At 43.1% G+C, this 144,179-nt stretch overlaps 1 protein-coding gene and 2 long non-coding RNA genes across 5 annotated transcripts; 2 read left to right on the top strand and 1 right to left on the bottom strand.

Annotated features, from left to right (window-relative positions):
• Positions 1 to 28,647: 28,647 nt before the first annotated feature.
• On the top strand, positions 28,648 to 38,480 carry LOC309871458. Its single transcript, XR_014315294.1, has 4 exons — positions 28,648 to 29,256; positions 29,498 to 29,815; positions 33,137 to 33,199; positions 38,365 to 38,480. It is a non-coding gene; the product is annotated as an uncharacterized lncRNA (long non-coding RNA).
• Positions 38,481 to 38,506: 26 nt separating this feature from the next.
• On the top strand, positions 38,507 to 122,317 carry SHLD1 (shieldin complex subunit 1). Of its 3 annotated transcripts, none has more exons than XM_082744482.1 (3): positions 38,507 to 38,582; positions 48,450 to 48,631; positions 121,391 to 122,317. In XM_082744482.1, exons 2-3 carry the CDS (start codon positions 48,454 to 48,456, stop codon positions 121,831 to 121,833), a joined length of 621 nt encoding a protein of 206 aa, XP_082600608.1. In that variant the 5' UTR covers positions 38,507 to 38,582; positions 48,450 to 48,453; the 3' UTR covers positions 121,834 to 122,317. The 3 variants fall into 3 exon arrangements, with proteins under 3 accessions (XP_082600608.1, XP_082600610.1, XP_082600609.1); XM_082744484.1 differs by having other exon boundaries at positions 38,554 to 38,820; XM_082744483.1 differs by lacking the exon at positions 38,507 to 38,582 and adding an exon at positions 47,810 to 47,939.
• LOC309871462 lies at positions 63,512 to 74,983 on the bottom strand. Its single transcript, XR_014315298.1, has 2 exons — positions 65,850 to 74,983; positions 63,512 to 65,631 (listed from the first exon to the last, which is right to left on the bottom strand). It is a non-coding gene; the product is annotated as an uncharacterized lncRNA (long non-coding RNA).
• Positions 122,318 to 144,179: the final 21,862 nt, after the last annotated feature.

Here is a 144,179-nt window from a genome sequence, read left to right as displayed (position 1 = left end):
CCCCTGGGATCATGACCTGAGCTGGAGGCAGATGCTTAACTGACTGAGCCACCCAGACGTCCCCCTAATTCTATATTTTCAAGACCTTCCATGACATTATTATTTTTGTTTTGCACATGGAATGTTTATTTAGGCTTACAAGGCTCCTCCTTCCCTAGGCTCTGACATTTGTTCTTACCCCTTCAACACCATCAAAATCACAGCTAAATACTCTAGCTGTTATTTTCAGATCAACAAATGCTCTAGGGGCAAAAACAGTTCTGAGCGCCATGCTTCTGTTTCTAGATTATTGTCTTACCTTCGATTTTGGCTCAGTAATTCTTTACTATCGACTCGCTAATGATTTCAATCTATATTTATATATCATCCTGCTTTTAAATTGTATTCAATACAACAGTTAGCTTGAATGACCTGGCCACCCTTAGCAGAAACAAAGTCAAACATTTTTTTAGCACGGATCTTTACCAATGTGAGATTTTTGGAAATTAAATGTTTGTAAGGGGATTCCCACTGTGAAGCTCTCTATATATACAATTCTCTGTTTATAGGTCCTGTGTCTCCCAAATTTTCCTACCACTAAATCCCCCGCCACCTTCCTCATGATCTCTGCAGCATTCCACAGCACAACCATTTCTGATTTGTCTATAGGAATAGCAGAGGTGACAACAAATAATGGTTTCCAACTGCTTGAAGGTTATGGTCTTTCTTTCTTCTAGAAGAATATAGGGTCTTGGGTGAAGACTGGCAAAAAAAAGCATAGACTCAGCACAGAGATAAAAATACAGGCGTGGTAACAGCACATATGGCTTTTCTCTGTCTCTGATCTCATCTCTTCCGGCAGTGGGCAGGAGTAACTTAGGCTCTCTCACAAACATAGCTCCCGGGCAGTGTGTACTATTACTCCGCAGCCCCACCCTCAATGCACTGTGGTTTCCTGTGCTTTAATGTGCACCAAGGCCTCCGATGTTTTTAAACTACTTCTGCTACCTTTGCAGCTGGTGCCACTGTTACCATGGTTACAGCCAAACTCCAGTGATACCTGGACCGGATTATCCTCAAGGCGATTTCCTTCCCTGTTCCAACCTGGCCAAAGACACCAACCACATCCTTTGTGGCCCGTCCATGCCCTTGGTGAAGAATTGATAAAGGAGCCAAAGTTGCCCCAGAAGCAGGAAAACTTCCTTTCCCTGCCTTTGTCTCACACTCTGCAACACGGATTCCAGAGAAGTTTAGAAATGAAAATCACAGTGAAACACCGTGTTCACCCTACAAGGCTGGCAAGATCGAAATGTCCGATAAAAATGTCAGAAAGGGGGACGCCTGGGTGGTTCAGTTGGTTAAGCCAACTGTCTTCGGCTTGGGTCATGATCCCAAGATCCTGGGATCAAGTCCCGCACTGGCCTCCTTGCTTGACAGGAAGCCTGCTTCTCTCTTTGCCTCTGCCTGCCACTCTGCCTGCTTGTGTGCTCTCTCTCTCTCTCTCTCTGACAAATAAATAAATAAATAAAATCTTTTTTTAAAATGTCAGAAAGGTGGTACAGAAACAGACATTGCATGTGGAATAGAAACTGATCATCTTTTGGGAGAGTAATTTGGTCATAGCAATCACAATTTACAATGCCCATGCCATTTGATTGTGCAAATTTATCCCCAGTTTATTCTTTAATACTTGCAAAAATGACGTCTGCCCAAGGATAGTCAATGCAGCGGTGTTTCTCAGTCAAGGACCAGAAACAATGATAGAGCCCATACTACATGGCCTTCCCATATTCCCTTGGTTAACCTTCAAGTTCACTGGCAGCCAGGGTGGAAAGTTCTGCTTATGCTAACAAAACTTCCCACCTTGAGTCACCTGTAATGCCCTTGGGAGCAATTTTTAATCACAGAGAATGAAAGATAGTGCATGTCTCCGTTTGCTTGCGCTCTCCTCACAAAATACCACAGACTGTGTGGCTTAAAAAAAACAGGTATTTTAGAGACAGGCAAGTCTATCTAAAAACAAACAACAACAAAAATTCAACCTCTCCCACCCTTACCTACCACCAACACAAAACCAAATTAATTTTCTCACAGTTCTGGGCGCTGGAAGTTCAAGATCAAGTTCAAGATCAATTTAGTTTCTGGTGAAATTTAGTTTTCTGGTTCAAGATCAATTTAGTTTCTGTTTCTGACTTGTAGGTGGCTGCCTTGTCCCTAAGTCCTCACATGGCCTTTCCTCAGCAAGTGCACAGAGATGGAGAGGGAGAAGGAGTAAGAGAAAGAAAGAGACAGAGCAGGCTCCCCTCTTAGAAGGATATTAATCCAGGACACTTGGGTGGCTTAGTCAGTTAAGCTGCTGCCTTTAACTCAGGTCATGATCCCTGGGTCCTGGGACTGAGCACTCCATCAGGCTCCCTGCTCTCCCTGTCTCTCCCTCTGCCTGTTGCTCCCCCTGCTTGTGCTCTCTATCAAATAAATAATATCTTAAAAAAAAGGAAAAAGGACACTAATCCCATCAGAGCAGGGCCCTGCCCTTATGACTTCATTTAACCTTAATTACTTCCATAAGGGCCCCATATCCAGATACAGCCACACTCAGGGTTAGGGCTTCAACTTGTGAATTTGAGGGGGGAGGATATGAGCAATACGGACATTTAGTCCATAACAGTGCATAAACCCCCCAGCTCCCTCTGAGTGCTGTTTTTTGAGGCGTGTTCTACGTGGTTTCTTAGCACGTGCCAAGTGGCATTGAACCCAGTTTTGCCTGAAGTTATGGTTTGCTTATTCATTTACTCTTTCATGGCTTTTCTCGCTCCCCTTTAGCTAAGCTTCCTGGAGTCACCCCCTGAATAAATGACCCACATTCAAGACTTTGTCTGGTTACCAGACAGAAAACTGGTTCCTAAAGCAGGTAAAGCCGCTTGCCGCTCAAAATCAATACTTGAGAAACAAGGGTGGGAAAGGAAAGGTTGCTTTATGCCCGAAGCCAGCAACCTAGGAAAGTAGTGGACTAATGTCTCAAAGACCATCTTCCTCATCCAGGGGGAGCAGGAGGGTTTTAAAGGGGAAGGCACGGGGAAAGGGAGGGGAGCTACATGCAGGAGAAGCAGGTGTCTGGGCTGTTAGTCCTATGTTGACATTACCCTGAGCGGACTTGCTGGCCTCCCCAGCAACTGTTTTCGAACGCGGTGGGGCCTTATCTTCTGGAAATTCTCGTCCTGCACTCCTCAAGGCCATTGGTCTGCAAATCTCAAAGAAAGTCGGTTCTGCTACAGATCATGCAACTCAGGTCACTGAGCAAGGATTGAGTACTCTTGAGGCAAGTTAACCTTAGCTTGGGTTGGGGTGCTGTTAGTCTCAGGGTCCACTTCTGGGAGAACTCAAACTGAGACAATGTTTCATACAACCAGTGGTTTGAACCCAAAGTTATGCCGGAGGCACTCAGGGCTGCGAATCGTCCTTCATTCCCAGTACTGTGCCAAGAGCTGTTATTTTGGTTCCTGGCTGGAGTGGAGAGACTCTGGAATTAAGCCCCCTGGAAAGGAAGGGAGGCAGGGATGAGGAGGGCAGTCTGATCTGCAGCAACCAGGGGTCCATTTTGGAAGGGGAAATACCATATCCACCGAGCATATCAAAGACAACAGGCGGGACTCCAACCTCCCAGAACAAGGAGCTTTGCCAAAGACCAGTTGAATACAATTACTAAGAAGCCTCTGAAGCCAGGCAGGGTTTGGAATTTCACATTATGTTCACCCTAGCAAACTGTTGTTGGAAAGCTGGTATTAGAGCATTGCAACCAAGGGTGTTCAAATTTTTATCATCATTTTTTGTTTTTTGTTTTTGTTTAGTTTAGTTTTGTTTTGTTTTTTAAGTGGGTTCCACACCGGGTGTGAGGCCATCAACTCATGACCTGAACTCACGACCCTGAGACCAAAACCAGAGCTAAGAGCAAGCGTCAGATGCTTAATTGACTGAACCACCCAGACTCCCTATGATTTTTTATCATCATTGATTAATTGTGCCAATTCCTCAATTTTATACGAATGAAATAACTTGGCATGTCACCATTTTGCGTGTGGCCTCTTTTGCTCAGTACGGCACTTGTAAGATTCAAGTTGATTGTTGATTGTATACTGACCATATGTTAAGGAGCCTACTAAAAGCAATCCAAAATTTATTACAAAGGAAAACCATAAAAATTTTATTCCTTTCATCTCTCATATCCAGGGAAAGAAATATAAGTAATTCAAATAGCATATACCATATAAGAAAATATTATTACTTTCCACATCATTTTATTATTATTATTTTTTAAAGATTTTATTTATTCCTTTGAGAGAGAGAGAAAAGGAGCACACAAGCAGGGGGAGAGGCCCAAGGAGAAGGAAAAGCAGACTCCCTGCTGAGCATGGAACTGGACACGGGGCTCGATCCCAGAACCTGGAGATCATGACCCGAGCTGAAGGCAGATGCTCAACCATATGAGCCACTCAGGTGCCCTATTTTTTTAACATTATCAGAGATTCATATTTGTATAGGAAATAAGTACAGTCATGGATCCCCAAATTCCTCATTAGCTGATCTAATCTCTCGCTCAGGGGGAGAGAGAATTCCTGGGCTGGTAACTCCACAAAGACTTTTTAAAAAAATTTGTTGCTTTAAGCAATGTCTACAATAGCCAAACTATGGAAAGAACCTAGATGTCCATCAACACATGAATGGATAAAGAAGATGTGGTATCTATACACAATGGAATACTATGCAGCCATCAGAAGAAATGAAATCTTGCCATTTGCGACGACGTGGATGGAATTAGAGGGTATCATGCTTAAAGAAATAAGTCAAGAGGAGAAAGACAACTATCATATGATCTCCCTGATATGAGGAAGTGGAGATGCAACATGGAGGGTTAAGGGGGTAGGAGAAGAATAAATGAAACAAGATGGGATTGGGAGGGAGACAAACCATAAGTGACTCTTAATCTCACAAAACAAACTGAGGGTTGCTGGGGTGAGGGGGGCTGGGGGAAGGGGGGTGGGGTTATGGACATTGGGGAGGGTATGTGCTATGGTGAGTGCTGTGAAGTGTGTAAACCTGGTGATTCACATATCTGTACCCTGGGGGATAAAAATATATTATATGTTTATAAAAAAATAAAAAATTAAAAAGAAAAAAAATTTGTTGCTTTATATGTTGCCTCCAAGTTTCAATTTCTCAGGATCTTCTCACCTCTTATAATCACGGATAACTGTCTATAATTATACTATCCTCTTTGAAAAATTCCTCACGGTGTGCACATGTGTGGCCCTTGGGATAAGAGGCCATTCAGAATTACTTATTGGTTAAATCTGCTACAGGCTTCTATGCTGTCAATCAACCTTGCCATTTAGACATTTCTGTCCTTTGGTCATAAAGAAGCTTCACAGAAATTAAAAACCTTCTATACAGCTAAAGAAACCATCAGCAAAACGAAAAGGCAGCCTACCGAATGGGAGAGAATATTTGCAAATCAAAATATGTAAAGAACTTATACAGCTCAATAACAAAAAAACAAGCAATCCGATTAATGAGTGGACAGAGGATCTGAACAGACATTTCTCCAAAGAAAACAGACAGATTGCAAATAGGTACATGAAAAGGAAGCCAGGGAAACATGGAAATCTAGATCTTTAAGACTATATTTAAGCTGGGAAAAGGCCTACTCATGATTTCCATATTATATAAGGGCTTCGGCTTTACAGGAGACATCCTAATTTAAACATACTCTTGTAAATTTTATAATATTTTATATATTTATATACATGTATATATCATTTATAAATGTATAATATATAAAGGGGTGCCTGGGTGGCTCAGTGGGTTAAAGCCTCTGCCTTCGGCTCGGGTCCTGATCCCAAGGTTCTGGGATCAAGACCCACATCGGGCTCTTTGCTTGGCGGAGAGCCTGCTTCCTCCTCTCTCTCTCTCTGCCTGCCTCTCTGCTTACCTGTGATCTTTGTCTGTCAAATAAATAAATAAAATCTTTAAAAAATAAAAAGAAATAAATGTATAATATATACATACATAATTATGGTTTATTTTTCAAGGTGGGTTTTAGAATTCAATGATCAGCCTTGATTCCTGTCTGCTACTTTCTCTCTCTCTCTCTTTTTTTTTAAAGATTTTATTTATTTATTTGACAGACAGAGATCACAAGTAGGCAGAGAGAGTGGAGGAAGCAGGCTCTCCGCTGAGCAGAGAGCCCGATGTGGGGCTCAATCCCAGCACCCCAGGATCATGTCCTGAGCTGAAGGCAGAGGTTTTAACCCACTGAGCCACTCAGGCGCCTCTGCTAATTTCTCTTTGGGCAGGTTCCTCACCCTCTTTGCCTTTGTTTTCTCATCTGTAGAGTGGGAGAACCACCACATGTCTTTCAGAGTTACTGGATTAAAAGAAGCAATTACTCTTAAGGTTCTTTGGGCAGATGAAACTTTACAAAGATGGCTGAACAATACTCCTGTCTTACTTATTTCTCTACAGTGGGACCTCACCACCCCCTCATCAAGAGGTACAGTCCAGTTACCTTCCCTGTGAATGGGGGGTGCGTGCGATGGGGGTTGTAGCAGCTTCAACCAATGGCATACAAGAATGGCTTCTGAGGCTGGTTCATAAAAGGCTATGCAGTTTCCACCTTGTTCATTGGAAAAACCACTCTTAGAGCCTTGGGCTGCCACGTAAGAACACTGACAATGCCACAACTGCCTTGGGCAGCACATAGCAAGATCACAAGTAAGCCCTCTGGTTAACAATCCCAGTCTTTGAGTCAACCTAGCCCAGAAGTCAGATAGGTGAGTGAATAGAACTCCAGATGATTCCAGACCCACCTGTCCAGTCACACCAGCCTTCAGTCTTTCCAGCTGAGACTCCAGACATCAGAGAACAAAGACAAATCCTTCCCATTCTACCAGGAATCCTGACCCAGGTTACTTGCAAACAGAATAAAATAGTTGTTTTCAACTGCTGGAATTGGAGATACTTTTTTATGTAGCAATAGTAATTGCTGAAGCAATATATGACACATACCTAAAGAAATTCATTCTTTTCTTCTTTCCTTTCTCAGATAACTTATTAAGATGCCAATAAAGCATCCAATAATGTTGGGCATCTATAAAAACAACAAATTGAAAAGTAACTAAAACAGATATTACATCATATATATGCCGCAGACAGAGGCAGAGGCTCACGGTCTAGACAGAGAGTCATTCCTGGCAAAGCTGCAACACATTTCATGTCAGCAGGCACGTGTCCAGAGTTCAGAGCTGGGCAAAGCTGACCCAGGAAAGTGTGGGTCAACATGTCACATGTCAGCAGGGAACTGGGCCCTGGTACTTACCAGCCTCCATAGAATGACACACTTGGATAAAGGGAAAGACTTCGTTTTGGCTAATCCTGGGACATAGAGTGTTGAGATGCAAGGGTGGGTTGTAAAAGAAGGGAGGAGGATGGACCGTAAGATTCAACTCAAGATGAAGTAATACCATGGACTATTCCTTATCCGAAGGAGCATGGCACACATGGCTTGCTTGGGGTGGGTGCTGGTATCCAAGATGAAACCAAGGGGTGAAACCAGCACGTGTCTTTATAGATGGTGAGTCTGCCCTGAAATAAAGCATAGGGCTGTCTTGCAACTCTCGGTGTATTTCCCAGAAGGAAACTGATGTCACATGCAAATGGGGTAATGGAGGAGAGTTTCGTAGGCTCTTTACCAATATGTGGATGGTTCAGGGAAACCAAAGTGGGTGCTACAGTGCAGTGAGACTAGCCAGGGTGGGGAGCCCCCCGAGGCCTAAAGGGTCAACAGGCAGTCACAGTTATAGTTAAAGAGAGCGGCAGCCTCTTGGTAGAAGCTCTGGTTTTCAGCAGAAGAAGGCAGCCAATCCAGAGCAACGAGCTTGGAGGACTCCAGGACAGTACACTCTCCAGCCTTACTCTCCCTCTGCCATTATCCGGCTTGGCTGAATCCAAAGGGAAATCAGAGGGAGGGGCCCACTGAAGTAGTCCACAGGGACTTCTAGCAGGCCTTCTAGGGCACAGGATAGAAAGGACAAAGGTATAGATTGGACTCAGAGGGGCAAAATGTAAGACACCCAGTATATGATGTGGTCTGTACATCCAATTCAGGGTAACACTCCTGGGCTGGAACAGAAGGACAGTGGGGATCCCCGGAGGAGAGGTGGCTGGTAAGGGCTGAGCATGGGCTTCCAGTCCTGGCTCTGAGGCCCCCTCCCTCCCAGGAACCACTTTATCAGATGGAAATCAGGGTTAATCAACTGGGACCATGCAAACAAGATTGGGACATCCGAAGTCCAGTAGCCTAACCATTCATGCAGGGTCTCTTAAACTCAGCACTATTGATATTTGGGGTGAGATAATTATTTGTAGAGGGCTATGATGTGCATGGCAGGATATTTAGCAGCTTCTCTGGGCTCCACTCTCAAGATGCTAGTAGCAACACTCTATCCAGTTGTGACAACCAGAAGTATCTCCAGAACTTTCCAATTGCCCTCTAGAGGCAGAAGTACTTTGGGGTAAGAATCACTGCATTTGTCCATTCAAGAAATATTGAAGGAGATATTGATTATGTGGCAAACATCATGCTTCTCTTCCTGGGGCAGGGGAGACACCGTGTGCCAGTGGGATGTGGTCCTTGCTTACTCAAACTTCGTAGTCTAGTGAGGGAGGCCAACATTAAATGCATAGTTACACAAATAACTCACTTTCAGGGGAAAGTTACATTTAATAGAAAACCAGTATGACCTTTTCAAGCAGGTGCCAGTTCTAGAATAAAACCCATAGACATGGAAATACCAGGCCATAGGAGGAGTTATTTTTATTGACCCTTAACTTTTTTTAAAGTTTAGTTTTTCTTACACCTTGAATCTCCAAATACCACACACCTTGATGCTGAACTTTAAATAACATCTGTTAAAATCCCAAAGTGATTGCGGCAGGGGAAATTGGCTGCAATTTGTTTGCCACTCTTTTTTCTTTGTTAAGGTTTTATTTTTAAGCAATTGCAACACCCAACATGGGACTCAAAACTTACAACCCCGAGATCAAGAGTCACATGCTCTACTGATCAAGAGTTGCTCCTTTTTGTCACTCTTACCACAAAGAAGTAAGAAGCTACTTTCCTTTCCTGGAAACTGGAATGCCTTTGTGCCTGACTTGACTGATAGAACACAGTGGAAATGATGCTGTGTGGCTTCTGAGCCTGTCACAAGGAAATTTACTCTCTGGGAACATGCTTGGAGAACCCTGGCCACCATGTAAGTAGTCCAGCTATCCTGTTGGAAAGGAAGAAACTGTGTCCAAGCTGTGGATAGTGTGGAGACTAAAGCCAGGTAGAGATGCCTGGGATGCCAGTTGTGTAAGTGAGAAGCCATTTGGATGTTCCAACTAACGGAGCCTTTAGCCTTCAAGTGGTGCCACCTGAACCACCACCTGACTATTGCTACATGGGAGTCCTCAAATGAAACCAGCAGAAGAACCACCCACCTGATCCCAGTTAACTAACAGATCCATGAGAGGTGATAAAATCATTGTTTTCAGCTGCTAATTGGGGACGGTTTGTTATATAAACAGTAGATGGTCTAGACAGTCCTTAAAGTGTTACTGAACATATGGATGGAAGTAATCATCAGGGGTATCTTGCTGGCTCGGTTGGTAGAACATACAACTCTTGATATAGGGGTTGTGGGTTCCAGACTCAGGTAGGGCATAGAGCCTATTAAAATAGAAATAATCATACAACTGTTTATCACATAAATAACAGTTGTGTATGCAAACGGAGAAGGTATATCAATTAGGATTCTTTTGGGACTTAGTAATAGAAACCCAACTCTAACTGTTTAGGGAGAAGTTGGAAAGTTTTGGCTCATGAAACTCAAGGAAGAGTTAACTCATTCAACTTCAGGAGTATCAGGAATTATTTTTTTTTTTTTAAGATTTTACTTATTTGTGTTAGAGAGAGTGCACAAGTAGGAGAAACGGCAGACAGAGGAAGAAGCAGGCTCTCCGCTAAGCAAGGAGCCGGGTGCAGAACTCAATCCCAAGACCCTGGGATCATGACCTGAGCCAAAGGCAGATGCTTAACCTGAGCCACTCAGGCGTCCCAGGAATGATGTTTAAGTACTTAAATGCCACCAGGGAATTTTCTAGCCATCTCTCATTTCTACTTCTTTATGCTGGCTTTATTCCTATCCACTGCGATCTAGCATTGCCTTCCTAGTGGGAAACACAGCTATGAACAAATCCCCAGTTTCACGTCTTACAAATGCTACTACTTTTTTCACACGTGCTCTTTGAAAAATTGCAGGGATGAAATCCGATTGGCCAGACTTGGGTCAGTCACCATTTCTGAGCCAATCGACTGTGGCTGAGAGAAGAAAGGGAAGGAGGAAGGGAGAACCATGTAAGAAAGAGCAGGTTCCCACCTAGCCGTGTGGGTTGGTAAGGACGGATGTCAGTTAACTTTTGTTATACTATAAACCACCTCCAAACAGCAATCCTTTTAGTTGCTCACAATTTTGCTGGTCAAATCAGCATTCTGTTTGCCTGGGTCGGCTGAGCTAGGGATGGATGGACTAGAATGGCCTCACTCAATTGTCCGGTGGTTGGTGAGGCTATTTGATTTGGGGATGGTGGTATGAGCAATGTCTGGCACTTGGTTTGAGATCAGCTAGGGTGATGGGGTGATCTAACAAGCTAACCTGGGCTTGTTCACGTGATGGTGTAAGAGTGCCCAGGGACAAGTTAAGCCCCAGTGCAATGTATTTTTCAAACCTCTGTTTGCATCCCATTTGCAAACGTCTTAATGGACAAAGCATGTTACATAACCAAGCCCAGATTCAAGTCACCTAAAACCCTCCATCTCTCTCTCTCTTTTTAAAGATTTTATTTATTAAGTAGTCTCTACACCCAATGTGGGGCTTGAACTTATATCTCTGAGATCAAGAGTTGCATGCCCTATTGATTGAGCCAGGCAGGCGCCCCCCCCAGAATCCCCCAAACCCCCTCTATCCCTTGATGGGAGAAATTGCAATATATTAAGACCTTTTCTTCCCCAAGTCTATGACATTGTGTGTGTGTGTGTGTGTGTGTGTGTGTAGGGGGAGGAGGGTGGCAAGAGTGAGATGAAGGTGGAGATTTTTGGTGGAGTGCTATAGACAAGGCAATTAATGTTGACAATATACATCAACTGAATTTACCTATAATTATCTTGAACCTCCCACTTGGCCTTAGTAGTAAATTCACAACCATGAAGTTGGTGACATGTAAACTTGTGAATGGAGATACGATAAAAGGACATATGTGATCAATTAAGCCCTCCTGGTTTGCCTCAGATGTTCATGAGAAGTTAGCCATTTCCTGCTCTCTGCATGTTTCTGGTATGAACATTGTCCCAGGTTTTGTTTCAGAAGCCTTGGCAGCTTCTGAAAACAGACTGTGTCACTGGAAAATGTTGTGCAAACCAGATCCTGCTGTCTGCTAGTCATAAACATGTCCTTTCCAAGAACAGACTCTCCAAAACAGTATGTCCTGATGCTCTTTGGGTCAAAATTAACTACCAAAGATTAGAATTCTGGCTTCTGACTATTGATTACCAGATGGGGTGAATCTAGAACAAAAATGAATGCATCAGCAATTCAGCCTCTTAGAATTTTTATTATGTAAGGGATTTTTGTTGTTGTTATTTTATATATAAAGATTTTATTAATTTATTTGAGAGAGCAAGCACAAGCAGGTGGAGGGGCAGAGGGAGAGGGAGAAACAGACTCGCTGCTGAGCAGGGAGCCTGAGGCAGGGACCCAGGACCCCAGGGTCATGACCTGAGCTGAAGGCAGACACTTAATCAACTGAGCCATCCAAGAGCCCCTTGTTTTATTTTTTCTTTTATAAAGAGGGATACAGGGGCACCTGGGTGGCTCAGTGGGTTAAAGCCTCTGCCTTCGGCTCAGGTCATGATCCCAGGATCCTGGGATTGAGCCCTGCATCAGGCTCTCTGCTCAGCGGGAAGCCTGCTTCTCTTCCTCTCTCTCTCTCTGCCTGCCTCTCTGCCTATTTGTGACCTCTGTCTGTCAAATAAATAAATTTAAAAAAAAGTTTTATAAAGAGGGATACAAACTCTCAATAGCATCGTTGTGTGATGGCTAAAAGCGTGGACTCTGGAGCCAGAATTCAGAGTTCAAATCCTGACTTTCCCACTCACTATGACCTTGGGAAAGTTACTCAGCCTATATATGCCTCAGTTTCCTTGTCTTTAAAATGGTGTATAATACTAGGATCTACCCCTAATAATTGTTCCAAGGACTGAATGGGTGGATAATTCCAAAGTTCTGATCCCTACTTGGGGTAGAACCAATGAGACACAATCTGAGACATTCTTAGAGATGTCACTGTGTTGTGAGGATGTCCCTGGTCATCATCAAAAAGACCATCCATCACCTTTTTCTTGCTGGATAACAGCAGCATCTCAGGGAGATGAGGGCTGTCAAATAGTACTGAGAGTATTTGCAAATTACATTTGCAGGATAAAGCTCAGGGAAAGAGTAGGTCAATGTCAATACTGAGGTTGAGAGAATGTCAGGGGATTTCAATCATCCATGCTTTCTTAGACGCCTCTTTCCATAAGTTGTGTTCTTAAATGAAGTCAAGCGTTAACAAACTGCTACAAAAATCACAGTCTTCATCCATCAATCCACACATGCAAGCCAGTCTTTGCATTCTTGAGCTATCCATCAAAAAAGCAGTGACATTCAGAAGAATAGCTGATGTTAAAAAAGAATAAACACCTGAGGTAATTATTCAATTATTGGCTTATTACATAAGCCAATTCTCTGCTTCCCATTCTTTAAAAGAATTTCAAAGAACACAGATAAGCTTAAATGACTAAACAGGGGCATGAGCAACTAGTTTGTTGTCAGTGTTGGAGTACTTAATTAAATGACACCAACTTTATTTTTAGGTTGATTAAAACCTGTGTATACCCTGCCCCAAATGCCCATCCCAACCGTCATTTCATCTTACCATCCCTCCTGTCCACGGAGCCAACACAAATATTTGCTGAATGAAATAATGAATAGCTTCCTCCTTATAGCTGATCTCATAAAACACTATCAGGAAGCAATTACTCTCTGAACTCTGAGTAGACAGATATTTTTGAAGAGTGGGCAGGTATTTGAGGGGGATTTAACCTAGCAAAATACATCTGAGAAAAGCTCCCTATGAATAGTTCTAGGATTGTTAATATTCTAAGAATGGGGAACCCACAAAGAGCTGAAAAATTTGATTTTTTTTCTTTTTTTTTCTTTTAATTTATTTCAGAGAGAGAGAGAGAGAGAGAGAGAAAGAAAGCGTGAGTGGGAGGAGGGGGAAAGGGAGAAGCAGACTCCTCCCTGTGCAGAGAGCCTGATGTGGGGCTCCATCCCAGGAATCTGAACCGAACCAGCCACCCAGGCATCCCAGGGCTTATTTTTTTTTTTTCTTGATTGGTTATTGTTTGCAACTTCACACTCAACCTTTGTCATCTGATTCGGCTCCTCTCCCCTTAAGTCCATGTCACTCCCACCCCTCAAAAAAAGGTGTTCCCTTTTTGCTTTGTTGTCTTGTTAACCACATTTTATAAAAAATAATTTTAAGAAAATGATGCAGTCTCTCCTTTTAAATGGGATTTGTTTCCGGCTTCTATGAGGTTTCATGAAATCTCTAGAGCACTGAGCTCTGACCACATGAATAGTTTGGAAAAGATGAATTGCATTGGAGGAAGAAGAAAAGGCCAGCTCTGGATTAGATTAATGGGGTTGACACATTTGTTATTCTTAAGGAACAAGCTGGGGGGAAAATGGTAAGATTCAAGCATCTTGCTAAGTTTATAGTGTTTGCTGACAAAAATGCATGTGTCCTTCGACGTTTATATCAACCCAAATATTCTAGTTACTCCCACTGTGACAGAGGCTGGGCCAAGCTTAGCATAAAACAACCACTATGTTGTTATGATTCCGAATCCCATGTGTCAAAAAGGCCACAGTGAAGACATCTTGTCTCTGCTCCTCGACATCTGGGACCTCATTTGGGAAAACTCAAACTGCAGGGAGTGACTTGAGAGCTTGAGGCTGACATCATCTGAAGGTCTGTTCACTCACATGCCTGGCAGTCCTTGCTGGCTGTTGGCTGGGAACTCAGCTGGGCTGTTGGCTGGAATGCCACCAACACTTGGCCTCCCTATGTCTCTGCTTGAGTTTCCTCATGGCAAAGTGGATGGGTTCTAAAAGAGAGCATCCCAAGACAACGTGAGCGAAGCTGTGCTATCTTTTATGATCAAGTCTTGGAAGTTAAACATAGTGTCAATTTCATCATAGTCATAAGCCTCCCCCAGATTTAAGGGGAGGGAATATAAGCTACATCTTTCTACATCAGTTACACTGAGTATCAGTTAAGAAGAGAGGGAAGGGAGATATGGTGGCCATCTTTGGAGAATACAAGGCGCCATATATATATATATATATATATATATATATATACTTATATAGACACACTTATATTATATATGTAATATATATTTATTAAATAAAATACATTTAAATTTTTCTTATATGATAATGTGGAGGATAAAAACATCCCTAGCCCTTGAAACTGTTTGCTTAGCTTGAACAAAATTAATTAGTATCCTTTTCTCTGTAGATGGATGAGGGGGAAGAATTACACAAACCAAGATAGAGAAAGTGGGAATAATTGGTAAGTATACATACTTTGATAATAATGAGCCCTCCTTGAAACCTGAGAATATACTAAAACTAAACAAGGAGGCTTAGAATGAGTGGGAGAAGATGCTTGATCAGGTCAAAGCAGCCTCTGGGAGAAGCTGGGGGAAAAAAAACCAAACTTGGTAAAAGTCAAGTATCAATGAACCAAGAAATCTCTCTGGAGACTCAGCCCCAAACTCACAACCGAATCCTTTGGTTTATTGTAGTGCTTATGCCTAACATCCTTTCTTCCCTCCCAGAGCAAAACTTTGTGTTCAGAAGACTCAAAACAAACACTCTTTGCAGCTAGCCCAAAGAGGTTTGTTTCTCTGCCCCATTTCTCCTCTCTATCTTTTTCTTCTCTTGCTTTCTCTGGCACCCAACGCTATCCCAAGTTTAGTCTCAGCTCCAAAAAGGCCCATACTTCTAGGGAATTGCTGGGAGAGCATGCACTTCCAGTTCATTGCAGTTCCATATTATAAATTTCTGTAGGTAGACTTAAGATTCTCTCTTGAGCACCAGGAAGTTCTTACCACCACCTGAAAATGTGTAGAGTGATAGAGGTCCTTCTTCTTGATCTGGCTGGAGTATTTATAAATTGTGGTACTAGGCAGAATTATGGCCCCTCAAAGATATCTATGTCCATATCCCTGAGACCTTTGAGTATGTTACCCTACGTGGCAAAGGACACTTTGCAGAGGTGATTAAGTGAAAGGTCTAGAGATGGAGAGACTATCCTGGATTATCTGTGTGGGACTGATGTCATCAGAAGGATCCTTTATGAGAGTGAGGCAGGAAGGTCAAAATCTGAGGAGATCGGATGATGGATGAAGAGGCCAGAGAAAGAGAGAAAGAGACAGAGAGGTGAGAGAGACAGAGACAGAGAGAGAAAGTTGAAGATGCTAAACTTCTAGCTTTGTAGATGTGGGAAGGGGCCACAAACCATGAAAAGCAGGCAGACTCTTGAACCTAAAAAAGGCAAGGAAACATACTCTTCCCAGAGCCTCCAGAAGGAATCCAATCCTGTTGGGCTTCTGACATCCAAAACTTTAAGATAATAAATGTGTTTGTTTTAAACCCCTAAGTTTTTGGTAAATTTAGGTTTTGTTACAGAAGCAGTGGGAAACGAATATAAACAACTTACTTTTCTTGGGGCCATTTTTTTCAGAAACAATATGAGGTTTTTGGTGAAAGCTGCTTGGGAAAAGAAATGTTTCTTCAAATCTGTATGGATTGTCTTTGAATCAGTATGAAAGGAATTTAAATAAAGTTTTGCCTGGTGACTTCTAGAAACTACACATGCTGATGTAGAGAAGAACAAAATCTGGTAACACTGTTTTAAAAACCACGAACTTTCCTCTTGCTTAGGATACAACTACTCACACAGAGCATAGCATAAACATATTGTAGGACACCTGGGTGGCTCAGTCGTTAAGTCTGCCTTCAGCTCAGGTCATTGTCCCAGGGTCCTGGGATTGAGCACTGCATCAGGCTCCCTGCACGGTGGGAAGCCTCTCCCACTCCCCCTACTTGTGTTCCCTCTCTCGCTGTGTCTCTCCCTGTCAAATAAGTAAATAAAATCTTTTTTAAAAATTGTATTTGATACTTGAACTTGTCCAGTTTGTTACAACTGGCCTGGATCATATTTATGTAAATGAAAACATGCTTAAAATTTGTCCAGAAAATTATTGACACTTCTGACTCCAGGTTGTGTGAAACAGTGACAAATGTCAAGTGTCAACACACTATTCAAATCTCACAAGTAATACTATGAAATTAGACATGGCTAAATGCTACAATCACCTATGACTAAAGAATAAGATCAGTTATTTTTCCATATTTGTGTTAGGGTATATAAATAACACTATTCTCTTGAGAATTGTCTGAATCCTGTCTCCATTTGTCCCTCCAGATTTACTTTGTTCCCTTCTTCTCCCTGCTCTGTGCCTTAGAAGGCTGGCTTAACATGGACCAACTCAATTGGGCCCCTGGGCTTCTTTGCCTACTGGCTTCAGACTTTGGCAGAGATTTCCAGCAGGTGACCAAAGGGAGTAAGAAGGGGGAGGTGGGAGTTATGTTCTTTCAACATCTTCCTAAATAAACTAGTACTCAAATCCTTCAGAATCTGCTTCCGGGGGATCGAATCTAAGACAGCATGATATCTAGGGATTATCCCCTTCTTTAGGCTGGACCCCTGCAATCTTGCTTATACTTCCCATAGCTCTCTGGACCCAAGCTGCACCCATCAGATTCTCTTTCCCTGGAATCTTGTACTAGAACAGAGGTGATCTCGGTCGGCGTCTGCAGGAGGCTGGGGCTCTCACATGTAAACTCAGGAGCTTTTGCAAGTGTACCAAAGTGTAAGAGAAGCAGAGAAAGCCAGTCTGCAGGACAGGACTGGGGGGCTGTGCAAGGAGGCAGGGGAGACAGAAAGAGAGAGAGAGAGAAAAGAGGAGAATGGCTCACAGAATCAGAGACGAGACATAGCTCCTTATTCCAAGTTCCCTCCTTTCCTAATGTCCTCCTACACCCAGCTCCTGCTTCGTGAAGTATGCCAATAGAGATACAATATAGGCATAAATTTTCCATCCTCTCTCAAAGGAGCTCAAGTAACTTCTATAACATACCACCAAAGAATCAATTAACCCAGCAAGTCATCTGAAAATTACACTCACACTCCCAGTGAGTCAGAAGGCTCTGCTCTACTACCTTCCCTGTGAGATTTCCTTCTTGAAGGCCTGAGAGCACAATGATTGTTAATCTCCCCACAGGTGAATGAACAGGTCTTCAACTACCCTCCGGCATTCACAAAAGCTGGCCTAAAGACCTGGTTGGCAGGTACAGCAGAGCCTTTGTGGTCCGCAACAACCCAGAATGGAACAATTTATTCCCTAATTACCTAACTGGACCAGTGCAAGCTCACCCAGCCGCCCAGATTTAGAGATAGGTGGCAGTAGGAAGAAATCAGAGAAAGACAAATATGCTGGGGCAGGAACAGACCATGACACGAGTTTTGCAAGCTCCCCAGCTCCTACTTGCTGCCTGCTAGGGTTCTGAATCCTTGGCCTCCTGTGTTGACCACTGGTCTACTCAAATATACACTCAAATATGTGTGTATCATGGGCTACTGCCCATAGGATGCTATTACCGGGGAGAAGCAGTACCCTGACCAAAAGTATCCTTGTTCTACCAGCTGGCCAAAATTCACAAATTCTCATTACTGAGTTATTCTTTAGGTTAAGATACTATTTCCAGGGCATCTGGGTGGCTCAGTTGTTTGAGCGACTGCCTTCAGCTCAGGTCACGATCCTGGAGTCCTGGGATCATGTCCCACATTAGGTTCCCTGCTGGGCAGGGGGGTCTGCTTCTCCCTCTGACCATCCCCCTCTCATGCTCACTCACTCTCATTCTCTCTCTTTCAAATAAATACATAAAATCTTTTTTTTTAAAAAGGTACTATTTCCAGAATATCACTGCTAAGGCCCAGATGTACTGTGAAAGTACAGAGAAAAGACTGGAAACCTCATGATTACTTTGCTGTTCAGGGTAGGGTGGCAGTGGAAAGATTTTTTTTTAAATGCTTGTTGGTGATCAGAGAGAGAGATACCAGAAAAGGATTGAAAAAGGAAGCATTAAAGGACCTTCAACTCTGTTGGAATTAGATTCATTTGTTGAACAAATATCTTATTGAGTGGCTATGCTAGGCTTTGGGAATACAAAAGGCAGACTTCTTGGGCACCTGGGTGGCTTAGTGGGTTAAAGCCTCTGCCTTTGGCTCAGATCATGATCCCAGGGTCCTTGGGATCGAGCCCCACATCGGGCTCTCTGCTCAGCAGGAAGCCTGCTTCTCCCTCTCCCTTTGCCTACCTCTCTGCCTATTTGTGATCTCTGTCTGTCAAATAAATAAATAAAATCTTAAAAAAAAAAGGCAGACTTCTGCTTTTGTGAAATATACAGATTAAGGAGAAAAATGGATGAAGATCAAATAATTACTCCAAGGTAGTGGTTCTCAACTAGGGGCCATCTGAGACTCTCTGGAGACTTATTTATTTATTCTTAATTACAACTGGAGGAGTTGCTCTAGGTATCCATTGAGTGGAGGCCAGGGACTTGGCTAAACATAAGGCACAGAACAACTTCTCCACAGGAAAGAATCATCTGGCCCAGGATGTCCGTGGAGACTTGGTTGATAACGTCTGTACTAAGACAGTGATTCTCAATGTTTGGTCCCTGATAGGCAGCATCAGTAGCATCTGGGAACTCATTAGAGATGCAAATTCTTGGGCCCTACCCTAATCCTGATGAATCAGAAATTCTGGTGGTAGAAGCCAGTGTTCTGTTTTTAACAAGTCCTCCAAGGGACTCTGATGCACACTAATGTTTGAGAACCACCAAATGAAGGAATAAAGGAATCTATCATTACAAGTGAAAGCAATCCCAAAAAAACCCAATCTTGCCATTTGCGATGACGTGGATGGAACTAGAGGGTATTGTGCTGAGTGAAATAAGTCAGTCAGAGAAAGACAATTATCATATGATCTCTCTGATATGAGGAATTTGAGAGGCAGGGTGGGGAGTCGTGGGCGGTAGGGAGGGAAAAAAATGAAACAAGATGGGATCAGGGAGGGAGACAAACCATAAAAGACTCTTAATCTCAGGAAACAAACTGAGGATTGCTGAGAGGTAGGGTTGGGGAGAGATAGGGTGGCTGGGTTATGGACATTGGGGAGGGTATGTGCTATGGTGAGTGCTGTGAAATGTGTAAGCCTGATGATTCACAGACCTGTAACCCTGGGGCAAATAATATATTATACGTTAATAAAATAAAAAATAATAATAATAAACATTTTAAAAAGTGAAGGCAAATACTTTGAAGAAAAAATTTCTGTACCAATGCTACTCAAAAAGTGGTTTATCCACTATTGGTATCATCATTATAGGAGAGCTGGTTAGGAATACAAATTTCCAGGTCCCACTCCAGACCTGCTGAATCATGGAGAGATGTGTAGAGGCTAGATTGAGAAAACCACGGGGGCTGTTCTAAGTAATGAAGACTTTACATGTCAGGAAGTTGGAAATCTCTTGACTCTGGATGAGTCAAGTTCTGGCAATAAGCAGGCTTAGGTTGGAGAAACGATTAGAGGGAAACCAGATGGAAGGCTGTTGAGGTAGCGCCACAGCGTGTGAACTAAGACAGAGCCAAGAGATAGAATAAAGGAAGTACATGTGGGAAAGCTTCAGAAGGAAGAGTGTACAGGCTGTGATGACTGATTGGATTAGCAGATGAAGGTGTGCCAGGAATTCTTCTGATTGGAAGTAACAAAAAATCCCAGGAGTGCCTGGGTGGCTCAGGTGAGCGTCTCCTTTCAGCTCAGGTCATGATCCCAGGATCTTGGAATCAAATCCTGCATCAGGCTCCTTGCTCAGCAGGAGGTCTGCTTCTCCCTCTCCCTCCACCTGCTGTTCCCACTGCTTGTTCCCACTCACTCTCTCTCTCTCTCTCTCTAATAAATAAATAAATAATATTTTTTTTAAAACATCCCAGTTTAGAGTGGCTTGAAGAAAGAGGAGTTTATTTTTCCCCATTTCAAGAAGTCTTAGATGGAAGCAACTGCTGCCTTTGTTTCATGAGTCAATAATATCCAGGCTGGTGTCTCTGATTCTCTTGGTCTTTTCTTTTTTCTTTTTTTAAAATTTTATTTATTTTCTCTTGGCCTTTTCTTAATTCTTGTCACCTCTGGTCACACAGTAGCTGCTGCAGCTCCAGATGTCTTGTTTGTGTTCAGGGATGGAAGGTGCAAATAAGGAAGACAAGGTCTGTTCCTTTCTTTTTATTTATTTATTTATTTGTTTGTTTATTCTTTTATTTTTTAAGATTTTATTTATTTATTTGTCAGAGAGAAAAAGAGACAGAAAACAAGCAGGGGGAGCTGCAAAAAAGGGGAGAATCAGGCTCCCCACTGAGCAGGGAGCCCAACAGGGGACTCGATCCCAGGACCCTGGGATCATGACCTGAGCCACGCAGGCATCCTTATTTATTATTTTTTAAAATAGGCTCCATGCTCAGTATAGAGCCCAACAGGGATTGAACTCACAACCCTGAGATCAAGACCTGAGCTGAGGTCAAGTGTTGGAAATATAAACCACTGGACCACCCGTGTGCCATGAGGTCTGTGCCTTTCAATAAAAAAAAGCAGATGTTTTTGTAAAAATCACTCCCAGATTTCTACTTATTGGCCAGAACTGCATCACATGACCACCTACTGCTACAAAGTAATGTGAGAAAGTGTTTAGCATTGGTATCTCTATGGTAGAGAAAGAGGTTGGGAATTGGTGTTAAGCCTTACAATCTACAGCATCTGCAAGGAAGGAAGGAGTAAACTAGACTTACTCCAGCTTGAGCGAATAAGGGGACACTGGCACTATTCCCTAGGATAGGAAAAACATGTGAAAAAGCAAGTTTGGAATGGGAAGAACATGGTGGCACCATAATTAAGCGTCTGCCTTCGGCTCAGGGCATGATCCCAGGTTCCTGGGATTGAGCCTTGCATTGGGCTCCCTGCTCAGAGGGAAGACTGCTTCTCCCTCTCCCACTCCCCCTGCTTGTGTTCCCTCTCTTACTGTGTCTCTCTCTGTCAAATAAATAAATAAAATCTTTTTTTAAAAAAAAGAGAGAAATGGGAAGTACATTGTGGTAGATTGTCTACTGCAATAATTTCATCCACTGTTGTATATATAACCTTTTGCTCTGAGACTGCTGCTTCTATCATCAAGAAGTAGAATTTATTTCCACCCTTTGGACTGGGGCTTGGCTGTGTGACTTGCTTTGGCGAATGGGGCATTATCCAGGATAACACAAGCAGAGCCCCAAAAAGCACTTGCACATGGAGGTCTGCTCTCTTTCAGGTAGAACTGGAGCGCTGAGACAATAATGTGGTTGCGTAAGCCTGGTGAGCTCCATACAGGAGATCTGAAGTGCCCTAGCCAGGAACCAGCACCAACCACCAGATACGTGAGTGAGCCCATTTTAGATCACTGAGGCCAAGATAAATTACCAGATAACTGCAGCTGCATGAGTGAACTCTGGTGAGATAAGTAGAACTGCCCAGCTGAGTCCAGCCCCAAAATGCTCTTCACAGAAATGTAAGCCAATCAATATTCTGATCAATATTCTGGTGGAAACATCCCAGGAGCTAACTGAACTTTTTTTTTTTTTTTTAAGATTTATTTATTTATTTATTTATTATAGGGAGAAGTAAACTCCCTCTGAGTGCAGAGCCCAACATGGGGCTTGATCCCAGGGCCCCGAGATCATGACCTGAGCTAAAGTCAGAGGCTTAAACTATTGAGCCACCCAGGTGCCCCGCTAACTGAACTTTTTGATCTGAACCTGGAGATAGAGATGTGGGCATTACCAAGCCTACAGGGAGCATGCATTTGAAGTGGTAAAAAGGGATGAGGTCGCCTGGGGACAATCTCAGGAGCACCAGTGAGAGGCGGAAAGTAAAAGGGAAAGGACACAGGCATAGAGCTCACAAGAGGCCATGAGAGGAATTTCCAAGAGAAGAAAAGTATCAACAGTGCCATGTGCCAAGGAAGTATTGGGAAAGATGAAAACCGAATGGAGAACATTGGATTTGGTAATGAGAAGGTCATCAGAGATCTTGACCAGAGCAGTTTCAGGAGACTGTAGGGGACAGGGGTCAGGTTGTAAGAGGATTACAATGGATCAAAAAGTAAATGGCAGGTGGGAAGTAGACTGTTTTCCCGGGGAGTTTGGGCTGTGGAGGCAAATAGAGAAAGGGGAGATAGCTTCATGAAAAGACACAGGCAAGGAAAGCCTGGAACTAACTTCCTTTTGTCTCTCAAGATAGGGGAGGCTTGGAAATGTTTAGAAAGGATTGGGACAGGAAAGATACTAAGAAAAGCTGTAATATCCACTGAGACTTGTTTCCTGAGAGGCAAGATTTATCTTAATCAGGAGAAAGCGTGCCACAAAACAAAGAATGAAAGAAAACAAATACCAAACTAGACGGCAGGCATTGTGGAGGTGAATGAGAGAGATAAGGTTGTATATTTGGGGATGGGAAACTGAGTTACCCAGGCTTGATAGCATACATTTCCTCTGGGTGGCCAGAGATCCCAAAGCCAAGAAGACAATAGCCATGGAAAAGTAGAGAAGCTTTGAAAAAACCTCTATGGGTGTGGAGGAGGGAGCTGACCAGGCAACAGGGCAGGATTCACTGGAATGCGGAGATCCACCTGAGGCTTGATGATCACTTGTCTGGCGGCTCCCTGGAAGTCTGTGTGTAGGAACTAGAATTGTGAATACTGGCTCGGAACTAGAATTGTGAATACTGGCTCAATCAATGGGTTTCCTCCTAACTTTGTTCCCTGCAACACAAACTCTTTTTCGTTCTTCTGATTATTAAGTTTTACTGGGCACATGGCTTTCTTGATCAGAGATTACATTTCTGGGGCACCTAGCTGGCTCAGTCAGGAGTGCAACTCTTGATCTTGGGGCTGTGAGTTTGAGCCCCATGTTGGGTGTGCAGATTATTTAAAAATAAAATCTGTTGTTTTTTTTTTTTAAGATTTTATTTATTTATTTGACAGAGAGAGACACACAGAGAGAGGGGACACAAGCAGGGGGAGTAGGAGAGGGAGAAGCAGGCCTCCGGAGCTGGGCTCAATCCCAGGACCCTGGGATCATGACCCAAGACAAAGGCAGGTGCTTAAGAGCTGAGCCACCCTGGTGCCCCTTAAAAATAAAATCTTAAAAAAAAAAGAAAAAGAAAGGAAAGATGGTATTTCCAAGCTGCCCTTGCGGCTGATATGGCCATGTGACTAAATAGTGACCAATGGGGGCGCCTGGGCGGCTCAGTGGGTTAAAGCCTCTGCCTTCGGCTCGGGTCATGATCCCAGGGTCCTGGGATCGAGCCCCACGTCGGGCTCTCTGCTCGGCAGGGAGCCTGCTTCCCTTCCTCTCTCTGCCTGCCTCTCTGCCTGCTTGTGATTTCTGTCTGTCAAATAAATACTTAAAAAAAAAAAAATAAATAAATAAATAGTGACCAATGGGATAAAAGTGTCAGTAAGTGTCTTTAAAGGACCAGGCATGGGCGTCTTTCTCTCTTCCTGTTTCTCACTGGCTGGAGTGTAGATATAGTCCTTGAACCCAAGAAACCATTTTGGATTATGAGGGAGAAGCCACATATTTAAATGACAAAGCAACAAGACAGAAAGGATCTTGGTCCCCAAAGATCATGGAGCCCATATATCAGTGCTGCTCTAGCTACTGCTGAATGTCATTTCCATGAAGAAAAATAGTTTACTATGTTTAAGTTAACTTTCTGTTTTATATAAGTGAAGCCAATTCCTTTTTCTAAGGTTTTTTTTTATTATTTTAAAGGATTTATTTATTTATTTGTTTGTTTATTTATTTGAGAGAGAGAGTGAGAGTATGAGAAAGGGGAGGGTCAGAGGAGACGCAGACTCCCCATTGAGCAGGGAGCCCAAATCAGGACTCGATCCCGGGACTCCAGGATCATGACCTGAGCAGAAGGCCATAAGTGAAATTCTAATTCTAAAGGTCATAAGTGAAGCTAATTCTAAATGTCCATACTCGCTCTCTTGGAAACCCTTACCTGATAGTCTGTGCTGATAGTTTGTCAATTCCAGATGCCTATGTATTTCTCAACTCCTGGTTTAAGCTTCCATTAAGGTCTTTCTGAATGCCTACCTCTTGGTTTGAGCTGACAAGAGCCCTTCTTATTCAAATCCCTGGCCAAAGACTTACCATATTTGGGGCGTTTCAGTTTATATTTTACTTCTGATTAAGTGGAAAACACCCTCAATTGTTCCTCAACTATTTTTAGCATTGCATTATTTTCACCATGCCATGGTGAAAAAAAAAGCCATGCCATCAATTAAGGAGGACACATGATGTAATTAACACTGGGTATAATATGCAGCTGATGAATAATGAAACTAATGATACACTATATGTTAATTAATGAATGAAATAAGAATGAAATAAGAAAAAATGAAATAAGAAAAAAAAAGAAAAAATTGTGCCATCATATGTTATACATTTATTAATTCATTTCTTCAATTTTGATTGATCACTTTGTATGTGCTTTGAAATGATGGACACCATGGAGGCCCCAAAATCAGTAAGACATGGGGTATTCCATCAAGAATGTGACAATCCAGTAGAAGAGAAGAATATGAAAGCAACTAACATAATGAAAATAGAAGTGAAGCAGCCATATTAAGCATGTTTTGGGGAAGTATGCAATATTTAAACTCTTTTCCTGAATTCACCACTGCAGTTGATAAAACTGGCATTAGAATTAGAATTTCCTGATCCTCCATATTCTGGCCATAATATCACATTCCACCCTAAGCCATCATTCCATGTTTCCTAAAAACATCTTGAAAAACAAAATCTCACTTATCTAAAAGTTTCTTTCTTAAAAAAAAGAAAACAAGGACTGTGAAAGAAGGAGGAATTGATTTAAGTTTATTCATTTGCTGGTCATTGTCAGGCCAAGAGGTAGATGTTGGGATAATATTGAAACAAATGATTGATGGGGTCTTGTCCTCATAGATATTAAAAAAATTAATCTCCCATGAAAACATCAAATGCTAACTGTGATGAAAACACTTCCGAGGGGGATACAGGGTACCCAGAGAGAATATAATGGGAGCATTGGTCCTTGTTGGGAAAAGCATGGCAGGGGCTGCACTGGGGAGTGGAAAGGAGGTGAGGGTGGAGCCTAGCAAAGGCAAGGTGGTGTAAGAGGAGATGGGAGAGGTAAGTGGGCGCCAGACGACAGAGGCTCTTGTAGACCACATTACAACTTTGGCTTATTTTAAGAGCAATAGGAGGCAAGTGAAGTGGTTTGATTTCAAATAGATCCATCTGGCTGCCAAGCAAAGAGTGAAATACAAGGGTGAGGAAAGAGTAGGAAGCGGGGAGACCAGTTTGGTGGCCACAGCCGGGATGCAGCTTGGATGAGGGTGTGTTGTGGGTAGAAGTAGACTGACAGGAGAAGTCTTCAGGAGGACTTAAGAGTGGTTTGGGGCTGGGACGGGAGGGAAGAGATAGCAAGTTGGTTGATGATATTATTCAGTGAGATGGGAAGAAGACAAACCAGACTTGGGGATGAGAGTAACATGAAATGGGTCTTTCTTGAGTGTGGTTTTGAACATGCTGATCTTATGAAGCGTTTGAAGCACCCAATAGATGTCATCTAGATTCACTTAGAAGCAGGAACTGGGTGGGAGAGAGAGGTGACCTACCTGTGGGTTGGTTCAAACTGAAGCCAAAGGCAGGAATGAGACCACCTGGTGGGTGGAGGGGGCGGGAGTGAGTGTGAAAACCACTAGGGCTGAGTGACCAGGTAGGGCAGCAGGAGCCCGCATAGGCGGGGGCTAAACTGGCTAAAGAAGGAGGAAAAGCAGGAGATGGTGGAGACTTGCGGGCCATCGGGAAAGCATTTCTTTCTTTCTTTTATTTTTAAGATTTTATTTATTTATTTGACAGACAGAGATCACAAGTAGGCAGAGAGGCAGGCAGAGAGAGAAGAAGGGAAGCAGGCTCCCCGCTGAGCAGAGAGCCCAACGCAGGGCTCAATTCCAGGACCCCGGGATCACGACCGGAGCCGAAGGCAGAGGCCCAACCCACTGAGCCACCCAGGCGCCCCAGGAGAGCATTTCTTTTCTTTACTTTTTAATTAATATATAACATATTATTTGTTTCAGGGGTACAGGTCTGTGAATCATCAGTCTTACACAATTCACAGCACTCACCAGAGCACATACCCTCCTCAATGTCCATCATCCGCCACCCCATCCCTCCCACGCCCCTCCACTCCAGCAACCCTCAGTTTGTTTCCTGAGACCTAAGGAGAGCATTTCAAGGAGGGTTTGACAATGTCAAAAGCTGATGAGACCTGAAATCTGCCAATGGAATCCAGGGCCATGGTGATGAGTCAAGCTCAAAATGTTTTGATGGGATGACAAGGGTAAAAACCAGACTGAAGGGAATTGAGGAGTGAATGGAGGTAAGGAAATGGAGGCAGAGTATAGACAACCCCTTTGGAAAAGTTTGTGAAGGGGAGGAGAGAACTAAGGCAAAAGCTAGAGAAAGATGTAGGAATGAGGGTTTTTTTTCTCTTTATGATAGATTCATTAATACAGCAAGTAGAAAATCCATAAGTTGACTTAAGTACAGAAATTTAGAACATAATAAGGTGGCATCTCAAATCAGCGGGGCTAAGACTTTACTAAATGGTGCTGGGAAGCCTAAACAGCCATTTGGTAATTCTAAAATTGGATCCATACCTCACATTATATACAAGGGTAAATTCCAAATGGATTAGATATAAATATAAAAGATGAACATATATATATAATTCTAGAAGAAAACATGCATAAATTCCTTGATATCTTGAGGGTGGGGCAAGGTTTTGGTTTTGGTGGCTTTTTTTGAAATCTCTACACCCAACGCGGGTGTAGAGCTCAAACCCACAACCCTGAGATCAAGAATCCCATGCTCTTCTACTGAGCCAGCCAGGTGCCCCTTTTATATATGTATGTATGTATGTTTTTATGTAGTTATTAAGGAAAAGTATTTTTAACTCAAAATCCAGATGCAATAAAAGAGAAGACTTATAAATGTTAATATTTAGAAATTTTGCATGCCAAAAAAACATAATAAGGAAGCAACCAAAAAACACAAGAAACAAAGTTAAAACACAAACGACAGCCTTGGAGGAAATATTTGCAGCATGCATTGTATATATTATGTGTGTCACAGGTAAAGGAATGGTTATATATAGATACAAAGAACCAGTAGAGAGGGAGCAATTGGCTAGAGAAGGGAGGGGGAGGGAAGCTGAGGGAGGAGGAGAGGGAGGGAAGGGAAGGATCGGAGAAGATCCCTAGTGTGAGTATTGTAGGAACAGGCCAGGACAGAGGATAAGGGCATGGAAAGACAAAAAGGGACCATCAGGGGGCGCCTGGGTGGCTCAGTGGGTTAAGCCGCTGCTCAGGTCATGATCTCGGGGTCCTGGTATCGAGTCCCGCATCAGGCTCTCTGCTCAGCGGGGAGCCTGCTTCCCTTCCTCTCTCTCTCTCTGCCTGCCTCTCCATCTACTTGTGATTTCTCTCTGTCAAATAAATAAATAAAATCTTTTTAAAAAAAAAAGGGACCATCAGCAACTTCTGTGTTAAATGGACAGAAAGAGGGTCTGGATGGGGCTGGATGTTTGATAACATCAGGAAGCAAGTTAGCAGCTGAGAGGGAAAGGAAAGTAATTTAAAATAATCATGGTGGCGGGAAGGAAACTATACTGACCAGAGAAATGTCCAGAAAGACCAAAGCCTGCTTAAGAAGTGCAGCTGGTGCAGGTGAACTTACAAAGGAGCCTTTGTGCCCCAGAAGGGACTTTTCCCTGGCAGTGCCTGGGAGACTCTTAGACCATTTTCTTCATGGGAGAAAGAGTTCTTCCTAATTCGACTCTGTCATCCTGGGAACTTCTTTCCTACAGATCCAGGAGCAGGGAGGAAGTGAAGACATGGTCAGCAAGAAGCTGTTGACTTTATATGAAAAATATCATGAACCACCTCATTCAGTTTGTCAGGTAACACAGGCGAGCAATGTCAGACATGGAGAGAGGCAGAGAAACTTCCGAGTGTCATGAGAGAACCATGAGGGACAGCTGCTAGGAAAGCACTGCTGGGTAAGTTTATCTTAATCACCTTCATTCAGAGCTTGCTCTCCCGGCATTTTGGTTGAGTGAATTCACCCTTGCTCAGAACTCAAAGTCCTAACGCTTCCTAATGGGGTTAATCTTTGCGATGGTTCTCTGAAAGGGTTGGTACAGGAGGCGTGTCTGCCTCTGGACTGTAGGGGCGGTAGACGTGTCAACATTTGCAATTTGCTAGTTCCTTCTTCCTTGCCTGCTACTTCCCCCTCCCCCCAGTTCCATTCAGTCTTCAGATTAAATATACAATAATAGCTTTCTGTTCTGAAAACCTCTTCGCAGCCCGGGCTGGTGGGAATGACCGCCAAGTTTAGGCTTGCTGGTGCTCAGGGGATGGTTGGTTCTAGGCTAAGAGAAAGAACATGAAAGGAGCGAGTTCCTTTTGCAGAGGGGGCAAGGCTTTTCTGTCTAGGACCTGGAGAGCCTTAATTAGAGCAGAATATGGACTCGTATTCTGCTGATTTTATTTATTTATTTCTCTGCTGAGAAGGGATGCATTCTCCATGCAAAGGATTAGAAAATCTGTGATGACACTATCATTTAAAAGCAAAACCAAAAAAAGCCAATCTTCTGGGGTTCAGGGATCCAACTTGGAACGATACGTCTGCATCTAGGCCCTGCCAGAGTCCAGCTCCGTGTCTATGGGGCCTCAAAGCAGAAGAGAGAAATAACGCCTGTGAGTCACCAAGTCTGGCTGTTTGTTGGAAAACTGCTGTTGCCAGGTAGGGAGAGAGGTGGCTTTCCAGGAAACCCAGCCAAAGTTTGAGGTATTTGTGCAGCTGGAAAATAGATGACCAGGCTGGCCTTGTTTATGTGGGACATACTGATGTAGGAAAGACTAGAGCTCTTGGGGTCCTAGAGCTGGTTCAAAGCTGGGAATAGTAACTCTGATTCCTTTTAGAATAATCAAATTCTTTGCAGTTTATTTATTTTAACATCTCTTTGTGTCCCTCTCCTGGGCAGGCCCTTCCCACCTCCTGACTTGAGGACCGATGGACCTTCTAGACATTACTTCCAATGACCCAACTTTGAACTAACTGCCCAAGTGGAAAACGATGTAAAGTTATTTTCGTTCCAAAGGAGGATGCTAACAATTCAAAGGAATGAATTTCTAATGGTGGAACTGCAAGTCCCTAGGGTGACCAAAGATGTTTTGGGACAGGATGTTCTACCCTGTTTTGTTCAAATGATTGACTAGGTAGCCTCCTACTTTGCCCTCTTGAGAGGCTGGCTCTGCTCTTTGGAACTTCAGAAACATCCGACTTGTTGTCTTTCTCAAAGGTGAGTGGATTTCAGTCCACTCCAAGGATATACTGATAGTGAACATTTATAACTTGATATTATCAGTAAAAACAGTAGGTAAGTGCTTTTCTCATCACTTGGATAGCCAAGGGAGAGTATGTTTCACACATTGCCTTCAGGTGCTGAGGGGTGGATTTTATTACCTTCTCTTTATAGAACAAGAAGAACCCCAGAAGTTGAAACTGCTGACTCTAGGAGTGTCACCAGACATAAAGTGAGCTCTCTGCCTCTCTCACGAGTCTGTCTGGCTATCCACAACAAAGGAGGTAGCCAATTTAAGATAATAAGCCCAAAGAAGGGGGAATGTCTTCACATTTTTATTTTCTACATCAATCAGTTTGCAGCATCTGAGCTTTGTTAATTACACATTCTCCTTGTTTATGCTGATTTGCTAGTGATTTTTCCCTCTCTTGGCCTTTAAACAAGACAGTTTAGCAACAAGGCGCCCTGACGTGGGATTTTCTATAGCACAGACCAGGGATATTTCTTTCTTTCTTTCTTTCTTTCTTTCTTTCTTTTTTTTGTTAAGATCTTATTTATTTGACAGAGAGAGATCACAAGTGGGCAGAGAGGCAAAACAGAGAGCCCGATGTGGGACTTGATCCCAGGACCTCAAGATCATGACCTGAGCTGAAGACAGAGGCTCAACCCACTGAGCCACCCAGGTACCCCAACCAGAGATATTTCTAAAGAACGCAAAGGATTTAGGTCACAGATATCCAGCATAAGGCTGTGTCTGCTCTATTTTAATACTGCTTTTAAAAAATAATTTATGAGTTCAATGGGCTCCAGTTCATTTTTTTAAATTAAACTTTAAGTCATTTTCTAAATTATAAATTATTTTTCAGTTATCTTCCGAAGCTAGGAATAGGAACTGATTCCTTTAAGGATAATCATATTCTTTGCAGTTTATATATTTGAATAATATTTCATCTTAGCCAGCCGTTTACGAGTTCTGGCACAGGTTACCTGCATTCTCTGTGTCTCTGTTTCCTCATCTGTGAAACAGACACAAAAATAGTACGTGAAGACATCCATATTGTTAATGCCCTTAGACAATCTAGAACACTCTATCAGACTTAGCTATCATTAGCATATTATAGCTGTTTTGAATTACCAAAGTAATATGCACGTTCATGCAAGCCCTTAGAAATTTGCTGGCCCCGTCTAACAACTGATCACAGACATCCTCCCTGAGCAGGTCCCCTGGAGCCCTCTCTTTACAGAAGATGGGCATTAGCTCCTTGTCTGATTTGTCTGTGGCTCCAGTATTGTTTAGGGTAGCTTTTCACATTTCTGTATGGTCAAATCCTTGCTCTTTTCCTTACACCTCCTGGGTTATGTATAAGGCATAGGAAGTCCATCTCAGGGGCAAGCACTTAGAAATACACATCCCAGGACTGACAACAAAGACTTGCACAATACAAGAGAACTTTCCGAACATACATTAAACTTTGTGATTCATTAGTGTGAGTGTATTTTACTTTTTACTGGAGAAGTTCAAAGACTGAAATGCTTTTAGGTGTCGAGGGGAACGCTCCCTTCAGATAAAGACAAGAAACGCAGGACTGAAGACACCCCACAATCTGCACACGCCTCTTCAGGGCACCCACAGGCTTTTTATAGGTCATGATGTGGAATGAGTGGGGAGTAGAAGTCAATAATTCAGTGTTCGATGAAGTTGAACCTGCAGTTTAACCAGCATGAAGTGTAAGAAGGTAGCTCATTTCAGAAACTCATTGTCAAAGATCATGACAGCAAAATCATGGGGAGATTCAAAGTTATCAGCAAAGCCAGCTGAAGCCAGTAGTTCTTGGCATGTTCCATCAAGTCCTCTCTGCATACTTTCTGACATCTGGGCATTGAGACTATCTTTGAGAACGTCACTCAAAAGCATTTGCCAAAAAGACAGTGGATAATTAAAAAGAAAAAATTTGAGTGAGTGTTGTATCTTTGACAGTGAGGTGTTTCTTTTTTAAAAATTTTATTTATTTTTATTAACATATAATATATTATTTGTTTCAAGGGTACAGGTCTATGATTCATCGGTCTTATACAATTCACAGTGCTCACCACAGCACATACACTCCCCAGTGTCCATCACCCAGCCACTCCATCCCTCTGCCCTCACCCCCCAACAGCCCTCAGTTTGTTTCCTGACATTAAGAGTCTTTTATGGCTTGTCTCCCTCTCTGGTTCCATCTTGTTTTGGGTTTTTCCTCTCTTCCCCTATGATCCTCTGCCTTGTTTCTCAAATCCCACATGTCAGTGAAACCATATGATAGTTGTCTTTCTCTGACTAACTTATTTTGCTTAGCATAATACCCTCTAGTTCCATCCATGTCATTGCAAAAGGCAAGATTTCCTTTCTTTGGATGGCTGCATAGTATTCCATTGTGTATATATACACACAGCATTTTCTTTATCAATTCATCTGTTGATGGACATCTAGGTTCTTTCCATAGTTCTGCTATTGTGGACATTGCTGCTATACACATTGGGGTGCACATGCCCCTTCGGATCACTACGTTTGTATCTTTAAGGTAAATACCCAGTAGTGCAATTGCTGGGTCATAGGTTAGCTCTGTTTTCAACTTTTTTTTTTTTTATGGTATTATAGCTATGCTTTTTATTTTTTTCCTATTTTTTAAATTTTTTATTTTTTATAAACATATATTTTTATCCCCAGGGGTACAGGTCTGTGAATCGCCAGGTTTACACACTTCACAGCACTCACCAAAGCACATACCCTCCCCAGTGTCCATAACCCCACCCCCCTTCTCCCAACCCCCCAGCAACCCTCAGTTTGTTTTGTGAAATTAAGAGTCACTTCTGGTTTGTCTCCCTCCCAAACCCATCTTGTTTCATTGATTCTTCTCCTACCCACTTAAGCCCCCAAGTTTTCAACTTTTTGAGGAACCTCCATACTGTGTCCCAGAGGACAATGAGGTATTTCTATAAACATCTGACTACTCATGCTTTTTCCTACTCTTCTTTTTTCTCAGTAAATGCATACTATGTCTATACAAAGTGAGCACAAGTGGCTGAAAAATAGATAATTAAATAATCTTTTATTTTTGACTTAAAGACTGACAAATAAAGGGATCAATTAAGAAAAGAAAGCCTATTTTGAGGTCTTATAGATTTTATATAGATAGATAGATAGATAGATAATTCAACAAACATCATTTATTTAATGCCCACTATGTCAAAATAATTTTGTTAAGAGTTGTGAGATTTTTGAAGATAAAAAAGATGGTCTCTACTCACAATCTAGTTATGTTCTTTAATATTTTCTAGACCTTTCAGGGAATAGCTTAGAAGAACACCAAGCAATTGGAGCAGAATACTTTATATTTTATGGTAAGGACAATTCTCTGTGTGGTCTATCATGTAAATCAATCACTATACTCTTCAGATATATTATTTTTAAAGGCATTGGGTAGCTGTCAGCCACCAGGAAGGTCTTGCCTCTGGCACAGTCTTTAAACCCTTGTGTAGTCCTCTCCTGAAATGAATCAAGCCCTAAATGATCCAAACAATACGATGGAGGGGATAGCATGTGACATGGCAGGCTAGATCTTTAAAGGTATGGAGGCTAGCATCATGGTCTCCTGGATTGCTTACTCTAGGGGAAGGACTGGAATTCAGACTAATGGGAAAAACCTGGCAGGCAGATTGTTTTGTGTGTCTATGAGCTAAGATTTTAATAATTAATAATTCTTGGAGGTGGGCAGAACATAAATACATAAAAATCTTCACCACCGTATTGTAGCTGATGATTTCTAAGTTTTGCAGTAACTACTAAGACCTCAGACATCGCATCCCAATAAATGTGTAAGAATCAAATTATTTGGGAGCACCTGGGTGGCTCAGTTGACTGAGTGTCTGAGTCTTCATTTCAGCTCAGGTCGTGATCTCTAGGTTGTGGGATCAAGCCCCACATCAGACTCTGCCCTCAGTGGGGAGTCTGCTTGAGGATTCTCTCTCCTCCTCTTCCTCTGTCCTCCTCCCTCCCACCATGGCTCTCTCTTTCAAATAAATAAATAAATCTTTTAAAAAATGAAACAAATTATTTCTGCAGTATTCATAGCGTCATCAATTTTTAAATGTACAGCCTCTACAAGCTGCATTTGTTTTCTGCTGACAATTCTCTCATCATTCCTGGCAGTCTTCAAATCATTAACTTGGGAGGAAAGTTAATTTAGAATTTCTGGCCATCAGTCTGTCAACGACTCCATCAAGCAGTTTTTTGTTTTGTTTTGTTTTTTAAGTAGTCCTGGAAGGTAATTACGGTTCCCTTTGTATAGATAAGAAAATTATGGCTCACAGAGTGTAAAGGACCACAACCACATAACTGGTTAATGAGAGAGCTAAGAGTGAAGCCCAGCCTCCCGACTCCAAGCGAAGGGCTCTTGTTTCTTCACCTCTGAATGTAGACAGTCCAGAGTGCCTCTGGATTATAGATCAGATGTGCCTGTCCCTATCATGAAATGGCACGTCATTTGTTAAGCCCTGACTGGTGTGGTGTGCCAGGAAATGGATGTTTTGCCCTTGCGTCATGGAATGTTCATCAGACAATATCTATAAAGTCTTACCGTTGCGCTAGTACTGACCTTAGAAACTAAGGTCCAAGCTTATGTTCATTATAAATATACCCTATATCCATTGGCAAATAAAACCCACACCTTCATTTCATGGATCTTCCAGTCTAGTCTGGAAGCTTATAGTCTGTGGGATTTTTTTTCCCTTGGTTATCTACTTATTGTTTAATTATGGTTTTATAATATTATATGAATGAAAAACAGTAAGATGTTTTGACACTCATCAGATACTCAACCCTTGAACTTTTGTAAGGTTTGTTTTTCTTTTTTTCTTTCTTTCTCCCTCCTCCCCCCCATAAGGTTTTCTTTCTTTTTTCTTAAAGCTACAGCCCCAGATGGCTGAGTAATTGGATCAAGGTTCAGAATGACAAAGACAGATAATGTAACTGCAAACAACATCAACCTCCTTTGAAAGAGCTATTTTGGTCTTTCACCTAAAGTGACTTCTTTGTGCTGAAAGAGATTTTGGCAGCAGCTAGCTCAGCTGATGGCAGAAAAATCAACCATGAAATATAAAGGTTTTATAAGATTGTGACATGACCCCATTTTCACAGCTATTATATAATCAATGGCAAAACAGCAGGGGAACAAAAGTAATTTATACCTTACTTTTGGAATGCAATAAAATCTCTACTTTGCTGTCTCTAGATTTACAGTCCCTATTTTGTTTTGATGATGACTTCAATTAGTTTTTATCTCTTATGCACTAACCAACTGAAAGTGGTAAGAAAAGATGGTCAGAGGCATGCTATGTGGCAAAGAAAAGTCACTCGAGGCTTCAGAAATTTGCTCCAGGAAGTCCACCAGGAAGATAAAACCTCTCAGGGAAAGGCCACAGGAGAGTAGATAAGAATTAGTTTATAAGCAAACAAACTTGTTTTTCAAAGAAAGAGTAACAGTGGCAAAAGTTTTCAGTGTTTATCTCACTGATTAGCAGGTCAGGAAGAAGTTACTTTTTTAAAAAATTTTATTTATATATTTATTTGAGAGAGAGAATGCATGTGAGCTTAAGCAGGAAGGAGGCAGAGGGAGAGGGAGAGAGAATCTCAAGCAGACCTCGCTCCATCCCCTTACCCCAACTCCCGGAGAACAGAGGCCTATACCCGGCTTGATCCCATGTCCCTGAGATCATGACCTGAGCCAAAACCAAGAGCCAGCTGCTTAGCAGACTGAACCACACAGGAGCCTCAAGAAGTTATGTTTTTGAGACATTTTGGATGGATTGAGTTGGATGATAGTGGGGAATGGGGGACACCTGGGAGGCGACTTATCCATTATGCATATAAAATTGCTAGTCAGTCAGAAAAGCACACAACTCCTGATCTCAGGGTTGTGAATACAAGCCCCCACATTGAGGTTATATTGCTTAATTAAATACAACTTTTTATAAAAATTTTTTAAAATTTGAAAATGCTTTCTGAGCACTTACACTTACTGGGTACTTACTTATGTCACTGGGCTGGGATCTGGACTACAAGTAAGTATGAGATAGACATGGTCCTTGTCCTCAAAGTCATTCCAGTTAGTGGGAAAAACTGAAAGGGCAAAGGAATTTATTAAATGGAGGAACACGGGGATTCCTGGAAGGGACTATGAACTCACATTTGGAAAGTCAGAGGTTTTCTGGAAGAATTCCTTAAAGCTAAGATCTGAAGTATGAGAAAGACCAAAGAAGAATGTCCCTAAGGAAGGGAATTGTGTAAGTAAAAAAGCTCAGAGGCAAAAGAGAGCAAGTATGGCATATTTAAGGAAATGAAAATAATGTAGAGGTGGAAGGTTGGGGGACAGTGATAAGAGATAAGGCCTAGGGGTCCTCTAAGTCTACTTAAGAAATTTGAGATTTAGCCTGAGAGTCAAGGAGGGGTGTACTCAATCGTCATTTAAAAAAAAAAAAAAAAAAAAAAACAAGGGGTGCCTGGGTGGCATCCTGGTTGGTTGGTTGACCAACTGCCTTCAGCTCAGGTCATGATCCTCGAGTCCCAGGATGGAGCCCCACACCACATGAGGCTCCTGGCTCAGTGGAGGGTTTGCTTCTCCGTCTGACCTTCCCCCTCTGATGTTGCTCTCTCTCATTCTCTCTTTCTCTAATATAAATAAAACCTTAAAAACAAAACAAAACAAAAGAACAACTGGCTGCCAGAGAGTTAGAAAACTGTTGTCATTGGGATGGCAGATAATGGTGAGCTGTATTCAGATAATGGTGAGCTGTATTCAGAAAGTTGCTGTAAGGATGGAGAGAATGAAGAGATAGTCAATAGATCTTTAAGAGAAAGAATCAGCAGGGGAGGATTTGATTATGGATGGATACAGGACAAGCTGACAAAGGAGGAGAAAAAGTTTCTGACTGAAGAGTCCAACTTAACTGAGACAGGAGACACTGGGATAGGAGTAGGTTGATTGAAAGGTGGGGGAATGTTGAGTTAAAGGTGGCTGGAGGATGCGTTGATTTGACCCCCAGGAGACTAGGCTTAGTGGCTTGGGAATAAATAGCATTAATGGGAGAAGAGAAGATTCAAGACTGTATCTTGAGAAAGGCCCAAAATGAAGAGAAAGAAGAGCTTGTAAAAGAGATTTATATGGATTTTTTTGAGAGGGAAGAGAAAAACCAGAAGGAGGTAGTATCAAGGAAACCCAGAGACAAGAGTTTTCCAGAGGGATTGATCAAGTGTTCAATGCCATTGAAAACCAGGCAGAAATATCAGACTCCAACTGAGGGACATTCTACAAAATAATTGACATTTTAAAATGTCAACACCAAGATATAAAAAGAAAGATTGAGAAATGGGGTTTAAAGGAGACCAAAAAATCTATGAAAACTGAGAATGCAATGCATGATCTGAGATTTCCTTTTGCTGTATTTTCTATCATTTTTAATGGCTATATAATAATCCATATAATTAAGTTCATTCCATTATATTTGAGTTAGTCATTTTATGAAACGAACAGGAAAGTAATTTAGTATTATTCCAGACTTTCTCCGGTCACAATCTATGTTACTTTATTTTTTAAAAAAATATTTTCAAAATTTATTTGACAGAGGTAGAGAGAGAGAGAGAACACACAAGCAGGAGGAGCAATAGAGGGAGAAAGAGAGAGCAGACTCCCTGCTGAGCAGGGAGCCCAATTCAGGGCTGGATTCCAGGACCCCGGGATCACAGCGTTAGCTGAAGGCAGACAGTTAAACATCTGAGCCACCCATGCGTCCCTCTATGTTACTTTAGAAGGATGTTTTGTTAGATTCTTTACACCAAAAAAGTGAAAAGTTAATTTATACATTTTGATTACCAGTGCTGGAAGAGAAAATGAAATTTACAGCTGTTGTGTTAGGTTGGTCTGAATATGTTTTTACTTCTCATTTTATCTTTACATTTGCCTTAAAATTTGGCCTATGACCAAACCTCAGGCAGCATTATTTAAAATATTCATCTCAAGTGAAGTACTCCCTAATTTATGGGCTTCTATCCTAAGACAGGCAGCTGTAGGAGGATGTGAATGTAAAGGACTGGTTCAAGAAGGTGGTGAAATGGAACAGTAAACTCAGTCTCCTTTCTGTGGTTCTGCAATTCTGGCAGTTGAGTAGGGCTAGGCTGCATGCAACATACTAAAATATTTTCATTGTCTTTGATTAGTTTCTCTCTATACTTTATGTTGTTGGTTTTTTTAAAGATTTTATTTATTTATTTGACGGAGTGAGATCATAAGTAGGCAGAGAGGCAGGGAGAGAGAGCGGGTAAGCAGGCTCCCCGCCAAGCAGGGGCTGAATCCCAAGACCCTGAGATCATGACCTGAGCCAAAGGCAGAGGCTTAACCCACTGGGCCACCTAGGCGCCCCGACACTTTGTTTTTTTAAAACGTAAACATTTAAATTTTTCAAATTTAAATTAAAATTTTTTTTTTCTTGTTCCCTTTCGTGTCCACCAAAAGCATTTATCTGTAAGCTTTTAGAAATTGCCCAGACTGTCAAATGCGCAAAACTTCCCTGGCTGGGCGAGTGCCCTCAGTCAAGATGGCTGCGGTACGTTCCATCGTCCTTGCTTGCCCTCAGCAAACGTGCCTACAGCGACTTCCTTTCAAACCGGCTTTTCCCACAACAAATATGGCGCCTCCGCTTCCGGATTTCGGTGCGCGGCTCTTGCGGGATGGTGAGTGTAATGGGGACTTTGCAATTTTTCTCAATCCGTTGTCTCCGTGGACTGTGGCGTGACCTGGAATTGGGAGTAGGCAGGGGGTCTGGGCAACGCATCAGATCGTTCTCTCATAATTGAGAAGTTACGGAGGCTTCTCCTGGCACGCTTCCAATTTCCCGGTGCCCCTCCTTCTCCCCACCAACACATGGCCTCCGTAGCCACATCTTTGGGGGAAATCCCCCAAATTTTGCAGGTAGTGTGACCGGATGCCCTTCCGTTCCTCTTCTTCTTTTTAAAAAATCAGCTTTTTATTTTTATATAATTGTTTATTTAGGAAAACACCTTTTTAAAGATATAATTCACATTCCATAAAATTCACCTGTTTAAAATGTCAGATTCCGTGGCTTTTCATAGATTCCAGGATTGTACAGCCGTCGCCACGATCTAATTCTAGAACATTTTTATCACCCATTAGCGGTCTCCATTCACCATGACATTTCAGTCTTAGTACTAGTCTACTGTCTGTAGATTTGTCAGTTTGGAATTTGATATAAATAGAATCGTTCAACGTGTGGTTAAAAGATAAATTGAGGCATGTTTAAAATTCTAAGTTAATTTGTGCAAGAAGCGATTGGAATTGGGCAGTATCCAATCCAGCAGGTAGAAAGGGCGTTCTCAGGAGCTGAACAAAATGAAAGATAGAGGCAGAAGCCAGCAGGAAGAAGGAAGTAATACTAGGCCAAAAAAAGCAGGTTATTGCAAGGTTACATCTCTGTAGGGAATGGCAAGGACCTTTCTGGCAGATTACCTAACTAGAGGGCTCCTGATTGGTTGTGGAATTTAGCACAAGTGACACCATTTTGGATCTGTTGTCTTGTTTTTTAACACTAGCTCCTCATCACTAAGTATAGTATTGTCAAAGTGTGTCCTTGCGGCATGTGTTAGAACTTAATTTTTTTTTTTTATAAAGCTGAAAAATACTCCATGTGTGCCTAGAACACATTTTATTCGTTCATTCATCAGCTGATGGACATTTGGATTGTTTCCACTTACGGTTTATTATGGATAAAGCTGCTGTGAACATTGGTGTAAAGTTTATGTGAACATGTATTTTTATTTCTCTTGAGCATATGCCTAGGAGTGGAAATGTCAGGTTAGAGTGTAACCCTGTTTAATCTTTTGAAGCACTACTGAACTGTTTTTCCAAAGAGCCAGTGACTTTGTATGTGGATATCCAGTTGTCTCGGTGTTGAAAAGACTGTCCTTTCCTTTTCCTGTGAAATTGGTTTTGGCACCCTGTGGAAAATCAATGGACCATAACTGTCAGGTTTTACTTCTGGACTCAGAGTTCGATTTCATTGATCTATATGTCCATTCTTATGCCAGTACTACACAGTCTTGATTATTGTGGCTTTTTAGTAAGTTTTGAAATAAAAAAGTATGAATCCAACAACTTTGTTCTTTTTCAAGATTGTTTTAGCTATTCTGGGTCCCTTGCATTTCTGCATGAATTTTTAAATGCTTATGTCAGTGTCTGCAAAAAAAAAAAAAAGTCAACTGAGATGCAGCTAAGAAGAATTACATTGATCTGTAGATCGATTTGAGCCATATTGCTATCTTAAAAGATTGTCTTCTAATCTCTGGAAAGACATCCATTTGTTTAGATTTTTAATTTCTTTGAACTTTTTAAAAAAGGTGGGACTTGAATTTATAACCCCCAGATCAAGTGTCAAATGCTCCACCCGCTGAACCAGGCAGACATCCCTTTTTCAACATTTTTTTGTTTTGTTTTCACTGTACATGCCTTGCACATTTTTATTAATTATATTCCTAAGTATTTTATTGTGGTTGATGCTATTGTAAATGGAATTATGTTCTTAATTTTAGGATTGTTTATTGCTAGTGTAAAATCATTTGCGTGTACTTTTATTATATTGATCTTGTATCCAGCAATCTTGTTTAACTTCTTTAATGGTTCTACTAATTTTTAAAGAGGATTTTCGGTCCACAAGATCACATCTTCTGCTAATAGAAGTAATTTTACTTCTCTCTTTTATGAACATCTTTATTTCCTTCTCTTGCCTCATTGTGCTAGCAATAACCTACAATGTAAAGTTGAATAGAAGTGATCAGAGCAGGCATAATTACCTTGTTCCTATATCAGTTCCCTAGGGTGAAAACATTTAGTCTTTTACCACAAAGTTTGATGCTAGCTATGCATTGTTTGAAAAAAATTTATCAGATTGAAGAAGTTCCTTACTATTTCTAGTTTTTTTTAGTATTTTGATCATGAAAGAGTATTTGACTTTTATCAAATGCTCTCTGTGTCTGTGTGTGTTGTGGTTTTTGTCCTTTATTCTAACTAGTGTAGTACATTGATTTTCAGGTGTTAAAACAACTTTGAATTCCTAGAATAAGTTCCACTTGTCATGGAGTATTATCCTTTTTATATTTTGCTGGGTTTGGTTTGCTTCTTTTCTGCCAAGGATTTTTGTGTCTCTATTCATAATATCGGTCTGTAGTTTGGGGTGATACTTTGTCTTGTTTTGGTGTCAGGCTAATACTGGACTTAGAGTAGATTGGAATGTGTTCTCTCCTCTTCCATTTTTTAGAAGAGTTATCTAGGTGAGAGAAGTGTTAAGTGTAGTGGGAGGAAGTGGGGCCTATTGGAGAACCTGAAGGAAAGCCATTATGCTTGAAGCCTGGAAAGCCGTGGAGGTTGGAGGATTTGGCTAGATAGAAATTTCTAGGTGGTGATTAATGTCTCAAAGGAGGAAAGAAGAGAGAGCCTTGGGCTAAACACAGAGGAAGTCCAGTTGGGGATGGAAGATGAGCCACAGAGCAGGCAGGAAGGAACAAAGGCAAAGAGGTAGGAGGGCAGTCAGGGGAATGGCTCCCTGAACAGTGAACAAAGGATAGCAGAGTTTCTAGAAGTCAGATGCTGGAGGGGAGGGCAGGTGTCAAAGATTTCCTTTTCACTTTTCTTTCTTTCTTGACAACTTTTAATGTTGATATCATTTTTTAAAAAATAGTGTGTATCTTTATTTTATTTAAATTTAATTAATTAATATATAGTATATTATTAGTTTCAGAGGTAGAGTTCAGTGATTCATCAGTCTCGTAATACCCAGTGTTCATTACATCACATGCCCTCCTTAATGTCCATCACCCAGTTACCCTATTCCCCACTCCCTTCCCCTCTAGCAACCCTCAGTTTGTTTCCTATGATTAAGAGTCCTATGATTAATATTACAGTTTGTCTCCCTCACTGATTTCTTCTTGTTTTATTTTTCCTTCCCCTCCCCTATGATCCTGTTCATTTCTTAAGTTCCACATTTGAATGAGATCATATGATAATTGTCTCTCTCTGATTGACTTATTTCACAAAGCATCCTACCCTCTAGTTCCATCTGTGTCATTGCAAATGGTAAGATTTCATTCCTTTTGATGATTTAGTAGTATTCCAGTGTGTGTGCGTGCGCATAATACACACACACACACACACACACACACCACATTTTCTTTATCCATTTATCTGTTGATGGACATCTGGACTCTTCCCATAGTTTGGCTGTTGTGGACATTGCTTCTGTGAACATTGGGATACAGTTGTCCCTTTGGATCACTACACTTGTATCTTTGGGGTAAATACCCAGTAGTGCAATTGCTAGATTGTAGGGTAGCTCTATTTTCAACCTTCTGAGGAACTTCCATACTGTTTTCCAGAGTGGCTGTACCAGCTTACATTCCCATCATGATGTTGATATGATTTTATACCTTCAAAAACTTGCAAGACTAGTACAAAGAACTCCCAAATAACCTTTTCCTGATTCACCTATTGTCTACACTTGCCCCATCCATTTAATTTATCATTCTCTATCATACATACATACATACACACACACACACACAGAACTATTTGAGAGTATTTTGCTCACATTAAGTCCCCCTACCAATGAATATTTGGGTGGCATTTCCAAAGAACAAGGACATTGTCTTACATACTGGGTTTTGTTGAAAACGGGAGTGATATGGGCATGTTGAAATATCCAAGGGAGGGTCCAGTGGAAGAGAAGTGAGAGAAGGAGTTGTGATCACTGAAGGCTTGTTGAAGGGTCCAGAGAGTGGGATTTAAGGTACAGGTGGAGGTGTCAGACTGCCACGGGAGGGATGGCTCTCTGTTGTGAAGAAAGGTGAAGCAGTAGGCAGATGTGGGATCTTTGTTCTGTTTGATAGGGGAGTGGAAGAAGTTCCTCTCTGCTGGATTCTGTTTCCTTTGTCAATGAGGAAGTGAGCAGATCTACTGAAAAGAGCAGGGAGGTGTGTGAGAGGTGGGAAAGGTCTGAATTGAAGAGGGTTGGAGAAAACATGAGACTCAAGGAGAGGGGAAGAGGGAGTTATGGGATGAGGATCTCGAGATTCATGTGGCCAGACAGCCCATTTCAGGCTGATGCTCATTTATTTTGGGTGAGCCAGCTTGTCCTAGCACTGGAAAGTGGGTAGATAAGTTGAGTGGGTAGACAGGCTGGAGTTTTGCCAAAGGAATGTGATTAAAGGATAGAATGGTTAGGGGAAGGGAAGTTTAGGGTACTAAGAAGATAATGGACCATAGAAGATACTGGACAAGGATGAAAGAAGCAAGATGGCTCTGAATGGGAACTAGAAGGGTAAATGGATGGGAGGTAGGCTGGGAAGATAGGAGCCTATAAATTGTCTTTTAATTTTTACAGTTTCACTTATTGGAGCTAGACATTATTGAACAGGCATTCTTTACGAGGTATTTTATGTGCATCCATTTCATGTAACTATGACAACCACATGAGGTAATGAGCTTAGTCATCAAGTCATTTTTTTAAATTTAATTTAAATTTTTTACAGATTTTATTCATTTATTTGACAGAAAGAGACACACTGAGAGAGGGAACACAAGCAGAGGGAGTGGGAGAGGGAGAAGCAGGCTTCCTGTCAAGCAGAGAGCCTGATATGGGGCTCAGTCCCAGGACCCCGGAATCATGACCTGAGCCAAAGGCGGAGGCTTAACAAATGAGTCACCCAGGCACCCCAAGTAATTTTTTTAAAAAGATTCTTTCTTTTTTTCTTTCTTTCTTTCTTTCTTTCTTTCTTTCTTTCTTTCTTTCTTTCTTTCTTTTTTTCTTTCTTTCTTTCTTTCTTTCTTCAAGAGACTGCACATGGGTATGTGTAAGTGAAGGGAATGGAGGAGAAAGAGAGAGAGAATCTTAAGCAGGCTCCACAGCCAGCACAGAGCCCAACACGGAGCTTGATCTCAAGACCCTGAGATCATGACCTGAGCTGAAGTCAAGAGTCAGATGTTTAACCGAATGAGCCACGCAGGCACCCCAGGCCATTGTTAGAGATGAAGGTGAGATGACCTGCTCAAGGTGACACAGCTAAAAAGTGACAGCGGGGGTTCAAACGTGAGTCTGTCACTCCAGACACCCTGTGCATTTCTGCACCTTTCTGCAGAGCTTCCTGGCTGTGTTCCCTGCTTCGCTTTGACCCTCCTCCGACTCGTGCTTCACTTCGCTAACAGTGTGAGCATGTGGAAATGCAAATTGATTGTATCATACCCTAACTCAGAAGCTTTCATTACATTTAAATGGAAATATTTATACAAAGATGAACCCACTGGATGAATAGAGAGTTGGGTAGATGGACAGTTCTGTGATAAGGAAAATCACAGCAGAATGTTGACTGTGAACTCTGAACAGCTTTAGGGATATTTGTTGGATAATTCCACTTCACGTTTGAAAATTCTCATGTAAAATGTTGGGAGGGAAGAGCCCTGATTGAAATAAGAAATGAAATTAAACAGCTTTTTATATGGGAACCCTGGCTGACTTGGACTCGTAGGTCTGAAGAATGCATAGTCATGGAAGATGGCCGTCTTTGCTCTGCAAGCTGGTTTTAAATTTTTTTTTTTTAAGATTTTATTTATTTATTTGACAGAGAGAAATCACAAGTAGACGGAGAGGCAGGCAGAGAGAGAGGAAGGGAAGCAGGCTCCCTGCTGAGCAGAGAGCCCAATGTGGGACTCAATCCCAGGACCCTGAGATCATGCCCTGAGCCGAAGGCAGCGGCTTAACCCACTGAGCCACCCAGGCGCCCCCAAGCTGGTTTTGATGTACAGAGACTTCTTGTGTCTGTGCCTCTCCGGTATTGGGAAAGAATGCTCACATTGTGTAACTATAAAGTGCTTTTAAGAGAGGAAAATAACCTCTTCTGGAGAAGGAAGTGGAGCCACCTATTAAAATTTTAGGACAAAGATAATCATTGTGGGGCGCCTGAGGGGTTCAGTCGGTTGAGTGTCTGCCTTCCTCTCAGGTCATGATCCCAGGGCTTGGGATCCCAAGCCCTGCATTGGGTTCCCTGCTCAGTGGGGAGCCTGCTTCTCCCTCTGCCCGCCTCCCCCGCTTGTGCTTTCTCTCTCTCGAATAGATAAATATTTTTAAAAAAGATAATCATTGCATTCTACTTGTGATTGCAGGCAACAGAGAGGGTCTCATGTGTCCCTCATACTTGCTTCATTCTGTGCAAACTCAGAGTTCCAGATGTTTCACAGTCACAAGTTCTGACTTTGTAAGAAACAGGATTCTGTCTTTCAGTAGGCTTGCTTTTTTCTTTTTTCAGTTTTCATTCGAATGCCCAGTTTGGAACGTATTTGACATTTAATACAGGTGATTCTAAAAGAAAAGATAGGTGTCCCATCAATGTGCTGTTTGTTTTCAGGAAGGATTCCTTTTGTTTGTATCAGTAATGGCACTCTTGCTTGATGGGCAATTTCAAGGCTCCTCTTCAGGCAGGCAGGTTATACTGCTGTCCTTCACTGACCCGTTTTTTTCCCTTCCAGGAGCTTCCAGAACAGTGTTTGGTAACATGAGGGGCGAAGGAGGAGACACAGATGCCTGTGGCAGAGGTGTTTGCTGAAAACTTCAGGCGTGGTTGACTAATATAACGTGTGAAAAGACACAATGTTCTTGCTTCTTTGGGAACCTTGATCCCTCTGCTTCTTTCAGAAGCAATCAGCTGCTATCTTGGCTTGCTCTCTGCCTGAGCGAATGTCCACAACAACATGTGACTGGGTGTCCTCAAACAAGAAGAATCTTGCCAGGCCTCTCTGCTGATTTGTTTTTATACACCTCTGTCTTTGCCTGATCAGGTGGTACTTTGAGCTGAGCAGAGACGCAGGAGGCTGGGGGGTCTTGGAGCTGGGTTCATCCTGGCTTGATATTTTCTGGATGAATTTCTTGGGCAAGTTAACTCTACTTCTCTCTGTGTCTGACTCTTAACTCTAAATAAGGGCAGTACAGAATTACCTGCTTCGTTAGGGCTGTTCTAGATAAAGCTCTTAGCACAAGACTGGGTATCCAATACACATTGGATAAATGTTACCTACTCTTACTAGTGTACTTATTCTGAAATTGCTTGTTTCACTCAAACATATGTCTTTGAGACATTTCCTTTTTTTTTTTTTTTTTTAAAGATTATTTATTTATTTATTTGACAGAGGGAGAAGCAGAGAGAATGGGAAAGGGAGAAGCAGGCTTTCTGCTGAGCAAGGAGCCCGACACAGGGCTGGATCCCAGGCCCCTGGGACCATGACGTGAGCTGAGGGCAGACGCTTAACTGACTGAGCCACCCAGGCACCCCCTCTTTCCAGTCCCAACTGTCATTTTAAGAGCTGCACCATATTCCATAATTTGGAATACTGTCTCCTCCCGAAGCCATTTCTCCTGTAGTCTTCTCAACTCCATTCATATAATCACCCTGTCATTGAAACTACCACTCCTTGTTGACTCTCAGTTTCACTTTAACCTCGTTATCCATTCAGTTATTACGTTCTGCTCTCATTTTAGTTCCTAAATCGGTTATTTACTCTGTCCCCTGCTCCTGATTGCTCTGCTCTGGGTCACATGTTCCTCCTCGTTCACTGGGACCACGGCAGGTGAAGGAATTCCTTTTGCTTCTGAGATGGCCAGCCACTGGGCTGAAACCCTGCAAATGCATCTCCTATCCAGCTGCCAGATCTGCACATCTGACCATGCAGGCCCTCTGCATGGCGCATGGCCACCCATGGCAGTCATGATGTGTGCTGGTGGCTATAATATGATTTATCAGTGACAACAATTTATGAGGCAGAGACTGGCAGAGGAGGACCCCTTATTTTATTTTATTTTTTAAGGCTTTTGTTTGTTTGTTTTTTAGAGATTTTGTGTATATTTGCAAGAGAGAGAGCCAGCGAGTGCAGGAGCGTTAGGGGAGGGGCAAAGGGCAGGGAGCCTGATGCAGGACTTGATCCCAGGACCCTGGGATCATGACCTAAGCTGAAGGCAGACACATAACCAAGTGACCCACCCAGATGCTCTTATTTTATTTTTTTTAGGAACACCTGATTTTTAACAAGGAATGTGCAAATCATGAGCCCAATAAGCCACCTTTGTGGTCTCTAGAGCATTGCTGGAGAGTTTGTGTTTCCATGTTGCTGTCCTTCCCAGAGCTGGCATAGGAACAGGAGAGGGCCCCATGGTTATCCAGCTGAAACCACAGGGCTTGTCCCTCCCCAGTTACCCATGCACAACTCTTCTTTGACTCTGACTTTAAAGTCCCAACACCCCATGCCACTGCGGTTGCCCAAGCTGGTTCTATTGGTGTTTATGCTGTCTGCCGCCATGGTCAGGCCTACTACTTGCTTGGGGATAACCTTGTCCAGAAAGCTTAATGTCCTTTTCTGGATTCTTCTCTGTCTTGTCCTTGTGTTGACCTGGTAGGTCTCTGTATTTGGATCATCCCAAGCTGTGGGCAGCTTGAAGGAAGGGTCTGTTACAGTCACCTTTGTATACCTAGGGCCTGGCATGTGAAGTAAGTGACAGAATGTATGTTTGAGTAGGCCACAGATAAAAATACAAATTATCTGTAATCTTATTGTTCAGAAATTAAACTACTGAATTAATTACCATTAAACTTAATTTGGGATATACCCTTTCAGATGCTTTTATTAGCTAAGGATCTATAAATTTCTCACTCATACACACACGCACACAGGCCAACACCCCACACATGATACTGTATTTTATAAAATCTGGATTGAATCCTCCCTTTTGTTTAGAAATCTTTTTTCAAAGTAAAATATCATGAACAGTTTCTTCCTTTTTTTTTTTCCCCAGAGTTTATTTATTTGAGAGAGAGAATGAGAGCAGGAGAGAGAGAATGAAGGGGGAGGGTCAGAAGGAGAAGCAGACTCCGCACTCAGCAGGGAACCTGATGCGGGAGTCGATCTGAGAACTCAGGATCGTGACCTGAGCTGAACCACCAACTGAGCCACCCAGTCACCCTCAGGAACAGTTTTTTGTCTCGGTAAATATTCTTGTAGTCCTTGGATTATATTGCTACATGGTGTTTCATCCTTATCAGACATGCAGCTTATTCTCCATTTCAAATTATTATTATTTTTTTAAAGATGTACTTATTTATTTTAGAGAGAGAGCATGAGCGAGGGGGCAGGTGGTGAAGGAGAAAGAGTCTCCAGCAGACTCCACATTGAACGCAGAGCCTGACGTGGGGCTCGACCTCACGACCCTGAATCACCACCTGAGCTGAAACCCTGAGAGTTGAGCAATTACCCGACCGAGCCACCTGGGTGCCCCTCCAGCTAAAGTTATTAATGGGCTCTTTCTGGGCTGAGAGTATCTGTTTCTCCTGAGGAAGAAACATGGTCAACAAATAGTGAGTCTAAAGTAGGGACAAGGAAAACTATTACTAACGGGAACATAAGGTATTCTGGGACTTTCGTCCTTCGAGCTGTGGCCGAAATGGAGGCTCCTCTTTCACAGTGACTTTTGTATTGAGTTGTTTTTTCCATGGCAGGACTATGGCGACCCAGGAAACCGCTCCAGGAAGCCAGTCAGAGGAGAGCAACGCTTTGGACTTGGCGTCCATCAACGACATAAAAGATTATGCTCTGCAGAGACCCCACCAGGAGGCAGACAGCGACGCACTGAGCTCTGTGGAAACCCTTTCTCTTCCTTGCTCTTCTGATGTGGATTCAGGTAAGATGCAGAGCTTAAAACCAGCTAACACTGACACACACACACACACACACACACACATACACACACACACACACACACACACACACAAACACAATACTTATGGGCTTGTGTTTGTTTCTCTCCCTTCCAGTAGCACCTCTGTGAGGAATGGTCCATTGTCTGGGGTAGAAAACATCTTATCTAAGCAGGACTGTGGGGAGAAACTTCAAAAGACAAAGCTCCCTGGTGTAACCAGGACACAGAGCTGTTTCCTGGAGGCCTTTTTAGTCTGAGTCCTTTTCTAATCTCCGTCCAGCTGCATTCTGAGGCTCAACAGGGAGAGGGGTGGAATTGCTTTTTGTTTGGTTCTTTTAAAACTTCAGAACGTGGTAATAGGGGCCTGTTAGAGGTGGGCCTGTGAAAGTAACAGGGGCTTTTGTATTCCTTGTACGAACTATACTCCACATTCGGGGAACAACTTTTCTACGAGTGTCCCTGGCCAAATTGCCAAAAAGTCTATTATTTGAACTTAATGATGATTCCTTGACATCGTCAGTGACCGACCATCTCTGGTTGCAGAGCCCTTGTCTTCCCCATTCATTGCCTGAACCTGACCTGGAGGTCCATGGACCTGGACTCAAAGCTCTGTCACTTACTGATGATGGGACTTGTCTGTGTACTTGACATCATCATTTAGACTCCTGTTAGACTTCTTAAATTCGCTGCATCCTAAACCAGATTGCTGATTCCTCTCGCCCTCCCCTGTTCCTTCCCCCTACTATACACACACCTGTTCTCTGAGGCTTTCTCATCTTGGAAAAGCACTTTTATCTTTCTGTTCACTTAGGCCCAAACCCAGGAAGCTTTCTCAACCTCTCTCACATCTGGTCCCTCACTGTTGGCTCCACCGAATGAATCTGGAATCTAAAGAGTTTTGCCATCTCCACAGCCACCACCCTGGTCTGAGCCACTCTTGTCTGTCTTCTGGTTTATTGTTACATCTCCTAAATATCTTTCCATATCACCCTTGTCCTCCTACAGTTTCTTCTCAACACAGCCACCAGAAGATCCTTTTCAAACACAAATCAGATTGTGTTAGTCCTTGGTGCAAAGCTCCCATGGCTTCTCTGTCTCAGAGCAAAAGCCCAAATCCTTAACTGGTACCCCTGCCCTCTGGGTCCTGGGCCTGCCGCCTCTCTAACCTCACCTCCTACCTATCTCCTTGCCCTCCCCGGGCTGGGCCTCCACCACACTAAGGGTGCGCTCGCCCTTCGCGGAGGCCCTTACCTCCCGCATCTAAGAGCCAGCCCCCTCCATCCTGATGAGGTTCCTCTGTCCTCCTCTTCCCTGGCTTTATTCTTCTCCATAGCACAAGGGCCACTGGGCACCCCAGGGAGGACCGTTAATTTCTTTGTCTCCCCACCCTGGGATATAAACTCCAGGATAGCACGCACTCAGTAAGTGCTTGTATGAGGAAGGAATGAGGAAGTGTAAGAGATATATCTGTATGGATTCGGAGCTGAACTTGATCCTAACATAAAACTCTGTTCCCCTCTCTGCTTCCCACATGTATAGCTTAAAGTGGGTTATGAGTGACTTTGGAACATTCCATGGATCAGGAGTGGGAGTCATAGGCGGCACTGAATTAGATGAAGCCTGTCTTTAGCCCCTAGCACAATCAGTGTTGGAGGAGATTGTCAGATTGCCTCTGGCTCCCAGAAGAAAAGTCAGATTGTGTTACTGATGGAGACATAGCCAAACTGTCAGCCATCGGTGTATGCAAAGTAAGTTATCAACTCAGGTGCAGTAAATCCGGGGACACTTCTCTCAAGATGGAACCCAAAAGGCTTATAATGTGCGCCTTGCACCCAAGTGAGTCACTGTGGGCCTTTCCCCTTGGGGGTCCCAGCTCTCATTTCTTTCCTCCCTGCTTTGACTTCTGCCCATCCCTGGATGCCTGGGGCCTTCATGTCACCTGTCAAAACCACCCAAAAAACAATCTGAAAACTTAGACAAAAGACAAATGACTAGCTGTAGCTTCAAGTGTTAATTTTTTCAGGAAGGTCTTTGTTGAAAAAGACCTAGCCCAAAAGGAATGGTTTAATTTCCGGAATCAGGGACAGGTAGAAGAGAGATCTGGAGGCTCTGTCTTTCTGATGTTTCTAAAATGCAGTCCTGAACTCTGGGGGAAGCTGCTGTCCTCACTGTTTGCTCTGCACTCACCATCTTCTGCCTCCAGTTTCTCAAAACCATCCAGGGTCTTGGGTTTTGATTTTCTATTTTTTTTTTAAGATTTTTATTTTATTTATTTGACACAGAGAGAGATCACAAGTAGGCAGAGAGGCAAGCAAAGAGAGGGCAGGCTCCCTGCCGAGCAGAGTCCTAAGTGGGACTCGATCCCAGGACCCTGAGATCATGACCTGAGCTGAGGGCAGAGGCTTAACCCACTGAGCGACCCAGGCACCCCGAGTTTTGATTTTCTATCTATAAGTAGGATCCACTTCCCTTCCCTTCACTGGTAGGATCCACTTCCCTTTCTTTCACTGTGTTCATGGGTAGTTGTAATTACAGGTTCCCTCCCCATAGCCCTCCAGAAGATTTTGCCCACCTTTTCATCTAGTTCTGACAACTCTGGGTCTGTCGTTGGCTCAGAGAGACAGCCCACCTTGACATCGGTCTCTATTGGTACTCTGATGGCTACTGTCCTATTTCAGATTCTTAACATACCTCACTCCCAAGCCAACTTACATTCCTGGTTTTCTTGTTTGCTGTTTTGTGTTGTAAGGAGATTGATCTTCCAGAGATTGGTGAATACAGTCAAAGGTTTCCGGCTGACAGTCACCACTGGGCTGTACCCACCCTAGGACTCGTTCACTGTTAGCCAACATGTGGCTTGTGTTTGGCTTACTGTATGGTTGACCATCTCCAGAACTGGTAGAGTATGGTAGGTTGCTTACAGTGGAACGGGGATCTGAGGGTAACGCCAGGACCTGGCTTCCCTGGCTACCGGGTGAAATAGGAGCTAGGAGCTGACCATTAAGATTCAGTCAAAGTAGCTCAGTTGTTAAAACCTACAGTCCAAATTCAGACACACAGTTGGCAAGGGGGCTGGGGTTCACAATGGCGGCATCGAATAGTCCACTGGTGGCCGAGCACAGCCCTGCACAGAGTAATACAGAGAGTCCCCACAACTCCCGGCAGGTGGCAGGCAGTGTGCAGACGGCTTATCCATGAGTGGCAAGGTCCTCGCTTCAAGGCTGGAGTCAGCATCACAGCTGTAAGCCCTGCAAGAAGAGCAGGCGAGGGACGAGTGGCCTCAGTTTAAAGAGACGGCAGGGGCAACTGGAAAAGCCAGCTTGAAAGGATATGGACCCAGGCTGAAGCCTCACTTTTGCCAAGGGTCCCCCATTTCACCACACAGCCACCTCTGCCTTCGGCCCGTCACTCACCTGCTCTTCCCAGCGAAGCTTTCTGAACAAGTTGCCTGTATGCCACTCTGCTTCCTCTTACAATCATTCCTCATTCCTGGGCACATGTCCTCTATCCCCACCACTCACTAGACGAGGCCTGCCCTGGCTCGGATGCCAATGATCTTCCCCAGGAGCTAAACCTTACGGATAAACGTTTTTAAAGATTTATTTATTTGAGAGAGAGAGCACGTGTTCGCGCACATATGTAAGTGGGCACATGTGAGTGGGGGCAGGGGCGGAGAAAGAGAATCTTAAGTGGACTCCCCGCTGAGCATGGAGCCCAACACAGGGCTCAATCCTGCAACCCTGAGATCATGACCTGAGCCAAAATCAAGAGTCGGATGCTTATCCTAGCGAGCCACCCAGGCGCCCCCCTAATGGATACTTCTCTGCCCTTATCTTGTGTGCCCAACTGTCATGTCACCATTCATGCCCTCGGGGAGGATATGAGTAGCAAGGGACAGGAGACTTAAGAGCACTTTCTAGGAAACTAATGGGTTGATAAGCATCTGACAGTATTAGTCAGAAAAACCTGAAAGCTTTGGTCATTTCAGTCTGGGTATCCTAACGCGGGTGAGGCTGGGCTGTGTCTGTCCACATAAACACAGCTCATTTGTCTTAAACTGGTGTCTTAGGCAAGGGTTGTCTGGCCACTCCTTATAAAGTGATGGTAGAACAAACAACTTGTCACCTAAGCCAGGCGCAGCAGTACAAAACTCCCGCCCTCTGCCCTTCCTGGTGAGATCCGGCGGAAGGCCCCACTTGCCAAATAGGTCTCCCTGAAACCGGCTTTCTGTCACATTCCTCTGTTGAAGTCCCTTGGGGATATCATTGTACACCTCCACTTTCCTTCCAATGCCAGTCAAAGCTCCTGTGCCTCATTCTCACAACTCTGTGTGATCTCATGTCTGGGGCGTTTGTTCACAATATCCGACGACCAATTCAGCAGCGTTGCAATATCTTAAAAACTGGCAAGGCAACCAGGCAACATGCAGGTGCATATGCCCGCTGAATAATACAGGCCCCTGCTGGTGGGTGTCTAACTACTCATTAACATGGACCTGCCGCTCCTGTCAGGCTGGTTTTTATGCAGAGTCAGGCCCGAATGCCTCTGCTACGTTGTTCTGGTCCTTGGCATGCACTCCTTCCACCCCAGTCAACTCCAGGCCACTCCAGAAACTGCTGAGTGGAGCCCATCAGTTATCCGCAGTACACACTTACTGATGCGCTTAGATGTGCTCTTAGATGCTTGTTCCCTTTCCCTTTTGTTACTGGGCTTGAGTAGAGCCTAGAGTAGGAGAATGGAAGGTGGTCAGAAGGGAGGTGGTCAGTGGTCGTGGATAAACCCCTCAAAAGCAAAGTCACCAAGGTTTCCTGGAGTCTGTGAAGGCCTGTGTGTACTACTCTGTCATTTGAGAAACTTCTGCGGAGTTCTGAGTTCGTGTTGCTGATCTCATCAGGGGCCTCTGCGACCTTTGTCCCCCAGAGCACCCCAGGTGCGTTCTCATCAGGACAAAGAACTCCTCTGAAGGTTTCGCTTCCACATTGCCGTATGGAAGTCGGAAATCTTTCTTTTTGAGCCATTTCCTCAAACTTTAACTTCTAAGAGCGTATGTTGAGAAATTGGCTGAATGTATACAGCAAATTGAATGTTAAACACAATAAGTCTTTGATGATTAAAAGCCCTCGCTGACCGTCCTAGCTCAATGTCTAAAGTTAAATAGCGGTTTGTTGTTGTTTTGGAATCTGTCAACATCACAATCTTCAAAGGCCATTTTGTAACCTGTATATTTAGGCATTTCGTCCAAGGAATTTGCTATTTAGGAGTAGATAAATATAAGGGACGTTTTGGTGGCTCAGTCAGTTAAGCATCTGCCTTCGGCTCAGGTCATAATCCCAGGATGCTGGGATCAAGCCCCACATGGGGCCTCTTGCTCAACAGGGAGCCTGCTTCCCCCTCTGTCTTCGCTCCCCCTGCTTGTGCTCTCCGCTCCTTCTCTCTGACAAATAAATAAATAAAATCTTTAAAAAAAAAAAAAAGACTAGATAATTATATCTTTTTTCCTTTCTATGAGTCATATGATACCTATTTGTAATTCTGGAAAATTTTGTTTCCATAAGAAATTTTAAGCTCTTAAATCTAAAATCTCGAAATAGAATTTATATAATAATTATAGAATTCTGAATGCAGTGTCGTCATTTTATATAGTAGGAGTCAGGATGTATTTTAGACACGTAAGTAACAATCAAGACATTTTCCTCGTAGTGCTTTCAGTGATACCCAGCCTAGCAGCTAATGACCCAGTGCCCTCTATGCTGGACCCAAGATATGGGGAGGAAGGGAAGGAAGGAGACTGGTGAACTAATTCTCTGCGAAATCGTAGAACAAAATCTGGTGCTCACTGTCCTGTGCCCAGCTGATGAATTTTACTTGGAAAGTTTGAGTGTCTAGCATAGCAGAATTCCCTAGGTTGAGGTCTATAGGTTCAGCCACTCAGCCTTCATTTTCAGATCCAGAACAGGGTTTTGAACTCTTTGCTTGCTGCTGTTGGAAGGCAGCAGTTGTCCTGATTGTGTGGCCCAAGTGGCGAAGGATAAACCATACGTGCAGATGATGAAGGTCCACAAAGTCTGAGAATGTTCTTACAACTTCTGCGCCAGCGGTTTTCAGACTGTGCTCCCGGCAACCCGTCAGGAACTGTCAGGTCAGGGTTGAACTTGTGGGGGCCCTGGCTTCTCCATTCTTGCTCTCCATGTCAACTTACATGTGTTATTGGCTTCCGGATGAACAGTTGTTGGAAGAAAGGATGTCAGGGCCAAAAAGGGTTTGAAAAGCCCCCAGCTCACCTGGGTGTGTCATTTTCTGCAAGAGGCAGTTGAGCCCCAGGATCATGGGGCACATCACCCGAGGTCACAAAGCTCCTGTATTTCCTCGGTGACCTCTGTACAGATCATGTCTGACTATGACTTTTCCATCCCTTTTCTAAAGCAGAAGAATAGAGTTCTCTATCTTAGACTGCTAAATTGTAGATAACCTTAAATAGTCATTCGAAGTACTAGTTGAAGAGGAGATTCATTTTCAAAGGCTCAAGAATGCTATTTGCCAACTACGACATCTCTCCTTGCTCCTGGCTTTTGAGTTTCAAAGACGCCTGCTATGGGAGAAGAGACTTGTTTACTTCTGTGTACTTTGCCTGCACTTAGAGTTTTAAAAAGAAATCCCAACTGATTTGAAAGACGGGCTGTGTTCTGGTGGAGAGCCACACCTACAGGCATTTATCTGTGAAGTTCAGGTGCAAAGGGTCTGACCAGATAGCTCTCCCTCCTCAAGGCTTCTGCAAGCGAGCATTCACTCATGACTTATCACTCAGCTGTGTCTTCTTCTTCTTCTTTTTTGTTTTTTTTTTTAAGGATTTTACTTTTTTATTTGAGAGAGAGAGAACAAGAGAGCATGAGCAGGGGCATGGGGCAGAAGGAGAGGGAAAAGCAAACTCCCTGATGAGCAGGGAGCCTGATTCGGGACTCGATCCCAGGACTCTGGGATCCTGACCTGAGCCGAAGGCAGACACTTAACAGCTGAGCTACCCAGGTGCCCTGTGTCTTCTTAAAAGATGAGAAAATGACTTGATTGAAATAATCAAATGTGTACACCTTCATAAGTACCACTCGCTCGTATATATTTGTAGGACAGAGGAGACTATGCAGCAGAGAAGAGATTAATAGTTTATCAATTATTGTACACGTACATTCGAGGTGCCGTGCTATTCATGTTCCCTGCACCGTTTGTTCTGATTCTTATACCCACCCCCGAGACACAAGTATTATCGTGATCTCCGTGTTACCCAGGAGGAAGTAGGCTTATAGAGGTTACATATTGATATGCTACCCAAAGAATAGTGGAAAGCTGAGACTCAAACCTGGGTCAGGCTGACTTCAAAGGCAGAATTTTAAGGAAATGCAAAACATTCAGGTATGAGTAAGTGCTAACTAGTAAGTCTGAAATATTTCTCCTCTTAAGTGTTTCTCCTTCAGTCTCTACTAGCTTTTTCCCGCTAACCCTGCTAACCCGGAATATATCTTTAGTATCAGCCCCGTCCCAGGGGTGACCAGGACTCTAGCTCATTTTGACCAGCGTCCTGTCCATTGCTCCCCGAGCTCGCCTTTCAACCTCTCTTCTTCCCATTGTCAAAGAAGCTCTGGCCACCCGCAGACTAATTGGAGAGAAGGCGTTGCCTTCTCAGTTAAATTTCTCAACACCAGGTAGGATCCAGCTTCTCATGTTAAAACCAGGGAAGAGGGGCTCCTGGGTGGCTCAGTGGGTTGTGTCTGCCTTCGGCTCAGGTCGTGATCCCACGGTCCTGGGATCGAGCCCCACATTGGGCTCCCTGCTCAGCGGGGAGCCTGCTTCTCCTTCTCCCTCTGCTGCTCCACCTGCTCAAGTTCACATACACTCCCTTCTCTCCCTCTCAAATAAATAAAATCTTTACAAACCATGGGAAGAAACCGAGTCTTCTCACTCCATTTGCTGGAATGAATACAACCCTTGATAACTCTTCTGTCCGGAAGAAATCTTCTCATCTGGCCTGGGAACTATTCTTAAACTTGGCCCTCTGCCCTTTGAAGTTATAAATCATGCTGTTTGCTGAGTGGCTGCCCTTTATTTACCTCCAGGCTCCCTGGAGTTTTTCGTAGAGCGGGGTTTTGCTAACATGCTTGAAGTGACAAAAACCCAGCTTATTGGAACATACTTTTTCAGGGTAAATGCTTTATCCAGTCCTGGGTCGCCCCTGCTTGCCTTTTGGGAGTCACGTTTTGTTCTCTGCCTGTCTCATCACACAGTGCCTGCAGTTGTTGCCTTTTAAACCTAGACCCTGACGTGTGAGCAGAGAATAAGTGTGTATAGTGCCTGGCACATAGCAGGTGCTCCGTAAAGGCTGGTTGAATGAGTCAATGGAAAGCATATATACGTGGAATTTGATAAGGTATGAAAATAGATATAAAGTATTACAGTCCCTTGATCACCAGATTAGAGCCTTGTCATCAAACTTAAGTTGTGAGTAATCTTATGTGTACTCTGGGATGAGAAAGCTTCTAAGTTAAATAGTACGTACTCTTAATCTAATCGCTGCAGGTTTGCTTAACTCTCATTTGGAAAGTCTTCAGACTAACCCATCTTGACCCCTCAAAAGCCCTTAGCTTTTTCTCTTGATGAGAATACCACAGAGAAATGAGAATCTGTGAGGAGGTAGACTGCTCCTGAGAGCAGAAAATTATCACTCCATTTCTCTACGGCGAAGAAAGTATGTTCCAAGCAGAATTGTTTCTTAATTTATTTTTACAGTAAATATTTCTCTAATTATAGTGCGTGAGACTATGGCTTTAAGGATATCCCTAACAACTGCTTTTTATTTATTTTATTTTAATTTTTTGAAGGTTTTACATGTACTTTATTTCTTCAATCGTGCCATATTTTAATGGGTGCACAGTGCTTTTACTTGACCTCAATTATGAGTTGGTTTTGAAACAGTTCAGTATTACACCAGCTGGGATAATTACTAATCTTGCCCTTCCTTTGGGTACCTCTGCCTACAGGGGACAGGTGCCATTCTATTCCATTCTATTCCAGTTTATGTTGCTGAGTATGTCCACCCAGCAACACACAAAGTGGCTCCCGGGGCTGATACAGCATTACCATATTTGTCATGGAAATCAGGCGTCTGTTTCTGGTGGCTCTGCTTTGCCATAGTTTGCTGAATCCTTTGAACTTGGCAATGACTTACAGCTGGGGTTTTTGTTTTTGTTTTTTGGCCTTGGGAACACCAGGAAGCTGCAGGCAGAACACCTTGCAAGGCACCCTCTAAAGACAGCTTTTTAAAACTTGTTTTTCTTTTTTTTTTTTTTTAAGTTTATTTAAGTAATCTCAACACCCAACATGGGACTTGAACTCATGACCCCAAGATCAAGATCCACATGGTCTGCCAGGCACCCCAAGAAAACTGTCATCACATTTTATAGAATTGTGAATTTTTTCCTGCTCACAAAATAAGGCAGTTGAGGGGGAAATTTAAGTAAATTCTAAAAGCAAACAAACAAGCCAAGAGATTTAGCCCCATTTCTTCACAACATACTCAGTCAATAATGCGGGGGTTTTCTTCTATAAAGAACTCCTAGAAAATATTAGGGTATGTTGGGCACAGTATAATTAAAAAGATGGGACAGTTACCCATGGGCCAATGCCATTTTAGAAGTCAAGTTTGAGGGAGAATGGGTTAAAATACTATTCCATGATTTCAGCCAATAAAACCTAAGCAGCTACTCTGGTTCTGGAACCCGGTGATGGTGCCTGGCAATTGAGGGCTATGGGGCAGTGTTTGAGTCTGCTGCCCTCTAGTGACTACTTTTTGCATATTCCTGAGCCTTACCAAGAACAAGAATTTAAAGGTACCCTGTGTGTTGTTAGGCCTTTATAATTCATTCTTTACGGAGTTTTTGTGCCTACTAGAAATAAAACCTCCAACTTATTAGAGAGTATTTTACTCAGTTGAAATATGAGAAGCTGACTTGTCTGCAGGCTACCAAGGTTAAGTCTAGCTACTGTACCTGCGTTATGCAATTTGAGGACCCCTTTTCATTTATCTTCCTTGATTGACAGCAGGCTAGAATACAAACATAAAAAATATCTGGTTTTTCTCTGTGCCTTTGCCAAGGAAAAGTTGTGCTTTTCTACAAAGATAAGACCGAAGGGTTTAAGTTTGCCTTATTTGATGAAATTATAGTAGCATTAAAGGGTAATGAGATTTTAAAAATCTTTTGGGATTTCTAATCTCCCAAGATAGCATACCCATTACTTCCTGCTAAACAGAACTATAAACCACAGGAGAGAGGGAGGCAGCTGAAGAATACTGAGCAATGCTAAGAAGATGAATTAGTTCTGGGCCCCAGACTGAAAGGACAACACAGAAGTAGGGTGTCTTCTATCCTCCCCTGCCCAACAGAAGGTGACCAGAACTTGGTACCTTTCAGCCTGCCACCTAGCAAAAAGAAGGGGCCCAGGCATGTTCATTTTTCCCCAGGACTGACCAGTTGATCGTCCCACATCACCAGGAGAGCCCAACACCCACTGAGAAGGAATCTGTAGAAAACCCATAAAAACCACTGGCCAAAGAAAGCGCTCTCCTCCACTGGGCCAGAAACTCCACTTCTCTGCTAAGCCAGACCCAGGTGGCCAGGGGGCACAGGCAAGGGGATTCTGCTAACACAATCATTGACCTTGCCCAAGAAACCCCTTTGTTTCCATGGGCTTGAGACTCCCCCTTGCTCCCTACCCTGTTACATTCACTGGGGCAGCTGGGGGCACTGGAAAAGGGAAATTCCACTACAACAAAAAGCCCGTCCGGAAAGTCTGCTTTTAGAGGAGTCTGAGATTCACACCCCCCCCCCCCATCGAGAGACCAACTAGCCCACCAAGTCTGGGCTAGTCCCTCAGGCAGTACCGGCAGGGGCCTGTGGGAGCCTCAGCCATACCCGATAAACCAAGGAGACCAGGATAAACAGCAGAGGCTCTGAAAATTAAACTGTCATTAGAACCACAGCCCATAAAAGGAGGCCATGAGCTGTGTGCTAAACCTGAGCAGGATGGCTGTATGCTAAGTTAAAGGATTTAAATAGGACCAAGATCACTTGTCCTACCAAGAAGCAAAAGTCACAACTTGAGTGAGTCAAGTCACAGACACCGACACCGAGATGAAGCAGACATTGGAATAAAGTGCTGAGCTTTTAAAGCAATCACCGTGGGGCACCTGGGTGGCTCAGTGGGTTGAAGCCTCTGCCTTCGGCTCGGGTCATGATCCCAGGGTCCTGGGATCTAGCCCCGCATCGGGCTCTCTGCTCAGCAGGGAGCCTGCTTCCCCCTCTCTCTCTCACTCTGCCTGCCTCTCTGCCTACTTGTGATCTCTGTCTGTCAAATAAATAAATAAATAAACAAGAAAAAAAAAATCACCGTAAAAGCACTTCCACAGTCAGCTACAAATTCTGTTGAAACAGATGAAAGAATAGAAAAGCTCAACAAAGAAATCCCAAGTTCTAAAAAAAAACAAGTGGCAATGACTGCAGTGAAATGTACGATAACCAAAAAATTGATAAATTGGACCTCATCCTAATTAAAAACTTCTGCTCTCTGAAAGCCCACATAAGATGGATGAAAAAACAAGGTACATACCCGGAGAAAGTATTTGCCGACCTGTTATCTGACAAAGGACTAGTGTCTCCAGTATGTAAGGAACTATCAAAACTCAGCTGTAAAAAAGTAAACCATTCAGATAAAAAATGATTGCAAAAGACACAGGGAGACAGGTCTCCAAAGAGGATATCCAGATAAGCATGTGAAAACGTGTCCCACATCATTAGCCACCAGGAAAATACAAATTAATAATGATACCTATAGAAATAGTGAGGATAAAAATCAACACCACCAAATGCTGGCAAAGGGCAGAGACGCAGGACCACTCTTGCATTGCTGGTGAGAACGTAAAACAGCACAGCTACTCTGGGAAAGAGTTTGTCACTTTCTTGTACAACTAAATTGGGATTTACCATATGACCCAGCGGTTGAGCCCTGGGACATTTATCAGAGAGAAACGAAAACTTACGTTTGAGCAAAAACCTTTACGGGAATGTTCGTAGCAGGCTTATTTATAACAGCAAAGAACTTGGACAGCTCAGATATTCGTTATCGGGAGACGGTTAAGCAAACTGTGGTGTGTCCGTACCAGGCAGTACTGCTCAGCCGTTAAGGGTAGTGAACTATCCAGACACAGGACAGCATTGGTGAATCTCCCAAGGAATTCAGCTGCACGCAGGCTGGGGGGAGCGAATTTCAAGTTTACATACTGTGTTTCATTTACATAATGTTTTTAAAGGGACAAAATTTGTAGAAATTGGGAAAACAGACTAGTGGATGTCAGGGTTTGGGGTTGGGGTGGGAAGAAGGGCAGCATGTGGGATCCTTATGATGGAAACAGTCTCTGTTGACTGTGGTTGTGGATGGGTGAACCCACACATGTGGTAAGATTGTAGAGACACACATAAATGAGTACAAGGAAGACTGGAGAAATCTGGATTTATCCTTGCCCGTATTTGAAGTACACTTGGGGAAAGTGGGTAAAAGTTCACAGGATTAGTCTGCTTTGGTCCTTAGCACTGTGTGCGAGTCTTAATGAACTCAGTAAAACTTACAATGAAAAAATCTGCTGGTCATCAAAAAGATCCTGGCCCTTTTTCTTTTCTTTCTTTATTTTTCTTAAGTCCATTTATTTTTTTTTAGTAATCTCTGCACCCAGCATGGGGCTCAACCTCCTAACCCTGAGATCAAGAGTCACATATTCCTCCCACTGAACCAGCCAGGCATCCCAGGCCCTTTTTCTTTAAAGTACTTGTGAGATCACCTTTTCTTTGTTTTCCTTTCCTTGCTGTGTTTCTTTGAAATAATTTTATTTTTTTCTCTGAAACAACTTTAAAAATCACTGTACAAATAAATAGTTCTCTATCTTTGACTATTTTCATTGTTTTTAAGGTTTTGCTGTTATAAAAGGGTGTGTGCTCAGCATCCTTCTGATTAAGCCGTTGTATTTATCTAAATTATTTTTCAAGCTAAATTTCTATAAGAAAAATTGCTCTGTCACATTTTTTGACACATACTAGTTTGTCCTCCAGAAAAGGGATGAAAATCACTTCTCGATACTAATAGTGTAATTTCTTGAAACTGATAATAATAGGGAAAAAAGATTTCTTTTTTTTCTAAATACTTGAAATACTTCTTTATTTATTTGACAGAGAGAAATCACAACTAGGCAGAGAGTCAGGCAGAGAGAGAGGAGGAAGCAGGCTCCCTGCTGAGCCAAGAGCCTGATGCGGGGCTCGATCCCAGGACCTTGGCATCATGACCTGAGTTGAGGGCAGAGGCTTTAACCCACTGAGCCACCCAGGCGCCCCAAAAGATTTCTTGTGTAAAGTTGCATTTTTCTGATTACAATGTAAAGAAATACTGTGTTTTCTTGGACATTTTCTTTTCTGTGGATTGCTTTTTTTCTATTGGAATTGTAATCTTATCAATTCATATGAGTACTTAATACATCAAGAATACTAAATCTTTAGTGTTTTTTGCAATAATTTTTCCCAGTTTTGCCTTTTAATTTTTATACACTCTGATTGAAATTTATTTTCTCTAAAATGACCAAAGTAGGGCACCTGGGTGGCTCAGTTGGTTAAGCAACGGCCTTCGGCTCAGGCTATGATCCCAGAGGCCAGGGATGGAGCCCTGCATCAGGCTCCCTGCTTAGCAGGGGGTCTGCTTCTCCCTCTGACCCTCTCCCCTCTTGTGCTCTCTCTCTCTCTAAAATAAATAAATAAAATAGAAAAATAAACACAATGACCAAAGTAATGTATACTTTAAAAAAAAAGTAAAATGTATAGATTAAAAGGAAGCGAAAAGAGAACATTCTCTGTTCTCACCCTCCCTTTCTCCTTCCTAATGTTAACCAATAGCGTTGTGTGTTATTTTTAGGGGGATATTTATAGTGTACTATATTTATTTATTTATATATATATTTATTATATATATATATATATATTTATAGTACACTATAAATATCTCTATGTCCATGGCGGTAACCTGTGTATGTAAATGTATGTATTTTAGTACATTTGATTACAATAGCTTTGAACCTGTCAGAAGTTCAGGGGAAAAAAATGGAAATAAAACCAATGAATCCCTGAAGTAGTAATTAGTAAAAGTTCATTGTGCACACACTAAAAAGCCAGTTTGCAAGCTGGGAGTGTTGCAGTAATTGGTTACAATCTTAGAATTTTCTTAAAAGTAAAGGAACTGGTGAGTGGTTACAGCCTGTCAATTTGGAGGAACAATCTTAGTTTTGCTTAGGATTTTCAGAGGCAAGAAGTGACCCAGGTCAAGTTAGCCTCTCCTATCTCGCAAGATAAACTCAATTAAGTTTTGCTTGTATGATTAACTGGTTGTGTTTGCTCAGGAAATTTTCAGGTCTGGTCTCTGTTTGTGTTTCATTTTAGCAAGCCAGAAATCTCTAGCAAAAACATATTGTTTTGCAACTCACTTTTTAAAATTCTCCATTCTATCACAACTGTCCTTTAGATGTTAATATCTCAGCCAGTTTGAGGGATTCTGGAGTACAAATACACTATCATCTTTTTAACGTTTTTCCTATTAGTGATCACCAGTTTATCTCCCTTTTGGGGCTTACTATAAGTAAATGTGTTTTTTTGTTGTACAGAGATTTTAGATTCTTACATAGTTAATGTTATCAATCAGTGCTTCTGTTTTGGTGGAATATTAAGCAATTCATTCTAACTCCCAAGATTATATGAATAGGTATGTCCTGGCAATTTTACAGTTTAATTTTTTTTTTTTTTTTTTTTTACTTTGAAATGTGTATCTTGGTGTAAGGTATGAGGCAGGGTGATAGCTTTATAATTTTCCCAATGGGAGCCAGCTGCCTTAATGCTATTTATGTATTTATTTTGTTTATTTATTTTAACAAAGATTTTATTTATTTAACAGAGAGCAAATGCAGGAGCACAATCTGGGGTAGAAGGAGAAGCAGGCTCCCCATTTAGCAGGGAGCCAGGTATGTGGCTCGATCCCAGGACCCTGGGATCATGACCTGAGCCACAGGCAGATGCTTAACCAACTGAGTTACCCAGGTGCTCCTATTTATTTATTTATTTTAAAGATTTATTTATTTGAGAAAGAGTGGGGGGGGGGGGTGGCGCAGAGGGAGAGACTCTCAAACTGACTGCCCACCAAGCAAGGAAGCTTCCAGTCAAGCCCAATCAAGCCCAGGCTTGATTCCAGGACCTATGAGATTGGGACCTGAGCCAAAACCAAGGCTCAACTGACTGAGCCATCCAGGTGCCCTTTAATGTTCTTAATTTAATTGTATCATTTCCCTCTGGTTTTAAGTGTCACCTTCACTTTAAAAAAAAAAAAAAAAGTCACATCTATATTCTTATTTTTGGCTTTAGAGCCAGACTAGTTTGGGTTTGACCTTGATTCTGACCTTGGGCAAGTTGCTACACTTTGCCTTGTTCAATTTCCTCATCTGTAGAATGAAAATGATGACATTGCCTGCTTTCTAGGTTGTCAGGATGATTGAGTGAGGCATCAGAGCTTAGAACACTTAGTAAAAGCAAGCAGTCATTACCACGGCTGCTGTTACAGTTAATAGTGCCCCTGCAGGAGTCTCTAGACTTCTAGTTGTCTGTTGAACTCCTTTCAGGAAGAGACTAAAACTTCTCATCCTTTATGTTGCTCAGTATTGGGCAAAATTGATTTGTCCTGGGGCAGAGCCTTTACAGGGAGGGTACTCTGATAAATACTGATCCAAAGTGGAGACGTGTGGGTAGCTCAGTCATTAAGCATCTGCCTTCAGCTCAGATCATGATCCCAGGGTCTGAGATTGAGCCCTGCATCAGGCTCACTGCTAAGTGGGAAGCCTGCTTCTTCCTCTCACACTTCCCCTGCTTGTGTTCCCTCTCTCACTGTGTCTCTGTCAAATAAATAAATAAGATCTTAAAAAAAAAAATACCCTAACTGTCCATAGAATTACCTTCTAGCATTTACTATTAATATTTATGTTTTCTCCTAACTTTGGGTATAATTTTAGGCAAATAATCTAATCCTATTCTCATATAATCTCTTCACTGCATATGTATATGTCAACACATCTTCTCGTTTGCAAAGTGTTCTGATTTGTATTTGAAGATGCTTCCATGCAGTCCCCACAAATCATCTTATGGTGAAGGGTCCCAATGAACTTGAGGTGGCTTTAAGCAAAGCCACATTTGTAAGAATGTATTCTATGGCATGTTTTTATTTTGTTTTTTAGGATGTTTTTAAAAGATTATATTTATTTATTTGACAGGGACTGGGTAGGGGAGAACATAAGCAGGGAGAGCAGCAGGCAGAGATAGAAGGAGAAGCAGGCTCCCTGCCGAGCTGAGAGCCTGATGTGGGGCTCAATCCCAGGACTCTAGGATCATGACCTGAGCTGAAGGCCGACTATTAACCAACTGAGCCACCCAGGCACTCCTAAGATTTTATTTTTATGTGATCTCTGCACCTAATGTGGGGCTCGAACTCATGACCCCAAGATCAAGAGTTGCATATTCCCTTAACTGAGCCAGCCAGGCCCCCCTGCATGGCATGTTTCTTAGCAGTCCACCTAACCAGTCAAATAAAACATTTTTTTTTATTGTCCTCTTTGCATCCAGCACCATATTCTAGGTTGAGGGTGACATCAGACCGTGGGAACACGTGATTTCTGTTTGTAAAGAGTTGGAGGTCTAGTTGGGAAAATAAGATGCATAAATTTAAAATAAGAGGAACAAAGGCAGGCAGTGTAGGTGTCATAGCTGCACAAAACAAATAGAAGTGAACAAACTCATTTAAGGAAAAAACCATTTATTCAGAAAGAGCAGATATCTGATTTTCCCATGTCAGAATCCTCTATCAAAAGACTAGCTATTGGGGCACCTGGGTGGCTCAGTGGGTTAAAGCCTCTGCGGTCTGCTCAGGTCATGATCCCAGGGTCCTGGGATCGAGCCCCACATCGGGCTCTCTGCTCAGCAGGGATCCTGCTTCCCCCTCTCTCTCTGCCTGCCTCTCTGCCTACTTGTGATCTCTGCCTGTCAAATAAATAAATAAAATCTTTAAAAAAAAAAAAAAAAAAAAAGACTAGCTATTGAAGCTGTTACATTCTGAGTAATGCTAGAAAAATATTGCTTACAGAATAGAAATTAGCACATTATTTTGTACTTACTAATTCCCTAGAGAAGAGCAATAGTATAAGATTTAATCAGATCTTGGAGGAAACATTTTATTATCATTTATTACTAGACCTCAAGAATTTTCTTATTGTGAGTACTTTCAGAATTCCTGTAGAGTTTTATTTTTTTAACTGCCCTGTTGGCCGTAGTTACTGTTAATGCTATTAACATATCATGAATGAAGTATAGACAAATAGTCCTAATAAGAAACAGGCAATTGCTCAATTATGATTTAAGGTGGTGCCAGTGGAATTCTTCCTTTTATGGTACATCTGAGAAGTGCCCTACAGTTTCCCACTGCTTTGTCTCTGCCTATAAATTCTCAGCTAATTCCCTAAATTTGAATTTTAGTTACTTTGTGAAGATAAGAAGATCATTAGTCTTTGTGGCCAAGTCCATGGCTAATTGTACCTTCTGCCTTCAGAAAATAAGTTAATTGGGGGTGCCTCGGTGTGCTCGGTGGCTCAGTGGGTTAAAGCCTCTGCCTTTGGCTCAGGTCACCTTCCCAGGGTCCTGGGATCAAGCCCCGCATCCCATGCTCTGCTCAGCAGGGAGCCTGCTTTCTCCTCTCTCTCTCTGCCTGCCTACTTGTGATCTCTATCTGTCAAATAAATAAATAAAATCTTAAAAAAAAAAAGAAAAAGAAAAAGAAAATAAGTTTGTTGTCTCTCAAATCTGGACCTCATGAATATGGATTATGTGGTAACTTCCTACAGCCCTAAGACAACAGCAGCCTGAGCAAAAAGAGGAATTAGCAAGATTCAGAAATTGGGAAAAACAAATTTGGAATTATCTACATAATGCTGTTAAGGAGAATTTTTTTTTTTTAAGGATTTTATTTATTTATTTATTTAAGGGAATGGCGGGGGGAGGAGCAGAGGGAGAGAGAGAAGCAGACTGTGCTGAGCACGGGGCCCGACTCAGCTCAATCCTACCACCCTGAGACCATGACCTGAGCCGAAATCAAAAGTTGGACTCTTAACCACCTGAGCCACCCAGGTATCCCATAAATGAGTTTTTTTTTTTTTTTTTTTTTTAGGCATTCAGGTGAATTTTATGGGGTCAGTATGAACCAATAATATCAGATAATCCTATTTTACTTATTTTATACAGTGAACCCAGTTGTCTAACATTATTTCCACATTCCTATTGCTGTCTATTTAATGCTTTTTATTCATCCAGTAAGTACTAAGTAAGTGCATGCTTTGTATTGAATGCTGTGTGTGGTGTTGGCTATCTAGGTAGCTTACAGAATGGTTGAAAGGAAATGCCTTTCTTGCTGCTGGAGTGTTGCCACAACCTTTTCCACTACCTGGAGAGAATCTTCCTACTTGTGATCTGTTTCCTCTCATCTACTGAGGAGGTGCCATGTCCTTCACCCATGTGGCTGACACTCTGTAAACAGGTGCAGGGAGTCAGGACACGGGAGGTGAGCTGAAGGATACTCAGTCCCGGCCATTAGCAGGGAACCCACATATCACTTTCCAAATATTAACTCAACCTTCAACAGGCATGAGAAGTTGAAGTTGTTCACAACTAGCCAGGAAACTGAGAAGGATATTGAATGTCTTTCAGGTTACTAGGAACGGAATATTAAGAAAGAGACATTTAAAAAGAGTGAAATCCTGCCATTTACAACGACAGAGGATGGAGCTAGAGAGAATTCTAAGCAAGGTAGTCGGTTAGAGAAGGACAAATCCCACATGATTTCACTCATGTGTGGAATTTAAGAAACAAAACAAATGAACAAAGAAAAGAGAAATGAACAGAATCTTAATTATAGAGAACAAACTGATAGTTACCAGAAGGGAAGGGACCGGGGAGGGGGGAGGGTGAAATAGGTGAAGGGGATTAAGAGTATGGGTATCACGGTGAGCACTGAGCAACAGATAGAATTGCTGAACGGTATATCATACACCTGATACTAATACAACACTGTACATTAATGATGCTTGAATTTTATAAAGAACTGGGAAGGAGAAAACAGCTCTGGATTCTGTTTTTTGGCTCAAAGTAATAACAGGAAGCTTTCCTGCATCGAACAAAGAGTGATGTGATTTGCAAAAATTTTAAACTACCTTTTCTGATGGAAAAGGTAGTTTTTACTTTTAAAAGTAAAACTGCAAAGTTTTACTTTTCAGTAGGAAAGGAGAGAGGGAAGGAGAAAGGGTAGCGGGAAAGGGGGAAAGATAAGTGTCCTTATTTTTCAAGGCCCTTTCGAGGACTAAGGACAATGTGTGTAAAGTACCCAGCACCATGTTCACACACACTAGGTGTGCTGGTAATAGGATCTGCCACGGTTGTGGTCATGTAAAATTGTATATTCCAGGAAATAGTATTTGACGGAAGACACGACTACACTTATTTAAGAAGTCAGATCATAATGGCTTTGCTACTCATAAACATATAATGACTTGATTTCCCTGACCTCTCTGGAGTTATACTCTCCGGGCCATGCAATCCTAGACTTGGCCATGGTTCCAGACCTCTCTGCTCACTCTCTCTTGCCCTACCTCTTGAACTCCATGCATGTCCCATATGTACATTTGGACCCTTCTGGTCCTTGTCCCCAACAGTGGTTCTGTCTGAGGTTGCGTTTGGTTTATCTTTTGCAGCCTCACTCCTCCAGAACATAGTGGTTTGAAACACCAATCATTTTATTATCTCTCACAGTTTTGTGTGTTCACTTGATTCAGCTGGGTGGTGCTTATGTTCCATGTGACGTTGGCCGGGCTGCAGTCCCCCAGGAGCTTGAATTGTCTGATATGAAGTTCAAGATCTTATTCACATTCCTGACAGTTGATGCTAGACATCAGCTGGAAAGCTCAGCGAGGCGATCCGCTGGAACACCTGCCCATGTGACTTGGGCTTCTAACAGCATGGCAGCTGAGTTCTAGAGGGAGAGTTCCAAGAGTGAGCCTTCCAAGAGAAGAAAAGCAGAAACTGTCAGTCTTCTTAAAGGCTTGCCTCATTTCTGTTGTGTTCAGAATAGTCAGAATAGTGACCACTGTTGTGGTCAGAGTAGTCACCAGACCAGCTCAGATTCAAGGGGGCGAAGGAATCGGCTCCACTCTTTTTCTTAAGATTTTTTTTTTTTTTAAAGATTTTATTTTCGACTCCACTCTTGATGCAGGAATGGCGCATACATACAGGGAGAGAAGTGAATGAGTGGCCATCTTACTATAGGATAAATCCTACATTCCTTTAAATTTGTGTTAGCTGAGTCTAAGTGTTTTAAAAGGACACTCACAGGCTCAAGTTTCATGCACTGGAAATAATTCCGGAAAAGGTGGTGAGATATCATGGGCCTAACCACCATTGGAATCCAGTCTTGGATCCATGTGTGGGGCACTGGCACAACACTTGTGTCAGTATGTAAACATGACATTAACTTATTTTCTATGAAAGAACATTGAATCCAGTTCTGTGGGAGAGGGTTTAGGTCTGTTTGTGATTATAGCTAGTGCAGTGATTCTCAACTGAAAGCGATTTGTTCCCCAAGGGGTGTTCCCCTAGAGGTATCTTTGGTTGTCACAACAGGGGTGGGGACAGGTGCTACTGGCATCTGGTGACTAGAAGCCAGATGATAGCAGACATCCTACATAGGACAGCCATCTCTCACAAAAAAGAATTTCCTGGCCCCAAATGTCAAGAGTCCTGAGCCTGAGAAACCCTGAATTGGACCAAAGAGGCTTCCTAGACTGCCTTGTACGTTCATACAGTGCATTGCTTTTTATACTCTTAAGCCATCATTTGTGCCTTTCATCTTACAAAGAAAATTTTTATCTATGTATCTCCAGATTCAAATTGTGAGATTTCTCTAACTGTTCTCAAAGGCTACAGCCTTTTTTTCCTCTTAGTTTATTTATTTATTTTTTTAATAATCTCTACACTCAACGTAGGCCTTGAATTCGGGATCCCAAGAACGCAAGTCCTGTGCTCCTCCGACCAAGCCAGCCAGGTGCCCCACTGCAACTTCTGTTGACTTTTCTGTTTAAATAATTTATAAACAGACTGGATCAAGGTAGCTGGTAATCCATACATCCCACCTTCTTTCTTTCATCTCAGACTTTAAGAAATAACAAGAAAAAGCTGGGTCTGTATCTGTCAGTGTCTGTATCTCTGTCTCTCTTTCCATCTTCATCACCGTCTCTATCTCTTTGTCCCTGTCTTCTGGAAAAGAAGGGGTGATTACTATGGACCAGAAATATTGAACCTGTTAAAAGGCTGAATCAGTCAGAAGAGGCGAGGTTATGCTGTGGTAACAGACAGCCCCCAGACCTAAGTGACTGGAAACTATATAGTTTATTTCTCATTCATGCTGCACGTCCCTTTGGGTGGTTGGAGTGACTAGTCACCCAGAGACCTGGCAGCCTTTCTCTCAAATGTTGCCATCATCAGCATGGAGGGAGAAAAAGAACTCTGGAGGACCTTGCAGGGCAGTTAAAGTGATGAGCCCCAAGAACCCCGTCTACTCACAGCTCGTTGCCAGAACTATTGACATGGCCCCTTCCACAAAGGAACCAGGAAGAGCATTCCCATCAGTGTCTAGAGGAGGAAAATTAGTAGAAATTAGTAGAAATATTTGGCATATAGTTTTACTGACTCCCAACTTTGGGAGTGGGAGTAGAGGATCTGGTGGAAGGAGGAGCCTTAACTCAAAGTGAGTACAAAGAAAGACTGAAGGAAGCAGTTGCTCCTGAAGATATAGGAAGGAAGAGAGGACCCAGCACAATCAACAGAGTAATTTATTAGAGCTATAATAGGAATAGCCTGGGATTTAGAGCCCATTCATATCCCAGAGACAGAAGACTCAGGAGTGCTCTATTTTAAAATTTAGAAAAATTTTTAAAAGATTTATTTAATTGAGAGAGAGAGCAGGGTGGGGAGGGGCAGAGGGTAACAGACAGAGGGTAACAGCCCTCAGATCTAAGTGATCTTAGAACCAGACTCCCTGCTGAGTGTGGACTCGGACACAGGGCTTAATCCTATGACCCTGAGATTAGGACCTGCGCCAAAACAAGAGTCGGACATTCAACTGACTGAGCCACCCAGGCACCCCTAAAATTTAGAAATATTTTAATGTTTAAAAAAAATATCTAGGGACGCCTGGGTGGCTCAGTTGGTTAAGCGGCTGCCTGCGGCTCAGGTCATGATCCCAGCGTCCTGGGATCGAGTCCCACATCGGGCTCCTTCCTCGGCAGGGAGCCTGCTTCTCCCTCTGCCTCTGCCTGCCATTCTGTCTGCCTGTGCTCGCTCTCTCTCCCTCTCTGTCTCTGATAAATAAATAAAAAATCTTAAAAAAAAAAATAAAAGTTTCTTTAAAAAAAAAAAATCTAATGTGGGGGTGCCTGGGTGGCTCGGTGGGTTAAATTCTCTGCCTTCGGTTCAGGTCATGATCCCAGGGTCCTGGGATTGAGCCCCGCTTCGGGCTCTCTGCTCAGCGGAGAGCCTGCTTCCCCCTCTCTCTCTCTGCCTGTCTCTCTGCCTACTTGTGATCTCTGCCTGTCAAATAAATAAATAAAATCTTTTAAAAAAAAATATCTACTGTGCTATGGAAATTATATAAAGTCTGTAAAGTCCTGTGTTCAAAATCATTATGTGTAGTGCAGTGCTTGGTACACAGTATAAGCTCAGCAAATCACTAATTGAATTGAATGGCAGCACTAATTTTACCATAGGGAAAAAGCAAACACTGTTGTTGTTGTTGTTGATAATGATAGTGATGATAATAATCCTAAATAATCCTAAATCTTTATCAGCACCCACATCAACAACACCCTGATGTCCTGTCTCACGGTTAAGGTGGGTTTTGGAAACTAGTCAGAAACTAGTCCTGATTCCTTGGGAGGTCACTTTCAGGAATTCCCCCAGCAAGCTGCCAGCTTCAACATCAAAGGCATGTCCATCACAGGGATTTAGATCCTGGCTTCTCTTATTTTCTAGATGAGTCCTCATTTTCCCTTGCAACTTCCTGGACCCACCCACCATACCTGCTTTTCTCACCCTCTCAGTTCTGTGAGAGGCCGTCCCTGTTCATCCAGCTTTCCCGTGGACAGCCTCTGTCTGCAAGAGTATTCTGGAGATAGAGGGTAGGAATGTGTTCTGGAGTCAGATCACCTGGGTCCAAATCTGCCACCCACTCACTCTATGACTTTGAGCAAGTCACTTAAACTTTCTGGGCCTCCTTTGCAAAATTTGAATACTAGTGGTACGTCCTAAGGCACTGTGGTGAGTAGTGAATGAGGTGATGCTGGGATGGCTGTTGAATGGTGCTGGGCCCTTTCTCATACCCGATCCATGGTATGGACTGTCATCATTGCTGTCAACATCACTTTCCTCCAAGCTCCCAGGACTACTCCCAGGAGGACTGCCCATCTCTCTGCCCCCCTTTTGCTGAGCCAGACGGTGGTCTTTTTTGGATTGGTGTGTTTTGTTTTGCATCAATTCCCCAATGCCTCAGAGCCCCAGGATATTTGTAGGGTTGGCTTAGTGTCTGCTTATTTCTAGCTTTTAACCCACATTGCTTCAAAAAGCATTACGTGGCTCTGTGCCCTGGTTTCCTTCTCTGTGATATAGAAATAATGCCTTTTTCTTCCCTTTTCCCAGGGGTTTCAGTTTGTTTTCTTTCTTGTTTTTCTTCTTTGGCTCTACCTTTATTTCATGCCAACCTGTCAACTTTTGTGTGTCCTTAAAGCCACCTTCTGTCCTTGATGGGAAAAGGCACGGGTATAAATAAATAAAGAAGCACATAAATAAAATAAGGAGTAGTTATGAAAGTGCTGGAAGGAGGTCAGAGCATCAGACACACACAAGACATGTTTAGCCAGAAAGCGTTCTCCGTGGCGGAGATGGGAAAGTCCACTCTGTCCTTTCATCGGTCAAACTTAGAACATTCAAGTCATTGTCGACTTGACTAAATGGGATATTTACAGAAAATAGAATATAAGAAAAATGTGGAGGAGATACATTTGCTTTGGCTCTTCGAAGTTCTGAAATAGGCAGCAGAGCTAAGAATATGCTTTTTAAAACATGTGGCAGCCAGTTCTTAAAGGGAAAAATTAGCATAGAGATGATAATAAATCTCGCACCATCAGGAAGTGTTCACTGCAAAGGTCACACAAGAAAATGATTACAAAAGGAGCATGATGTCTCCTCCAAATAATAATCATGATCCCTGACATTTATGGAGTGTTTACTTGGCCTTATCCCAGTAAGCAAGGGGAGAGAGTCTATTTTTATCCACGTTGACAGTTGAGGAAAAACTGACGAGTGGCTAGGTTATTTGACCAGGGCTGTGGTGGAACTAGTCAGCTGGTCTCCAGAGCTTGATCAGTGATCACCACATGCCACATAGTTCCCCAGCTAACCAGGTGGTTCCTTCAAGCAATGGCCTTGTAACGCAGCACTGCTTCCTGAGGTGACTTCCAGTGGTCATATAATAAAATTCTCTGTCACGTGTGCTACAGGCTAGGGCCAGGGCCAAGACAGTGAAGAGGGTTACATTTTACCTGATGACCATCCCTGGCTGTCCCCTCTCACCGTCCCCAGCTTATTCCTGCCCTCAGCACATACTCAGTAGGCCCCCAACACTGGCAACTCAAGAGGGGCTGTATTTTAATACAGTATTCTTGAAGGTATTTGTACTTTGCCTTGGTTTGATTGCAGACCCTTCTGAGGCTCTGCAAGAATTGTAAGAGTAGGTGGTAGTGGGCTAGCTGTTGGGGTGCTGGAAGGCCTGTCTCCTGCCTCCTCAGTCGAAAGATCCTATGCTGGATCAGTAAAATTAATGAGGGGGTCCCTGGGTGGTTCAGATGGTTAAGTGACTCTTGATTTCAGCTCTGGTCATGATCTGAAGGTCCTAGGCTCAGCCCCATGTAGAGCCCTGCATTGGGCTCTGCACTCAGTGGGGAATCTACCCGAGATTCTCTCTTGTCTCCCTTTGCCTGTCACCTCTCAAATAAATAAAGGAATCTTTAAAAAAATAAATTTAGGGGCACCTGGGTGGCTCAGTGGGTTAAAGCCTCTGCCTTTGGCTCAGGTCATGATCCCAGGGCCCTGGGATCGAGCCCCGCATCGGGCTCTCTGCTCAGCAGGGAGCCTGCTTTCTCCTCTCTCTCTCTGCCTGCCTCTCTGCCTGTCAAATAAATAAATAAAATCTTTAAAAAAAGTTTTTTTTAAATAAAATTAATGTGAAACATTAGCATAGAACAAGAAAAAAATAACTAGCTTTTACTGTTTCCTTTGTGTTTTCTATGTGACTTTAACAGTTCCTGCAGGCTAATTTTGTTTGGTCAGGGTCTGTAATCTTTCTCTATCTTAGAGCTGATCTGTGGCTGCACAAGGATATCGCAAGCACGGCTTGAGGCACCTGGGTGACTCTGTCTATTGGGTGCCTGACTCGGGTTTAGCTCAGATCATGATCTCGGGGTCGTGGGATTGAGCACCACATCGGAAAATAAATAAATAAAATATTAAAAAAAGAAAAGAACATGTCAGTCAGGGCCTCACATAATGTGTACCCCAGGAATTTCGGGGCAGACGTTATTGTGGTGAAGGTGTCCATCCATCAGCCATCCCTGTCACCCAGTCACGTGTCCCGGTGCACTTGACAGTCTGTGCCTGGTTTCGAGACACAGGCTGGGGCACCCAGTAGGAATTTGTGTGAAGAAGCAGGATTTTATTCAGTTTTGCATGAGGTATTTCCTGTTGACTTTTGGAAAATGAGGTGTTCAGAGGCAGGGGGAGAACAACAAACAGCCCAAGAGATTGTACATACTCAGAGACTCCTTGGCAGTTTGTTTGCAAGGGAAGAGGGCTGTGTGCTGGGGGCAGGGATAAAGCCTGGGCAGGGTATCTGAGTGAAGTCCGGGTGGCAGGACCCAGGTGAGGCTCCGTCAGCTGAATGACAACATCTTAACAGCATGAACCCCGAATGCCCTTTTTCCCTCTAAGGAGATAGCATTGTCCCATCGTAGCAAGCTTGCACCTTAATGCCTGCATTTTGGTCTAAGGGTCATGAAGCTGCAGTGATAGGATGCTGTTTCCCCCTCTTTACTCTTCTTTCTCAATCAGTGTCCCAAACCCCCTTTTGGGATTCTTTAATAAATTAGGCTTTTCTTTATTTATTTTTAATAATTTTTGAATTTTTCAATAAACATATAATGTATTATTAGGCCCAGGGGTACAGGTCTGTGAATCGCCAGGTTTACACACTTCACAGCACTCACCATAGCACATACCCTCCCCAATGTCCATAACCCCACCCCCCTCCCAACTTCCCTCCCCCCAGCAACCCTCAGTTTGTTTTGTGAGATTAAGAGTCTCTTATGGTTTGTCTCCCTCCTGACCCCATCTTGTTTCATTTATTCTTTCCCTATCCCCCCAGCCCCCCATGTTGCATCTCCACTTCCTCATATCAGGGAGATCATATGATAGTTGTCCTTCTTCGATTGACTTATTTTGCTAAACATGGTACCCTCTAGTTCCATCCACGTCATCACAAATGGCAAGATTTCCTTTCTTTTGATGGCTGCATAGTATTCCATTGTATATATACCACATCTTCTTTATCTATTCATCTGCTGATGGACATCTAGATTCTTTCCATAGTTCTGCTATTGTGGACATTGCTGCTATACACATTGGGGTGCACGTGCCCCTTCGGATCACTAAGTTTGTATCTTTAGGATAAATAGAAATTAGGCTTTTCTACAGCAGTACATTGTATCACTTTCTTTTTTATGTAGTATCTTTTTTTTTTTTTAAGATTCTATTTATTTACTTGACAGAGAGAAAGAGACAGAGCACAAGCAGGGGGAGGGTCAGAGGAAGAGGGAGAAGCAGACACCCTGTGGAGCAGGAAACCTGACCTGGGGTTAGATCCCAGGACTCCAGGATCATGACCTGAGCTGAAGCCAGACGCTTAACCCACTAAGCCACCAAGGCACCCCTACATAATGTCTTTTTAAAAATTGAGATATGTGGGGCGCCTGGGTGGCTCAGTGGGTTAAAGCCTCTGCCTTCAGCTCAGGTCATGATTCCAGGGTCCTGGGATCGAGCCCTACATCGATCGGGCTGTCTGCTCGGCAGGGAGCCTGCTTCCCTTCTTCTCTCTCTGCCCGCCTCTCTGCCTTCTAGTGATTTCTCTGTCAAATAAATAAATAAATAATCTTAAAAAAAAATAAAAAATAAAAATTGAAATATGATTGACATATAATGCTTTATTAGTCTCAGATATACAATGTCATAATTCAGTATATGTGTATATTACAAAATGATCACCACAAGAAGTCTAATTAACAGCCATTCAGTTCCTTAAAAAAGAGGAAAAGGTAGATTATTTGGGATGGACAACAAAACAGGAATGTAAGTACTGGAAGTCTCTGCTAAATCTGTGAGCGGAAAGAGGTGGGCCTAACCTCTTAGAATTCATGGCTGGGCCTGGTGACCATGTTTCTCTGTCTGTTCCAATTTGGAGAAAATGCAGCCTTTAGGGTTTAAAGGGCTTTAATACTTTTTGTCCTTAGGTGTGTTAAAGATCTTCCCTGACCCTCAGTTTTTTCATCTGTTTTATGGGGATAAGAATACCTACCCAATGGAACTGGGCACACAAAGGTGTCACAGATGAGAGTTCTACCCCACCCATTAAACTCTTCAGGCATCAGGCTCAATGGTCCATAATGAATGCACTTACAGATTGTATCTTCTTCCTCCCCATTGAACATGAGAACACTGTCTCTTTATCTTCCATTCCTATGTCCCATCCCTTGTGATGGTTAAGAAGCGCTGATCATTCCTGTATTAGTGTCAGGAAGCAGAGTCTCTGGGATAAATGCCAATGTCCGTTTCCACTTTTCCCAGTTGGGCATGCAGTTTTGAAAAGCAGCTTCCCGAATGCTGAAGGAATTAGGTTTAGGATGAAAAAAACCCAAAAATCCTGACAGAAGGGGCACAGAGGCCGGTGACGTTGTCCCAGGGACTGCTGAGGTTCCTGGCATCTGCTTCCGGCCACGGGCAGGAAGAGTCAGCATCTCCATGCCACAGCAGAAAGATGGGAGAGTCGGTTTTCCTAGCCATCTGGTCTGCCCCTGACCTGCTGCTCAGGCAAGGCCCCAGCATTCCTTATTACACCCCATGTTTGTGACTTGGTGCGTCCAGGGGCTGTGAACTGAGAGACCTGGGGTGAGGGAGAGTGTGGAGTGGTGACGGTGATGGTTGCCACACATTATTTCTTTCTATCGCAAGACTTGCTTTTGGTGTCTGAGAGTAAGTGAGCAGTCTTGGAACCATGACCTGTCATCTTCTGCCTTGAGTTCTCATTTTGTTCATGGGCACATTGGCTGAGGAATCAGTGGGCTGGCAGCTGTGTGCCAGGGCCGTGCCCCCCGCTTCCAGCTAGAGCCCACAGAGCCGTGCCTCTCGTCAGCCAGCCTTTGCCTTCTGTCCATCTCCTCTGTGGGGCCGAGGGCAGCTCCTGGCCACATTTGAATCACGCTTGTAATTCAAACTGGCACAGTGATATCATTGGTTTAAAAAAAGATTAAAATCCCAAAATATAACAGAAACTCCTAACTTCCGAAAATATTTCTGAAAATAATATCATCCATATATATATATATATAAACACTGCATTATTCAAAGCTGTTTCATAAGTTAGAGTCCTATTTCTGTGGAATGTTCCCAATTTGGCAAATCAAATGCCCTAGAAGTATTTTAACATTGCTGGAAAAGAGGCACCCCTTTGACTTCCTTTTTGAGGATACAGCCTTTCTTTGTCAGGCTTCAGAACTCATGCTCCCTGGGAGCCATTAGGGAATAAAGAGAATAAATCCAAGGCATATCTTTCTTCTTGTTGAATACTTGCTGCTACTGGTCTTTGGAGGGAGGTCCCCACTTTGGTATACATGTGATAGTTATGATACTTGTGATGAAGGCAATAGTCATCCTTTTTTTTTTTTTTAAAGATTTTATGTATTTATTTGACAGAGAGAGAGAACACAAGCAGGGGAAGCGGGAGAGGGAGAAGCAGGCTTCTTGCTGAACAAGGAGCCTGACCTGGGGCTAGATCCCAGGCCCTTGGGATCATGACCTGAGCCGAAGGCAGATGCTTAACCAATTGAGCCACCCAGGCACCCAATATTCATCCTTTTAAAAGAAAACGTCAGAAAACAAATAGTACAGAAGGCACAAAATGAAATGGACAAGTCCAGTGTCTCCTCAGTGCTTCTCCCTAGAGGTAATTGTAAATACCTTTTGTGTATCTTTCCAGAAATGTTCTATACAATTATAACATAAATATCTGTATAGCCATACATACATGTACATATATACATATATATTACAGACATAGCATACATATCTATTCTTCAGAAATACAAATGCAGAGCTCATTTTTTAGTGGCTACGTAGTATTCTGTTGTGTGCTTGGACCATAATTTATTTCACGTGATGTCTTTGATGGATGTTGAGGCTGTTCCCACTATTTTACTCTCACAAATAATCTTGTAGTAGATTTTCTCATATCTGTCTTACCCAGTACCTTCAGTGAATGCCTGTTCTCATTAGTCAAATCATATCTTAAGAACTATGTGGCTGCATTTTAAATACAAGCTTCCTGTGCTGTCTGTAAGTAGAGCATTCCTATGAAAGCTTTCATAAAATGGCATAAAATGAAGAAGCAATACCGTTAATTTATATGGAAAAATTTTTTAGCATTTCCAGACTCCAAAAATAATCTCTTTTAAGCTTTTCTGACACCTTAGGACACACCTTGTTAGCAGATGCACAGAATAAATTGAGATTTTTTTAAAAAAGCAAAAACATAGAGGCTCACAGACACAGTTCAAAGATATGGTGGCTTGAAGTGGAGCTGCTGAGTGGAGGTCCCAGGAAGGAGCGTGGCATGGCCGCTCTCACTTCTCAGGTTTGAGCTGCCTCTGTAAGGGTTTGCTGCCTAACAGTCAATGCTATTTTAATATTTTAATGGACTGAGCCCCCCAGGTACCCCTAGCAGAACACATTTATAATGAAGCCTTCAGTAGTCACAGAAGTTCTTAAAACCATATAAGAAACACATTTACTGATAGTGGAAGTGTTATAGAAGCCAGTTTAGTGAGGTTAATCTTATTATTTGCTAAGAATTATTTCATTATAAAATATTTGTTTTAGAACACCAAATTAATGCACCATGGGAATTGAGGGGGTGTCATTTTTTAACGAGTTACCATAGCGGCCAATAGAGAGCTGTGGCACATGTATCATGAGAACGTACTTCCAGAGGTGGAACTAAAACAGAATAATTTCTCCTACAGGAGGTGAGAAATGTTGGGGGTGGGTTTTTCTTTCTAAAACTGTGTTCCTAAAGGATCACCATGACAGCTTTTAAAAAAAATCATTAAAGAACCAGACGCATGCCTAATAGAAGGGGTCTGAGTGTTCATGTCTGCACAAGAACAGACGACCCGTTTCTGTGGACTTAATGAATACTAATCCAGGGGAACGAATGCGAGCTATTTAGAGTTCATCTTCGTGGCATGAACAGACACGGCTCTCCTTAAGCAGATCCTTAGATTTAAATTAATTTGCTTGGAATTTGCAGTTAAATCCCTCTTTCTTTTTATAGACACCTTACGTGCCGATTAGCAGCGGTCAGGTAGGAAAAGCTGTTTGTCTTGCATGAGGTGGGTCCCTAGTTTCACACCTCAGCCTGCTCCTGGGTGGAGTGCCATTCTTCTACCAAGAGTGACTCAGTGTGGGAGCACCTGGATGGCTCAGTGGGTTAAAGCCTCTGCCTTTGGCTCAGGTCATGATCCCAGGGTTCTGGCATTGAGCCCTGCATCCAGCTCTCTGCTCAGCAGGGAGCCTGCTTCCTCCTCTCTCTCTGCCTGTCTCTCGCCTACTTGTGATCTCTGTCTGTCAAATAAAGAAATAAAATCTTGAAGAAAAAAGAGTGACTCAGTGCGGCTGGCCCTCCGCATCTCCAGCTGCAGCCCCGGACCGGTTTTCTTCTAACTACCACAGTCTCCTAACAACTGCATCCATCCTACCTTGTTTGTGTAGACAACTCAAGTATTTACTCTGCACTGGTGTTTCTCAAACAGGGGTAACCTTATCCCCCTCACCCTGGGGACATTTGTCGATGTTGGGATACAGCTTCGATTCCCTTTCTCTTCCTCCTTCTCCCTCTCCAATACTCTCCCCTTCACCCTCCTCTCCTGCTTCTTTCTTGAGGACAACGTAGATGGGCCCCACTTCGTATTTTGCCAAGGGAAGACCTAAAAAACGGCCTATACCGTGAACTTCACAGATCTACCCTTATTCTGTAAAAGAAAGGCTATTTTAATACACAAAATGGAAGGCGGACCTAATCCCAAAGTAAAGAGCAACCTTCTGTGGTTGCTTGTTTTCTCCGTTGGCCATGGACTGGTGAGAACTTCATCATGGCCTACCATGAGTCTAGAGTGCCTGGGACACTTTGATGGACATAGGGCATAAAGCATTCCTTCCACGGCCCTGGGGCTAAGGAGGCAACAGGAAACTAGTAGTAGGGTGATTAGTAACTACTGCTTAGAGATTATCCTGCCTGAAACCTCAGAGCCCTTCCTTCCATTTCTAAAAATTCTGGTATCATTGAGCAAGGGAATGGGTAGCCTCTCATAAGACAGCAAGGCTATTCTTCTCTGTGGATTACATTTCCTTTGGTGGGGAGATTTTTGTAAAGTTTGTGGATGATATTTTTAGTAGATTATAAGCTTCCAGCTCAGTGACATTGCCTGTCTCTCTGCCTTTCAGAGTAAATCGTTAGCGTTGTTGGGACAAAAGGTTGCCCTGTGCATCACTCTCACGGGGCATCACACCTCAACAACATACTGGGTTCTTTCCAGTTTTCTCCATACTCTGTTGGGTGGTTTACCTGAACTCCTGATGCCTGGATTCTTTAACATGTAGTGGATGTTGTTTTTCATCCATTCAAGAAATGATTATTGAGCATCTACTACATGCCAAACCCTGTGCTTGATACTGGGGAGACACAGTGGATGAAATAGGTGAAGATCTTGCCTTCAAGCTTTTATTCCAGTGACTGCGGTCATGGCTGAGGGGATACAGAGACAACAAAACAAAAAAATTAAATAATATATCAGCTGGTGCTATGGGAAAAGGGAATGCAGTACAAGATTTGGGGGTGTGATTTAAACACCACGGCCAGGAAAAGCCTCTCAGAGGTGACATGTGCATAGAACTTGGAAAAATTTTAGTATTAATGGAGTAAATGAATAGATTTTTCTTTTGCTTGTAAAATTAATCATGTGATAAAGAGCTTCTGTACTTTTCTAGGGGTGGGAGAAAATGCAAATATTATAAAAGAGCAGTGGAAGAAGGAATCATATATCTAAAGCACTATTTCCTCAAATGGTAAAGGCAAAGAGAAACAAAAAGAAATGAGTTAAGTAGTTATTTTGGACTTTATATCAAGAAATGAGCCGGCTTTTCTCAAAACACCTATTACTGCCTCTCTTTCATGGTATCCTGACTATTGATCCAGAAAGCATCTTTAAAGGTGTTAAATATTTATAAACACTGGAAAAAGCAAATCTCATCTGTGAAATTGTATGGGACCCAAAAATCTTGATGAATAGTACTGGGCACTCAATGGTTTATTTAGGAATATCTGTATATTTTGTGTTAAATGTTCCTAAATTTAAAATGCTTCTGAGCTCAGCCCTATGGAATGAATTCCTTAACATTAAAAAAAGATTAATGAGTTGTCTACTTATAACTAAATGTTTAACTTTTGAGGCTGAAATTGATAACATCTTTTTAAATACAGTCTGCGCTTCCCAGATTCCTTTTCTTAATGGCACACACCACCAGAAGACTAGAAACAGACATCAAGAACTAGCTCCTAGGGGGAAGCCTAAGTGGCTCAGTTGGTTAAGCCTTCTGCCTGGGTCATGATCTCAGGGTCCTGGGATCAAGTTCCCCGATGGATCTCTGCTCCACAGGAAGCCTGCTTCTCCCTTTTTCTCTCCCCCTGCTTGTGCTCTTTCTCTCTCTGTCTGTCTGACAAATAAATAAATAAAATCTTAAAAAAAAAAAGAAAAGAAAAGAAAAAGAACTAGCTCTAATGAGTTGTGTGATGACAGATGGGAGGTACACTTGTGAGCATAGCATAGGGTGGAGAGTTCTGGAATCACTACGTTGTACACCTGAAACTCAAGTATATCAACTATACTTCAAAAAAAAAAAAAAGAAGAAGAAGAATTAGCTCTAACATTCTTTTTCATCACTCACGCTCCTTGGGTTTTCTGTGATTCTGGAATCCATTCGTTTCTGAGAGCAAGTGGGCCTGGTGGGGCGTTGGGCTGCCTTCTCTGCTGGCATATGAACTTGACAGTGGTGTGACTATACCAAGTGAGCCTCTTCTTGATGCTCAGCCTTCACTGCACATTGGTATCCCCTGGAGGGGCTTTAATGCTATTGATGCCTGGGTTCCACCTCTAGAAGCTCTGATTTAATGGGTACAGGAGGGGATCAGAATTTCTTCAGAGCTCCTTAGGTGATCCTGATATGCAGCCAAGCTTTAAGAACCACTGCCTTAGGGCAGTGCTTTTCAAAAGAAAATGTAGGTATCAGTCACGGAGGGGTCTGGTGAAAGTGCAGATTCTCACTTCGTAGAGTATGATGTGGAGAGACCAGTGATATCTCCGTAACACAGAGGTTGGTGGAGGTTGGTGGAGGTTGGCAGACTAAGGCCTATGGACCAAATCTGACTCAAGGCCTGATTCTGTACAGTTTTCTGGCCCTTTACAGAAAAAGTTTGCCAGTACCCGCTCTGGGAGGACCCTTTGTAAAGCCTCCTGTAACCACTGAAAATCCCTTCTTAGTATTATCCCACTTGATGGTATCCATGTCTTCCTGTACTTCCTGTACTTAGAAATTTGTTTTTATGTAAAAATAATGGTGTCACTGGTAGATAGATTACTTGTTGGAGGACTTGATCCTTTCAAGGCTTGCTTCTAAGCTTGTTAGGGAGATTTTAGGGCAGCTAGTTGAGGTTCCTACCAAGGTGTGACCTTTCTGGGTCTCTCCGGAATACCCCAGCTGTTCAACAAGGACTCTCCATTCCCACTGTCAGGACCTGCGTGTCTCCCAACCCCGTGTGACTTCTGAGAGGTGCCCAGCTCCCAGATCTCCTGGCTTTGCCTGGCTTTATGGACTTTCACCTTAAATGTGCACAGATTAGTACTTGGTGAAAGATTCAAAAGAATAAACTCTGTGCTGGTTTCTGGAGTTTTCTCTCTATGCAACTCCTCCCTCCTCTGCAGAACTTGGCTTCGTAAACTTCAGGCACCTCAAATTCCCATCTCTGTGCCCTGCTTGGCTTCTCCCTCCTTGTCCTGTGGTCTAGAGGGTGCCTCCAGGCAGAAAGTGGGGGCAGTCCGAGGCCCATCTTACTTGTTTCCCCCCTCTCTCCTAAACTTCCTCTGTTCAGTATCTGGAAGCTGTTGTTTTGTCCCGCTTTCTAGTTGTTCACAGCAGAAGGGCAGGTCTGGCACCAGTTACTCTGTTCTCTTTACTTAGATTTTTTTTCTCCTAATATTTTTCTGTCGTAAGTAAAGTCAGGGGTCCTGTCACCATTTTATAGGTTAGATGACACAGAGATGTCAAGAGGGAGTAAGAGGCTTGAAATCACCTACTGAGATGCTAGGACAGCAGGATCCCGGGTCACGTGACCTGATCCTGCTTCCCCAAACTAGATCCCAGCTGCAGACCCAAGCACAGCAGCCGATCTTATGGGTGGAGACAAAAACAGTGGAAAAAAGAGAAGAGTAGAAAGGGTGAAACAGGACGGTGATAGAAGACGGGGGGAGGGGAGAGCTCTTTAGCTGTGTATCAAAAGAGACACAGGGGACCCCCCAAATTGCATCAGGTATCACTCCCTGTCACTCATGTTGGTGTAGGGATAATAGCCACCATGACTCCATCCACCATTACCACCATGCTTAGAGCTTTCCATGAATACTGTCTCATTTAATCTTCATTTTCTACCTCGAGAGGCACTATTATCCCTCTTTTGCAGAGTAGTAAGTATGGGCTCAGAAAGGCAAACTTATCTGCCCAGAGACACAACTGATACTCTAGTGATGTCGAGATCCGAACCCAGATCTGCAGACTCCAAAGTTTGTGCTCTTCCTCAGAGTTCCCCTTTCCCTGACTCGTCGTCCACTTACCCAATCTTTTTCCCACTTCCACCTGATTCCACTCCTTTAAGAGTACATTTATTTCATCCGGCTTTATTTAAACTAATACATACTGATTGGAGGAGATACTGAACATACAGACTATTAGAAAGAAACAAAACCCCTTCCACTCTTACCCTTCGACATTATTTCCAATCCCAGACTTGGCTTATGAACTGTAGTGCTCACCTATGTAACTGCTCTGTCCTCAGCAGAATAAGTACTCAATGAAGACTTATCACTTTCTGGTGCCGTAGGAACAACTACATAGAATATTTAAAACATCACATAACTTGCTAAGAAAGTCATACCTTTGTTTCTGTACAAAGAAAACTGGATTCCAGTGGATTCACCAGGATGGCTTAATAATCTTTTTTAAGTGCTTCAGGTGTGTATCTGTTGTGTTAAATTTCATGGTCCTCACAGCTCTTGGCTCTGTGCTATACCCATAGCCACTTACAGATACCCTTTGATTGATTGGTTGGTTGATTGATTGATAGGCCTTCAGAGATGGAAAAGAAAATTCAAATATTCAGTGAGTACCTGCTGTGTGCCAGGCACAGAGCTAGCTCCTAGGAATAAAGTGTGAGCTAGATACCATCTCTTTAATCTTGAAATTTACCTTCTAGCAATAGAAAATCCAAGAAATCAGCCTCTGAAATGTTCAGATTAGAAGACATTCTCCCACAGTAAGTGGTATTTTTACTAGGCAAACTTGGACTTGTTTGTCATGGGTAGGCTTAAAAAAGAGGAGTGTGAAAGACCAGACTAAGTTCATAAAATCAAGAAGGGAAAATGTCACTTGAATCTGACATTCAGTGATCGCTTAGCCAGCTGCCCTACTGTCTCACAGGGGAGGGTTTTATTTATGTCTCTTTTGGTCTCGTCTTCTTTTCATCTCCAGGTTTGATGGATAAGCTTTAGCTGGAGCCTTTGATTTACAGTGTTCTAGAGAAAGAGACCGGGGATGAAAAAGGCAGCCAGGCGTACTTAAGAGCCCGCATGTTGTCCTAGATCCAGAGTGGGCTGAGAGCCACAGGGAGGTTTTCAGCAGGTGCTCAGGGAGGGCTTGCTGGGAAGGCAGCTCCCCCAAAGCCTCGTAAAATAAAGAGCTTTCCAGTCCTTCTCTGAAATACACAATTGCCTGGATATTGGATATTATGGCAGCAATTTGTAGTCCTTTGAAAAATCTTTTACTATTTGAGTTCAGTCGACTGAGAAAATTTTTAGAAATTTGGATCCATCAGTTATATGTATCAAATAAGGGGCTTTAAAAATTGTGCAAAAGTCTGTGACCAGGACACCTGGGTGGCTCAGTCAGTTAAGCGTCTGCCTTTGGCTCAGGTCATGATCCCAGGGGCCTAGGATCGAGCCCTGCATCAGGCTCCTTGTTCAGTGGGGAGCCAATTTCTCCCTCTGCCTGCCGCTCCCCTGCTTGTGTCCCCACCCCGACAAATAAGAAAGAAAGAAAATCTTTAAAAAAAAAAAAAAAGAAAGAAAGAAAGAGGGGTGCCTGGGTGGCTCAGTAGGTTGGGCCTCTGCCTTTAGCTCGGGTCATGATCCCGGGGTCCTGGGATCGAGCCCCACATCGGCTCTCTGCTCAGCGGGGAGCCTGTTCCTCCCCCGCAACTCTCTGCCTGCCTCTCTACCTACTTGTGATCTCTGTCTGTAAAGTAAATAAATCTTTACAAAAAAAAAAAGAAAGAAAGAAAGAAAGTCTGTAACTGCCATTTTTTAACCTCTAAAACATAGTTTAGTGAAACTAGAGTTATTTCATAACAGACTGGCTATTGAGGGGTAGGAAGATTAGTTATCTATTGGGAGTAGTAACAAATTACCCCAAAACTCAGTGGCTTAAAACAGCAAACATTTATTATCTCATGGTTTCTGGGGACAGAGGTCTGGGGGTGGCTCAGCTGGAGGGTTCTAGTTCACTGTCTCTCATGAGGCTGCAGTCAAGCTAAAGCCTCGCCTGGAGCCAGAGAATCTCCTTCCCAGAAGTTTCACTCGTGTGACTCTCGGCTGGAGTTTTTAGTTCTCCATATGGGCCTCTCCACAGGTTGTGCTTCTGAGCGTCCCCAGCACATGGCGGTTGACTTCTGCCCAAGTCAGGAGAGAGAGAGTTGGAGGGGGAGGGGGTTCAAAGCAGAAGCCACAGTGCTTTTCATAACCTAATCTTCGAAGTGACAGACATCACTTCTGCCTGTTCTCCAACCCTGCTACAGCCTGGAAGGAGACTACACAGGAGCGTGAACATCAGAGAAGGGGATCCCTGGGGGCCATCATGGAGGCTGGCTACCACATGGGCTATTGGCCAGGCAAAATTTCCTTTAAAAGCCTATGATGTAGGCTCAGGTGCATTGATATTTACAGCTTCCATTGTTTAGCTTCTTGAGAGATATAAAAGTGAAAACCCAGAGCTGTGGTGCTGTGTGTGTGTGTGTGTGTGTGTGTGTGTCCCTAAGTCTCAGCAATGAGGCCAGTTGTGTAATTCCTTGTCATATTATAGGGCCAGAGAGCTGACATCTGAGAGGCAGGGTTTGGCTGCCAAGACTTTTGAGTTTGGATGAATAAATCTCAACCCGAATAAGACCAGTGATCCAGTACAAAGGAAAAGCCCCGTCTGTTTTGTTAACCAAAGGGCACGCTGACCAGGCTTAAGTTATGGGAAATCTAAAAAGAGAACCTTTATTTCAGTGGCACATCCTGGGAACACCTGCTCTAAGCCATGGTCTGCGCTCCTTCTGGTTCTCATTTTCCAACAGGGGACACAAAGGGATCCAGGGCCATCTCGCTCATGGAGCCCCTCCCTTTTTGTTCCCCATAGTAGACCTGGGGTCTGGTCTTGACTAAGTCACATGCTTGGTCTGGACGTTAAATTCCTTAACAGTAACAGAGCAGTTGGACTAGAAGGAAAGGTGATGAGTACAGTGCCTCCCAGCTAAGTCGTGCTGAAGCTGGCATTGTTCCAGCTTTTGTGCCATTTAAGAATGACCTTCGCGTTCAGATGTGAAAGCTACTGGCTCCCAAATGGCATTTTATTCCAGCCCTCCAATGAGCCAGTCCTGTAGCATGCAACTGGAGGGACCTGACAATAGCAGTTTCTCCAGGAACAAGTAGTAGAGGGAATTATCAGAGGCTCCCAGACATACTGAGCAATGCGCAGGCAATCTGCCTGTTTTGCATCAATGCAAAGGATAGTAGGTTTTCATTGTAAATATAGGAAAGCTTAAAGAAGCAAGCTTAGGAAGAGGAACCTCTGGAAGGAAAAGGGTGGAAAGAAGCTGGGATGGTGCTCAAATATATCTCATGACTTACTGTCTTATAACTTCCCATTAGGTGACTCTGCTTGGCGAGCACATAGAGGCTTGCTCTAGTCACTTTTGTATGTGAATATTTTGTATATTTTTGATACAATTTTTAAAATTTAAATTCAGTTAATTAACATATAATGTATTATTGGCTTCAGAGGTACAGGTCTGCGATTCATCAGTCTTCATCACGTGACCTCCCCAGTGTCCATCACCCAGTTACCCCATCCCCCGACCCGTATCCCCTCCAGCAACCCTCAGTTTGTTTCCTAAGATTAAGAGTCTCTTATGGCTTATCTTGCTCTCTGATTTCATCTTGTTTCATTTTTTTTCCTCTCTTCCTCTATGACCTTCTGCCTTGTTTCTTAAATAACACATATCAGGGAGATCATATGATAATTGTCTTTCTCTGATTGATTTTTTTCACTTAGCATAATATCTTCTAGTTCCATCCACATCATTACATGTGGCAGGATTTCATTTTTTTTTTTTTTAAGATTTTATTTATTTATTTGACAGAGAGAGATCACAAGTAGGCAGAGAGAGAGAGGAGGAGGAAGCAGGCTTCCTGCTGAGCAGAGAGCCCGATGCGGGACTCGATCCCAGGACGCTGAGATCATGACCTGAGCCGAAGGCAGCGGCTTAACCCACTGAGCCACCCAGGCGCCCAGGATTTCATTTTTTGATGGCTGCACAATCCATTGTATATATATACCACATCTTCTTTATCCATTCATCTGTCGGTGGACATCAGGGCTCTTTCCAGAGTTTGGCTATTGTGGACTATTTCATATATTTTTAAGAAGCAGCACTGAGAAGAACACAGTCTCCTTTTTTTTTTAATTGTTTAAAAAGATTTTATTTATTTATTTGAGAGAGAGAATGGGAAAGAGAGAGCATGAGAAGAGGGAGAAGCAGACTCCCTGCTAAGCAGGGAGCCTGATGCAGGACTCGATCCTGGGGCTCCAGGATCATGACCTGAGGCGCTCCAGGATCATGACCCAGGAGCCCCACAGTCTCCTTTTTAAAACCTGGAGGTAATCATTAATCATTGTTCCCATTTTTGCGATTTATGTGTAGCTTTTTATTGTTAACCAAAAAAAGATCACACTCTGTATAATTGTGCATGCTGCCTTTACCCCCTCTATAGAATAGGGCTCTAGAAGCAGAATTGCTGCATCCAAGGGCATGCACATCTCCAAATTTGTTAGATAACTACTGAAAACATTTCCACAGGCTGTGCCAAAAGTGACCAAAAGTGCCTGTTTTCCTACGTCCTGGGCAACACGGGTGAAAAACAACAACTCATTTGCATTTTGCTTGCTTATTAATAAGGTTGAGCATCACACTATAGAATTTTATTAAACATCTTTATTTATTCTTCTGTCTGTAAATGGCCTGTCCATATCATTGGACCTCTTTTTACTGAGTTACTTGCTTTTCTAAAGAATGACACTCTCAGGGCACCTGGTTGGCTCAGTGGGTTAAAGCCTCGGCCTTCAGCTCAAGTCATGATCCTAGGGTCCTGGGATCGAGCCCCACATCAGGCTCTCTGCTCAGTGGGGAGCCTGCTTCCTTTTCTCTCTCTGCCTGCCTCTCTGCCTACTTGTGATCTCTGTCAAATAAGTAAGTAAAATCTTAAAAAAAAAAAAAAAAAAAGAATGACACCCTCTATCGCTTCTTGGCCTTTTGGCTAAGATCAAGTAAGAATGACACCCTTTATCCAGATTCTCCCATAGTAAATATTTTGCCACATTTGCTTCATCATTCTGTGTATATTATTATTTTCTCTTAGTTGTTTGAGAGTAAGTATAGACGTGATGCTCCATTACCCATAAATGCTTGAGTGCAGTGTGTATTTCCTAAAAAACAGGGATGCTTTCTTACATAAGTACAGTGCAATTATCAAAACCAGGAAAATGAACATTTATACAGAACTATTATCTAAGCCACAGAACCAATTCCATTTTTGGAATGGTTTTCTGTAAACATTATACTGTGAGCCTTTTAAAAATATTTAACAGGCCCCTGGGTGGCTCAGTCGTTAAGTGTCTGCCTTCAGCTCAGGTCATGATTGTTGGGTCCTGGGATGGACTCCAGCATCTCATTGGCCTCTTTGCTCAGTGGGGAGCCTGCTTCTTCCCCTGCCCCTCTCCCTGTTCATGTTTTCTCTCCCCCGTCTCTCTCTTTCTGTCTCTGACCAATAAATAAAGTCTTAAAAAAAAAGAAGAAGAAGAGCTGGGCTTGGTTTTTTTTTTTTTAACAGCTTCATTGAAGAATAATTGACAAATAAAATTGTATGTATTTAAAGTGTACAACATGATTTGATTATATATGGTGAAATAATTACCATGATCAAAAGAATTAACATCCATCACCTCGCATAGTTAACTGCCGGTGTGTGTATGCATGGTGAGAAGCCTTAAGGTCGAAAAGTACCTTAGGTTTATGGTGCTTACACAGCTGTAAAGCCAAGACAATAAACAACAAAACTAATAAATTAACAACGTTAATTTAATGTTATGCATTATTTTGTTTTGCTGAAACTAAGTCGCAACTCACAACATAAATAGGACCCTGCAGTGACAATATGTAAATAAATAATTTTTGAAAAAAGAGAGAGACAGGGAGAAGGGAAGAAAAAGACGTAGCTCAGCAGTTCTTGGGCTGGGAGCTGGGCTTCCCAGTGAGCTTTGGAGCCCCCACTGGTCCAGCCTGAGGCTGCTTGTTGCAGGGTCTAGAGGAAACGGGTTGTTTCTACCTTTTCTAAGGATCACCCTCTGAGCCGCAAACCTTGCTTTTGCTTATTTTACTGGGAAACTCAAACAACAGAAAAAAGGACTTTCTCACTGTCCTGCCACCTGCCCTTGTCCCCAGAGACCCCCATCTGTTAGAGTGGCCATGTTATCTCTGCTCCTATTTAAAGCTGGTCCCTCCTAAGGTATGTTGTCCCTGGCTCCTCTCTCCCGGTCACGGACACGGACTTCACACCTCCACTTATCTCCTCTCTCCAGCGTTACTGATTTTCCCCTCTTGACTGGCTTATTCTTAGCCACCTAAAACATGCTGTAATATCCCTCATCTTAAAGAAAGAGCAGTCCTCTCCTGACCCCATCTTGCTCTCCGGCTCCTGCCCTACGTCTCTGGCTGTGAAAGACGTGTCTAATTTGTTTCTACTCAACTCTCCATTCTTCCCTTCCCAGTTGCTCTCCAGTCCACCCCAGCCAGGCCTGTGCCTCTCCTTCCAGTCACTGCTGCCTCCCCCTCCCCACATACACTCCACCACTGGGCTTCTGGATTAGTCCTGTGGCCACACTCGGCCTCTGAGAAGGCTGGCAAATGCAGCCTAGCTGTGTGCTCAGAAGTCAGATTAGGGGGACAGGTAGAGCAAGGTGAAGGGGAAAGGGGGAGCTGTTTCCAAGGACTCCTTGCAATAGAATGGAGCAGGATGTGAACAGACACTCTCCTTCCTGTGAAGCTTAACTGAAGAATTTTTAAAAACCCCGGGCGTCTCTCTACAGCACGGACCCCACCCACAGGAGCAGGGCTGAGTTCTGGTTAGCGAGAAACATGCCAGAAGAGACCTCCCAATCTTGACCTTAGAAGGCGAGGCTTGCTTTTTGTTTTTCATGTAAAGAATTGGATTAATTGTGATATCCATAAATGTTGCTAATTCTATATTTCTGTCTAGAAGGCAATTTTCTGTATCTTTTTGTTGTTGTTGTTGTTGTTGTTGTTGTTTATAAACAGCTTGAATTCTGTCACTTGAAAGGGCTACAAATATCCATTTGTTTGCCAAGCAGAACACACAGCTATTTTGCTTTACAACTTGCGCCAAAGATAGCGGTGCACCTGGTTCTTTGATTGTCATGAAGCTTCCATGTTTAAGCTTCCATGTTAAATGTGTCCAGGAGCAATTTTCTGATGAAGTCTCCAGTACTCTGCAATGTGGATTGAAGCTTGTGTCCTTCCAATTTTATTTGAAGATCCTAAAATTTAGATTGTGTTTTCCAAACCCTAACATTCCGATCGCATTTTTCAAACCGGAGAATGAGGATCCATTCCTGTGGCCTGTATCTCGAGCTTCACCGTCACCAAAGGAGTTAGCTTCCTTTCCAGAACCACTGGGTGGCTTAGCGTGGTGTGAAAGGGGAATAAGTCTCCCTTGTGGGGTCTTTAAGGATGGTGCCAACACAGCCCCCGAGATTACGGAGAGGCCTAGGAAATGAAAGGATCTGTTACACTCACTGGGCCTGGAGGAGGGAGGCCCACTTGGAAAGAGCATCCAGGGATGCTTGGACTGAACCAAGCAGGTGGTGAGCTGAGAGGGCACCCCACGGGCAAGTGCCTTTTTGGCGGTCAGGGTGGGGTAGTCAACCAAAGTTGGGAGGAGATTTTTCTGGTGAGTTTGAGTATCACTCAGTCACAGTGTGACAGTCAGGGGAGAGCAAGAGGAACCACAGCGGGGACCAGCCTTATCACATGGCTGATGCATCTGGCTGCCTGGACAGATGCTCACAGACTGTGTGTGGGGATGTTGAGGCATCAGAAAAATGGGCTGTTTCAAAAACTGGCAATACACTTAGCTAAGCTATGTCTCTTCCAAAGTACTTCATCAGATCTCTCCTCTGCTCTACCCAAAAGAGAGGGTGCTCTTTTGTTTTAAAGAAACAAAAGAGCAGGGGCACCTAGATGGCTCAGCGGTTAAGCATCTGCCTTCAGCTCAGGTCATGATCCCAGGGTCCTGGGATTGAGCCCCGAGTCAGGCTCTCTGTCTCTGCCTGCCGCTCCCCGCTGCTTGTGCTCTCTCTCTGTGTCAAATAAATAAATAAAATCTTTAAAAAATAAAAATGAAAATAAACAAGTGAGCAGTCTGAACCTAAAGGATAAATATTTTCAATAGTGTCAGCTTTTCTTGGCTTCCATTATATGAATGTATGGAACTGATGAACGAGCGTCATCTGCCTGCTACCTCCCCTGTTCCCCCCAACCACTTGCACAGAAAAGCTGAGGGTCTGCGTAATCATGGCAACCTGCCCTGGATATTGAGTGAACGACTAGAGAAATGAACCGTTTTGTGCAGCCCTGTCTTTACTGTGCGCAGGACCCAGCAAGAGGATGTTCAGCAAGAATAGAATAAGGCGGAGGCCGGTCAGTACAGTCGTAGCTATTACTGAACCCCACCGCGTGGCCGCAGGCCCCAGCTGACGTTTGTATCAGCTCGTTATTGGATTCCTCATTACAGCCTCGGCTGGGCTGGCAGGCTTGGACAGCCCACGGTGCAAATGAAAAATAGATGAGTCTGACTCAGGGAGCATTTCCTTTCCTCCCTTTCTCCTGAAGGAAAGGAGAAGTGATTGCCGTGGAAACTATTTCTGATATTAATAGGAACAGCACGGCCTGGGTCTGCTGGCCAAAGGCAGGCAGCCTGAGTTAAGATGGTGAGATACCATTTAGAGCAAGTAACGGGAGGGATGTGCTGTTGTTCCCCGTCCCTGGTGCTCCTTGTTTTCCCGAGCACTGTTGTTCTCAGTCTTATCTACCACAAGAGACCTTACACAAACATCACTGATTTATATTTCGCTTATGGTGTCAGCTTTCATCTCAAGAACAGGTTATTACGCACCCGCCAACATGGGAAACATTGGTTTGCACTTTCTAGACACAAGGGGTTGTGATTTAAGCACCGTCGGAGGGAGCCCTGGGCTTTTCTTGATCGTCGGTGGGTGTGAACTTGGCAGCAGGTTATTTTTTTGTGCTGTCCAAGGTTCTCTTTTTTTGGTCTGTGATCAAGCCGTTCATGATTTTCAGATGGCAACAAGATGTATTTAAACTCTCTGTGATCAAAGATCCTACAGGAAGAATTATTTAACCTTATCTATTCTCTGTAACATAACCCTCCTTTTCCCATATTGAAATAACTATTCATATATATATATATTTTGGTAACGTGAGGTTTCTTAGGATCATAGTTGTGGTCTGTAGCACAAATGACTTTAATTTATTTGGATATGGTCTTTTTGTTTCCTTCAGGATTTCTGCCATTCAGATACCTGTACAGGATTCTGCGTTGTCACTGAGGCAGGGTTTGTAGAAGGTAGCAAGACTTTCCTCAGGTAACTTTACTTCAGCGATCTACACAGATGGCTATCCCAAGAATGTCATCACCAGGGGCGCCTGGGTGGCTCAGTGGATTACAGCCTCTGCCTTTGGCTCAGGTTATGGTCCCAGGGTCCTGGGATTGAGCCCAGCATCGGGCTCTCTGATCTGCAGGGAGCCTGCTTCCCCCTCTCTCTCTGCCTGTCTCTCTGCCTACTTGTGATCTCTGTCTGTCAAATAAATAAATAAAATCTTAAAAAAAAAAAAAAAAAGAATGTCATCACCAATGCCTTGCCTCCTGTAAGAGCTTGGATTCTCTTTGCCCAAGCCAGAGTGGTCATTCTAGCGCAGAGGTTGAGAACGAGACTCTGGTACTAGACCTCCCTAGGTCTGAATCCAAGCTTTACCACTTGCTAGCCTGGGACCTTGAGCAACTTCCTGAGCCTGTCTGTGCCTCTGCTTCCTGATCCGTCAATGGGATACTTCATGAGGAAGCTAGTGGGTTATGCTCAAGCTTGTGGGATAGTGTCTGGCGTACAGTAGGTTCCATATAAGTGCCGTAGTCTGGCTGGTCTGTCATCCCGCCTCTCCCACACCCCCTCTTCACCGTCACCTTGACCTTCCCTCCATCGCCCAGCACCCTCCCTTCCCACAGGCATCTTCCTGTCTGCATCTGCCTTTCAGGCCTTCACCAGCACCCCCTCCCTGAAATCCTTGCTGCATGACTACCTCAGTTCACATCCTGGTGGGGTACAGATGACACTGTCCAACTAGCTAGTTTGAGGAAAGCTTAATAAAGTGATTATGTCCAAAGGTGTGAGTAGGTGAGGAAAGCACAAGGGGAAGCAGAGTACCCAGGCCTAGGAATCCTGAGAGACCACCTCACAGGAGCTGTTGTTGAGAGGGCTGTGTCCGACAGGAGCCGGAGCTGGGTGGAGCCAAGCAGCCAGCTCATGGCAACCACCCAAGAAGAGAGCCAAATAAGGGCTCTGACCTTAGCTTTCTACCTCTTTTCATCTCCTGCTAATCCCCCCCCCAACAACACACACACACACACACACACACACACACACACACACACACACACACACATCTTGCCCCTGCCCCTGGTTCCCAATTCCAAGGCAGAGAGCAAGGGCATTCCTCCATAAGTCCATGGGGTCAGCCTCCCAGGGTAGAGCAGAGTAGAGCCAGGTGGAGGGTAGGGGCAAAATATCTGCACCGTGCCTCAAGGACCCCTGGTCTGCAGTGCCCACATAGCTTGGATTATAACCAAGCTCCATGCTCAGTGGGGAGTCTGCTTGAGGATTCTCTTCCTCTGCCCCTCCTCCCATCTGTGCGCGCTCTCTCTCTCTGCCTCTCAAATAAATAAATCATTAAAAAAAATTAATGGCAGGGGTGCCTGGGTGGCTCAATGGGTTTAAGCCTCTGCCTTCGGCTCAGGTTGTGATCTCAGGGTCCTGGGATCGGTCCCCGCATTGGGCTCTTTGCTCAGTGGGGAGTCTGCTTCCTCCCTCTCTGCCTGTGATCTCTCTCTGTCAAATAAAAAAAAAAATTTTAAAAAAGAATCATGGATTTAGCATATTTAACAATGGTGAACTCTAGCATATGCCATGCATAAGCAAGCCACTTTCTGCCCCACTGTCCCCACATCCAGATTTAGTTGCTGTCATATTCTCTGGGGGCACCCTAGATGTCACTTTTTAGAATTTATCTATGTAGTCATTTATTCCGTGTTTCACCTGCTCTTCTAGATCTTTAACTCCATGAGGACAGGGACAGAATTCTGTGTTGTTCATCACAGAATCTCCAAGCCTTAGAACAGAATACAGAACCCAATAGATCCTTCACATCTATTTGTTGAATGAATAAGGTCACAGTAGCCTGTGATCTGTCACAACCTCAGGAGTCCAGCAGAATAGGGATTCTAGGTGCCATGGAGGGGCCCAGAAAGTTCCTTTCCATGCACTTCAGGTCATTCCTTACTGCTGCAAGGGGTCATTTCCTTCTGGCCCTCCCTTCCCCCCATTACAGCAGCCACCCTCCCTGCTTGGAGCAGAGATGGGAGCAGGTCTTGTATGGGAGCAGGTCTTATACCAAGAACAAATTCCCTCTTCTTTCAGTCTTCAAAGAGAATATAATATTGGGGGAATTATCTTCTGAAATGATTCTGTTTCTCATTTCTCCCAGTTGTGTTTATTTGTAGTTTATTAACCTGATGGTGCCCAGCAAAATATATTGGATTGTTATTTGGACCAGTTCAGACCTATTCAGCAATCTTGAAAGTGTGTCATGGGGGCATCATCAGATCTTATAATTGAAAATTGGCATCATTTTATGTTATTCCCTACTGTGATAGTCCAACCAGATTTTATTATGAATGAATGACTTCAGGGAGTTCTTTTTAAAGGTCACAAATGATGTTTAATATCCTCAAAAAAGATTACTTTTTAGAAAGGGGAAGTAGCAACACCGGCTGGAAGCCTTAATTTATTTAAGCCCTATCACTGCTCAGTAATCTTTTTATCTGACGTTTTCCTGATGTTTAATATTCTGGAAAAAAAAAATAAAGTTCTGGGGAGGAAATTAAACTTGAGGGTTGAGATAACAGGGCTCTTATAAAGTTCACATACTGGAGGTGTTAGAAAAAGATCCTGGGGGTGCCTGGGTGGTTCAGGGGGTTGAAGCCTCTGCCTTTGGCTCGGGTCATGATCCCAGATTCCTGGGATCATGATCAAGCCCCGAATCAGGCTCCCTGCTCTGCGGGAAGCCTGCTTCCCCCTCTCTTTCTCTGCCTGCCTCTCTGTCTACTTGTGATCTCTGTCTGCCAAATAAATAAATAAAATCTTAAAAAAAAAAAAAAAAGAAAGAAAGAAAGAACAAGAAAAAGATCCTGATTCTCCCCCCCCCAAAAAAAAGCAAAAAAGCAAAAAGCGATTAGCTTAGAGGGGCTCCGTAGGATTATCTAAAGTAAAAGCCTGAAAAATTGGGTGGATGTACTTCACAAACTTGGAGAATATTAGCTCTGGGGCCATATTGTAAGAGGTTTTCACTGAGACATCTGTTGTAAACTAATTGCCTCTTTTCTGCCTGATAACCGAGGTTTAAGTTTGAGGGTTTTACGATAGAAACAATTAAAAGCTCAACACTGTTATATTTTTCATTAATTTACCAGTGAACGGATGGGTTTATATGAATAATTGATTCATTTTGAAGATAATTATAATGCTAAGTTGTGTTTTACTAGGCAGCTTGTCCCTTGTAATATAATTTGCCTTTAACTACAATATAATTTCTTCTGCCCTTCTGGTTATCAGATTTTTCTTTAGGAAAACAAAACAAGCATAAGCAGTATCTACGAAGATATATTTTTAAGGTAGATGAAAACAGAATGGTTTGGGAGCTCTCTCAGTCTTGGATGACGGAAGGTCAGATTCAGATCAAGTCTTGGTAATAGGATATCCTAGTTAGAACAGGCAAAAGCACAGATGGGCCCTTAATTCTCAGATAAACCACTACATCTATTTGTAGTATCTCCAAAAGCCGAACATTTGTATCCCCTGCAACCCAGAATTTCTGCTCCCAGATACATACCCAGCAGAAATGCATTCTTACGTTTATGGAAAGACACACACGGGAATAGTCATAGCAGCACCAATTATAATAGCCATAACGAGAAACTACGCACATGCCCATCATCTGTAGAATGGATAAGTAAGTTCCTACAGTGGAAAATGAACAGACTGCTACTCTGTATAACAACAGCCCAGAGCCTACTTTTTAAAAAAAGTTACAAATATATCAGTTTGCACATTGGGCATAGCTATAATTTTTTTCAAGATTTTATTTATTTGAGAGAGAGAGCATGAGTCAGTGGGGAGGGTCAGAGGGCAGGGGAGAAGCGACTCCCTGCTGAGCTCACTGTGAATGCAGGGCTTGATCCCAGGACCCCAGGATCACCTTCTGAGCCAAAAGCAGACGTTTAACCAACTGAGCCACCCAGGCGCCCCTGGACATTGCTAATTTTTTAGCTGATTTATTACAAAGCCAGTGACACTTCGACAAAGGTTAAGGGTACACAAGTACTGTACTGCTTTGTCTTGAGGCAGAACCACGTTATCTACTAGAGGAAACCACTGGGACACTTCAGCCTAGCTGTGATTTTTTTTTTTTTTTTTTTTTTTTTTTTTTGGTGGAGAACCATGGGAGGCTTATCCAAATCCCCCCTACCTTTGGCGCCCAGCCCTAGTTTCCCAGTTCAGTGAAATCTGACCTCTATTCTCTTAGCTCCGATTACAGCCATCATCAGAAGAACCAGGTTACGGTTAAGAGTTCTCTAGGTGGTTTGTCTTCTGATTCCTTCTTGACTGAGTTTGTCCAGGCTGACAGCTCCAGCTTCCATTTCTCCATCCAGGGTCGGGCATCTGTGGACGTTTGATAAATATTTGACAAATGACTATTGCTCTTGAAGATGCAGGGACAGGAGCAGAGGCTCTGCCCGAGGCAGGGCAAGCATTTGCTTTTAAGTGGCCATGGTTGTATTGCTTCGAATTGTCTCAATTTGATTTCTCCCATCCCTTTGATCTCTCTCTCTCTCTCTTTAAAATTTTCTTGTTTACATGTTTGTTGTCAAAGACTGGGAATTATAAAAAGGCACGCAGAAGTAAAGGAGAAACACCCATAGCCTTCCATTCAGAGGAAAAAACTCTTTTACTATTTTGCTATATTCTTTGTTTGTTTTTGCTATAATGCCATTGCTTTCATGATCCCTGCCCTCACCTCCCTGTCTTTCATTTCTTTTTTTTTAAATTTTATTTATTTATTTGACAGACAGAGATCACAAGTAGGCAGAGAGGCAGGCAGAGAGAGAGAGTCAAGCAAACTCTCCACCAAGTAGAGTGCCTGATGCAGGACTTGATCCCAGGACCTTAAGATCATGACCTGAGCCAAAGGAAGAGACTTAACCCACTGAGCCTTAACCTACTGAAGAGTAATGGGAATGAGTCAAGCAAAGAAACTCCTCGCATTTTTAAAATTTATTTTATTTTATTTTTAACCACTCCACATTTTTAAAGGGTTCTCAGGCTAGAAACCATGCACTCTAGTTCCTGCCTCCGTTTTCCTGACTCTCCATATGCTAAGGTGTGGCTTAGCTTAAGAACTGAGCTTTTGTGCCTTGCTACAGAATAGCACAGCATAAGGTGTAACTCAGGCTTCTCTGAGCCCCGGCTTCGAGTTCTTAGATTAGCTTTTTGGGTGCATATATCATACTCCGAATCACGGAGAAGAACTTAAGAGTTCTTCCAGGATAGAACTAGACTGTTTCCTGATGTAACAGCCCTCAGCCTCATCCTGAAAGCAGGATGAGAGCTTTTAAACTTCTTTGACTTCATCATCTTCCAGACTCTGGAAAGGCATGAATCCTAATTCTCTGCCTGAGAATCAGAACAGAAGAGCTGCCTCTCGAGGTAGAGATTTCTGGGCTTTTGTCCTAGGCTGCCCTGTTCTTTCAGTTTCTGGAACCACAGGGTGATCCCCTTCCCTCCACCAGTGCTGTGTGGCTAATGCACCTGTCTTCCTCTCCATGACCCCAAGCTCCCCATGCGTCACCTGGAGCACCGATGGGCACCCATGCCGTGTCTACACACTTGGGTTTCCTCCCAGAAGACACTCCTGTGCTTGTCTCTTTGGCTTTCTTCCATTTTTCTGCTCTAGACTCCTCAAGCATTGTCCCTCCTTTCTCTTTAGACTCCTGAAGTATTTAAATGACACTCGTTTAAATAAGATTAGTCATTGGTAAGAAGAAAAATCCTCCCATAACACCAACAGACTATTTCTCTTGACCTTTAAAATACCTTAATGGGCACATTGTTAGGTTTGTGCAGCTCTGCTCAGGTTGGGCCCCATATGACAGTTGCATTATCTCTAAGCCTGTAAATGATTGTCCTGGACAGAAGCCATCTACAAGGAGACCCCTGCTGTATGGTGTGTGTACACAACAAACAGAGACAGAATAGTTTTAGAAAATCTAGTTACCAAAATAATTATAGAAAAGAGAAAAGAAATCTGTAGTGTTTGGATTCGCACCTTTATCATCTCCTTCTTGACTAACTCTTGGCCTATGTTGTCACCTGAAGTGGCCCTGTAATCTTCATGTAAGATGCACCTGCTGTCCTTGGCAGTGAGGAGACAAGACTTCACGTGTCTTTACATTAGATACCCTTCCACTTGGTGATCCTTGAAATGCAGATACATGCTGAGGGCAAATTTGTAGACATAATTTTATGTTATTATGTTCAGTGTTTGGGAAAGCAAATGGACTCTCAGGAGAAGTCTCAGATAGCTGCCCACCAGGAGGGAGGTGTAGGTATGGTGGAGACTTTCTCTCTCTGAGCGAGTGGCTCTCCTTGCCTGGGAGTACTTTTCTTCAAACATGACTTTCCAAAGTTAGAAAGAAAATTTTTTTTTTGACAGAGACAGTAACAGCATATAACTTTAATGCAGAGGAAGAACTGGGGATGTGATCATCTCTGTTGTGATACAGAAAAAAACTTATTACAAACTTATCCAGCTGGGTTGCATTCTGATTGGACTAATTCTTTGAGTAAAATAGCTTTCTTGGGCTTTCTGTTGGTTGGTTTGCTTGTTCTTTGGCATTCTTGTTTTTAAATTAAAAGTAATCTAGGGGTGCCTGGGTGGCTCAGTGCGTTAAGCCTCTGCCTTCGGCTCAGGTCATGATCTCAGGGTCCTGGGATCGAGCCCCACGTGGGGCTCAGCCTGCTTCCCTTCCTCTCTCTCTGCCTGCCTCTCTGCCTACTTGTGATCTCTGTCTGTCAAATGAACAAACAAAATCTTTTTTTAAAAAAAGTAATCTATAGTTATTATGAAAAAAATCTGAGTAGAGATGGCTGAGAAGAGTAACAATAATGAGAACTACAGTTAGCATTTACAGAGGACTCAGTCGTGCTTCCCCGTTCTGCTTCATTTCATCGTCCTCCAGTTCTGTGGGTGAGGTTCTGTTATAAGCTCGTTAATGGGAGCGCCTGGGTGGCTCAGTCAAGCTAAGCGCCTGCCTTCAGCTCAGGCCATGATCCAGGGATCCTGGGATCCAGTCCCCCACTGGACTCCATGCTCAGCGGGGAGCCTCCTTCTCCCTTTGCCTGCTGTTCTCCCTGATTGCTCTCTCTCTCTCTCTTTCTGGAAAATAAATAAATAAAGTTCTTAAAAAGAAAAAAAAAAAAAAAAAGCTGGTTAATGTTTTTAACCCTGCCATCTTGAACTTGTTGGAAAACCAAGTCCCCTTTCTTGTGGAACACCTGCTCTGCCTGTTAGGACGAAGGTGGTGTTCTGCGGACACCTTTCGGGAAAAGAGAGGTTCAGCAGTCTCACTAACAAGGGCCAGGGCTGGGACCAGATGCAGCTGCCTCCCTTTACAGCTCCCTCTATCACCACTGGCTTTCAGAATCTTCTGCTAGTTGTGTCGTTGGTGATTTGGGATCTTTCTTCCATGTTAAAACCGAGAGCATTATATTAATTCATTTTTCTGACTTGCTAAAACCAGTTTCCTCAGCCCTGGTGTCCCACTAGAGACAGGACAAGGACCCTAGCTCTAGGAGGTCACAATCAGATAAGAAACCAGACACACACAAGCTTTCAGTAGTAGGAGGGAAGAGACACTAAAGAGACCATATACAGAGCACTGCGGGTTCTAGGAAACAGGCCAGCCAGCTGCACCTGGGGAACTGGGGAGGCTCCACAGATGAGGGGCTCAGGCACCGGGCCCCCAGGAGCAGTGGAGTCCCAGGTGCCCCAGGCCAGTAGGGGGGTAGTTAAGACCATATTTGGCCGCATGCAAGTGGCAGGGCTTTGAGCAGGGTGCCCAGTGAGGAGCAGATGGTGTTTAAAGTCAGCTCTGAGTCACTCTTTGAAATTACAGAAATTCAAGGAGAAGGATTTGGAAGGCCTCCAGCCAGCTCTGTGACCTTCTAGTCCCTCAGTAATCATTTGGTGTCTAGCTCAGAAATGGGAGTTCTCTGCGAAAGTGGGTCGTCCAGGAAAAGTAGCCGAATGATTTCAAGAGTAGGAAAGAGTTCTTGTGCCTTAGCCTGTGAACCACTGGGGTAACTCACTGTCCTGAAGGATGTATTACCAGCGAGTTGCCCTGCTGGGCTGCTTTGACCCAGGCCCCATTGCTGTGGGTTCTCAACTCTTGCCCCATCTCCACAAATGACTGGATAAAGGTTACATAAAACTCCCAACTCAGGGCTGGAAGATACTTGTCTTCTCCATGTGAACGCGTTTGAGATGGAAACTATATTTTTCGTCGAATGATTTTCTTGTTGCCTTGGCAACCGGTTGGGTTTTTTTTTTTTTTTTCCCTAAGCTTTTGATTTTTCTCAACAACACGAGCTGCTTCCTTTGATTTAGCTCCGATGTGTGTACAGATTTCTATCTTATTCAGGGAGTCTCTAGTGTAAGTGTTTATGAGGTATGGATTTTTTATTTTGCACCATCCTCACAAGGTTGAACAGTGTTAAATACTTTCACATAATTGTTAGACTGCCTGATTAAACCAAAGGCAAGTCAAAGTGATTTTTGTTTGTTTGTTTTTATAAGGTATCACTAAATATTTTAATGTTATGCTTTTTAACATCTCTGACAAGGTCTAGGTGGAAAATTTTTTTTTAATATTTTTATTTATTTATTTATTCAAAGTAAACTCTGTGCCCAATGTGGGACTTGAACTCACAACCCCGAGGTCAAGAATCACATGCCCTTACCTATATGGGAAATTATTTTCATACATGATAAATGCACATCATTCTTTTCTGTCTCCTCCTTCTCACTGGGCTCGTGGCTGGTTCTTAGCTTTGTTAACCTGTTCCCATCTCAGGGACTCAGCACGCACCATGTCCTCTGTCTGGACTGTACCACTCAGATATTTGCATTGCTTCCTCCCTCCTTCATGGCATTTAAGGCTCTGGTTAAGTGCCACCTCCTCCAACAGGGCTTTCTGGACCTTCCTGTCTAAAAGAGCATCTTCATCCATCACTCTGGCCAGTTTGGAGATTAGAGGATCCATCCTTGGAAAACCTGAATGAATTATCAATCAGTCCCCCTGTATGAAGCCTACCAATCTATAAGCTGTACCCATGGCAAGGGCTTCAAAATCGCTTTTTTTTTTTTTTAAGATTTTATTTATTTGACAGACAGAGATCACAAGTAGGCAGAGAGAGAGAGAGGGGAAGCAGGATCCCTGCTGAACAGAGAGCCTGATGCGGGGCTCAGTCCCAGGACCCTGAGACCATGACCTGAGCTGAAGGCAGAAGCTTAACCCACTGAGCCACTCAGGCGCCCCCAAAATTGCTTTTTAATGCCACACCCTTAAATGATGAACACTCAGCCCAGAAGCCCTACAGATAGTTGCAGAAACCTCCATCTCAACACAGAGAGTCCAAGACTAGTAAGAAATAAAGGAATAAAGCTCTCCTTCTGTGCACGTGTCTGGTAGTGTTTGATGTGCATTTGATTAATAGGAGATTTAGTCAAACATGTGGCCCATGTTCTTGGCTGGCAGGCCCATTTGTTTAACCAAATCCATTTTCACTTGCACACAGAGTAATTAACTCAGACTCACTTTGTCGGAAGTCATGCTGAAGACATTTATCATTTCCTTCTACACCATGGAGACTATTGGGCTGTGGCTTGGAGTTGTTGAGGCTGTATGCTCATCAAAAATGGAGTAGATGCCTGTGATACTAAATTGACTTTTTAATTACTATAGATTTAATGACATCCCTCTGCCATGCCCTTAATCTTCAGCAAATATTTACCCTTCCCAAACTGGCAGATTTGCAGTTTATAATTTGTCATGTCAAATGAAGCATTTCTCTTTCCCCTGCCCCTAGAAGGATTGCTTTTCAAAATTACAGTTTTTTAAGAATAGCTGACATATTCCCCTTTCTGAAGAACTTTCAACATTTCCATCCTGTGATTTGGAACTGATTCTTCTCACTCCTGTCAACCTTAGTCTGTATTTATTGATCTATCTATTTTAGATACATTAATGTTTTTATCCTGTTATCTAGGTCATTTGCATAGAGAGAGATGGGTGGGTGGGGGAGTGGATGGATGGTTGGATGGCTGGGTGGGTGGATGGAGATAGATGGACAGACCGAACTGTATTAAAGATGTGTGGAGATATAGTTTCAGATAACAGAGGATACATCACAAGCTTTAGTCACATGGTTTCCAGTTGATAAGAGCTATGTAATAGCTTTCTGAGCAGAAGCTAAATAGCCATCATTCTATTACACCCAACATAGTTTCCCAGAATTTTTGAGAAAAATGGAATTAGTTAGATATTCCATTAGAAAGTCCTAAAATAACTTCAGGATACTTGTAAATATTCTTTTAATTTGTACCGTGGAACTAGTGTGAGGAGCTGGAGTTGGAGGTAGTTGTTGAAGGCTGGGTGTGGATATCTTTGGTCACTGGTGATAGGACATTTTCAACAACCCTCCCTGGCAATACTTGAGAACACCTTCCAACCCAAAATTTAAATGGTCAAGTAAATTAATATATTTCTGAATTATGAAGATGAGAAACTGAGATTTAAAATTCTAGAGGTGATGTCAGGATTAATGAGTATAGCTGATATGAACATGGAAGTTTGTACATCAAGACCTGGAGACCTCACACCCATGAGCTTGCCTGTGCCCTGTACTATTATTCTCTTATTTGCCTTCATAGTGTTTAAGGCCATGCTTCCTGAGTTTCAGTCCTGACCTTGCCACTTACTAGCTGTGTGTCTTCGACCAAGTTTCATAATCTGTGCCTCAAGTTAATTATCTGTGAGTCTATCAGTGTGCTCACTCTATGCCTAGTCCAACCTCCTCTTCTTAGAGAGAATGGAAGTTCCCATTTTTGGAATCTTTCATAGCTAGAGTTCTGGATGTGAATTAGATCTGCTAATCAAATGCATTCCCATAACCATTCAGATTCAGACCTAGGTTATGTGGGAAGAGAGTTGGGCATGAGACATTCATTTTTAGCTGGGGTGGATAATGTCCAAGGCAGCATGGTCTGGAACCAGCAATTGATGGCTTTCAGATTCAACAGGAGCTTCCTGATTGGGAAGTTTCCGGATCGTAGCAGAAGCTGTGTTAACTTGGAGCAGCATCTGTGGCAGCAGCTTCCTAATTGTTTAGGTTTCAAATAATGAAGAGCCTGAGCCCCTTTGGCTGATTTGGGGAGTAATCCCTCAAAGTTCAGCCTAGAGTCTTTTGAGAGCCTAGGGCTCTCCCAACAGCAGGGTGTACTGTGGTATACTTCTAACCATCTCTCTTTCTTCTTCGAGTAGCCAAAGTCATTTATGTTGGCCTTACCTAAATATCAAGAGCAGTCCACTTAGCTTGTAGATTTGTTGATAGAGTTAATGAGGTAAAGCATTTACAGTGCTTAGAACATCTGGCATGCTTTTTCTTTTTTAAAATATGCTTCAGACTCTTTCTGACCCTAGTCAATTATACACCTACAACCATGAATAACACATATTTATTAGTTTGTTGGTTCATTCACTTATTCATTTGTTCATTCATACATTCATTCATATATTCATTGAAACAGATATTTGCTGAATGTTTAGAATGTTTATTCTAATCAAGAGATGTTCCTGCTGTCCTAGGGTAATGGCTACAACCTAAGTGAACATTAGAACCATCTGGGAAGGTTTTTTTAAAACCTTAATGTCTGGGCACCTGGGTGGCTCAAATGGTTAAGCACCTGCTTTCAATTCAGATCATGATCCCAGGATCCTGGGTTTGTGTCCCACATCAGGGGGGGGGGGGGGCTGCTTCTCCCTTTGCCTTTTTCTCTCTCTCTCATGAATAAGTAACTAAAATTAAAAAAAAAAAAAAACCTTAATTTTTATGCAACATCTAGGACTTACTGAAGACAGGGAGTGTGTGTGTGTAGATATTTTCTTTCTCTCTCTCTCTCTCTCTCTCTCTTTCTTTCTTTTTTTCTGAGAGAGTGTCGCCTGCACACCTAGGGAATGGGGGAGGGGCAGAGAGAGGGAAAGAATTCCTAAGAGACTCCACACTGGGCGCAGAGCGCAACAGGGGAGCAATTCCATGATCCCGAAATCAAGAGTTGAACACCCAACCAACTGGGCCACCCAGGCACCCCTGTAGATATTTTCTTAATTGAGATACTATTTTCATACAATGTGTTACGGCTTGGTGGATTTTTACATATGTATACACCCAGTTAACCACTATCCAGATCGAGATACAGAGAAACAAAAAATGTGCATGAAAGATTTATCGTGTGCATGGGTTTTGGGAGTGCTTTTCTTAGAAGCTAAAGTTTCAAATGCATTTGAGATTTTGCTACTCAGAACTCAAAAAAAAAAATGTAGTCCTCTGGAATAACCAGTATAATCAGGTTACTTTTTCTTTTTTTCTTTTTCATACTCCCCTACAAATGTGTGTCCCCTTCTAGATTTATGGAAGAAAATGATTTCATTTACATGTGAAATGAAATTAAGGAGGACCTTAGGTAACAGAAAATTGCAAAATAGCTATAAAGCACTAAATGTTACCAGTAGTAACTTTGTGAGTCAAAACCTCTGTCTCTGTTTATCCTATGATTGGCATAGTTTATTGACTATGAGAAAGTTCAACTGCTTTCTTAAAACTAAGCTATAGAGCTGCTTTTGTGTGATCTCTTCAAAGAGAGTGAATATCATGAGTGAAAAATTAATTATTTTCCTTTTTTTCAAAATAGTGTTTGGAACCAATGACTCATAATTAGTATTGCTAGGCTGAGGCCACCAGAGCAACAGGCATTAGCTGAGTTAGGAAGATAAACTTGGTAATTATTTGAAAAGCAAATGGAAATAGTTGATTGCAGAGAGAGAAAATGTCATCTGCAAAACAAAACATTGAGAGCATCTACATTTTTTATAAAAGCAATGAGAACAACTTTGATGTTGAATTATTTTGCATAATGGCTCATTACAGAATGAAACTTTCGACACAAAATGTACGGTGGACACTTTTAAGTTGGTCACATGTGAGTTGGAATCAAAGTGTAACACTGGGACCCTGTTTCAAGGAGAACTGCTCCATATTAGGGAATTAAACAGATTCAAATCACCAAAGGAATAGAAAACATGAAAATTCTCTGTGGCTCATTTCTCTGCCTTCAGGCAAACTCTCCATAAATTAACCTAGGTATTGTTCATTTTGGGTGTTCTTAAAGAATGAACTTTGGACTGGGGCGGAGGGGTGGGGGGGGTGGGAAGCAATCTGGCTATGACAATTATTTTTGTGTTGATCTGACCAGGGAAGAGAATTATCTCCTCACCATTTCCTGAGTGGTCCTAGGTTGGCAGTTAGGTCTGTTAGAACTTGAAGGTATTATTCCACAGCCTTCTTTTCATTCTTTCTTTTTTTTTTTTTTTTTAAGATTTTATTTATTGATTTGACAGAAAGCAAGCACACAAGCAGGGGGAACAGCAGGGAGAAGGAGAAGCAGGCTCCTCACTGAGCAAGGAGCCTGATTCAGGACTCAATCCCAGGACCCTAAGATCATGATATGAACTGAAGGCAGACACTTAACCAGCTGAGCCACCCAGGCTCCCCTACTCCCCCACCTTCTTGCTTCTATTGTTACTGTCCAGACATCAACCGTCAACTGAATTGTCATTCATTTATGGGGAATCTGTCTTTTTTTACTGGGTGGTTGAGGAATTTTTATTTTTCCTTTTGATAATCTACAGTTTTATCTCATGCTTAGCAACTGGGGTTCTTTTTATTTATCCTGCTTGCAGAACATGGTGATTGCTAAATGTGAGGATTCATGCTTTCATCAGTTCTAGGAAATTTCTACCCATTAACTCATTGTGCATTGCCTTTTCCCCATTCCCTCTCTTATGTCTTTCTGAAATTCCAATCAGATGCACGTGGGACCGTTTCACTTTGACTTACGTATCTCTTCATTATTTTGTTTGGGTTTCTCCATCTCTTTGTCTGTCTGTGCTAAATTCTGAATAGTATCTTTAAATCTGATTTCTATTTTCTAATTCTCTTTCCAGTGGTGTTTAACCTTCTGTTTGACCCACCTACAGTAGTATAAATACCTAGTATCATAATTTTCCATTTTTCTAAGTTATTTTTGTTTCTTTTTTCTGATTCACTGATTCTTGTTCCTAACTCAGACTTTTCTATTTCTTATTTCTGTAACATATATATATATACTTGTTTTATATATACTTGTTTTATATTCTGTGACCATTGACTAGTATCTAAAGTTTCTGTGAGATTTATTCCGGGACTGGCTCCATTGCCTCATTTCAGTGTGCATTTTGTGACTGTTGTTTTTTTGTGAGCTCCTGCTCACTGGAATTTTATGTACAGGGTTTCTTTTGACATTTGAGTGAAGGTACATTCCTCTAAAGAGAACTTGCCTTCGCTTTCTCTAAACAAATAAGGACACATTACTCTGGAACCAGCCTGAAATAAATTCCTGGCTGGGGGTTTTCAGACCATAAAAATAGTCTTAATTCAGGCCACAAACACAGGTAAGGTCAGGCTCATAGTTGAATCTCCCCAGGAATGCTTCTTTTTTTCTCTCTCTCTACTCAGGGCCAAAGCAAAGACAAACAAGTTTTCTTACTAGGACCCTTGGCAAGGCATTTTTTTTCTCTAGTTCATCTTGAGGGTGTAACTTCAGGGCTCTCAGCTTTATACAGTGACCTTCTTTCAATCCCCCCATCTTGCCCGATGCTAGACTCTATGTCCTGAAGCCTGAGTGCCAGTAAAGTTGATTTGCCAGATTCTGACACCAGCTCAGGGTTCATTTACCTCTTGGAATATCCATTGTGATTTTGCTTTTGGTCTCTAAGGATTCCTCTTCCTTTATTCCTACTCAGTTGTGCATTTTAGAAGATTTTAAAAAAAAAATTTACCCAGAATTTGTAGATGTTTGTCAACAAGGATTTTCATAATACCTTGCCCATCACATTTTTTTGTTGTTGTTGAAAATATATAACTATCTCTGCCATCCTACTAGAGGTGTCCTTATCAAGCTAGAAATTCAATTCCATATTTGCCCCCTCTACCAGCCCTTAATAATTCATGTTGGAAACATTTTCAATACAAATACTTCCTAAACACCTCATGTCTCATATTTTCTGCCTCTCCATCAGCCCCAGCTTTTATTTCTTTGCCGTCTCTAAGGTCTTTCTCTGCATAGGTTGTATTATATTTGTTGTTTTTATTATTTAATTAATTATTTAATTTTAAAAAATTTTAAAGGTTTTATTTATTTATTTGACAGAGAGAGATTACAAGTAAGCAGAGAGGCAGGCAGAGAGAGAGGAAGAAGCAGGCTCTCTGCTGAGCAGAGAGCCTGATGTGGGCCTCGATTCCTGGACCCTGAGATCATGACCCAAGCCGAAGGCAGAGGCTTAACCCACTGAGCCACCCAAGCGCCCTTATTATTTATTTTTTAAAAAGGATTTTATTTATTTATTTGACAGAGAGAAGCACTAACAGTGGAGGCAGAGGGAGAGGGAGAAGCAGGCTTCTCTCTGAGCAGGGAGCCAGATGCGGGACTCCATCCCAGGACACTGGGATCATGACCCGAGCAGAAGGCAGATGCCCATATTTGTTGTTTTTAAATGTTTATGGCTTTCCCCCAGTTTCTGAGCTCTCTATATTTTCTGATGTTTGCTCCAGAAAAGAAGGCTCATAGCTTTGCCCTTCTTCAGAGTCAGCTACAAGTGGGGGAGGGCAGGGAGAGAGGAAAGTATTCACTCCCTTGGCACTCTTCTTAGTGTATTTCTCAGTCTTTATCTTGCCTTTTAAAATCTAACTCAGCACTACAGCTCTGACTCTGTCAGCAGTCATTCTGTGAACATAGATCTTCTCTGCCTAATTTCTGCCTAATTTCCCAGTCTCTTTGTTTGTTTGTTTGTTTGATGCAGTCTGTTTCTCCTTCTGTGGGGTATTTACTAACCTCAGCTTTTCCCTGAAGCTCTGCCCTTGATTCATAGGTTCCATCAAATAGGAAACCACCACCGCCATTAGGTCCTACAGGTTGAGTCATTTCAATCCCACCCACAGGCTAGTGGATGTGTCAGGGGACAGCTGGAGGGCCCCACCAGCCTGGGCTTCTGTGTTTGACACTCCCACACACCGAGGGACCTGCTGTTTCCACCCACGCTGGGATCATGTTTGCTTTGTAGAGCTTGCACTTGGGACCTCTCCGGAGTCAGTCCTAACCGTGAGATGGGTGATGTTTACCATGGTTTGCCCCATCAGCTCTGATGCCAGGATGGGGCAGCAGCTGTCGGTCAAGACGATGTCGGGTACGACGCGGGCTTACCTGGACTTTCCCTGTGATACGTGTCTATCCCTGCATGTAAATACACGAGAGCATTTACACTTCACTCTTAAAATCCTCGGGTGTAAATGACAAATGCCTTCATATTTATATGTAACATCACTGCTGCTGGGGCTGCTCTATGATAATAATAACAAAGTAGCTATTATTTATTAAGTGTGAACTGTGTGCTAGGCTTTATGTTAATAATTATTACAACTATCCACGAGGTATGGATCATTATTATTACCATCCTCATTTTACGGAGGAGGATGTGAAGATTCAGAGATGTCAAGTGACTCGCCCCAGGTCACATAGCCCAGAAGCAGACACGTAGGCGCTCAAACCTGAGCCTTCTAAACCCCAGTCCATGCTCACAATGCTCGCAAGCAAGTCATCTATCAGGACAGAAATACTCAGATTTCTGATCTGTGATTATGAGCTGTTTTACAGAAGCTAGAACTTAAACCCACATTAGCTCTGCCCTATAAAGTACACTTCTGAAAGCATATAGTACCACACTGCCTGCCATTGCACAGAACTGGTTTTACAATTCCTTTGTAAGAACAACTTCAGAACTAGTGTGTGGAATGTAAGAAAAGCAATTTCTTTTTGGAGATGAACTTTGCTTTTTACCTCATTCCATGTTACCCTGCTTGATCACTGACATTATTGATCAACTTTTACTCCTAATGCCTTTTGACAGTTTCCAAAAAGGTAATTCTGTCCTCCGAGGGTGGAGATTTGCCACCAATGAGGATGTCCAGGAGAAGCTTCCAGGAGGAGTGGAAACACTTCCTGAGAGGTTCCAGCATGTTCTCAGTGATGTCAGCATTTTGAATACAAGAGCTGGGCCTCCTGGGGTTGGTGGTTACTTTGAAGGGGGAGAGCTCAGCTATATCTTTGCCTTCTGGCACGTTCCTTACAATTCAACCTGTTACTTCACAGATAGACCTAAGGTCGGATCTGATGTGGAGTCAAGGCTGTTTACACAAATATGCATCTAACGAAAACCCTGCTGTGTGTAGGAAAGCATCCGACTTTCCTTGCCTGTCAGTCTCAGCAAGTCTGCTGATGTCAACACGGGAACTGGCTTTGTTTTGATAAGGGCTCTGTTCTGTTCCTCTTTATCTCTGAAAATTAGGAAATATTGACTTGTGGATTTGGACAGATGGTGAGTAGGCCCCTGTTCCTCTTAAAGAAAAAAGAATCCGTTTTCTGCTTCCCCAGCAAAGGGAGATGAGCATTCTGCTAAATATGTCTCCAGCAGCACCTCAAGCATCATTTTTAAAGTCTTATTTTTTTTCTTACAGTGAAGGTTAAGGTTAAAGTTTCAAGCCTCATCTTAATTAGCTGCTCACATTGAACTTAATTATGCTGAAGTAAACAATCGTATTCAAAATAGCAACGTTGCCATAGCAACCTAGACCAGAATCGTTTGATTTTCTTTTCTGCCCCTGATTGTGCCTTACTATCTAGGCCATGATATGAAATAAATCTGTTGAAATATCCCCTGTAAAATGAGATTTTAAAAGGCATTTAGCAGGGGGAAAACATTTTTAAATGATTGCTTTAAGTGTTGCAGGGAAGCTCCTGATTCCCAATTGCTCCTGAAGGAGATTCTGTCTCAGGTTCCCTGGTCTGAGAGCCTCCCCTCTTGTCCCCTGTTGGGGTTCTGAATGCAGAACCGACCAAGAGCTATGCCCCAAAACCTGGACTGGCTCAGGGGATCCAAGTTCTTGTTCCAGCTCCAGCTCCAGCCCTCAGACTCTGGTCCTGAAAGTGCAAGAGCTGAACCAGCAAATCCCCCATGGCTTTTCTAGCTGCAAAGGGGTCAGGTTCTGATCCTTTAATTTGGTTACTACTTAACAACCTGCAAAAGGAAGCTGTTTTAAATCAAGCCTCAGCTAAACCTTAATCTCCTTCTAAAGAAGAGAATGGTATTAAGCATTTTTAGGATCCAGGCCTGTGATTCCTCGGCTTTTACCAGAATCATGTAGGGAGAACACCCCTGCCTGGCTTGTCACAGCCAAAGTAGTCCTAATTATGGCAAATGTGAGCCACATGAAGAGTATTTTAAGGAAGAAAATTAATAAGCAGGTTAGCCTTGTCCGTGGTCTCACCACAGCCTCTCATGAAGTGATTCTGGAGACTTGCTCTTTGTCTCAATTTTCTTGTCTGCAAAATGAGACTCTGTGAGCCAGCTATTGGCCCGGCCCCTGGGTCCGCCTTGGCCTGTGACTTTTTCACTGAATGGATTAGAGACACAGTATCACTTTTTGGAGGTGATAAACTGATACTGCGAAGGTTGTCTTACTTGAGAAGATTTGCCATTAAAAGGAAAACAAACCTTGATCAAGGTCTTTTATCCAGCCTCAGCCTGGGATAATCTAGTCATGACCTCAGGTGCAGAAAAGTAAAGACCGTGTTTTCTCTGTACTTCATCTTGTATGCCATTAAAAAAAAGATAGAAGAAAAGACAAAGTCCAAGAGAAAGGGTAAAGAAGATGAATTTTTCACTGTATAGGAAGCACAAGTCGCCGCCCGGTGACTGGAGACAGGTCTGGAGAGCAGCTCGGCCACTTTGAGTGAGGAGGGAAATGTGACCCCAAGTAAGGAGACATATTGGATACACCCAACAGTGTCAGAGAGTTCGGCAAAGCTGTGGAGAAACAGGGTAACCCAGATCCTGCTGGTGGGAGTGCCCCAGCCACTTTGGAAAGTGATTTGGCAGGTTCTAGTGAAACTGAAAACGCACATTCCTTTCGACTCAGCAGTTCCACGACTAGATATAATTCTAGAGCAAGTACACCAGGAAGTAGGTATGGGGGGAGGGGTCACTGAAGCCTCATTTGTGACAGGATAAGCCCACATGGCCATCCCAAGAGAATGAAATGGGCGAAAAATAGTGAGGTATGTTCTTATAATACTCTAAAGCAGACTCATATATCAACAATGGCAGGAAGGAAAAAATCATAAAGTGGAGTGAGAAAAAGCAAAACTTCGTATATGGAAAATAAAATGAAAATGACCATCACCCAAAGCAACATGGTGTTGCTTAGGGATACATAACATATGTCAGGTATAAAAATGGGCTGGAAAGGGCGCCTGGCGAGCTCCGTGGGGAGAGTGCGTGACTTTTGATATTGGGGTTGTGACTTCGAGGCCCACATTGGGTATAGAGATTATTCAAAAATAAACTCTTTAAGAACAAAGACATAAATAAATGGCCTGGAATGAATGAATTTCTGTGTAGAAGTGGTCAACTTTAATTAAAATATTTACTTTTTTTTGTTGTTTTGTTTTTATTTTAATGCCAGTGTAGTGAACATACAGTGTTATATTAGTTTTAGGTGAACAATAGAGTGATTCAACACATCTGGTTCTCATTACAACAAGCACACTGCTTAATCCCCATCACCTGTTTCACTCATCCCTAAAATGTTTACTTCTTTTTTTTTTTTTTAAGATTTATTTATTTATTTGTCAGGGAGAGAGAGAGACAACAGGCAGAAGGAAAAGCAGACTCCCCACTGAGCAGGGAGCTGGATGCAGGACTCAATCCCACGACCCGGAGATCATGACCCGAGCCAAAGGCAGACAGACTGTTAACTGACTGAGCCACCCAGAATCCCCAGTGTTTACTTCTTAATAAGAAAAAAAGACTTGAAGCAAATATGACAATATGGTAACTGTCCGTTTAGAGTGGTGTGAACTTGGATATTCTATTTCTTTGTATTCAGAACATTTTAGTTTCCTAAGAAAATATAAAATGCCCAGGTACGAGTAAGATAGCTTACCAATCAGACGACAGAGATCAGTCAGCCTTATTAATTGCCACGGGCACTTAATTTTAGGGCTGTTCACCGATCGCACATATTTTTGGTTTTTTCCAGCGTTCATTTTCATTCTCAGCAGTTGCCTTGTAGAGGACCCTAGCTTCTGCCCGGTGCATCTGTTCACCATTAGGAGGAAGGGTGACAGCATATGCCACCTCCCCTCTGGGTGATTCATCAGGATTATCTCTCGGATGTAAACAAGTCCTGACTCAGACTGCAGTTTCAAACGCACTGGACCAGACCACCCGTCCTTTGAAGTGTGGATTTGGATTAAATAGCTTGATATCTGTGTCCTGCCCCCACCCCTTTATGAGTCTGTGGGGCTTATCCTTTAAAGGAACAGTTGCAAATTCCAAATTGTACAAGCCGCAGATGGTAGGGTTGCTATGGGGCAAAAGGAAGCGTAAGCTTACTGATTTTTTTGGTCATTAATTTTAGGCTATGAAAGAGACAGAAAGTAAGGTATCTTAGAACTCCAGTGCTGGTGTTAACTGCACCGTGGTGGAAAGTCATACGAGACCAGAAAGCAGAATCACAGTGAGTTATTGATGGGATATAGTGAATTGAGTCCCTTTGCTTTCAGGGCAGAAACCAAACAGTTCTCGGACAGTAAGGGGGTAGGAGAAAGGACTGCTGTGAAAAGAAAGGGAAGGGAAGGAGAATTGTGCTGGAGGACAGCAGAGCAGAAAGTTTAGGAAAAAAATAAAAGTGTGTGGACATCTTATTATTTAACCCACAGACTGGGATTATCTCTGGCATCAAAACTCAGCCCTTGGGACATAGGGATGTATGGCAGGAACTTCTATGTGATGGCTGTATCATGATATATATATATATATATATATATATATATATATATATATATAACAAATCGTGGGATCCAGGGCCCTTTGGGGAATGAAAGAGTGTGCTATTAATCATTAATTGAGACAACAGCCATAAACCTGGGTTGTCCTGGGCAAACTTCCCAGTCACCTTAGGGAGCACTGGTAACCCTAGTAATCATGCACCTTTACATCTTTATTTGAAAATGAAACTCATCAAGTAAAATAAAACATCAAAAAGTTTTCAATGTATCTATCTCAGGCCAGCACTGCTTTAGGCCCTGGGGGTTGGGGGGAGGGCAGACAGCTGGCATCCAGACAAACAAATGCCATAAGCAGGAGAAGATAGACAATAAACAAACAAATCATGCATTAGTAGATGCTGCTATGTTTACTTAGAAATGTAAGGCAGAGAAGGGACACAAGGACAGTCAGGGCCTAGATGAGTGAGGGAAATGCAATTTTAAGTTGTGTGCTCAGCAGTTGCTGAGCAAGACTGAAGGATCAGAAGACTGAATGATACTTTCTTCCTCCCACAGCAGGAGAATTTTCATCCTCATTCTTTGTTTAAATATTTTATTTGTTTGTCAGAGAGAGAGTGCGCACAAGCAGGGGGAGCGGCAGGCAGAGGGAGAAGCAGGCTCCCCTCTGAGCAGGGAGCCGGACAAGGGACGCGATCGCAGGACCCTGGGATCATGACCTGAACCCAAGGCAGATGCTTAACCGACTGAGCCACCCAGGTGCCCCCATCTTTATTCTTTCCCAGAATTAGGCTTGGCCATATGAATTAACATTAGCCAGTGATATGTGCACTGACGTGACGGGGCTTTCCCAGTCACTGCCTGCTCCCCTGGGTTCTTTACCTTCTGCCGCAGGCACTAAGCAATGTTGAGGTGGTGGCTGGCCCACTGGCCTGGGTTCCAGGGTAACGGACAAGCCCACACAGATCTACTGGTATGACACAGAGCTATAAGTAGTGAGAAACAATCCTTTATTATTTTAAGCCCCTGAGATTTGGCCCATGCTTGTTACGTAGCTGATCCTGACCGATACAGGAGCCCTCACGGAGAAGCTAACGTCTGAACCGAGACCTGAGGAGGAGAGGGAACCAACCAGTCGTGCAGATAAAGTGGAGAAAGCATGTTCCACGCAGAGGAACAGCAGGTGCCGAGGTTCTGAAGAGGGGGCCTGCAAGGGTCAGAAGAGAAGCCAGTTCCCAAGGCCACGATGCAGAGGTGTTGCCGCAGTCCGACTTCTGTGCAGCCTGTGGGGCTGGAGGTAGAGGACTGAATCTTGTTCATCCCGAGAGCCTGTTCACTCCTTTTTTCTTTTGCAGGGTATGGAGTGGAGTGGCAGAAGTAAGAGGAGCAGAAGAGGGTAGGAAGGAAAAAAAGGTCTGGGCAGGGAGATGCAGCCTACAGAGCAGGGCTCCAGATCCATAGGCAAGAGCCCTTACTGTTTGAAGAATGATGCCTTCACCCACAGAGCGAGCCTGCGGGCCTCGGAAGTCTGCTGTCATAAAGGAGAGGAGACTGTGCTAATCTGTGACCATTAATGACTAGGACATGCCGCCTCCCCCACTCACTTTGTTCTTCCTACACACATGACTTTCTCAGAGCCACACAGAACCCGAGGAGCCTCCAACAGACAGACCAAGGCAGCGGGGCCACACGTAGGCGTGCACCGCGCACCGCCCTGAGGAAAGGGGCAGCGTTCCCTTTGAGGCAATGTAAAAGGAGACTGTATGAGCCACAATGCCTTATTTCCTTAAATCCTGATCGTTCTCTTCTTTTGTTAAATCTTTGATTTCTTTCGGCTCAGTGCAGCCTTGAAACCCCAGATCCTCCCAATTAGCAATCGTGAGTAAAAGAAAGTCTGAACAAATAAGGCAGAGTGGGCGGGCATTGAGGCTGGGGAGACAGAATGCTAAATATCAAATCCATTTAGGAAAAACTTGTTAAAGTTGAAAGCTAAAATGTTTCACAGAGATAAAATCCTGCTGCGCGGTTATCAACCACAGACGTAGCCATGGAAGATTCTCTACAAGAAACCCCCATTAAACATACGGGTTTCTAAAGGCTAATGGCGTCTCACAGAATGCAACCGTTAATCTCAAATCCTCCGTGCTCATTGACTGCCTGGGATTACTGAACAAACTACCATCCTTAAGTCCTAAAGATATAAAAAGACTTCTAGGTTTGTAAGAATCCCAAACATCTGTATGTCAGCTGTTTTCTCTCCGGCCGAAAGGTAATTTAACCAACAGGTGCTCTGGTAGATAGGTGACCTTGAAACAATGCATGCAAAAGCATGGTCATACCCAGCGCATCCTCCTGCCTTTCTTCTTGTCAATTCCTAAAGAAATTCTATTTGTGATGGAAGCAAATTGCGATCAAAAGGAAAATTCTACTCTATTTAGACAATGCCACAATCATTGGGACCGGGGCGCTTGCTGAGAAAAATAAAATGTGCTCAACGTCTGAGAGGGGAGGAATGCATGGTACAAATGGGTGCCAGAAAAAGGTGCCTTGGGAGCCCAAAACAAAGCAATATATTACAGTGCAGCAGGATTCAGCATTCACTTCCTGCTCTTCCCAGAAATCATCCTTTGAGCCACTGTTCCTCTCAAGGGGTAAGAGGCATTATGGGCATTTTGGGGAGGATGAGTCTTTGTTGTATGGGATCGTCCTGTGCCTTCTAGGCCACTTACCTCCTTGACCCCACTCACCCAATACAAGTAGCACTTTCCAATCACTGACACAAAAACATCCCCAGACTCTCCCTAGAGTAGACATTACTGTCCCAAGTTGAGAGCCCTACAAGTCTGGGCTATGTTAATGTAAAAATAAGGTACAGTTTGAACTTGGCTGTGAGGATGCAGGAACTGACTGAGTTATCCAAGATCACCATGCTGTCCGTCCGCATATAGGTGCATCAGGAAAAGAAAAGCGATTGACTCTATTTGCTGGCAAAGAAATCCCAGATGTCAGAAAGGCCGCAACAGCCACATGATTAGAGAGATAGCTTTGTTCTTGGTAGTAAAGCAAGTTTTAAAAGGAAATCAAAGACGGTAATGAGCTGGGGACAGTGTTCAAAAGAACTGATGTAGTAAATAACTCAACCCATGTTGTCATTTTCTTCTGGAAAAGGGAAGGAGGGTTTCTTTGAAGATGAGTTGCTTTCTGCTTGATGTTTACATGAAAAACAGAGGAGACAAGCCCATGTTTTAGGCTCATTGGGTTCAAATCAAAGTTATTGACCAGTTCCTTAGCAAGTTCTGTTGTGCTATTAGGAGAGCTCTGTGTCAATGGCTGCCCCAGCTTTCTCAGGGTCACTGCCAAGGACTTCTTTCTCCCTTCCACTCTTCCCATTGACACTTCTCAGCCCCTGTCTTCCTCTCCCTTCCCTTTTCTTCCCTTCCCTTATGTCCCCGGGACCAGATCATCTTTGGGGAAGAAGGTGGGGAAGGACAGCTCACCCTGCCGTCGTGGGACCCCTGGCCCGGCCCCTTCTCCCCTTGGCTCTGTAATAGCCACTACCATTTGTTAGACAGGACTGTTGGCCAAGTACTGGATGAAGGCTCTTTTTTCATTTTTCTTAATATTAAAGTAGGCCGCCAAAGGAAGTCTTAATGATTATTCCTCCAGAGGTTCGTTTTCATGATTTTTTTCTTGCGAGAATCCCAAACGCACAGAAAACTTGCAAGTACAACACAAAGAACTTTCTTTCCCCCAACGAATTGTTTAAGAGTAAGTTGCCAGCATGATGCCCACCACCCTGATTTTCCTATGAACGAGGAGATAACCATAACCGAGTGAAACTTGCAAAATCAGGAAGTTTAACCGGGTACATTCTTACCATCTAATCCTCAGCCCCCATTCAGGCGATCCCAGAAATGTTCTCTATAGCAAAGAGATCCAGGTGAAAATCATATGTTGTGTTAAACTGTCATGTCTCTTTGGTGCCCTTCAGTGTGGAACAGCCTTGCTCACTCTTCTCTTGGGTCTCATGACCTTGGCACATCTGAAGAGTACAGGCCAGTCATTTTACAGAATGTCCCTCAATTTGGTTTTGTCTGCCACTTCCCCAAAATTGGGTTTAGGTGATGCAGCGTTGGTGTGACTATCAGAGAAGTGGCTGGGGTCTTCATGTTGTGTCTGGTCAAGTGGCAACAGGATTTCGGTTGGTCCCATCATTTAGGTCACTTGATTGAGGTGATATGTGCCAGGTTTCTCCACGATGAAGTTATTCTTTTTCCATTTGTAACTGATAAGTATTTTAGGGGGAAGTACTCTGAGACTGCGAATACCCTGTTCCTCATCAAACTTTCAATTACTTTATGAATTCATGGTTTTCTGCTTTAGTGAATGGTCTGTCATTCGTTATTCTCATTATTGATTTTGATGCTCAAGTTGTTCCAGATGCGGCCAGCTGACCCCTTTCGAGCTGACCTCTGCTCTCCCCTTGACAAGCCCCCATTGGTATTTGAGCATTCTAGAACAAAGTACCCATCATGTACTTTCCTATAACCACCTTGGAATCAGCCATTCTTCAAGGTGGCTAAGTGCATTGTTGTTGGGCTACCTGTACGGTGGGCCCGTGAATGTCTGTCCATGTGTGGGCCTACATGTGTCTCCTACCACGTGTGTCCATATCCTTGGATGCTTTGGATTATCTACTTCTCTGTTCCTTGTCCAACCACAGAAGTTCTTAAAGAGAGACCATTTACTGACACTATTGTAGATGAGAAAGCAAAAGCTCAGCAAGGTAGTATGCTGTCTAGCTGGTAACAAGACTAGAGGCAAAACCCCAAATCCCTTCTCCTTTAGTAAAACCACCGGCTGTAGCACACAACTTTTCATCATTAGCAAGTACAAATATTTTTATGATAGCTACTGATTGAGTTGGTGGGGGTGTGGGGTGTGTGTGTGGAATTAAAGGTAGTAATTTATTAAAGCTTGTATCAGAGCAGAAAAGGAAAATATAATATTTTGATTTAAAGTATAAAGTGTTAAAGAATAAAATGTATAAGAAATTCTACAAATGTATAAGAATTCTGCAAATTATTTGTGTGGAATGTTTTCCTTTGTTTCAGAAGAGCTCAGAGATTCCTGTGTTAAGAATTAGGGTTTCTGGGGCACTTGGGTGGCTCAGTGGGTTAAGTCTCTGCCTTCGTCTCAGGTCGTGGTCTCAGGGTCCTGGAATCGAGCCCCACATTGGGCTCTCTGCTCGGTGGAGAGCCTGCTTCCCCCTCTCTCTCTGCCTGCCTCTCTGCCTACTTGTGCTCTCTCCCTCTCTCTTTCTCAAATAAATAAATAAAAGGTTTAAAAAAAAAAAAAAAAGAATTATGGTTCCCAGAGAAGTACAGAAAGTGAGATCAGGGACTAGGGTTTGACTCCAATTCTGGCTTCATATTGTCTATTCTTAAGTCACTTAGTTTGTGACTCTTTTACAAATCACAAAGGTGGTGATTTTAATTGAGAGATAAAGAGTCTATAGGATTACTGTAGGGAATAGAGAAAGATAATGTCTGAACTGTGTAAATACCCAGCACTGTCTACATTAGGGGTCTTTACTGCATTTGTGCCCTGGATCCCGCTGGCATCTGGTTTAAGATTTTATTTAAATTCCAGTTAGTTAACATATATTGTATTACTAGTTTCAGGGGTAGAATCTAGTGATTCATCACTTGCCTTGAACACCGAGTGCTCATTCCATCACATATCTGTCACCCACTTAAAGCCCATCACCCAATTACGGCATCTCCCCCCACCTCCCCTCCAGCAACCCCCTGCTTGGTCCCTATAGTTAAGAGTCTTTAATATATGCTTTGTAAATGAATGCTTAAATGATAAGATCTAGTATCAGGACTAATAACAGCAGTAATTTCAAAGCACCGTATCTTAGTTTCCTTGGATCGCCATAACAAAATACCATAGACTGGGTGGCCTAAACAACAGAAGTTTATTTTCTCAGAGTTCTAGAGACCAGAAGTCTGAGATCACAGTGCTGGTATGGCTGGGTTCCAGGAAGGGCTTCCGGGCCTCAAGAAGGCCACCTTTTCCTTGAAGGCTCTCCAGGCCCTCCCCCCGTTCCTGCACATGGACGGAGAGAGAGAAAGAGCGAGATCTCTTCCTCTTTTTATAAAGCCACCACCACTGCTATCAGATTTGGCTTCTACCCTTACAACTTCATTTAACCCTAATAACCTCCTAAAAGCCCCATCTCCAAATATAGTCACATTAGGCAGCAGGGCTTAACATATGAATTTTGGAGAACCACAGTTCAGGCCATAGCATAGTGACAGGCATAAATGATATTTAAAAATGTCTTCTGCAGACTATGGGTGATATGAAAATAGCTGTGAGCTGTTGGTAACAAAGTCATAGGCACTGCTGCTAATAGGTTTGTTGCCTACATTATGGGAGAACATGCTTAATTTCTGGGAGAGGTTAGTGAAAATAAAGATGTGATTTTGATCCCCATCCAAATTCACACCTACCCTGAACTTCTATGCAAAGACCATAGATGAAGAACTCCTGGAACATACAAATCAGATGTTCTTGTTCTGAGCAAACAAGTGACATAACCCTAGGATAGTGGGAATCAATTCTGAAATCAGCTAATTGTGCCCATTATCAGTCACCCAAGAGAGTAGTAGGTGTGGTGAATTAAAGAGACATTGTCTGTTTTTGGCTTTTTAAAATATGTGTTTGAGTATTGGAATGTGTTTTATCTTGCAGACACCGGTAACCTAAGTACCGAACAAAATGATTCCTGGACCTCTGAGAACTTCTGGCTTGACCCTTGTGTGAAGGGTCAGACGGAGACCACAGCAGAGGACGATGGGCTTCGGAAATCCCTGGATAGGTTCTATGAAATGTTTGGCCATCCCCAGCCAGCCGCTAGAAATCCACTCTCTGCATCAGTCTGCCAGTGCCTGACTCAGAAAATCAATGAACTGAAGGGCCAGGAGAACCAAAAGTATGCCCTTCGCAGTTTCCAGATGGCCCGGGTCATCTTCAACCGGGATGGCTGTGCGGTCTTACGGAGGCATTCCAAGGACGCCCACTTCTACCCACAGGAAGAAGGAAGTGTGTCTCTGGATGATGAAAAGCCAACCCCGGGACTTTCAAAAGACGTCATTCGTTTCCTCTTGAAGCAGAACGTGATGAAAGCTCTCTAAGATGCCCCCACTGGTAAGGGCACGCAGCGTGCAGGATGGCCCCATGGCCTGTGCTGTCAGTGCCTCCCCCATTGCCCCTCTGGCCTATCTGGCCAATCCTGTGGCTCCAGCCACCCTCCCCCCGCCCCCCATGAGTTGATGATACCAGAGCCACTTCAGCCCGCATGGAGAGCCAGCAGTGTTTGTGGGTTGGAGAGCCTCTCTGTTCACGCCACCTCTCACCCCACCCTACCACTCCCTTTGACTTAAGGCCCAGACTGTCTGGCTGGGGAGCCCAAAAGCACAGCTTCCTTTGCCCAAGGAAGGAAGAAAATGATCTGCGGCATAACATACTCTCCAGAGCTCCCTTCTGGATCAAACCAAGACTTGGGCTTCCCGGGAAATCATGCCTTGCTCAGCCTCTTCTGTCTCCCTGTCCTCCTTCTCCTGTTCACCTACTGGTGTCTCCTGGGAGCCTTTCCTTAATAAAGCTCTTGCACCTGAATCCTTGACTCGGAGTCTACTTCTGGGAGAACCAAACCCGAGAGACGGGGTTTTTTTTATTAGATGTGGGTTTTTTTGAAAGCTTTAAATCTCTACACGGAATTAAGTACAAGAATCAGACCAAGCTGTAAAACAGAGGCCATGTGATTGAGATTGTATTTCCCCAAATAATATAAAGATTTAAATACAGTTTAAGATGGATCACATGTTAATCATAATGTTGTCTCTCCAAAGCCAGAGTTCCCGGTTTTATAATACGAACAGGGTGTGGAAGGAGCATTTGGACCCTCTAAAATAAGCGCTAATACCTGCAAATTGGAAAAAAAAAAAAAAAGGTGTGGCAGGGGGTGCTCCTGTGTGGCTCAATGGGTTGAAGCCTCTGCCTTCAGCTCAGGTCATGATCTCAGGGTCCTGGGATCAAGACCGGCATCGGGCTCTCTGCTCAGCGGGGACCCTGCTTCCCTGCCTCTCTCTGCCTGCCTCTCTGCCTACATGTGATCTCTGTCAAATAAATAAATAAAATCTTTAAAAAAAAAAAGAAAAGAAAGGCTCTTTGTCTTTACCAGATTGCCAATGTGGAAGGTGTGAAGGAAACAAATGGGCACCACGTACTGAAGTCTGTGGAAGCTCCATCAGGCCGTGCCGTGCTGCTGAGATGTGGCCTTGGCCGTTGGTGGAGGAAGAGGAAAAGGGATCCTTTGCCCAAGTGGATTCCTCCCTGTCATTGTGGCCTTGTGCCTGCCCACTCTCAGCACCCTCTGTCACCCTCAGAACAGTTGGCCCCTCACCCCTGCCCTGTCCTTGCTGCGCCAGGGAGAGGCTTTAAATAGCTAGTGCTGGCTTGTGCTGGCAGATGCTCTGCTCCGTGGCCGTGTCCTGAACCCCCCGTTCGAGACTTGGGGGGTAGAATGACATCACCTGGCACCAAGCTCTCTGAAGCTGCCATTGGAGGCCTCATGCCAATCCCTGCCTTGACAGCCCTTCCCAAACATGACATTGACGGAAGGAGGTCTGTCGTTCGTGTGGGGGAGAACAAGAGAAGCTGGCAACCCTGTGCAGTTAAGATTCTGAGAAACCTGAGGTGAAAGTTGGTTGGCCGAAGATTCCAGAAACTTGCCAGAAAGTGGATTTTGCAAATAGATCGGCTTTCAAGTGTCCATGAAGAGTGAGGGAGCCCTCTCAGGCAGGTCTCTTGGTGATGTTCGGATGGGGAGAGGAGACTTTTAAAGGTCAGGAGTTACATACTGAGGCTTCCAGTTCTGAGATGATCAGAGGTAAGAAACAGCGTTTCACAGAGAAGTGCAGAAACACCACTGGAGGGAGACCCAAATGGGAGAAAATAGGAAAGGAGTAGGTCTTTGAGAGATACTTGAGGGAACAAGACAAGCAATCATGTGAATCTCTCCCACCCAGGCTTTTATTCAACTAACCCCCAGATAATCAGGAAACCAGCGGGGCTTAACCATTGAACATGTGCAGGTTGAATTTTAAGGTCGGTAACTTTATTGCTTTTTAGTGTGGGACCCATTAATGGAGGCCTCCAAAGAATGCTGTGGGTTTTAGTATTATTCAGCCACTGGAAAAAAATATTGGAAATTAGTTTCCATGCCCACTAACAGGAGACTGGATTATTTTCTACTGTTCTTAAAGGACAGAAAATGGAAGCTACTTCTGTTTGGCAGAGAGATTTTAGTACCAGTGATTTTATAACCTTTTTTATTCTGGGTGCTAAGGGCAGCTCAGCAGGAGGCAGGCTCTGAAACCAGGGAATTTAGAAATGTAAAAGCCAGGATCGCCTTAGGGTTAAAAAAAAAAAAAAAAAAAAGATGAAGAAGGAAAAAAAGAGCATGCAGTGTGTTTGCTTGTATCTGAGTAAGTGCTTGTGACAGGTCAGTACAAGATATTTGATTCCCTGCAATCTCGCTCTCTAATTTGATCTTCATGAGGTTCAAATGGCATTTTCCATTTATCTCTGTTTACCTTTAATAAAGACCAAGAGATAAGGATATTAAGACTCTAGCCTTTGGCATTATCATCTGTTTCTGCCCTAGAGATCACTTCACCAAGATCCTACCATCCCGTGAACGTTCTGACTGGCCTGTGATATCCTCTATGGCTCTTTCCAGCAGTCTCCAAGAGGGTAGATTTGCTTGCAGGAACATCGGAACTCTGAAGAGCAATTGTTAAGTTTTATGTTTGTATGGCGACTACTCACTTCATTAGTCATTGCTTTGCAAGACCTGTGTGAGTACATGCCGGATCTTAGTACCAGTCATTAGCACAAAACAATACGGAGATACTTGGAAAACTTTTTACTGAATTGTGCTAATCACACAGAGAAGAGTTTCTAAGTGAACCTCCTGATGATTTTCACAACCCAAACCCACCTGTGCACCCAGAATCCGGCTCAAGTGACAGAGATCACTAGTCAACCCAGGTGACTCCCTTCTGAGTGAGGCTTTTCATCTGGAAAACAGATGAGAATAGTTTGCTCAGACCCTTTGTTTCTCAAACTGCCAGTAGTATACTGTAGGCACTACGTCAACAAACAATGTTTATTTTCATTGTTTTCTATTCAGTTTAATATGTTAGAAAATATATAACTATTGCATCTAATCTGTGCTTTTGCAGATAGCACAAAGGATAAGCCTAATATAAATATGGAGACAAACCATAAGAGACTCTTAATCTCGCAGAACAAACTGAGGGTTGCTGGGGGGAGGGAGGTCGGGAGCGGGTGGTGGGGTTATGGGCATCGGGGGTGTGTGTGTGCTGTGGTGAGTGCTGTGAAGTGTGTAAACCTGGCGATTCACACACCTGTATCCCTGGGGCTAATAATACATTATATGTTTATTAAAAATTTTTAAAAAATAAAAATAAAATAAATATTTACAATTTGGAAGTGAATTGAATTAGGGACATCTGGGTGGCTCGGTCAGTTAAGCATCTGACTCTTGATTTTGGCTCAGGTCTTGATCTCAGGGCTGTGAGATTGAGCCCTGCGTCAGGCTCTGCTCTCAGCAGAGACTGCTTGAGATTCTCCCTCCCTTTCCCTCTCCCTCTTCCCCTCCCTGGCCCCTCACACCTTCTCACTCTAAATAAATAAATAAATCTTTTTTTTTTTTTTTTGAGTGAATTGAATTAGCGATAAAGTTAAGAACTGTGTAGACAATATATAGATATGTCAAAAATAAGACATGGTAGGGCGCCTGGGTGGCTCAGTGGGTTAAGCCGCTGCCTTCGGCTCAGGTCATGATCTCAGGGTCCTGGGATCGAGTCCCGCATTGGGCTCTCTGCTCGGCAGGGAGCCTGCTTCCTTCTCTCTCTCTCTGCCTGCCTCTCCATCTACTTGTGATTTCTCTCTGTCAAATAAATAAATAAAAAATCTAAAAAAAAAAAAAAAAAAAAAGACATGGTAGCCATATGTCCTTATAGTATCCCACCCTCTCTCTCCTGGAACGCTGCAAGAAACTTCTATCAGGTCAAGCCACATCTTCCTTTGCTGCTCTTTACCCTGCAACCCTGTCACAAATCCCTTTAAAAGCAAAACATACATAAATAGCTAGCAAATTAAAGAGAGGGGACTAGCCTTGTCTAATATGAAAACATTTTTAATTCTATAGTAACTCAAGGAGCAACAAAAGCAGACAAATCAAAGAAAAAAAAGAGTTCAGCCCACAGATATAAATGCATATGTAAATTAAGAATTTGATGAAGGTAGCCTTTCAAATTCGTAAGAAGGTGGAATTTTTAGCGGATGGTTTAATTGGTTCCCCAGCTGGGGAAGGAGAGTAAAAAAAGGTTAAATTCTTCACCCCACTCTTGATATCAAAATGAATTTTAGATGGATTAAAAATAAAAAGTAAAAAGATAAAATCATAAAACTGCTAGAATAAAAAATGGATGATGTAGGGGCTCCTGGGTGGCTCAGTGGGTTAAAGCTTCTGCCTTCGGCTCAGGTCATGATCCCAGGGTCCTGGGATGGAGCCCCGCATCGGGCTCTCTGCTCAGCGGGGAGCCTGCTTTCTCCTCCTCTCCTGCCTCTCTGCCTGCTTGTGATCTCTGTCTGTCAAATAAATAAATAAAAATCTTTTAAAAATGGACAATGTAGATACATTCATGTGCGCTAGTAGCTCCAGCAGGCCTGGGGTCTCCCAAGCCTCCATGCGATGGCAGATGGTGATCTAGGGCATCCCCCTACATCTGCCCAGTGATATCATGTAAGCATCACATGCAGGGATCCAGTGGGAGCTTAAGCAAAGCTAGAACAAAGTAGACCAAAGCAGCATTGCAAAGGCTCAGAAAACTGTCACTGAAACTACAGCATACAAAAGTAAATCTTAAAAAAAAAAAAAATCCAAAGCCCAAACAGGGTGGCTACCTACTAAAATAGAAGATGTATATAAGATTTAGAGTCTCCTAACATAATTTGCAAAATGTCCAGTATACAGTAAGAAAAAAAAAATCACTTGTCATACCAAGAACCAAGAAAATCACAATGTGAGTGAGAAAAGACAGTCAGCTGACACCAGTAGTGAGATGAATCAGATGTTGGAACTATTTGGCAGAGATTTTTAAAGCAGTTACCATAAAATGGTTTCAGCAAGTAATTATGAAATCCCTTGAAACATAAGAAGAAATATAAAACCTCATCTAAGAAATAGAAGTTACAAAAAAGGACTAAGTGGAAATTATAGAACTGAAAAGCACAGCCACCAAAATTTAAAAAAGGAAAAAAAAGAAACCTCGTTGGATGGGTTCATTGGTAGAGTGGAGAGGACAAAAGATGGAATCACTGAATTGAGAACAGTTCTATCAAATTTACTCAGTCTGATAGACAAGAGGAAAGGTACTGGGCACAGTGGCACAGTAACAAAAGATACTGACACTGATATCATCAGATTCCCAGAAGGAGACGAGAAAGATTGTGGGGCTAAACAAATATTCAAAGAAATAGTGGCTGAAAACTTCCATTGGTGAAAGACAAAACCTACAGATTCAAGTGATAGTGTGAACCTGAACTAGGATAAAAATAAAGAAATCCTCATCAAAACCCAGCAAAATTAAACTTCTGGAAACCAAAGAAAAAGAATCTTAAGAGCAACCAGAGAGAAATGATGAACGTCTTAGTTATAGGTAAAACCAATTGGAATGATGGGAGATTTCTCATTAGAAATCATGGAGAAAGTAGCACAACATATTCCAAAGGTTGGGAAAAAACAACCACCACCACCTTGCAACCGTGTCTTTCCCAAGCTCCACCTGCAGTTCCAATTTCCCAAGGCACATTCTACTCAGATGTGTCTTTGTCACCTTAAACAAAATGTATAAAAAGTCAAGGATAATCTCCTCTTTCCTGCAGGCTAATGTTTCTCCCATTTGATATATGCCATCCATCAATGGCATTAACATTTGCTAAGTCACTCAGGCTTAAAAAATTGGGGTTCACATTCTGGGGCATGAGATGCTTTTAAGCATTCCACTATGGCACGCAGTGGTTGTTAAGAGCTGAGACCTGGGAGCCCCCTGCCTGGGTATGAATCTTGACTCTATCATTTATTAGCCTGTGTCCTTGGGCCTGTTACTTGAGAATACCGTGCCTCAGTTTCTCCGTCTATAAAACAGAAATACCCAATCATACCTAGTTCAGAGTACTTGAATGAGTTCTGATTTATGGTGTTTAGAATAGCACCTGGGAGTAGTGTTCGGTTTTTTTGGAGTATTATAAGCAGGGAGAGGTTGCTCAAAAATTGAAATTCTTATATCTGCTTCTTCATTCTCTTCCTACTGCCATTATCTGCTTCAAGCTTTTATCTCCTTGAGGCCCTTCTTCAGGTTCCTGCTTGCAATTATTCCCATACACTGTTGCTACCAGTGGGGTCTTTCTAAATCTAGTCAGTACTGAATCCCATTCTACCTCCCCCTTCACCCCCCAGAAACTCCCCAAGCTCCTTAACACCAGCAGGGGGAAGCACTAACCTAGCGCCATGCTATTCTAACCTAAGTGTTCTTCCCTCTTCTCGGTTCTCAGACCTTATGCCCAAGCTCCACGGCCTCCAAACATCCCATGCCTTCTCTAGCCCCCATGAGTCTACCCAAGCTCTCATTTATGCTCTAATCTTACAACGTAGGACCTTCTTATAGCTATTAAAGTGTATATATCTTCTTTCCCCAAAGAGATGGAGACTTCCTAAAGGCTAGGGACAGCCAGGCTAGGGACAGACCAGTCCTGGGTAAATACCCATTAGGACATGAGCTCATTCTCGTGTCCCATCTTCTTCCCATCCCATCTAGAGTCCCGTCTCATCCCCCAGAAGAGGGGGTCCCATCTTCCGTTCAGCCTCCTGGTAGAGCCAGCTTGACAACTCTTTCTCCTTCCTGCAAATGAGACCATGTAATTTTAAAGCAGGAGTGAGGGATGGGGGAAAGGAGGAGGTGGCTTTGTCCCTTCTGGAAAACATCATGGCAGACTGGAGGCGGCCGAGGCAACAGTGCTGCCATTAACAAGCAGGACGTCCAGTGAGGCTCATCTAATTCCTCCAGGCCTCATTTCCATCTGCAGAATGAGGACATTAGCAAAGCTCCAAGTTTCCCTCAGGCTCAAACATTCTGTGACAAATCCCCACGAGGGTGGATTCGGGAAACTGATTTTCAAATTGATTGAGCGGTGTGGCGTTACTGCATGGAGAATTAAACTACTGTTCAGAGCAATTCATTTCCTGAGTTTAGCCTATCAGCCAGTGTTTATTAAGCACCATTTACTCTGCGATCCCCTGTGCTGAGTCCTATGGAGACACAGAGGGTATCTCCCAGGAAACTTGGCCTCAAGGAATTTATTATATAATCAGAATTTATTATATAATAAAAGCTCACCAAGCTCATGATGCAGCAAATTATTTTGCTTGTTTACCCACGACTTCTGTAAAATAAAGTCTTACCTGAACCATGACATAATCCCTATGTGAACAATGCATTATCCTGCGCGTCATTTCTACAGTAGTTTATGTGAAACACACACCTATCATACATACGCTCTAGGTGTCTATATAAATCTGTGAAATGTATTGAAAATGTATTTATTTAAAATATCTCCCTTGACAGACTAGATTTCTTTTTAACTTTTTGGTAAACCAAGTGATGGAGATTTCCAGGCTTTCACAAACGTGGAGAGCTCCGTGCTACGTGCCCATCACCTAGCTTCAACAGCTGTCAGTTTTCTGCAGCTCTTTTTCATTAATCTGCCCCACCCCCAAGCCTTTCTGTGTGTGTGCTAAAGCGCTGCTTCTTCAGCCATCAATAGTGAAAGGCCTTTTTGTCTGGTGTCCGTCCCGCCCTGGCCCCCTCCAGCACGCAGCTCGTGCTCAGAGCACATGCAGTTCACCATCCAAGTTCAACAGCACTCAGACCAGGCTCTTCCCTGGCCAGTGAGCCACTAACCCTTGCTTGGGTGCTATGACAACGCCAAGTGTCATAACGGTTTCTAAACACTTACCGTTAAGGCACTTATCACATGCCAACAGCACGCAATTTGCATTGATCCACAGGCCATATTCTGAGGAGTACGATGCTAGAGTATTTTATTTTATGATTTTTTTTAAAAGATTTGATTGATTTATTTGTCAGAGATTGAGAGTGCACAAGCCCAAGTAGGGGGAGCAGCAGGCAGAGGGAGAAGCAGGCTCCCTGATGAGCAAGGAGTCCGATGCGGGACTCGTTCCCAATACCCTGGGATCATGACCAGAGCCAAAGACAGACCCTTAACTGTCTGGGCCATGCAGGTGTCCCAGTGCTAGAGTATTTTAAAGCAAATCTGAGGCATTCTTTTATTTCCCCTGTGAACAGAGCATCTATCGGTAATGGAAAAGGACTGGACAGAACAAAACAAAACAAAACAAAACAAAAGCACCATCTGAAAGGGCCATCTGAATAACTGACGATAATCATCCATAATTCCTTAATGTTATCTGATACTCAGTCCATGTTCAGTTTTACCCAATTGTCTGAAAAAATGTCTTCTTACAGTTGCTTTATTTGAATCAGGATTTAAGCAAGGGTCTACCATTGCATTTGTAGCTCTCAAACCTCTTTCAATCTGCACTAGCTGCTCTCCTATAAAAACTGGAACTACTCTACAAATAAATTCCAATGTCATTAGACTGCAAAAGTTTTCCTGACGTACCATGTTTCCAATGGGGTTTTCCTGCATCTGTTAATGTGTGACCACGGGAAGTGTTTCAAAGCAAGCGATATTTACTCTCCCCCTAAAAATCTATGGTCTATGCATGTAATGACTGCATTTCCCACTCCCTGCACTTGTTTTCATGGCTACAAGATTATTTAGATTACTGCATACATAAAAGTGCCAGTCAGTCTTGCAATCTGATCTCTGACTTTCTTTGTCTCCAATGGGACCTCTCATATAGCAGACATTTAGGGACACCATTAAATGAACCATGGATATTCCTGGCCTTGAGATGTCCAAAGCAGTGTTTACCAGGTACATTCACCCTTTCAGGGGACCTATGCACACATAGAGTGGCTTGAGATACTCTTTGATTATTTGATTTGGACCAGATCTATCTGTGGGCTTCACACAGTGATATCTTTTTCCAGACACTCTTCCCCTATCACTAAGGAGGGAGAAACTCAAGTATCTTTGGGTCTTCACTGGCAAACACTTCATGTAGAATCATAGAGTTTGAAGAGTAAGGGTAATTTAGCAATTATGCAGTCAAGCCCTCTGCAGAGAAGGAGATAAAGACCCCTTTGTCTAGTTATCTGATGCCTACCCCCACCCGAACAAGAGCCCACATCTCCGACCTCCAGGGTGACTCTGTATACTAGGGGATGTCACTTTCTGTGCCAGTAAGAGCTCTGCATTGTACTCAACAGAAGTGGACTTCAGCTGACTTTAGTAGAAGGCAAATGGGTAGCAAACAGAACTGATCCAGAAATCTGAATAATCAGGTTTTGAAAACAGGCAGGATCTGAAGGAGGCTGGGCGGCAGGAATGCAGCTGAGGTCATGCTGCAGGGATGGTCTGGTTGGAATGTTCCTGACTCTGGCCTTGCTGCACTCTGGCTGTTGAATACCACTGCAGCTATGGCCAGGAGCCTAGGTGCCACTGCTGCACTAGATTCTAAATTGTTCCCGAGTCTAAATTAAGTCCTGCATGGGAACGTCTGATTTGCTGAGACTAAATCATGTGACTGTCCTCTAGTAGCTGGGGGTCAGGGAAAGGGCCATCTGATTTGGCTTCTGTAGTCAGGGATGAATACTGCTTCTCACCATTTCCCACATCATAGAGAAAAGGGAATTAGGACGCTCAGCATTCCTCATAACAGTAAATGACCTGCCCATCTCCCCACTTGAACTTCTGTTAGTGTATAGACATGGACAACAGTAATTATTTTATTTCAACAAAATATGGAGGTATTTCCCAACCTGCAAATTGGATTACATCAACAGAATAACACTCTTTTTTGGTAAAGATTTATTTATTGTGGGGGGGGGGGTGCAAAATGCAAGAAGGGGGAAGGACAGAGGGAGAGGGAGAGAGAAAATCCCCAAGCAGACTCTTCACTGAGTATGGGGCCCCATCCAGGGCTCAGTCCCAGGACCCTGTGATCATGACCTGAGATCATGACCTGAGCTGAAATCAAGGGTTCACCACTTAACCAGCTGAGCCACCCAGGCTCAGCACCCCTTTAAGCACCGAGTTTGCAAAACCTTCAGCCTCATTGAAGAGGTAACAGTTTCTTTTGTGTCTTGGTGTTTCAGTGATTGTCTTCTGGCCTAATCTCTAGGGGAAAACCGAAGATCGATCTGTCCCCTTGACTTTCACTCAGATGCTCAGTGTAAGCACTGAGTCCAGTGGCTTCCAGGGCCATTAAAACCTCTTCTCCAATGGTTCCATTAGTGATGGGACTTGTACTTGAAAGTGTTCCATGCTGCTACGTATCAGGCTGGGGCAGAGATGAACGGGGACGTGGGAGATTTGCTGCCATGGCCAGGATTGTGCTGCTGTTCCTTCAGTGTATTTCTGATGGCTCTCAGATTGCATCCTGGGAGGTGGTGGTGCGTGGTTAAGTAATATGAAGCCAGAGCTGACACTGTGACAGCTGTTCCCAAAGGCACAGAATTTCTTTGTTACTAGGAAAAGATGCCCTTGAGTTTTCTGGGCTGAGGTAAGAGAGTTTGGCCGGCTCTGTCTTCTCTGCTTTCTGATGGCCTTCACGGATTACAGGATGGAAAATAAGGAGCCAGAGGGACCTTCAGAGCTTTTGTTTGCTGCCTGTCTGGCTTAGTTTAGGTTCCCTCAGAAACAGACTCTGGGGCACAAATTCAAGTGCAAATAGCTTACTTGAGTGAGAAAGTGGGGAGCTGAGATAGGAGAAAAAGGGGCCAATAGGAGGTGCATCATCAAGCAAGTTGCTGCTGTGGACAACCAGAACTCAATCCCACTGCACAACTTGGGGCACCAGGGCAGAACATAAGCCTCAGAGTTATCCTGCATGAGGAGCGAGAGGTGAGGGCATGTGAGCACCAGCTCCCATCACTCTTGTCAAAGGCTGCACCTGGGAGGGCACTGATGCTCCAGCATGTCTGGCTTGCTGTGTGCATGGGCAGAGCAGACCCCGGCTACCACACAGAGCCCCCAGGTACAGAGGCAGATGCTGGCTGTTGGTATCTGTGCAATGTCAAAGCCCAAGGAGATACAGGCTGGGCATCTACAGCCTGTAGATGCTACTCTGTGTTCTCCCATCTCGAGGACAAACTTTCTGTTCCCCACCCTCAAAGCCCAGGGAAAACCTTCCCAGAATCAAGTAGAAGGTACACTTCCTTCTAATTGGTGCAGATGGTTTATTCAGTAGCTCTTTGCCCATGTCACAGGGTCCCATATCTAGCCCTCTTTAGCCCAACTTGGTAACATGTTGGCAGCTCAGTCTGACCACAGCCCTGTAACAATTCAATAGACTTGACAGACAGACACTCCTTCCACTCAGTAAATGTCTTATTGGATATTTGGAAATGGGATAGTCCACAGCCAACGGACTTTCAGCGGGTTCTTGTCAGCTTTGATGTTTTGGAGAGATTTCCAAATTTGGTTAGGCATAATGAGTTTGGGGGATGTAGAGAACTGTGATTCTGAAGAGTCTCGTGTTGGTCATTTCTTCTTTAGGGGGAAGAAGTCAGATTCCTCAGGACTCTGAATAGCATTTGCTTAAACTGTGGGTCAGCCAGCTGCGAGCTGACCACTTGGCAATGTCTGCGAGAAAGGCTAGGACCTCTGTGAAAGCAGAACCATTGACGCAGTTGCTATCTGATGTATGAACATACTACCAAAGTTCACCGAAGGGGCGCCTGGGTAGCTCAGTCAGTTAAGCATCCACCTCTTGGTTTCAGCTCATGTCATGATCTCAGGGTCATGGGATCGAGCCCAGTGTGGAGCCCCGCATCACGGTCAGCCTGGGGGTCTGCTTGAGAGATTTTCTCCCTCTCCCTCTGCTCCTACCCTTGCTCATGCTCTTTCTCTCTTTCCCTCTCAAATAAATAAATACATATATCTTAAAATAAAAAAAGGTTTACTGAATGAGTTGAGAGACCATCTGAGACTTGTCAGGTGATCTTGTACTAACGAAACTATCTATTTCTTGAAGTCTAATGTCTTTCTGGTTTTCATCATTTTTTGTCTTTTTTCAATGTTAGTATCAGTCTTTAGTTGAGAATGAGAGACCTCAGAATCAGATGACTCTATTGAAAAGGACCTTAATAGATCACAGGACAGTTTCTCTGCTTCAGGCAACACCATACTTAAAAAAATATTCCTGACAGGATGCTGCTTACCCGAGGTCTGGAAACTCTCCCAAAGAAGTGGGAGAAATGCCACAGCCTGCCTGTTCTCAGTGTCTCTCCTTAATAAACTCTGGGTATGTCCTGGCTTGAATTTCAGTTTCAAATTTTTAACTAATGTCTTGATGATCTCCTAAGTCCTACAAAGGTTTATTCTGAAAAGCATCCTGGGTGATCTATGACCACCCTAGGCAAGGTGATAATATGTAATTACAGGAAGTCAAAAGTAGTATCTGGGGGAATTTAGTTGTCTAGGGAATCAGTGAAAAACACATGTAGGACTTGCTTTGAAATGTATCAACAAATAAGACAGAGTGATGGATGGACAGATGGATAGACATGAGTTGTATAAATATATAGTATAGTATAGCCTAGTAATGTATAATAAATTATATATATATATATAGTAAAGTAAATGTTAATGGTAAACTCTAAGTGGTGGGTATATAGGTCTTATTTGTAGATTTTTATCAATTCTTCTGTATGTTTGAAAATTTTCATAACAAAATGTTGGAAAAATATATGCAGGATATGTTTTGAGTATTTAAATGTCTACCCACATACTTTTATTTATAACTTGGAGTTTTAAATAACCACAAACTTTCCTGAAGACAATCTGTTTACTTAATTGAAAATATACTTGAATATAAGAGATAACTTTATTGGCTCTTAACAGATAGAACTAATTAAACAATCAATAGATCATTCATAAGTACCTCCAAATTGCTCTGGGAGGTATCCGTATATATAGATATGATCCTCATCTTCAAAAAACTTAAGTTCACATTGGGAAAATTCTTTTTATAGTGATCTATCCAGATATCTATCTCATATACCTGAAGTCTGGTTTTACCTAATCTCTCATCTGCATCACCAACACCAGCATTTTTCTGCCCAGATCATACAACTTACATCTATACCATCAACATTAACCATGTCATGTATGTCATCTACATCCATGTTCAAAGTGAGAGCATTTACATCTCCTCTTACATCATCTCGGCCGCTTGTCTTTACATATACTTTTCTAACATCAATGTATCTATATTACCTACAGCTACACTTTCTTGTTCATCATCTGCATTGTCTACATCTAGGCTCACATCCTCATCAACGTCTACCTGACATTACATCCACATTGTCTAAAGCAGTGGTTCTCAACCATGACAACTTCATACCCACGAGACATCTGGCAACCTCCAGAAATGTTTCTGATTGTCACAACTACCAGCAGGAAAAGCGTGCCCCTGGAATCTAGTGAGTAGAGCCCAGAGATGCTACTATCCTACAATACACAGGACAGCTCCGAAAATAAAGAATAATTCAGCCCAAAATGTCAATAGTGCTGACATTTGAGAAACTCTAATCTGTCATCCACATCAACTACATCCACGTTTACGGCTATGCCAGTCTCATCTACATCTCTGTTGGCAGCTACTCTATATTTATATCTGTATCGCTACATCTGCACTTATTTCAGTGTCACGGACAGCTCCATCACAACATTTCCAATATCTACATCAACATCGCCTACTTCACCACAGATAACATCTACATCTCTATGATGTTCGTCTTTTATTTCTGCATCTACTTGTATACCTAATTAGCAGCTCAGAGCCTTGTTGTTATATCAGAATGAGAATTTTAATTCTCCCCTCCTCTGGCCACATACAAAAATGTGAGTGGAACAGAGGTCAACCATTGTCGATCACACTCCTTAAAGTATAAGAGGCAAAGAGTTCTTTGCTGGCTTTGTCCCGGTCTCCAAGGGCAATTTTGGTTCCTGCTAATGGAAGCCAAAGAGGCTCCCATTTTGAGTTGGACTGAAATGAGAAGTGAAGCATGGGCCTGTTGGATTTCATTCATGCCCTCTCTTTGCTTGCCAGTCTCCCAGAACCAGAGGGAATCTGTACAGACAGCATTGTCTCTCATAGGGTGATAGAGAATAATTTCTTCTCAAAAGAGCAATCATTACTGAGACCGTGGCATGGTTTGATCACATCTGGTTCCACCTGAACTGGTCTGACACAAGGGAAGCCACAGATCCCACTATTTGGCCAAGTGCTATACACCACAGAGTAGTTAAAAGACCTCGGATTCTGGACCAAAACAGCACCTCAGCTACGACATTCATGTAAGCCTCCTTAGCCATATAAGCTGATTTGTCAGTCAAGACAAAAATGAAATGACGTTTCCAGGGGAAATTGAGAATGTGGGAGATAAGACAAACAATAGCAAATCCCTGTGTCTTGTGTCTTCCATACCCTCTGACATTTACCAAATAGTTTTGCTTCCCTGCAGAAGCCTGTGCCTCCTGGAGACCAGTAGTTTTCCTCCAGGAATAAGATTGGCCCTAGGCAAAATTTCAAAACAGTCTCTCACCACCCATTTAAATCCTCATTCATTGCACTGTTTCTAAAGTCTCAAAAACATATTAATGTTTGGGACTTGGAAGTAAAAAAAAAATCAGAAAATCTTTACTTATTATTGTGGATTTCTTTTTTCCAAAGATTTATTTATTTATTTACTTATTTTAGAGAGAGAAAGAGAGCGTGTGTGCAGCTGCACAAATGGGGGAGGGGCAGAGGGAGAGAGACAGAGAATCCTGAGCATGGAGCCTGACTGGGAGCAGGGTGGGGGTGGCTCCATCCCAGGACCCTGAGGTCATGACCTGAGCCAAAACCAAGAGCTGGACATTTAACTGACTGAGCCAGCCAGGTGCCCCTATGGATTTCTTAAAAAATATTTTTTTAAAGTTAAGTTCTATGCCCAACATGAGGCTTGAATTCATGACCTTGAGATTAAGAGTCACACCTTCTACTGGCTAAGCCAGGCAGATACTCCTATTTCTTAAAATATTTTTAATAGATGAGAAATATGCAGCTTATGTATACAAGAAAATTGTAGACTGTAGCAAATATCCGAACATAAAAGTATATAGGTATTCATATTTATTTTGTTTGCAAGAGTGTCTCTCCCTAGGATGCCTGGGTGGCTCAGTCGGTTAAGATGCTGCCTTCAGCTCTGGTCATGAGCTGGGGGTCTTGGGATCGAGTCCTGCATCGGACTCCTTGCTGGGCAGGAAGCTTGCTTCTCCCTCTGCCTCTGTCTGCCACTCTGCCTGCTTGTGCACGCTCTCACTCTTTTTCTCTCTGATAAATAAATAAAATCTTTAAAAAAGAAAAAAAAAAAAGGAGTGTCTCTCCCTTAGCAGCAGATAGGACCAGGAACACATACTTACAATATGGTAATAGCTAGAGGCACGAAGGCAAATCACATCGGCACATCCCCGCGACACGCTTGGGAAATGTCTACTTTAACCTTCACCTCCAGGGCTAGCGCTTCTTGTTCCTTCAGTGGATCCCCTCAACAGATCCCTTCAGACCAGTGGTATCTCTCTGCTCATGGGTCAGCTTTGATTCTCACTGGAGAATTGTAATACCTTCTCCTGTTTTCCCGATTTCTCAATTTGTCTCAGAATTTGGTATCTGCAAAGTATATAAATTATCTAAGAAACACTGGGAAGCAATTCCCTCATGGAGACACTCCTCAGCAGCTCCTCATCTGGAACCACCTCGCATGCTCTCTGCCCAAAGCCCCTTGCTACTCGGTCCCACTAAAACTGCCCTTTCAAGCTTCAAAGATACACACTCCCCGCCAGCAAGACTCCGGTTCTCTCTGCATTGACTTTAGGTTTCAGGAGGGAAGCAATGTGATTGAGTAGAAGAACTATGACGACTCCCGTGGGGGAGTAGAAGCATAATCAAGACAATGAAAGCATGTTTGCAAGTGTGGAAAAGAGTCCAAGGCATTCCTTCCCTGGGTCATAGAAGCAAATGCTTCCAAGGGCCACATAAATGATAAACTGTGGGAACTCGGCTAAATGTTAAGACCGCAAAAGTGGTGGAGATTAGTGTGGCCAGACAGGAGAGTGCAAGCCTCAATTAAAAGCATTCAAATTCAAGTATTTAAAACTACCAACCAAACCAGCCACTGAAGGCCAGGCTCTACCAAGTTGGGATCTCTGCATTGAATGCTGCCTGCGGTTTAGACGATCTAGATGGCTTGGGGTAGGTGCACCCTGCATATGCAGTCACACCTTAAAAGAACATTGAGGAAAGTGTTTTCCCAAAGGCTAGAATACAGTCAGTGAAGTACAGACATAGCCTTTTGCTAGGTATGGGCCCAAAAGAAACCAATTCCAATTGCTAGGCCAACTTCAGACCCCAACAGTTAAATCAACAGTTAAAATCACAGATTAAAAGATGCTAACTAGGGGGCGCCTGGTGGCTCAGTGGGTTAAGCCGCTGCCTTCAGCTCAGGTCATGATCTCAGAGTTCTGGGATCGAGTCCCGCATCGGGCTCTCTGCTCAGCGGAGAGCCTGCTTCCCTCTCTCTCTTTCTGCCTGCCTCTCCATCTACTTGTGATTTCTCTCTGTCAAATAAATAAATAAAATCTTTAAAAAAAAAAGATGCTAACTAATCACAGTTCAGAAGAAATAATAATGATTTTTAAAAACCAGTAGGCAAGGGGCCCTTGGGTGGCTTAAGTCAGTTAAGAGTCTGACTCTTGATTTCGGCTCAGGTCGTGATCTCAGGGTTGTGAGACTGAGCCCCACATCCAACTCTGTGCTGAGAGTGGGGCCTGCTTAAGATTCTCTCTTTCCCTCTGTCCTCCCCAACCCCCTCCACATGTGCTCTGTCTCTCTTTCTAAAAAATAAAAACCAAGTAGGCAAAATGACAGTATTTCTAATGTTAGACTTTTATAAATTGAGTAATCATATGAGAAAGAAAATTCTATCTCATGTGAAGGCTGTGCTTTTGTAAGCAAGATAACATATATACGACTCATCTTATTATCCACCATTCAATTATTGCACTTATGTCAGGAATGCTTCCTTTTATTAGATAATTGGTTGATTATCCTTATCAATAAGCAAATTCAAACACAATCCTAAAATTATATAACTCAGAACAGTTTCACATGAATCTATTGGAAGTAGGGGGAAGGGGACTCATTGGCAATATAACCATAATTGTTCAATGTGATCTTCCCTTATAACTCTGGTGGATTTATTTTCATTTTCATTTATTTTTTTGGATTATTTTTATTTTTAAGTGAAATCTTGTCTAAAGTATACAAACAGGTAGAATGGTATGTGACTCCTGCTTGCTATTCTAACAGCCAGATCTTTATTCTTTCAACTTCAGACCAGGATGCCAAATAAAAGACTAGATTTGGGGGAAAAAAATAAATTCCAACCAACATAAATGTCAGTTGCTTAGATCTCTTCTGACTGTGATGATGGTTTCCTTCCATATAAATGTCTCAGTTCTCATAGCATTTTTCATGCCTGTAGGTATTTAAAATTTTATTTTTTTTAATGACATCTGAATCTTTCTATCAGATTGAGGTGATCTTTGCAGGGCAAAAAAGTGTTGAACTCTACTTGTACCCTAAATGTCTCCTTGCCCTGCTTCCTTAATGTACCTATTAAGGATTTTAATATCACTACTGTCTCTTTCACTTGAGATATTGAGATGGTTCTTTTTTTTTTCTTAAGATTTTATCTATTTATTTGTCAGAGAGAGAGAAAGTGAGCACAAGCAGGGGGAGGGGCAGGCAGGGGGAGAAGCAGGCTCCCTGCTGAGCAAGGAGCCCCGTATGGGACTTAATGCCAGGATCCTGGGATCATAGCCTAAGCCCAAAGTAGACGCTTAACTGACTGAGCCACCCAGGCGTCCTGAGACACTGGGATGGTTCTTGCCCAGCTGGAAGAGAGCATGAGGGAGAGAGAGTGTCACAGGGGAAGGAAGGTGAGTGTTAAAAGCCAGACAAGCTTGTTTTTTAAGTCATTAATAGTTGTGTGTCCTTGAGCGAGTCACTTAACTTCTCTGAACTTTGGTGCTCTTCGCTTCAAAATGAGGATGATGAACCAGAAGATAAGTGATTTGGAGAACAGTAAAGCCTGAGGAAGGATAGGGAATGCCTGAAACAGAGGGAGAAGGACAGAAATGATACTGACCACACAGTCAGCACATCACAGGAATGAAGGAGACCCTCAATAAGCAAATGACAACAGTTCTTATTGTTCCTTTCCTTCAGTCATCTCATACATATCCCCCTTCATTTTCTTTGTTTATGAAGTTCTGCATTAGTTTCCCAATATGGTAGCCTGGTTCCTAATATGGTGACAAATTGCCATAACCTGGATGGCCTAAAACAGGAGACATCCATTGTCTCTCAGTTCTGGAACTAGAAGTCCAAAATCAAGAGGTCAGTAGGGCCATACTCCCTCCGAATCCTACAGGGAAGACTCTTTCTTTGCTTTTTGCTACTTTCTGGTGGTTGACAGCAATACTTGACATTCCTTGGCTTCTCTTTGCACCACTTCAACTTCTGAGTCTCTTGTCCCAGGTCTCCTCTGTCTCTGTATCCAAATCTCCTTCCTCTAATAAAGAAACCAGTCACTGGATTTAGGGCCCATCTTAATCTAGCATGACCTCGCTTAATTAATGGCATCTGCAAAAACCCTATTTCCAAAATAAGATTACATTCTGAGGTTCCACATGAAAATGAATTGGTGGGGGGGACATTATTTCACCCAGTACATTCACTGTGGCACATCCAAATCTCACCCACTAGGAAGACCTAGCTCTTTACCATCACTGAAGTGCATTGTCCTTGACTGTGATAGCTACTCTGACCATCCAGTCATGTGAACCACAGGATCATATCTGTTCTGTAGCTGGTGGTATGTTCATGAGTCTTTAGCAACCAGTTCTTTGGGGAGGGAAAGACCTGATATATAAAGAGAGGGAGGGAGAGAATATGAATATATATAAAAAAAATATATATATATATATATAAAATATATACAATATATACATATGGTTTCTGTGTGTAATATTCCCACGATGGCTGAGTTCAAGCTGCCAATGTGATGTCAGCCAACTCTCTTGAAATTCCTGAAAATGTAACAGTCAACTCTCATGAACTAGTACAAGCCAGCTCCAGCATGAGTGGCACACTGCCTTGTAACTGCTATTTTGTCTTTAATGTTATTCATCATCCTAGGAAATAATAAGCTTCTCTGGCATATGTTTACTTAAAAGCCAGCTCAAAAATCAGCTCCAGTGGAAGCCTTGGGACATCCCTGCCAACCTTTGTACTGGTCCTATTTTATATTTCCTCTAAAGAAGCACTCAGTATCTGGCTTATAATTATTTATTTGTACCTCTGAACTCCTGATAGGCTTGTTGAGGGCAGTTATGATATGTCCTAACTGTCCTTGAGTCCCAACAACTCACATAATGCCAGACCCAGCAGAGACTTCATTGTCAAACTGAAGAAAGGGGTCAGAGCCTCTCTCTTGGTTTGTCTTTCTTGGTGCCATGTTCACAGCAAACATTCAGTATATCCTTCCTAGAATCAAACAATGTTGTAGTTTTAATACCTCCAAAAGCAGACCACCTACCTTCCTGTTGGTTAAACATCTTCCCCAACAATGGTTCCCCCATCTTGTTATGCATCACTCATTCATTCAACAATATGCTGTGAGCAGTCACTATGTGCTGGCACTGTTGCAGGCACTAGGAACAGAGTACAGAATGAAACAGGCAGAGAAGCCCTGCCCTCATGGAGCTTGCACTCTAGTAGAAGAGGTAGGCAGCATACAAATAAGGAAAAATGCGTATGTTGTTTTACTAGTGGTGATAAGTGCTTTGGAGAACAATAAAGCAGGAGGAAGGGTAGGGAATGCCTGCAACAGGGGAGGGAGAAGGTTTGGGAAGCCCTCACTGAAAAGGTGGCATTGAAGCAAAGTTCTCAAGGAGGGAGGGAACATACGGATCTCTGGCTCTGCATGAGGACACAGTAAATGCAAAAGAAACTGAGGCAGAAGGATGCTTGGCATGTTTTGGGAACAGCACAGGAACTTGCATGGCTGGAGCACTGTGCACAGGGGAGCATGGCACGAGAAGTGAGAGAGGTAAAGAGAGCCAAATCATAAAGGGCTGGTGGTCAGTGTAATGATTCTGGTTTTGTGTATGAGTTGGGAGACATTGGAGCATTTTGAACTGAGCAGTGGCACGAGTTGAATAGACATTTTAGTGTGCTCATCTGGCTGCAGTATGGAGGATGGACTCTCAAGAGACAAGGGGAGAAGCAGGAAGACCAGTGAGGAGGCTGTTCATTTACCTAGCTGAGGGAAGATGGTGACTTGCGGCAGTGGCGGTAGGAGGTAGAGATGGAAATTAGCAGTTAGATTTTGGATATATTTTTGAGTCTTCGGGATTTGCCAAACGACCAACTATTGGATGTGAGAGAACAGAGGAGTGAAGGGTGACTCTAAGGTTTGTGGCTGAGTATGGAAACATCCTTGACTGGTATGAGGTCCCAAACTCTTACCACACATTATACAACCTTGGGCTAGAGTAGAGGTGGCTCAGGACGGTCAAAGATGAATCAGAAATAAGACCAGTCACAAGAAGTCAGATTGGAGATTGGGCCCAACCAGTAAGAACTGTGGCCTGACGCTGAACTCTCTGTATCTCTCTTAACAGAAGCTAAGGGAGATCCAAAGCCTCAGCAAGGCTCAGTCCATGGACACAGAGTAAAGCATGTGAGTGATGCTCAAAGTTGAACACAGGGTAAAGCATGTGAGTTGTAGACAGAGAACAACAGTGGCAGTCAAAAGGTATTTCAAGATCAACACCTTCTCACCCCCACTAGAGGTTGGGCCAGATGCTGTCAGGGTACAGAGATTTAAAAAAAAAAAAATACCTGCACTCCCTTTCCAGGAGTCCTGGAAGGTCTTCCAAGCCACCACCCACTCTGCAATGTTCACATAAATGTCCACTTCAGCAGCAGCCCCCAATCCCAAGAAGGTTATCATGGGACTTACTGTTTTTATGTACACCAGGAGCATAGTTGGCCACTGAGTGGGCCCTGGCTCACAGATAATGTATGAGCTGAGGGACCCTAAGAAGATTAGTAACTGAAGTGGGTTTCTGGGGAATCTCTGCACTGTGCTGAAATTCCACTCATGGACTCCCTCTCCTTAGATACCTTCAGGGACAAGTTGTTCTGAAATCGTTCCAGGAGTAAAATTGGTTTGGAGTCTCCCAGCATTCATTACCACTTTATAATAGCGTATTTTGTACAAATTACACTCTTCACTTTTAGATCTGGTATGCTGGGATGTTAATCACCCTGGAAACACAAGCAGATGATGGAAACTAGGCCATCTAGATGCTTACTCTAGAGTGGAATGACAAGAAGGCAGAGCATGGGGTATTACCTCCCAAAGTTCTTTTGGATTCTCTCTTTCATCTGGAGGGACAAGGAGAAATGGAAAAGGACATGGGAAGGAAGGGACTGGGGGCCATTGACTGACTTGGCACTTTGACGCCTGTCCTGAGGCTTGTGTTATTACCTCCTATGTGCCCTTTTCTCCCAAATTAAGAAGTAGCAGCATCCAAGAAACCACCGTGAGGATTGACTTAGAGAGCAGAGAGCAAGAATGTATGTGTATGATACTCTGCCTCTTATATACTCTTCCTGGGTTTTTTCTCCCTCCACATCCTCACTGTCAAAACAGTGTCCTGGGTAGTATAATAAAATAGTGAATTATTATGCAAACAAGCCATTGCTCTAGATTTTGAAGATTATTGTCTGTCCATTTCATAGAGTCCTTGGGTGAATTCAGGAACTGAGGGATTCAGATTCACTTTTCAGTGACTAAACCATCTCCTTTGAGAAAATTCCTGTGCTGCTCTGATGTATCTTCACCATTTCCTTGGGCTATATAGATTCAGTGAGGTCTTCTGGATGCCCTTTTGCTTCCTCTTCCATCTGTGGGCTGGAAACTGCCCCATGTTCCAGGAGGTTCAGGAGTTTCCAATGAACCCCAAGCCTTCTGCCTTTAGTCTGCAGGATCTAGGGAACCACTTTTCCCCACCGGTCATATTCCAGCAAAGGTACTTTCTTCCTAAGTTAGCTATGAAG

Source organism: Mustela nivalis (assembly GCF_964662115.1).
Source record: "Mustela nivalis genome assembly, chromosome: 8".
NCBI lineage: Eukaryota > Metazoa > Chordata > Mammalia > Carnivora > Mustelidae > Mustela > Mustela nivalis.
The sequence above is the reverse complement of the archived record's forward strand: the minus strand, read 5'-3'. Positions and strand labels throughout refer to the sequence as shown.

Excerpts from the sequence above, each read along its gene's own strand:
- SHLD1 (XM_082744482.1), top strand. The coding sequence starts at position 48,454 with ATGGCGACCCAGGAAACCGCTCCAGGAAGCCAGTCAGAGGAGAGCAAC. Across the intron at positions 48,632-121,390 it reads CTCTTCTGATGTGGATTCAG|ACACCGGTAACCTAAGTACC; the intron begins GTAAGATGCAGA and ends TTTATCTTGCAG.